Source organism: Barbus barbus (genome assembly GCF_936440315.1).
Source record: "Barbus barbus genome assembly, chromosome: 40".
In the NCBI taxonomy this organism is placed as follows: Eukaryota; Metazoa; Chordata; class Actinopteri; order Cypriniformes; family Cyprinidae; genus Barbus; species Barbus barbus.
This window is the reverse complement of record NC_136718.1, coordinates 23,361,236-23,505,414: the sequence shown is the minus strand read 5'-3', so window position 1 is coordinate 23,505,414 and position 144,179 is coordinate 23,361,236. Positions and strand designations below refer to the sequence as shown.

The 144,179-nt window shown below is 35.7% G+C and overlaps 4 protein-coding genes across 4 annotated transcripts; 2 read left to right on the top strand and 2 right to left on the bottom strand.

Annotated features, from left to right (window-relative positions):
- Window positions 1-19,762: 19,762 nt before the first annotated feature.
- Window positions 19,763-20,506, bottom strand: LOC306859393 (N-acetyltransferase family 8 member 3-like; the record flags this gene model as incomplete). Its single annotated transcript, XM_079400408.1, has 1 exon — window positions 19,763-20,506. One exon carries the CDS (start codon window positions 20,504-20,506, stop codon window positions 19,763-19,765), a length of 744 nt encoding a protein of 247 aa, XP_079256534.1.
- A 32,052-nt stretch (window positions 20,507-52,558) lies between these two features.
- Window positions 52,559-57,586, bottom strand: LOC306859946 (prefoldin subunit 4-like). The gene is made up of 4 exons (XM_079401370.1): window positions 57,354-57,586; window positions 54,551-54,658; window positions 54,336-54,476; window positions 52,559-52,908 (listed from the first exon to the last, which is right to left on the bottom strand). Exons 1-4 carry the CDS (start codon window positions 57,441-57,443, stop codon window positions 52,777-52,779), a joined length of 471 nt encoding a protein of 156 aa, XP_079257496.1. The 5' UTR covers window positions 57,444-57,586; the 3' UTR covers window positions 52,559-52,776.
- A 3,072-nt stretch (window positions 57,587-60,658) lies between these two features.
- LOC306859498 (uncharacterized protein) lies at window positions 60,659-75,620 on the top strand. The gene is made up of 12 exons (XM_079400540.1): window positions 60,659-60,737; window positions 61,031-61,088; window positions 61,677-61,752; window positions 62,401-62,717; window positions 67,037-67,195; window positions 67,896-67,955; window positions 68,827-68,862; window positions 69,109-69,300; window positions 70,964-71,002; window positions 72,340-72,462; window positions 73,472-73,681; window positions 74,448-75,620. Exons 2-12 carry the CDS (start codon window positions 61,050-61,052, stop codon window positions 74,511-74,513), a joined length of 1,317 nt encoding a protein of 438 aa, XP_079256666.1. The 5' UTR covers window positions 60,659-60,737; window positions 61,031-61,049; the 3' UTR covers window positions 74,514-75,620.
- A 13,994-nt stretch (window positions 75,621-89,614) lies between these two features.
- On the top strand, window positions 89,615-99,120 carry LOC306859613 (zinc finger protein 217-like). Its single transcript, XM_079400729.1, has 6 exons — window positions 89,615-89,821; window positions 93,175-94,859; window positions 95,259-95,381; window positions 95,531-96,859; window positions 97,189-97,309; window positions 97,393-99,120. The coding sequence occupies exons 2-5, from the start codon at window positions 93,551-93,553 to the stop codon at window positions 97,296-97,298; spliced, it is 2,871 nt and encodes a 956-aa protein (XP_079256855.1). The 5' UTR covers window positions 89,615-89,821; window positions 93,175-93,550; the 3' UTR covers window positions 97,299-97,309; window positions 97,393-99,120.
- The last annotated feature ends 45,059 nt before the right edge of the window (window positions 99,121-144,179 follow it).

The following is a 144,179-nucleotide window of genomic DNA, read 5'->3' as shown; positions in this document are numbered from 1 at the left end:
TCAACACATTCCCTGCTTTTAATATCTGAAGAATTAATGCAGCAGGACACAGCTGATCACTTAGAAAGACCTGTGAGGCAACTGCTCCAATACTTGATAGAGGGATGCACCTCTAAAAGTGCTGAACTTCTTCAACTTCTGTTGAAACGGCTAATAATAAAATGTGACATTCTGTAGTTTTGTTTCATACACATCTTTTAATCATATTTGTAAATGTCTTGACTCCACAGCCAACAGAGCAATTTTGTCTTTACTGTTCCAATACTTTAGAATTGTGAGAAATAGGATTCTGAGATATAAATATAGAACTGTGGAAAAAAAATGATAGGGAAAAAAGAATAGGAATTATTATTATTATTATTATTATGAGTCAAATGTAAAGCTAATGGCAAGAAACTGAGTATGGTTCTTTCCCTGAATGACACATTGCCCACCAAAAATGTTATAGAACATTCTAGAATGAAGATTTTCACTCTCTCTTTTTTCTCGGTGTGATGATGCAGTTAATTGACCTATGATGTAGAGCACTCCAGCGATTGGATTCTGATTTTATTGCCTTTTATTATTCAAATTATCAGTATCTCGCTCAAGTGATTCCTGCTGGGTGAATCTCGAGAAGAGGTTCATTTTTTCTTGCATGCTGTGATCTTAAAATGAAACGCGTTCATTAACTTGACTGTTTTGTTACTGTGAGAATCTCAAGAAAAAGAACTCTTAAGCTTTTCTTATGAGTGTGCGTGTGTGTGTGTGTGAGATCATAAAACTTGTAATAATTATAATATATAATTATTGTAATTGTAATAATTATAATATATTCTGTCTGAAATATCTGTTAAAAATATATATATTTTTTTCTTTATAAAGATAGGAATAGCAAATCCACAATCAATTATACATTTGAAAAAATGTTTAAATAAATAAAAAATAAAAAATTGTTAAATATATCTAGCATTTTCAGACATTACTAGGGAATATTGCTAGTTTTGGTTAGTCAGTGCAAAATCTAAGATGCCGTTTCGTGATCACTTCCCCTCCAGTCATGCAGAGCGCTCTTCACATACCGGCGAACAGAGCAATTATTTATTTCAGATTTTTATTTGATTATTGTAATCAGCTCGAGTTGTTCAAGTAGGTAGACTGTTCCTGAGAAGCCCTTCAGTGCACTCCAGTGACACTCGACTAATCAGGGCCTTGCTCTCTTGCGCTCTCATCTCCGAGACGCTCGCGACTCTCAGCAAGTGCTAGTGTTATACGCCGTGTGGTTTGTGCGCTAGGTGCTAATTTAGGCTCTGTTTGAAATGCATATAAATTATTGGAGTTGGTAGGTGCTGGAAGTCTGCAATTGTACAATAGAGTTTGAAATGTGAAGTTTTCAAATCAGAGTAAGCACATTCTCAAAAGAGTCGGTCAGAGGAAGTCCAAAAGCAAATATCACCACTTCCTCCATGTCGATGATTCTGAGAAAACCTAGTGAGCTGCCTACATAAGCAGCATTTTAAAGGAATAGTTCACCCAAAACTTCAAACAGCTAATAAAATCATCAAAGTAATCAACATCCAAAATGAGTTTATTGATTTGGAGAAGTTTAGCATTGTCAGTTGCTCACAAGTAGATCCTCTGCGGTGAATGGGTGCCGTCAGAATGAGAGTTCAGACAGCTGATAAAAACATCACAATAATCCACAAGTATCCACACCACTCCAGTCAATGAATTAACATTTTGTAAAGCAAAAAACGTCATGTTTATAATAAACAAATCCAACATTAAGGTGTTTTAACTTCAAACCTTTGTTTCTGGCAAAAATTTGAGTCAATGAGGCTTCCTTCAGTGAAAAAGTCCCTTTCCTGTTGTTCTCTCACACCAAAATCCACATATCAACATATTTTTGTTTAGAACTAAACGGTGCTTGATCTGTGCATATTTCTCTCCTGATTCAGACAAAGCATCTTTTGCACTATTAGTTTGCACTTATAGCAATATTATGGATGGAGGACTTTTTTAACCAGCTGTTTAGCTGATTAAAATGTCTTTAATGATGGATTTGTTTTTCACAAACACACTGCTTTTTGCTTCACAAGACATTAACTGATGGACTGGAGTGATGTGGATTAATTGTGGATTATTGTGATTGTTTTTATCAGCTGTTTGGACTCTCATTCTGACGGCACCCATTCACTGCAGAGCATCCATTGGTGAGCGAGTGATGCAATGCTATTTCTCCAAATCTAATGAAGAAACAAACTCTACATCTACATCTTGAATAGCCTGAGGGTGAGTACAATTTCAAGAAATTTACATTTTTGGCTGAACCATTCCTTTAAGTCCACATGCCCCATTAAACCCCATTATGAACCATTAGAGGCTTTTCACGTGCCATTTTGCTAGAAAGAACCCGCTCTTTTCCCTCAAATAACATAAGATCGTTTCACCTTTGGAAATCTTGAGAGCCCCTTGAGTGAACAATCTTACTTCCATGCTTTGTGTAAATCCAGATATTTTCATCTTTGCAAGTGAATCGAGGTTCAGTACGCTGTTATTAAATCAGAGAACCGCTGACTCACTGAACCCAAAATAACGGCTGCCAAGGTCATTGTCAGATCATCTTCAAATATGCCATAAGAGTGACAAGTGATGGAATATATTACAGCAGATATCTGAAGAGCATGCTGTCAGCATTTTCCATGCAGATTTGCAAGTATTATATATTATGTGAATTACAGTGCATGTTAAGTATGGCAATGAATATCATTGGAGGGGATCAGTAGATTTAAAAAATGTATTAACACAATCTTAAAACTTGTTGAATTTCCTTTCTGAATGTGTCTGTCTATCACTGAAATCAAGTTTCCAAGTTGCAAATCTACCTTCAAGTATCGCACGTTTCTTAACAGGAAGATTTTCCAAGTTATTCTAAACAGCCAAGTGTTAAACAAATGTAATCGGGTGAAACATTAATGTGTTAACTTTGGCAGCCCTAATATTCATTTGAGAAATAAATGAGAAATAGCTTACCCAACACGTGTTAAGTGTATTCCTCCCGGGAAAGTGTCAGGCGTCTGAGAATAGAGCATTGTGGATTTAATGATTCTGTAAATTGTCTGAATTTTCAGCCTTGGCAAGCAGATGTCCAAGACTGCTGTATGCGTTCCTGTTTTTGGGCCAAACAGAGACAAATTGCAGCTTGGCATGGCGTTGTGCATCTGTGATTTTGGAACAGGTGTTAACAGACCTGAAGATGCATTTTTATTCGACATCAATAGGAAAAACACAACCTGTGCAGGTTTTCTGCTGCAGACTAATGTAAATTAATGACCATGTGGTGTGAAAAACACTCTCGTTCCATTTTTCACAATGCATTTGCTAAAATACACTAGTTCTTGACTTATAGACATTGACTTTAAATGTTTCTGCAACTGTGTTATAAAATGTCAAGCTGTTTTCAAGATGAGGCCGTAAGTATTGTATGAATGACATGAAAACAGTTCATATTTCATCATAAAAAAATTCCAAAATAAATAAAAAGTTAATAATAAATAACAATTTAAATAAATTATATATAATTATAAATTACAAATTTTATAAATAAGTATATTACAAATTATATTAAACAAAAAAATTAAATAGAAACATTATAAATGAAAATAAATAACAAATTTTCTGTGCAGTGTTTTTTAGTATCCTTGAGATACTATTATAGTTTTTATTAATATTTTGAATGTTTTTATTTTTATATTGTGTTTTAATTTTAATTTTAAAGTTTTAAAATTAAAACAGACAAAAAAAAAAAAAAAAAAATGAAGTAGATAACAAATAAAATTCAAACATAAAAATCTAAAAATGACAAATTATGAATTATTTGCTGTGTAGTTTTTATTCATTTTCTGATTTTTGTTTTTATTTTTAGATTTTCTGTTTTCATTTTAATTGTATTCATTCATTCCATTTTAATTTAATTTAATTTAATTTGTTATTTTAGTATAACTGAGAAACAATTACAGTTCATATTAATACATTTAATCAGTTTTTATTTTAATTTTGTTTTTTTGTTTTATGTTTTTGACATTTCATTTTTTTTCTAAATATATGTTGGTATATGTTGCTTTTTTTTTTTTTTTTTTTTTTTTAGTTTTAGCTATTTTAGTATGTGAGGTTAAATAAATTTAAAGCTTGGAAACTAGGTGAATTTATTTCAGACCAAAAATATGTTTAAGTTAACTATAATAACCCTGTTACTGTGTAAATATATTGTATTATTTTAATTGTAAAATAAAAAAAAATAGGAGTATTTGTTGTAAAGCTTTTTTTTCTGGTTGTAAGTGAGAATATAATGAGAATCATTGTTAAGAATAATAGGAATTACAAAAAAAAAAAAAGATCTAGAAACATAACAGGTTATTTGGGAATGTGTTTTTTGTGAATTAAAATAATGTCATAGTGCAAGAAAATCTGAGGGCGAAATGTAACCTGGACATGTTTTGTTTTAAGATTCTCCCTCTCGTGAAAAGAGTTTTTATAAAAATAAAGACGCTGCATTGATATGCCTTGAGAATCCAAGCTCCATATCAGTCTGTATTTACTTCTCATTTCCATGTACTTACATTTTGAGAGCTGGGCGAGGTTAATCCAGCTGGGTGGTTGGGAATAACCCTTACACAAGCAACCAAGCAGTTCGAGACGGTTTTTCCAATGCTAGGCTAGTTTTTGCCCTTCAAAGCCCTCCATAGAATCAGCTCTGCTTCCAGCAGCAGGTCCCTGCAGAGGCCCGGAGCTGCGTAGGTGAAGAAGATTGAGAGCGAGAAAGAGGAACCACTAATAATATACAGAGGCTTAGATCACCTACGCCGAGGCACTTTTTGCTGCCTGGGCAAATGAGCTTTTCATTTCACTTTCAGAAATCAGAGCTTGTCACGCCGTGTGAACGCATTGCATGCTAAACTGTCTCTCTATCCCTCGCTCTGTCACACACTGTCGCATTGAAGAAAACAGGTCTATAGCACATGTGAAGATGAGACGAAAGAAGCTTTTAAATACAACATGTGTCCAAGTCAACATCAAATGTTGTTCTGCAAATATTTATATAACGGAATTAGGAATTTGCAAAGCCACTTACTTTCTTTTCAATCCAATCCCAACAGTATTTTCTTTTGTCAATAGAAATATTTCAGTAAACCTAAAATGCTAGACCAGTTTTTTTAAATACTACTACAGTTTTTATTAATATTTTGCATCAGTTTTATTTTATTTTTTTATTTTTGTATTTTCCATTACTTTCATTGTAATGTTATTTTAAGATTTAATCATTTTGTTGTTTGTCTTTAAAAAATACTAAATATTATAAATGATAATTAATGTAATGTGTGACTGGGGTAATGATGCTGAAAATTCAGCTTTGATCACAGGAATAAATTCCATTTTAAAAATATTCAAATAGAAAACAGCTCGTTTAAATTATAATAATATTTCACAATATTACAATCCACCCACCTCTAAACAGAATGGATGGAGGTGGTTGGCGAGAAGGGGCTGAAATGTAAAAAGATTAGTGATGCAAGCTGAGAAAAAGTTGGCAAGGTGTTTTGATGAAAGATTATAAAGATAACCATTTTTAATTTGAATTAGCATGCACCAATGAATCATTCACAATGAGAGCAGGAGCATGCATTAAGAAAGTACACAGAATCAGTTCTGATTTCATGTTGACTTTGAGCCTTCATTAAAGAGTCGAATAGGCTGATTCAGTAGCATTGCATGCCTTCTTTGAGATGCATGTAGAACAAGGCAATTGATGCAGACAGAAATGTTTTCTGCCTGCATACGAATGCACAAAGCCATGTAGCCAAGGTGACAGCTATCAGATATTATACTAATTTCATAATAAATACCACTGTATTTAGCATATTCAGTATTTATGTGCCATGCACAGACAGATTTGCTCATATGGGAATTTTTGCAACCCTTGAAGACACAATTTAGCCTGAGGTAAAGCTAAGTCTTTGCATAATATTATCAAATAGAGCATCTAACTTTGCACATAAGGAAAATAAAGTTACTTTGGACTTTTTATCTTGCAATTCAGAAGTGAAATTTATAAACATAATTCTGAGGTGAAAAAAATCTAAACCGAGGTATACATTTTCTCACAATTCTGAATTTATATTTCACAGTTCGGATTTTATTTCTTCCAATTCTGATTTTATTTCTTACAATTCTGATGGAGTGCATATTTCACAATTCTGATTTTATTTCTTGCAATTCTGATTTCATTTCTCGCAATTCTGATGGAGTGCATATTTCACAATTCTGATTTTATTTCTTGCAATTCTGATTTCATTTCTCGCAATTCTGATGGAGTGCATATTTTGCAATTCTGATTTCATTTCTCGCAATTCTGACGGAGTGCATATTTCGCAATTCTGATTTTATATTTCACTATACTCACAATTCTGACTTTTTTCACAATTCTGTGTTTCTCTCACAAATCTATTTCTTATTGCACAATTCTGATTTTACTTAGCAATTAGATTTTTTACTTTTTAGATTTAAACTCAAAGTCAGTTTTGTCTTTATGAGATAAAAAAGCTATTATCACTTTATAATTATCTCTTTTATTTTATTTATTTATTTTTTGTAATAGAAACAAGCTGAAAAAAGCTTCCATAAAATCCAGATAAACAGCAGATAAATAAAATAAAATGAATAAATATATAACTTGCGTACTTGCAGTCACTTTACATATTAAACAGACAATCTGTTCCTGCCTAAGTCTGCAGTTTTTGCCAGATTATACTCAAAGTATTTATCAAAATTAATGATTTTCTTCCTCGGTGTCTTGCTTTCCAGTACAAATATATAAACATTCTTAAATATACATTTACTTGAAGCAAAACAACACAAGATAACTGCCAGTGTGGTCAGAAAAATAAACGTTTCCCCTTCAAATTGAATTTTTTTTTTTTTGGAATTTACCCCACTGGCAGATATTTTTTTATTGTTATAAGCATAAAGTCACTTAATTTTGATAAATTTTTCAGAAAGCAAGATTTAATATTTTAGATAACCTTGCTTCAAGTAAATCCATCTTGATTAAGAATATTTTCGAAATTTGTACTGGGAAAACAAGACAAAAATACTGAGGAAGTGTTTAAATGAGTGGTTCTTAGAGGGCCATATACTCAAAAATCCTCCTCTTACACATCTCTAAGCACCTCTGTAGCATAATAATTTGTGCTTCAAAACCCATATCACTCCGGGTGGCATATCAGCTAGTCAATAAGATCCCAGACAAACATGAAGCCCTGAGCCTCGGCTCAGTAAATAAGCTGAAGTGATTCCATCATGCTAGCCTTTATTTGCGCGGGTCTCCACAACCTGCAAACGCACCAATCTGAGGTAAAGATTCATGAAAGTAGCCTGCTTGTGGAAGCACTTCAGCGGCCACGGCCTGGGTCGATACCATGACAACAGCTGTCGGCCGCGGCTCTGAAGGTGCCGCACATCAGTGCCGAAATGAGAGCCCTCCTGCCCTGTGAAGTGTTCGCCATCTCTCTGGGCAGATCATGCGCTACGTGACTCTGGTTTCAAGTGGATTTTCAAAGAGAATAAAAAGAGGTTGTTCGCTCTTTATGGGCGTAATGACTCACACTGTGTTCAGAAATGAAAGTGCAGTGTCTGAGTGTTGATCGCGTTGCTGCTTGAACTGTGGCTAACAGTGCTGGGTAAAAACTACTAGTCTGTTACTATTTACAAATTACATGGGGAAAAATATAGTTAGTAATGGAATTTATCAGTTGTAAGTAATGTATTCGGACTACTTTTAGATTTATTTTGACCCAACTCATTTATCACAGATAAAAAGGCTGATTTGTACCATATTCGTATAAGAAAATGTATTCTATATAAAAAACTAGAATCAATATATATAAAAAATCCAGCCCGATCTCACGGCAATTCGTGCATATTTTACGAGGTGGCTAATTCGTACGACCTCACTCGTACAAATTCATACGATTTTTGCTAAATCGTACGTATTTTACAAGTTGCCAATTCGTATGAATTTGTACACCTAACCCCGCCCCTAAACCTACCCATCACTGGGGTTTAGACAAATCATACTAAATCGTACGAGTGAGGTCGTAAAATATGTACGAATTGCCACAAGATAGCGTTGAAAAAATCTTATAACAAACTGGGAAGGAACAGCAGGAATTTTTTCTATATGAAATCTATAATAAAAATAGAAAATGTATAAAATATTACGTCATAAAAAAAGGAACTGCATGGGATTCATAAGTTGATGAAAAGCCAATAATGTAAATTTAAAAATGTTTAAAAAAATACAAATTAATTGAATTAAAAATTAATACATTTTAAAATAATCTATCAAAATGAAACGCTTAAACAGTGAAATATATAGATTTGTTTACCTGGATGTCATCAACCAACATCAGAGAATCAATAATTATGATTAAAAAATTATAACATCAATACCAATTATGAATAATTTACTTATGTATATATATTATTCGCACAATATATGTAATTAATCAAAAAGTAACTGTAGTCTGATTATAAGTATTTTAAAATGTAATATTAATTCTTACATTACAAATTGTAGTCTGTTACTAATTATAAATTACATTACAAAATTTGTTACTATCAATTTATTAATTATATTTTAAGTAATGTATTCTGACTACTTTTTGATTAGATTGCTTTTGACTTTTTCATCATTTATCATAGATTTGAATAGGATATTTGGCACATTCATATCAGAAAATACATTTTATAATTTCATCATTTATAATTTCATAATTTCTTAATTGGTGTATTTGATATTGTTTAATGCACAGGTAGTAGCTGCAAGTCAGTTTAATCACTGCTTTGTGTTGGGTGGTTCTTGGCCTTCATGTCGTGCATTAAAATTGTTTAATGTACAGCTACCCATGCAGTCTGTGTGTGTGTCTGTGGGTGTGTGTGTGTGTGTGTGTATGTTTATGTGGTTTATGAGGACACAAATTTGTATAATGACATGGGTATGACAGAGGTATTACAATATGAAGGTGGTTTATGAGGACACTGCCTATGTCCCCGTAATTCAAAAGGCTTAAAAAACATACTAAATGGTGTTTTTTTTGAAAATCTAAAAATGCACAAAGTCTCCTGTGAGGGCTAAGTTTAGGTGTAGGGTTGGTGTAGGGCAATAGCACACACAGTTTGTTCAGTATAAAAACCATTACGCCTATGGAGAGTCCCCATAAACCACAAAAAACAACGTGTGTGTGAAAAAGAGAAATATTTCATTTGTTTACATGCGTGTCATTAACAGACATCAGAGAATCCTGATAAAAATGATCAAATCAATACACATTATAAATAATTTAATTTTATTGTGTGAATATTATGTAATCCTTTTAAAGTTATGTAGTCTGATTTTGGATTTGTAATGTAATATGCAGTTATTTAAGTACTCAATATTTGGAATCTGATTAAACAATGCACATTACATATTATCAGTGTAAAATAAACAATCAAAAGATTTAAAATAAAAGATTTAGAAAAGATTCTGAACTAAAATATTTTATTTGAATGTCATGAATAGACATCAGAGAATAAATAAATTAGGAATAATTTACTGCCACTGTCTGAATAATATATAATAATCAATAAAAAAGTAACTGGTCTAATTATGAGTGTTTTAAAATGTAATATCTATTTACAAGATGGTTAAAGGCTTATTTTTAGCATGGCACAGAGTTGCATCCTACTTAAATGTGACTCTTGCATTTTAATACCTCTGGAGGCTCGAGCCAAGCTAAGAAAAGAGAGCATTTAGTGTCGTGTTGTTTAAGCCTCCATTCAACACACTCATCGTATTAATCTCAAGGGCATGTCAAAAATATTAACTGGGTTATTGTTAATTATGTGGCATTTGTTCAATAAAAGGAGGGTGTTTTTAGTCTTTTTAGCACTTGTGTGCAGAACTACTATCAAGGGAAGAAGTGACAAAGTAAAAAAAATAAAAAAAAAGCATTAACAATTGTCACACAATTAAAGGTGCAATTAGAATAAATCTCTCTTTCACTCCTTCCCAGAAGCATTGATTTGGTAAAATGAGCTCTCTTTCACACCATTCAATGATCACATGTTAGGTGCTTATTTCAACACTGACTTAAAAGGATGGTTCACTCTGCAATGAAAATCTTGTCATTATTTACTCATTCTCTTCTTGTTTTAAACCTGTGTGAGTTTCTTTCTATGGAAGCGTATTGCATTCACTTGAGGAAAAAAAAATCTACTCTGTTTTTCTGAATTAATGACTTAATTATCTCAGAATTACGAGATAATTAAGTCATTAATTCAGAAAAACAGAGCAAAAACTTTTTTTTAATGAAAAATTATCTCGTAATTCTGAGATAATTAAGTCATTAATTCAGAAAAACAGAGCAAAAACTTTTTTTTAATGAAAAATTATCTCGTAATTCTGAGATAATTAAGTCATTAATTCAGAAAAACAGAGCAAAAACTTTTTTTTAATGAAAAATTATCTCGTAATTCTGAGATAATTAAGTCATTAATTCAGAAAAACAGAGCAAAAACTTTTTTTTAATGAAAAATGATCTCGTAATTCTGAGATAATTAAGTCGTTAATTCAGAAAAACAGAGTAGATTTTTTTTCCTCAAGTGAATGCAATACGCTTCCGTATCTTTCTTCTGTTGAACACAAAAGAAAACGTTTTGAAGAATATTGGTAGCCAAACAGCTGGTAGCCATTGACTTCCATAGTATGGACAAAAAAAACAATGGGAAGTCAATGGCTACCGGCAACTTTTATTAATTCAAAATATTTTCTTTTGTGTTCAACAGAAGAAACAAACTCATACACACTGGTAAAACTGATGTGTTCGATTTACTTAAAATATGTATGCACCATTTTTGCATCATACTTTTTAAGTAAACCCAACTTGTTTATTTTAAGTAAAATAACAAAGATAACTTTTGTTATATGAACTTACATATTTGAGTTCACTCAACATTCTTTACTTAAAACATGCAATATGATATAATCTACTAAGTAATTTCAAGTTATGTTAACATTTCAACTCATTTATATTAAAATATAATTATTTGAGTTGAACCAAAATAACATTTTTACTTATTTTAGATCTTCAACTATTGGTCTGCTTATAAAATAACATGCTATTAAAACATGTGGTTCACTTGCAAACATGAATGTAAGCAAGTAGACAGCTTGTCAACCTTTTTAAATATGTCCACTCAATATAATTATTACTCAAATTAACACAGAGACCTCAATACTTGGTACACAATACACAAATAGTGTAAATACAACTGTAAAACTTTTAAAATGTTTACCTTTTTAATTATTCATGCCCCAGTGCATGATGGGAAAAACGGGACCATAACTTAAAGAATCCTTGTAAACATAACAAACAATTCTAAGTAAATTATAGTTATAAGTTCAAACTTTAATTATAGAATTTACTTTAATTTTTCAATTATTGCCTAAACTAAATTATTTAATGTAATGTTGTATTTATTTCACCACAAAATCATTTTTCTCAGTGCAGGTTTGGAACCATTTGAGAGAGGGTAAATGATGACAGGATTTTCATTTTTGGGTGAAGTGTACCTTAAAGTTGAACAATGACACTATTGTCTTGTTAGAGCTGCTTTACAGTAGAATTTGGATTTGCCTTGTGGGATGAAGTTTGCATCGGTGATACTGTTTCTTCCCTGTTTAATACTGTGAAGCTGCTTTGAAACAATCTGCATCGTATAAATGCTGACTGGAGGTACCGAGGTATTCACATAAATAATGTCCCTACAGTTAAATGTTGTTTTGTATCTTCATATTATATTCCTGCAAAGATGGCAATATTTCCTAACAATTTCTGTTCTGCGTCAAAACATGATAACAGTTTTAGATCATACATGGAACGTTGATTTTGTGGTAGGATATTTGCTAATAAAATGATCGTGTAAGAAAAAGATCTGTAGAAAAACGGCAAAAAAATTAAAAATACCAATACATTTTCTGTTAAAGTTACAGACTTTTCCTTCAAACCTAAAACACTACACAATGCAATGCATAATTCAAAAAAACACCTGTTAAAAATCAATGGAATATTCCTTTATATTAACACCGGACACTGGGATGTGTTTTTGATTCTTCGTGAGAATTTGATTATGTCTGGTCTCTCTGTATCATCTCAGTGAGCATTTAGGTTGCTACACCACCCTTGGTGTTTCTTTTACAGACAAAAACATAGAGACAGAACAACACACTCCTACAGACAGCAATGACAATAGACGCCCATGTTGACAGGTTCAGAGATCCCTGTTACTTTGAGCCAGTACAAAGGCAGTTTTATCAATTTTAATAAATATATGTGCGTCATCATCCTCATCACCAAACATTTGAGTGGCTGGCTAATAGCATGTTTCACAAGTGCATTTGTTGTGAATACCGATCAGCAAAAAGATCTTGGTGGCTCTTGAGGAAGATTGTTTTGGATTTAGGGTGATTTGTTTATGGGGTTTGTCAAAACTTCATCAAAGAAGCCTCACTTAGCATAAATTGAATGCATAATTGTATAAATGCAATCAAGCTGCCGCAAATCTGATAAACAGCAGAAAAAAATTCTCATGATGGCCTTTTTTTGTTTTTTTACTCATCATCTGATCAACATTAGAGACTAGTCTCTGGTCATTTTGCAGATGGTATAAGCCTTTCTTTCTTTCTTTCTTTCTTTCTTTCTTTCTTTCTTTCTTTCTTTCTTTCTTTCTTTCTTTCTTCATAATTTGTTGCATGGTTATTATAGCTACTATACCTACATCCATAAAACATTTTGTTGCTTGAAATTAAATATAAACATTTTAATTTAATTTGTTTAATTTAGTTTAACTTGATGTACTATAATAGCTAAAACCCAAACGGACATCAAATTAATAAAACACACACACACATATAACATTGATATTCTCAATGTTACTCAGAAAACAGGATACAGGAGGTTTAACTCATTCGAAATACTTCTGCTTAATGTTACACTGTTAGATATGCAAAAGAAACCTCTCCTGTCTCTTGCTCTGGCTACTGTGTATAGACCGCCAGGGCCATATACAGATTTCCTAAAATAATTTGCAGATTTCCTCTCAGATCTATTGGTTAATGTTGATAAACTGCTAATTGTCGGAGATTTTAACATTCATGTTGATAATACAAATGATGCGTTAGGACTTGCGTTTGCTGACCTAATAAACTCTTTTGGAGTCAAGCAAAACGTCACCGGGCCCACTCATCGTTTTAATCATACGCTAGATTTAATTATATCGCATGGAATTGATCTTACCGATATAGATATCGTACCTCAAAGTGATGATGTTACTGATCATTTCCTTGTATCGTGCATGCTGCGTATTACTGATATTAGTTATATGGCTCCGCGTTATCATCCGGGCAGAACTATTGTTCCAGCCACCAAAGACAGATTCACAAATAACCTGCCTGATTTATCTCAACTGCTCGGTGTACCCGTAAATACACATAAACTAGACGAAATGACTAGCAACATGGGTACTATCTTCTCAAATACATTAGAAGCTGTTGCCCTCCTCAAATTGAAAAAGGTTAGAGAAAACTGTACTGTGCCATGGTACAACAGTTATACCCATTCTCTCAAGAAAGAAACTCGTAATCTTGAGCGCAAATGGAGAAAAACTAACTTGGAAGTTTTTAGAATTGCTTGGAAAAACAGTATGTCCAGCTATAGACAGGCTCTAAAAGCTGCCAGGGTAGAGCATATCCGCAAACTCATAGATAATAACCAAAAACAATCCAAGGTTCTTATTTAGCACAGTGGCTAGATTAACAAATAAACAGACGCCACCCGATCTAAACATTCCCTCACAGTTTAATAGTAATGACTTTATGAATTTCTTTACTGATAAAATAGATAACATCAGAAATACAATATCAAATGTAGATTCTACTGCGTCTAGTTTTCAGCTTCATTCATCGCACCTAAAGAAAAACTGCCGTGCTTTACAACTATAGGACAGGAAGAGCTAAATAAACTTATCAGTGCATCTAAACCAACAACGTGTTTATTAGATCCTGTACCCACTAAACTACTGAAAGAGTTGTTACCTGTAGCAGAAGAACCACTTCTCAATATTATTAACTCATCGTTATCTTTAGGTCACGTCCCAAAACCATTCAAGCTGGCGGTTATTAAAGGATTAGTTCACTTTTAAAAAAACTTTTGCTGATAATTTACTCACCCCCATGTCATCCAAGATGTTCATGTCTTTCTTTCTTCAGTCGAAAAGAAATTAAGGTTTTTGATGAAAACATTTCTCAATATAATGGACTTCATTGGGACCCAAACGGTTCAAGGTCCAAATGACAGTTTCAGTGCAGCTTCAAAGGGCTTTAAACGATACCAGACGATGAATAAGGGTGTTATCTAGCGAAACGATCGGTCATTTCAAAAATAAATAAAAAAGTTTTAAGTTTTATAAGCACAAATGCTCGCCTTGCTCTGTTCTGTGATGCGCGTTCGTGACGTCACGTAATACGCAATGACGTTGAAAAGGTCAGGGTTGACTTAGGCGGAAGTACCGAGTTTTCATTAGTTTTCATTGTTATGTGGATGATACTCAACTACTGTATACTCAACTATACTACTGTATATCTCAACAAGACCAGATGAAACTTCTCAACTACCTAAGCTAATAGATTGTGTAAAAAATGTAAAAGATTGGATGACCAATAATTTCCTCCTATTAAATTCAGATAGGACAGAGATATTACTTATTGGACCAAAAAACAGTACACAGAATGTCTTGGATTACAATTTACAACTAGACGGATGTACTGTTACGTCCTCTAAAGTAAAAAATCTGGGTGTTATATTAGACAGCAACTTGTCCTTTGAAAATCATATTTCCCATGTTACAAAAACAGCATTCTTCCATCGTAGAAACATTGCCAAGCTTCGAAACATGCTACCTGTTTCTGATGCAGGAAAGCTAGTTCATGCATTCATGACCTCTAGACTGGACTATTGTAATGCACTGTTAGCTGGTTGTCCTGCATCTTCAATAAACAAGCTACAGATACAGCGTCTAGAGTTCTTACCAGGTCAAGAAAATATGATCATATTACCCCAATTTTACAGTCTCTGCACTGGCTACCTATTATGTTCCGTATCATTTACAAAATATTATTACTTGCCTATAAGGCCCTAAATGGTTTAGCTCCTGCGTACCTAACTTGTCTTCTACCGCGCTACAATCCAACCCGCTCCCTAAGGTCGCAAAACTCTGGACTTTTGGTAGTACCTAGGATAGCAAAGTCCACTAAAGGAGGTAGAGCTTTTTCACATTTGGCTCCCAAACTCTGGAATAGCCTTCCTGATAACGTTCGGGGTTCAGACACACTCTCTCTGTTTAAATCTAGATTAAAGACACATCTCTTTAGCCAAGCATTCACATAATGCATCTTATAATCTTGTACTGCAGTTATATCTGATCAAATGTACATTATTATTATTCTTTAGCTTGGGTTGAACAAATCATTTTTGCTTAGATGGAACAGCAGCTACGCTAATTATGTCTCTATTTGTTTCTCTGTTTCTGATTAACATCCCGTGGTAACTAGGAATAACAGAAGCTTCAGTCTGGATCCAACCCTTAAATGATCTGAGATGACCGAACACCTGAGAAAAGATAATGCCAACCCCTCAGAGGACCTCAGAGGATGCCAACGCTCAGACAACATACAGAATTACCAACTTTTCCATAAGTTAAATATATTAAGCTTCTGCAATATATAAATATATTGTGGAGGCTTAATTTCCTGTAGAGCTGCTTTGCAACGATATTTTTACGATTGTATCATCAAAAGCGCTATACAAATAAACTTCAACTTCAACTTGAACACACACACACACACACGTAAACAAAAACAAAAGATACTAAGAAAACACTGATTTGTTCCCACAATTTATTTATTTGACGTCACATTTTCTCAATTTGTTCTGTTTTAGTGGCCTCGTTGTACTTATTTGTTCCATCGTTTTATGATTTAACTCAAACAGAACAAGGGAACAAATTGGTAAATTGGAACAAATTCTTAATTCATGGCCACAATATTATTTGTTTTCACTCACATGTCATTTTTACTAGCAAACAAGAAGGAAAAATGTAATGCAATTATTTTTGGCAGAAAAATCCATTTCAGAGCTGCTTAACCAATGCACAACAAGACAAGCAACACAAAAGTCCCAAGTCACACAAGTTCAGAAATAAAACCAGAATATTTTTTGCAGTTTACCTCTCAACCATGACAGCTAAAATGTGTCTAATTCATTTTGAACACTGATCACAGTATCCAGCTTGGGTTTGTCTGGGTCCTATTCTGTCTGATACTATTATTTTCAGATCTGACAAGCTTTTGAGGAGAACACGTTCAAAGAAAGTCACAGACCTGAACTTTCCTTCAAAAAGTGACCTTAAGGTGACCCTGCAGTGTCTTTGAAGCTGTTTGCTGACTGAGGACATCTTGCTATTGTGAAATCACAAAATCTAGCGATCCATATCCTGCTGTCACACAGTATTATGGCGAATATTTGTAAAGAAAAAAAAAGAAAAAATCACGGTCACATACAAAAAAAAAAGGGAAATGAAGCAGAATAGCATATACGTGCAAAAGGAATTATTTTTACATGTAATGATAATAATTATGATTAATATTATAGTGAACTTAAATCCATATTTAATTAAAATAAAATTAAACAAAAATATATTTATTTATATTAATGATTAAACTAAAACTGAAACTAAAATGAAAGCCATAAAAACATGTTCATTGCTTGAAATAAAATAAATGCTCATTTAATTAATTGAATAGTTTTAATTTCATAACATCAACAACAACAACAACAACAATAATAATCATAATAAAAGTGTAGAAAATTATCAGTTGCTCAGTTGACAGCTCTGGTGTAATATATTAATTTTCTCCCCCTAAAATTCATATTAAACATGAAAAGGAATTCGAGAATTAATTGGCATTCAGCACTCGCTTCACACTCTGCAGTGTGTGTGTGTGTGTGTGTGTGTGAAATGATTTCTGTGTTCCTTCTTAAACCCAAGGGTGAGTTCATTAAAGTGAACTGTGCTTTTTGCATCTCTCATCCCTCCTTTATCTCACTGCTTTAATGTCTGCTAAAAGATGATGGTATATGAAATGGCCTTTCTATTCAGAGGTGATGTGTGTGTAATTCTTTCGATGTTTGAATACTTTCTCCAACCTAATATGCAGAAACAACTAGAAACAAGCCATTTGTAAGTGTATTCCCTGGAAAGTGTAAACTTGGTAACTCTATCTAAATATTGCTTGGCTTGTTTGAGCATCATAATCAGCCATATACAGCGATACAGATTCTTTTGACTTTGGCCAGCAAGTAACCATTATAAATGACCTTTTTGCCATGTTAGCTGTGAGTATAGAGGAACCTAATCAACTGATTGAATAATATCAAGCTGTAAATGCCTTCAAAATGCAGAGTCACACAGCTGGACGCTTGCCAATTATTCAGCATTAACACTACGCCATTATCCATCCTGACATTATGCATGTCCCTTACTTATAAATGCATATGCATGCATTAGAGTCATGATGTGCAATTTAGACAATTATTTAAAAACCCATCCGTATGCATGTATTGTAATTGTTAGAATGGCCACGGATTAGCGATCTCCACATAAAACTGATCATGCAGGCCAAACCTTAAGTCGTATAGTCTTGAAACTTGGAAGGATGGTAGTACTCACACCACCTACAAAGTGACCAAGGCTCGCCTCAATCGGCCTGACGGGGGCACTACAGTGATCAAAAGTACAAAATTGCTCATAACTCCTAAACCTACAGAAATTTGAAAGAAGTCGGCCACTGGGGGTGATATTGCATTTTTCAAGGGCGTAAGCAATTGTCCGTCACGCGGTTTGTCGCACATACGCACGGTATTTGTATCATAGGATAGAACTCCTCATTCTGGACAACTTTGCCTCTAGAACCACTGCTGTCAATCAAATTGTTTGTTAAATGATTGAGAAGATGTAAAAAACCTACTTTAGCAAACTAGTCCTAGATTTTTTGCTCAATCTAGAAAAGAAAAATAAAAAACTTGAAATTTACCCTTTGGGAAGCTATAACGGGGTCGTTAAGAAAAGGGGCCTGTCCAAATTTACCCAAAATCCTATAAAGCCTAAAGGAAAACTCGAAACTTCTTGAAACCTGGTGAGCACATGCAACAGGTGATTCTAAACAAGCATGCACAGTTTTAAGGAGACCGGACCACAGCTGGTGCTATAACAGTCATAAGTGTTTTAAAAACATATTTCTATATGTAAACTACCTGGATTTGTAAAAAACAAATTTTTTTTTTAATCATTGATCTATATGTTAATATATTACTTTTTTGTGTGAACTATCCCTTTAATTATTTTTTATTTTTTATTAATATGGATGTTTATTAATTTTTTAACTTAATTTTAATTTTTAAAAAAATATTTTTTTAGCGATATTGTTCTTAAAAAATATTTTTACTGAAATATTTTTTAATGAAATTACTGCACAGCACAAGCTGATTCTGCACACTGTAAAAAAAAATAAAAAATAAAAAATTGAGCCAATTTAAAATTAAGGCAACCAGCTTCATCAGATTTTTGAGTTTATACAACAAAAAGTTGAGAATCTCCTACAAAAATAAGTTGAGAGAACTCAAAAATCTGCAAAAAGCTGGTTGCCTTAATTTTAAATTGGCGCAGCTTGCTTTTTTGTTTTTTTTTTACAGTGCAGCCAATGAGATCGTTTGCTCAACATTTAAATAGTCTGGGGTGCGTTTCCCAAAAGCATTGTTAGCTAACTATGGAACTAGTTCCATTGAACTCTATTGTTAACGACGGAACTTGCGACCATAGTTGTTTTTGGGAAACGCACTCCTGGTTGATTGTTTGCAGTGAGCTGGTCCTCTGAAAGTCTGCATCTCAAGATAAGTGAATGGCCTTTTATTACTCTTCATCACAAACATGCTGCATAGTCTGCATTATCAGTTAATAAGTGAACCATACGCAAGGTTTAAACCATGTTTGATGTTGTTTAACAAGCTAGTGTAGCATGAGAGCTGTTATATATATCTGACTGAACATGGATTTTATCCCCAACATCATGAGTTGTAAACACTAGATATTTTATTCTAATCTACACAGAAAGCTCACAATGTCTTTGTGGCTTCAGGAATGTTAAACCTAAAGCTGCTTTCTCTGGTTTTGCATTTCATTTATTTTCAGATTTAAATATGGTCTTATGTGTCAGCTGGCACAAATTCCTCTGGAGCAGCGAGATTTAGCCTTTTCCTGAAGGCTAGAAGAAGTTTATATAACGTTTTTACACCTCATCTTGTATTTATAATACAATTTTAATGGATAAGAGAGCATACTAGAGACGTTGTGTTGTTTATTTCTTGTGGCGTTTGTTGAGATCCCATGTGACAATATGAAGAAACCAGGCAAAAAACAACATTTAATTTAAATTTGCATTGTTTTTGATTGTCTTTGGAGCATGATTATAGTCTTGATTGCTGAAGGATGGTCAAATATGTTACAATATATAACAGTATATATATGAGTTACAAATTTTAACATTTCTAATGCAAGGCTTTGACATGGCACCTTAAAGATGCTTTTCCATTCGTATCACATTGATCCGGGCCACTTTTGATACCAAATGGTTCAAGTGTGTGTTACTGTTCACAGACGTCTCAGTAAAGCCGAGTTTGCGGAAAAGCGAAACAGCTGCGGTTTGCGGTGAACTGATCTCCACAATTACTTCAGAAAGTCCCTGCTCCTTACAAAACTCCACGGCCGTTTCTACCAGCTGTGATCCCAGACCTTTACGCCGCTGGTTGAAGGACACCACCAACTGAAACACCTCCAGAGACGGTGCGTCGTCTGAATCTGTGCTCTTCACTACAGCCAGCAGCCCGGCCAGCTTCGACTTCCCGTTCACCTCCATCTCCACCACCCAGAAACCATTCGCCTGCTTATGCGAGAAGTTGGCCTCAATGTTAGCCATTTCCGCCTCTAGCTTCCTCCTGAGATGGCTGTCGTAAACCTCGTGGCAGCAGTAGTAAACCAGACAAGCCCAGGCTCCTCCGAAGAGCACGGCCTGGAAGTACGAGGATCCTCCGAGCACATACCCGGCCACGGAGACGCTGAGGGTTACGCCAATGTGGTCCGGATGACTCATGGCTTTGAAGAAAGCTGGGTAGACGTGCTCCAGAATCCCAAAGCGGAAGAGAGAGACAATAGCAGATTTGTCTGTGGGCTTGTAGGGCCTGATTATACTCTTCACTGCAAGAGAGGCACAAAAAACAGGTTTTAGCTTGATTCTGATTGAATGTCTGCAGAAAGTCATGTGGAGTTATAGGCAGGAAGTACAGAAAGAATCATTATAATTGAAACCAGGGTTGTTATTTTAAACTTAAACCATAAAAACATTTCCATTATTTTAAATAAACATTAACTGGAAAGAATTATCCAAACCATAAAAAAAAATTGACTAATTGCTGAGGCAACATTTCTCGTTTTCATGTCGTTAACTTTAAGTAGATGTACTAAAACATAAAACAATGCAAACTATACAGACATTTTCAAAAAAAAAATATATAAATACAAATGACTAAATATACACAAAAAAAAAAAAATTCAAATGAAAGTGCAAACAAAAATATAAAAATATTTATAAAAATATAAAAATATAAAAAAATCAGAATATTAACAAAAACTAGTATGTATCAATTAACAAAAACTATAGTGACATGTCAATGAATCAATAATAACTAAAAATTTAAATTTACAAGCTTCATACATTTAAAACAAACCATAAAAATGTCAAAATCCCACAACATTATAAATGTTATCAAAAATTAAAATGCAAAAAGAAAATATCAAAATGTTAACAAAAATATAATACTATATTCATGAAACTAAAACAACTAAACTAAAACTTAATGAAATATATTGACAAATAAAAACTACACAAAATAATTCACAAACTAAAATGAAAATGAAAACAGAAAATGAAATGCTAATTCAAAATATTATCAAAAACTGTACAATGATACTAAAATAACACTGATTAAAAAATGAATTATAGGTCAAAATCATGCGTTTGGTCATGTATTTCACATATTATCTGAAAAGAGTATACATGGTATATCATTACATATATAATTGAATTATTTAATTATTATATAATTTACACAGGTGAAGCATTTCAAAACTAGTTAAATAAGCGAATAACTCACTTGTGGTTTGTAAAATCACATGTGGTTTTGTGAAATATGTAATATATGCGATTTAATTGAAAACACACTTTATTTTAGAGAGGAAAAACTTAATTGGAATAAATTAGTTTAATGAAAATAATTATATTTTGAATGTCAGTAAGCTGTAAACAATCAAAAATCTTTAAACATTATAATAAAAGAATGTTTCACATTTGGGAAACATGACATTCAGTGTGAACTCAAGCAACAGCCTTGAACTCACATTTAAGTATGTAGTGTGCACACTGAAATTTGAACATTGCATGCTAATTACATTAGCACCTTTCAGACAGCTTTCTCAACACATTCAGACAGAGGAAAAATTCACTTACAGCTGGGTTTCCGTTCCATCGCTGCTGCTCAATGCCACCTTACTGTACCCCCTCACTCTCTCTGTGAACTTTAGCCACAGTATCAGACAAATACCCATTTACAGAGCAGCTTAGCAAAGAAATGGAGCATGTTCAACACACACACACATAATGAGGACCAATCTTACACTACCTATCCCAAACACTCATAGAAATCTGTTTACATTTATTAGATTTCAAACTCCAAAAGATTTAATTCCAAGTCATAAAAATTCACAAGTATTTGTAAAAGATAAAACCCCCAAAATATAATCAATAATTTTGTAATTGTGAGCTATAAAGCTACAAATATTACTAATAACTTTGCAATTGTGATATCAAAAATCACATTGTGGGATTACAACATCCTAAATATGATAATTGTGCAGTTATGAGATATAAAATGATTTTGTAAGATATAAAGCCAAAAATATAATAGTTGTAAAATATAACGCCAACTATAAATGCGAAAAAAATATTTTGTAATTGTGAGATATAAAGCCAAAAATATGACAAATAACTTTGCGGCCATGAGCTCAAAAGTCAAATTGTGGGATATAAAATCATAAATGCGAGAAATAACTTTGCAATTATAAGATATAAAGTCAGATTGTAAGATATAAAGTCAAAAACTCTTGCAGTTGTGAGATCTAAAGTCATATTGTGTGACGTAAAATAAATACAAGAAATAATTTCGTAATTGTGAAATAAAGCCACAAATCTAACAAATAACTTTGCAACTGAGCTCTTAAGTCATATAGTGAGATATGTATAACAAATAACTAATTCTGAGATATAAATAACTCTTCAGTTGTGAGATATGCCGTCATTGTCATGGTGCACACAGCAGGGAGGAACACCAAATCAAACTGAACAGACAGGACTATAAATACACAGGATAATCATAGATAATTAGACAAACACGGCTGGACGAGAATTAACTAATCATCACATTAAACAAGGACAGGAAACAAACCAAATATGGACACAAGAGGCAGGAACACATGACACACACGACAGAGGACTGACAGTCATATTCTGATCTTTAAAGCTAGAATGCAAAAAAAAAGAGTTAAATTGTGAGATAAGCAAACAGAAATAAGAAATGAGACTATTTTAAGATGCATGATCCTCACACTGTAGCTGATTGGTACGTGTGGAAATCACACATATGTACACAACATATTCAGCGTCTCGCTAGTATTTCATAAAATCAGCTCTAATCTTGGCCTGGCTGTGTAATGATGTCCTCATATGCCTCGCTGGATCAGACATGGAGCTGCATATCTCTCTGACTTTATAAGGCTGAACCTGTTTGCCCGCTAAATGTGACCTGGGTTTTAATCGCAAGAGCCCAGATTTGTGGAACTATGTCATTTAATATGAGCTGTTAAAGATACATCACTGCTGGCTACACTTGGCTCAAACATATAGGCTGTCATGCAAATATATGGTCCTTTTTGCAGCTTGATAGATGTGGCTTCTCAAACCAATTTCTAAATGTAACTTTCTGTGTCCTAGAGTAAGAATAACAGCACAAGAATATTCATTTTTTTTAGGTGAACTGTCCCTTTAAGCATAAATTATGAAAATCTGTTTCTGAAAACAGCACACTATGAAGATTTACCCAGTTCAGCAGAGACCCAAATAGATGATTTTCATGAATGATGTGCCTTCAAGGGCAATGACAATGACTCAGAAAGCACTCTGATGCTTCCAGGGCCTTCGGCGCCTTATGTAAGATATAAATGAGAAATCCTTTCCTTCGTTCTGAGGTGCCACGGACCCATAAATTACACCCGATTGCTTGTCGCTCAATCACGCTGCATGCTACAGAGGACAGACAGCTTTCCAACCCATGCACTTCATTGCTTTCTCTGGTAACCAATATAGAGCATGCTTTACATTACAGGGGAGACCGGGGCTAGTTGTCACATAGGGAAGTTGCCACAATAGCTGTATCTCAATAACTATAATAACTGTATGTAATAAAATATGCTTTCGTAGTTTGTGTTGTCCCTTATCAGTGCAAAATGATCACAAATTAAAAAGGATTCATGCCAATATTGTCCAAAACCCCACTTTTCTAGGGTGTTTCCAAACTTTTGGAGGGCAGTGTAACTGCATTTGTGAGATATAGCCATAAATATAAGTGCAATAGTGAAAAAGTCCTATTTTGAGCCTATGAATAGACAATAGACAAAATATGCATCACAAGTTTATTAGTTCACATTAATGTTTCTTGTGTAATGTAAAGGAATGGAAATTTAAAGTCTAATTCAAATGCATAAATCCTAAATGTAGGCCTATTTATTTATTTATTTATTTTTTAAGTGTTACATTATTGCATGAAAAGCCCAAAAACTAGATTAAACGGTATGTTCCATTGTGACAACAATACCTGTTCAATACCTGTTTATTGTTATATAGATATAACTTTGTTATATCTACACAGAAATGAACCTGCTCTGAGAAATATTCAATGTGACAACTAGCCCCAGTCTTCTCTATATTATACAAGATTACATTAACACAGTTTGCACTCGCAGATCTCACCTCAAACAATACTGAATCTTTAGCTGAAGCACAGTTACAGATCCTACTAGACAATTTTCACTTTTTTCTCACTATCTCTCTTTTGTAAATATCAGTCCAATTTCCATTGTTCTTCAGATCCTGTGCGGTGAGCATGGCTGCCTCAGTGCTGAAAGATTTAATGTTACCTTTCACCTCCATTTATAAGTGCATAAAATGCGCTCGGATCTCAAAATCTCACTGGAATAAATACAAGCAATTGCTGTTAAGCTCTGATGGCATTTCACAAACCCATGTGCTTTCTGAATGTCCCAATATATTTGTGTTCAGAAATCCAGTGACACATTTATGAGGACAACCAATTTCAACAAAAACATTGCAAATGTGCCTTTCTTTCTTTTTCTTTTTTTTTCTGTGGTTATTTACAGAATCTTAAAGCTCACTGCTGCTGTAACCATATTTCGACCTCTGATTATATGGTAATGATTTATATGAACCAACATTCATTCTGTTCTTGACACTTAAATGATTTTTAATAGGTCCAAAAAAAAAAAAGTCAGTCAAGTTTCTAAAGCTTTTTTCCCATGCATTTACAGTGGAAGCGGACTGACGATTTTAAAAATGAACCAAATGACACATGCTCTAAAGGTTTATGTTGACGTATTATAGCTTAACAGACCAAAGAAGTCTCATTCACTATAAATCTTGACATCCACATTTGCTCTTGATGCATTCATAAGTTTATGATGAGTTCAGAAATGTCCAATTTGTGAACGAATGGTTTTTTTGAGCCCGATCTTTTTCACAGTTTGAATGATTCACTCGGATGTAATGTTCCAGTCACAGAAAAGCAACTTTGATTTCAGTCTGTTCATCAAATAAGGTTTTCATTAAAAAAAGAAGACGACACTTATATGCAGTATATAGCACAGAAGTATGGAAGTAAGAGGTACTAAAAAAGTGATGTGATTTTATATCATGCAATTCTGACTTTTTCTTGCAACTCTCAGAAAAAAAAAGACTTAATTGAGAGATATAAACTTTTTTTCTCAGAATTATTATTTCAAATCTCATATCTTTTTTTTTCTCAGAATTGAATTGAATTGTCAGCGGGCAACGTCTGAATTGTGAAAAAAGTCACAATGACCTTTTTTAATTTTTATTCCACGGCAGAAACGTGCTTCCATAGTCATATATAGGCCACTTTTGATCATTTTATGGTCCGTTTGCATCCTTTTTGAAGCTTGAAAGCTCCAGACTTAATTGTAATTTCATGGAAAAGAGCAACATGTGCATTATTCCTGCGTTTCTGTGGGAGAAAGTCAGTCATACAGGTTTGAAACAACATAAGGAGGAGCAAATGATGACAAAATATCTGTTTCTAACTTTCATTGATCTCTGCTGTATTAATATAGACTCACAAATGTTCACTCAAAGCGTGAATCTTCCCTCTCCCTCTCTCATCTGTTTTTGACACTTGAATAAAGCCTAGTTCTTAAAAGAGTCTCACAATTGAAAAACAAACAAAACATTGAATGCTTAATTTTTCCTCTGGGACTTCTTTTCCTTTTTTGTTTTTTTCTTCCCCGCAACGCTAATTATTTTTTGAGTTGTTAATGAGTTTTGCACTAACTGAAATCTTGAATTAAAAGCAACCTGCTGTTTACCAAATAATGACTGTCCTGCAATGCAAAGACATGAAAGTCGGCTCCTATAATACGTGTACATTATTTCTGCACGGTATCTGTCCTGAAATAGAGAACTTAGACATTTTTGTTAAAAAAAAAGAGTCTTAGTTGACGTAAATAATGCTGAAAAAATAACTAAATTACCTCATTTTAAGCTAATTGTTAGGATAATTGATGTTGTAGAACAGTGTTAACAACAGACATTATTTTACACATAAATCGAAACAAACAGCTATTATAAAAGCCATAATAAATTCCTGAGGGATCCCATGACTTAAAAATGCCAATTCTCTTCCTGATTTTAAGATAACAAACTGAAAAGCCTTATAGCTAGACAAGCACTTTGTTCTCCATGCACATTTTTCATAGACAACATGAAATGAAGAACATAATTCAACAAGTCATGCAAACCTTTGTCTTTTTCACAGAAAAGTATATGCAGTGTTTTTGACGCTCTACCAAACAACTTTTCTCTTAAAGGGATAGTTCACCCAAAAATGAAAATGTAATGTTTATCTGCTTACCCCCAGGGCATCCAAGATGTAGGTAGAACACACAAACGAAGATTTTTAACTCAAACCGTTGCAGTCTGTCAGTCATATAATGGCAGTCAATGGGACTCACGGCTTTGAGAGTCAAAAAAAACAAAACCATACAAAGACAAAACCAAATTAAACCCTGCGGCTCATAACGATACATTGAGGTCTTAAGACACAAAACCTGCACGTTGATGCGTCACGTACCGGCTGTTGTGAACACACTCATGACAGTTGGACATTGCGGTGGAGGTAAAGAAAATTATATAAATACTGTTCAGTTTCTTACACAGACAGATCGTTTCGTGTCTTTAGATCTCAATGTATCTTCACGAGCCGCAGGGTTTAATTTGGTTTTGTCTGTGTATGTTTTTTTGACTTCCAAAGCCGTGGGTCCCATTGACTGCCATTATATGACTGACAGACTGCAACGGTTTGAGTTAAAAAAAATTAATTTGTGTTCTACTGAAGAAAAACAGCCACCTACATCTTGGATGCCCTGAGGGTAAGCAGATAAACATCAAATTTTCATTTTTGGGTGAACTATCCCTTTAAAGTATTTATCATGTCTCTTAAAAGCATTTGGACACTCAAACCATGCTTAACTGAACCACTTAAATCAGTCCAGAAAACAAGTTGAAAAAAAAAAAAACATTTAAGCATTTATAAACCGACTTCCTGGTTAAACGTTATTACACTAGTGGAAAACAGTGCAATATTTTTTATATTTTATTTAATATTGCCAAATCATTTTTTCACTCAAAAACTGAGATGCATGAATTCAAATCAGTGAGGCCTAAGACCAATCAGTTTCAAAAAGAAATACAAAATGTGTGCTAAATGAAAAAAACTAATTGACATAAAGATTAAACCCAATATTTGGTGATAAAATAGCATAACAAGACATTAATATAACGTATTTTTATAGACTGGTCACTGGGAACACCACAAGGTAGGGAAAAAATCTCCCCCAAAAAATGCTAAAAATTAGCATTTTCTAGGAAAAGAAAATCCTTTCTGAATCAAAATGACTGTGTACACAACATAACATGAGGGTTAAAATGTATGGATTTTACTGTATTAGTTACAAAATCTGCAAATAAACAATGCTAGACTTTTTACAACTTCACTTTTCATGGCCATTTGTGTGATTTATTTGAACTAACTAGCATACTCTAAAAAAAAAAGGTGCTATATAGCACTAAAAGTGGTTCTTGGCTCGTAATCATAGAGGAACCACTTTTGATGCTACGGTATATAGCACCATATCTTTAAAGGTGCTATACAGCACATTTGTCAAATTGTGCTATGTAGAACCATAAGAGGTGCCATATTGCATTGTATTTCTTCAACAAAAATTGTGCTAAACAGCACCAACAGTGGTTCTTTGGCTCGTAAAGAACCTTTAAAGGGGCTTAACAGGTTCTTTGTATGGCAGTGGTGCTATATAGCACCTTAATCACCCCAAATAACCACTGAAGAACCGCTGAAGAACCATACAGGAGCTTAACAGGTTCTGTATATGGTAGTGGTGGTGAAGAACCGCTGAAGAACCACTGAAGCACCAAGATTTGGTGCTTTACAGCACCAAAAGTGGTTCCCCTATGATTACGAGCCAAAGAACCACTTTTAGTGCTATATAGCACCATTTTTTTTAGAGTTCATATTAGCAGACAAAATCACAGCTGTAGTTCATTACATTTGATAACCCTAAAGTGTCACAATATAAAATATGAACAGTACATACATTGATTTGAAACATAAAATGTTAAATGCAATTTGATATTTCATTATGCAATGGCATTCAGACATGTTCAAGTGTTCAAATACTTTCTGGAGCTGTTATAGCAACCCAGCGTACAGTGACAGACTAATATTTGTTGGCAGATGGCACAATGAGGCTGTGAGATTTTGAATTATGTCATTTGTTTTGATATGTAAGCAGCCCAGGCTGTTGTGACAGCGTCTTGAGCAATAAACCCGAAGATGTCAGGTAAGATTGAATTTCCGCCGCGGTGAGACGGCTCCTTACACCTGCTTAAATCAATAACGGCCCTCATGAATCGCAGACAAAGCCGAGGGTCAAGGGACTCTTGATGTTTCCAGAATAATTTAAAGCGTGTCGATGATTTTGGGATTCCACTCCGGTGACCCCCTTTATCCGGTTAACCTTTAATCAGATCACGAGCAAATCACTTTAGTTTTGGTGAGCGTTGTGTTATTCTTCCCTTTGCGGGATGACTATAAAACCAGACAGTGATTAAAAGTAGTTCTAGACTAAACTGTACTGTCATGGGCGGTTCAAACATGAGAAGCATGAGCTAAAGTTTTAATTTGATCCCTATGCAATCTCACTGCCATTTAAAAGAAACATTTTGGGTATTAAAGAGTGTAATCTGATCTGTTGGTTGAAGCACTGGCATCTTCTCTTGTCTTTTTATTGTAAACATCAATGTGCTTCAAAAACTGGCCTGCATTCAAAACCTTTTTTTGTAAGCTTTGCGAATGGGCTTTGGTTCTCAAGCTAGAGAATAATCAATTCCTTGCTTCCTTGATCAAGAAAATGCATTATTATGAAACTTTAAAACCTCTTTGCCAATGCAACCTTGTCACTGAACAAAGAAGTTATTATAAATAATTCAGCAGCTGCCTTTAAGAGCTGCAATATACGTCGACCGTTATATTTGATCATGATCTCATTTCCTTTGGATTAAAAGCTCTCTTCTGCCTTTTTGAGGGTTAAAAGGGTACAGAATCCTGTTACAGAAAAAAGTTCCACTTGCCTTAAAAATGTCTTTTAGACATATTAGTATTACTAAAGCATCTAAATGTGATATATCTCATCTCCTGATTGATCACTGCTGTTTTATTATCTGTGTATTTGCTTAAAAAAATGAAAATTTGCTGTATATTTATTCGCCCTCAGGCCATCCAAGATGCAGATAAGTTTGTTTCTTCATCAGATTTGGAGAAATGTAGCATTCCATCACTTGCTTAGCAATGGATCCTCTGCAGTGAATGGGTGCCGTCAGAATAAGAGTCCAAACAGCTTATAAAAACATCAATACAATCTACAAGTAATCCACACCACTCCAGTCCATCAGTTCATGTCTTGTGAAGAGAAAAGCTGGCTGTTTGTAAGAAAAAAATCCATCATCAAGAGGTTTTTAACTACAAATTGTTGCTTCCAGCTAAAATACGAGACCTCTATCTATATTATTGCTTTCTCCAATAAAAACGTCTTTGTTTGAATCAGGAGAGCGATATGCACAGATCAAACACCATTTATAAGTAAAAACAGCTTTAAACAAATATATATATATATATATATATTTTTTTTTTTTTTTTTTTTTGATGTGAGAGGACAGAAGGAGTTGGACTTTCTCACTGGAGAACAGACTCATATTTTGGTTAGAAGTGAGAGTTTTAAAGTTAAAACATCTTAATAATGAATTTGTTTCTTATAAACATGCAGCTTTTCACTTCTCAAGATGTTAGTTGATGGACTGGAGTGGTGTGAATTACTCGTGGATTAGTGTGACGTTTTTATTAGACTCTCATTCTGATGGGACCCATTCACTGCAGAGGATCCACTGGTGATCAAGTGATGCAATGCTAGCTTTACTACAACAACAAAATGAAGGGCAATCAAAAAGATTCTTGCATTTAAACATCAAACATTTACTTAAAACATTTATTTGTAGTCACTGTTAACACAGAGCGGGGTCAACGGCTCTGAGTAAACCACTAATGACAGCGTGTCATTGAGGAACACACACACACACACACACACACACACACACACATTGAGGCAGACAGCTAACATCCTTTGCAGTCCAGCCTGACCTTCACAACAATGTGAAAATACAAAGTTTAACACTCTACAAAAGTGAGGGATCACTTTTTTCACGTGAAACTCTTTTTTAACATTTTATGTCCCAGTTTGAAGAAAAAAATCATGATATATTTTATGCACAGTTCAGAAATTATAATTCTGCCATTTACTCATCCAAAATGATGCTGTGGACTGACAGCCTTATTCACTTTCATTGTATGGGTTAGAAAAGATGCAATGAAAGCAAATGGTGAGTACAACATTTGTTACTTCAACATATTACAGGTTGCCATCATTTTCAGTGGATGACCTAGATTCAGAATGACATCTAACTCAGTGACATGAAAAACATTGCCCAAGATGAAAATATTCACCTACAGTTCGAGTATCAAGACAACAGTTCAAGTTCAAGTCCTATACTTTATTGATTTATTCCTTGTTCCTTCCTGACAATAACAAACACACAATCAATAAACATAATATACCTTTGGTCATAACCTGGCAGCTGCTAAATAAATAAATAAATGACTAAATTAAATAACAATGCACAAATTACTTTAATATGCTCTTGATTTTGAATTTGAATTGTAAAAAACAATTAAGGTGATTAAGTATGTGATAAACAATGTTATAATTCAATCCATAAAGAAATATTCAACAATTATAAGTAAGTTGCTCGAGGTAAAATACGTTTCTAATTGAATAGAATATAATACTCATTAAAGTTCATATATGATAAACAAGTAGCTATCATTTTCAATTATGCAATGACTATACATACATATGCTGTGTGTGTATACACACACTCACACACACACACACACACACACACACACACACACACACACACACACACACACAGTGCTGGGTAACAATTGATTACATGTAATCTGGATTATGTAATCAAATTTAAAAAATGTAGTACCCATAATTAGATTATTACATTTTAAAATGCTCATAATCAGATTACAGTTACTTTTACAGTTATTCAAACAATGGCAGTAAATTATTCATAATTTATTCATTTTTCAAGTTTTTGTCAGCCAAACCACTTTGACATAAAATATGTACTTGAAATATCCCTGATATTTAAATAATTTAACAAGGCATTCATATATACACAGTTCTCTGATCTCGGTTGATGGTCAAGTAAAACAAATTAAATATTTCAGTTTTTAGTGTTTAAGTATTTTCAAGTAATGGAATATATTTTCTTTCTCTCTGTGTTTTTATATCAATATGGTACATGTAATGGTAAATTCAAAACAAGTTAGTTAAAAAGAAATCTAAATCTGTAACAGACTACAATTTGTAAGTATTATACCCAGTACTGTATGTGTATGTATACGATGGATGGATGGATGGATATTTTTCCATTTATTGGGCAGCCAAAACCACTCAAGACACCAGCTCACTGGTGTGTACATTAGTGATGTTACATACATTTCAGCCTAATTCAGGCCTAAAAAACCTTGAGAGACTATCCATTTCTGCAGCGTCGGGAGTGGAGGAAGAGCTTTGCTGGGAATAATTTGGAGCAAAAAACGTGTCTAGTTTAGTTGAGTAATGCTGAGTAAAGCCAAAGGTGAACAATGAAGCACCGCTCTTCGTCTTCAACAAGCGCTCGACTCGTGTAGGAAGCCAATAAAAGCGTTAAACAATTGAGTTGTAGATTGAGGGGAAACAAAAGCTCACTGGAAGCGCGATATTGCTATTCGACGACGGTTTCTTCCCCTCCGGGAGAATAAGGACACAATGCAGATGGTCAAGCAGCTCTAAACGCCATCTATCATACTTAAGAAAAGCCACCTGCCTATGTCTGTTCAACAACATGCAGGGATACTCTGAGGTTTACGGAGACGAAACGACATGACACGAAGGACCAGAGCTGTCACCCTTACAACAATCTTTCTGACGGAGAGCTGCATGTGTGTGGCAACTTGGTTTTCATTAGAAGCACACTCTGTTGTTTAAGTGTAATTGTCGTCTGGGGATGCTGTCGCCTTTTCGTGAACAGAGACCTCAGGTGACGCCGCATTAATAAATGATGGTGGAAAGTGAAAGTGCACTCTGAGGATCAGAGTTCACAGGCACTCGCAGAAGTTTGTGAGTGGATCTTCTCCGCTATAACACAACAAACCTGATGTTTTCGCTATTTCTGGAGACAGTAAAAGTCACACACCTCTGCGGCGCACACTGAAGTAGACTCTCATCAGGACAGCACTTACGCCCACCCTAAAATGCATTCAAAATCAGTTTAGTCCATAAGGTAATTAACTCGCCTGAATAGATGCAAAGGCAGTGCTGTAACGAGTACTGAGAAATTATGCATAATTATAGGTTATGTGTCAAAATTTGACTTAATTAAAAGTCCTAGCCAAAACAATTCGGCCTACTTAAGTGAAAGTAAAAAAAGGCTCCATTTAAACAGACCTTTTTCCTAAAAATGACTAATGCAACCAAGAGACCTTTCAGTTTTGATACACAAACTTTGTAAAGCAACTATTCTCTTGATTATAAATACTGAAATCTGTCTCCTGAAATTGCAATCACATCATACTCAGATTAATGTGTAACCACTGTTGTTGTAATTTCAGCTGCATCTGAAATAGGTCATACCATTGATATTTAAATTATATAGAATTTAAAGTAAATACACTAGAAACCGTACGCTTTCAAGGACATACATTTATTACGTGGAGTAAATATAAATATGATTTTGTCTGGCCAGAGGAGATTTACACTATTTCGACAAACTATTTCCCCGTCTAAATACTGTAAAGCTGATATAAATATAGTGAATTAAGCTACAAATTTGATCATAATGCACAATGTTTTCATCTAACATGTATTCTAAAGTTTAATGTAGTGTTTTACTAATTAGTAGTAAACTTGGGGTTGTCTCACAAACTTGTCTGCGGCCCCTAGACCCAAAAAGAACAATCTTGCTTCATCAGTCCACAAAATGTTGCGTCATTTCTCTTTAGGCCAGTCAATGTGTTCTTTGGCAAATTGTAACCTCTTCATTTTCTCAACAATGGGACTTTGCCGGGGCTTCTTGCTGATAGCTTGGCTTCACATGGGCGTCTTCTAATTGTTACAGTATTCACAGGTAACTTCACACTTTCTTTGATCACCCTGGAGCTGATCATTGGCTGAGTCTTTGCCATTTTGGCTATTCTTCCATCCATTCGAATGGTAGTTTTGCATTTTCTTCCAAATCTTTCTGGTTTTGGTTGCCATTTTAAAGCATTTGATATCATTTTAGCTGAGCAGCCTATCATTTTCTGCACTTTATATGTTTCCCCCTCTCTAATCAACTTTTTAATCAAAGTACGCGATTCTTTTGAACAATGTCTGGAAAAAAACATAGTTAATATAGTTAACCATAAATTAACCACGGTTTTGTTACACTATACAGTTTAAGCATGATATTTTTAGTGAAACTGGTTATACAAAAAACAAAACAAAACAAAAAACTTAAGGAATTTGTATTTGTGTAGGCCTATTCTTTCTATCTTTCTTTCTTTCTTTCTTTTTTGTTTCTTTCTTTCACTGTACTGCTTTAATGGTTTGATGTTTTGTACTGTTTAATAAAAAAAAGAAATCAAAAAAAAGATTTGCGATACACAATTCAAAGTCTCATTCTGAATCAAATGAACCCGTCGCTGGGGTATGTTTGTAGCAATAGCCAAAAATACATTGTATGGGTCAAAATTATTGATTTTTCTTTTCTACCAAAAATCATTAGGATATCCATTAAAGTTCATGTTCCATGAAGATATTTTGTAAATTTCTTACCGTAAATATATCAAAACTTCATTTTTGATTAGTAATATGCATTGCTAAGAACTTCATTTGGACAACTTTAAAGGTGATTTTCTCAATATTTAGATTTTTTTGCACCCTCAGATTCTAGATTTTCAAATAGTTGTATCTCGGCCAAATATTGTCTGATCAATGGAAAGCTTATTTATTCAGCTTTCAGATGCTGTATAAATCTCAATTTCGAAAAATTGACACTTAAGACTGGTTTTGTGGTCCAGGGTCACAAATGAGATTAGATGAACATTAAACAAAATCTGACCAAAATTTCTCTGTGTTGGGTACATTGCCAAACAAGTGAATGACATCTTCCTTAGACGAGTGACAAAAACAGCAACTCACTTCAATGTATGACTGTTATTATTATGTTCATAAGCTTTTTGTGAATGTGTTGCTTGACCTCTTCATTTAAGGAGAGAACTATAGTTTTCAAATTTGGACATCGCTTATGTTTTTCAAGAGTGTAGGTTTAAGAAGGACACTATGACATGTCCCTACCAATATCCAGCCACTACTAAATTTTCCCTAGCAATAATTTTAATCAAACAATTAAATGTCTGTTGTCTGTCGTTATGTCCATACCGATGCCAAAATCAAACCTACACCATTTTTCATATATTAAATACTAAGCTTTTTTTTATTATAGTGCTGGATACATCAATGATTAGGAAACAATATTTTTTGATCCATAATCATAATTTATAGCCAAATCTGAGAAAATTGTGCTAAAAACGTAAAAAAAAAATGTGAAGACCTGCCAACAGAATGAAAGCCTATTAACAAATGCATGATTTTATGCTTAAAATGGCACTGGGATTAAATATGGTAGGTTTAATGGGCTTCAGTGGGGACATTTTTGTCTTTAAGGTCCTGAGTGTGCTTTTTATAGGTAGTGTGAAATACATTAATGAAAGGAAATGAGGGTCAAATATTACAATTCCAATAAAAAAAAAAAGAAAAAAGAAAAAACAATTGCTGTTTGCATATATACAGCCAAAATTTTCAAAAAGGGTTAAAGACCCCATTAAATTGCTTTTAGTCAGTTTTCCCAGAAGAAAAATACTATGATTTGCAGATGCATAAAGTGAATTTTAGAAGAGGTCAAGTGTTTAGCTGCACAATGTATTATAGAACTAAAACACATTGAACTACAAGCCAAGATTTAATGAGATTCTTTAAAGGGGTCATATGACGTTGCTAAAAAGAACATTATTTTTTGTATTTGTTGTAATGCGGTGAGTTTATCCACTTTAAGGTTCAAAAACACATTATTTTCCACATACTATATATTATTGTTGCTCCTCTATGCCCCACCTTTCTGAAACCCATCGATCTGAGCTGATCATTCTGAGAAGCGAGGCATGCTCTGATTGGCCAGCTATCCAGTGCATTGTGATTGGCCGAAAACCTCAAGCGTGTGACGGAAATGTTATGCCCCTTACCGTATTGTGATGCCGTGTCCCAGAGCGATGACACAAAAATAATAAAACCCATTACAAACGAGGCACTTGTTGGATCCAGTGGGGACATAATTACTGATTATAATGACATACTGTCTCTGTATGCGTCGCGCCGCATAAACATTACCATGTCTGTATTTGTGATCAGAGAAACGACAAACAACAAGCACTACTCTACACTGCTCAAAACTCACGTTTGAATTGTCAGTAGCAGAAACATACTTACAGGCTGTGAGTCAGAAGCGCCAGACTGTCCTTGCGACGTTGGAATTGCCCCACTTTATAGAAACAGCCTTTGTGCAAGCCAGCATTGTAGACTACTCTTCCAGGTTCAAGAAATAGTCCTCCGTAAAATGCGCTGCACACACTCTAATATTTGGAAATTGTAAATACAACTTAACCACCGATTTCTAGTTGTGTCCCAAACAAAGTACTTTTGCTTTCACAACAAAACACACAGCATCTCCAGGACATGGCGCCGGCGGCAGCAACAACACTACAGCGACAATAATAGTTCCACCTTCTTTATTTGCATATATGTTTGGGCGGTGTTATGCAAATCTTCCCACACCATGACGTAGACATGTGGAGGCGTGTTTAAATGAATCGTTTTAGGGGGGCGTGCTCTGACCCAGAGTCTCAACTTCGATAAAGAATATCTCTTTGATTTTGAGACTTTAGTCTTTGCAATTTCAGGGATCTTGTCTATGCACAATCAGCTTATAACACTCCAAAGAGAAAGGAAAACTTGAAATCGCATCATATGACCCCATAGTGAAGTACAGTTACTCAAAAGATGACTTTTCTGGTTGTTTAGTTGTCACTTGAAGTATACACGTGATTGTGAATATGCATATTTGATTTACATTAATTTACATCGTATTTGATTTAAATCATGTATGAATATACTGTATATTATGTTCTGCATAAACAATTTAGCAGTGACTGTAATGAATTCTTAGCATGTTGACACTGGCAGTGAATGCTAATTTAACGTCTGATCTATGCAGGCCCTGAAATTGTTTCCAAATAATTTCCTAGTTTCATAATTTTCCCTCAGTTCCCTAATGACCCAGAACAGGTATTATGCACTGAGAATGAATAATCACTACAAACTTTTAGCGGCTCTTTGAAGGAAAACAAAACAATCGCATCAAATGAATTATGAACATGTTTCACTGGAGGGAATTAGGATTGGAATATTTAGTTCAAGCTGCGTTTAGCGAAAAGCTTTCACTGTTAAATGAGAAATAAAGCTTGGCTCTAACTACCTTCTCACTTTTAAACACACTCAATGGGAGGCCCGCATGAGATTGATGCAGCCTTTTTATGACACGCTTTGCCAATGTTGACAACAGCTCTCAGAAACTCACATTACCACCCACAACTATTGTCAGCCAGGTCTGTAAGAGGTGCGACGCACGGAGACAAACAAACAGAGGCCGGGTCAAAACCGAGTGCCTATTCATACTCTCGCTGGATCCCTTTCTAAATGGCACAGCATGCTTTAAAAGCCCTGGAACATCTTAATACAAACAAAAGCAACCTGTACTTTGCATTCCTTGAACAGCAGCTACAAATCTAATACTGTTTAGACTTTTTCTGTAGAGGTTCTGTAGAGGAGCACTTTGGTATTTGTTATGGTCTTTGCATGCATATGTCATCATGACTTCCTCAGACTGGCTTAGTTTGCACAGAAGTTCGTTTCTGAAGACAAATTTAATTCTTAATAATAAGGTATTACACAAAGACAGAGCAGAGTTTTTGAAATGCACATTTCAGTTGCAAGTAGAAATGGCCTTTCTTTCATTCATTCCCTTATCAAGTAAATCAGTAGAAACGAAAGAACTTCCAAGCTTTTACCTCTAATCAAGTTGAAAATGTATTACCGGCAGAGACTTTAGGGAGATGCAGACTTTTCTCTCCGTGCAAGTCATTTGTTTTTCCATTAAAGTCTGTCGGCCATGCAGAAGAGAGCAGAAGTAGAGGAAGCCGAGTTTCAAATAGATTCACTAAATTATACGGCACCATTTCATGGAAATGATTCAATAAATTTGGCATTACAGGAATAGTTTGTCTAAAAATGAAACTTTTGACTTTATTTACCCGCTCTCGAGTCGTTCCAAACTTTCAGTGGACAACAAAAAGTGAATTCTTTAAAAATATCCTGAAAGTGAAGGTGGGTGAGGGCTTTAAAGGAAACAGGCTCTTTTTTTGGAAATAGGCTCATTTTACAACTCCCCTAGAGACAAAGTTGGGTCAGCCGATCTCCGGGTCTGGCGGTAGCACTTTTAGCTTAGCTTAGCATAGATCATTGAATCGGATTAGACCATTAGCATCTCGCTCAGAAATGACCAAAGAGTTTCAATAATTTTCCTATTTAAAGCTTGACTCTTCTGTAGTTACATCGTGCACTAAGACTGACGGAAAATGAAAAGTTGTGATTTTCTAGGCTGATATGGTTAGGAACTATACTCTCGTTCCAGCGTAATAATCAAGGAACTTTGGTGCCGTACCATGAGTGCAACAGGCGCAGTGATATTACGCAGCGCCTGAAAGTAGTCCTCAGCTAGGTAACTAGTTATGATATAGCTGGGGACTACTTTCAGGCGCTGCGTAATATCACTGCGCCTGCTGCACCCATGGTACGGCAGCAAAATTCCTTGATTATTACACCGGAAAATAAATAGGAAAATTCTTTAGTCATTTTTGAGCAAGATGCTAATCGTCTAATCTGATTCAATGATCAATGATCTCTTGTGTAATGATCACAAGACCAGCTAAGCTAAGCTAAAAGTGTTACTGCCAGACCCGGAGATCGGCTGAATGGATTCAAAAACGGTAAAACTCAACTGTTTAACTCTTGGGGAGCTGTAAAATGAGCCTATTTCCAAAAATGTGGAGTGTTCCTTTAAAAATGACAGAAGAAACAACAAAAATGAGTGCATTTTTAGAACTTCCATTTTCATCGTCACAAAGGGTTTTTTGGTGTAGTTCGCTTACATTTAGCTTTTTACTTCTAGCGATACAAAAATACATTGTTTCGATTCATTGCGATGCCCGATTTGTGAATGAATCAACCTTTTGAGTCGAATCTTTTCAGTGAATCAGTTGATCCAGTTTGAATGATTCATTCACAAATCAAACTGGGGTGCGTTTCCCAAAAGCTACTATCGTCACAAGTTCCAACGTTACCAATAAAGTTCAATGGAACAATAATCATAATTAGCTAACAATGCTTTTGGGAAACACCCCTGATCGGATTCTCAAAATCAATTCTTACTCATCTGATTATTAGTGAATTTTAGTAATGTTGGTCTGTTTTGCACACAAAGCTACTTCAAAATACATGGAATATAGCTCAAAAGACATGAACTATTTTAATGAATTTTGCGGGACTATTCAACATTTCTCTGATTTATGAATCATTCTTTTGAGTCAAATATTTTCAGTAAATTGATTGATCCGGTTCACAAATCCAGTCTGAATGATTCATTCACAAATCAAACTGATCGTATTCTCAAAATCAATTCTCATTGATTTGGTAATTAGTGCTTTTGGTCTGTTTCACATCCAAAGAATATAGTGCAAAAATATTTTTATGATTTTTGCATCCTTTTTGAAAATTAAAAACTCTGATTCACATTTGTTGTTATTAGAAGAAACACATAAAATTCTAAATTTGAATGATTTGTGAATGAATCATTCTTTTGAGTTGAATCTTTTTTGGTAAATCAATTGATCCAGTTCACAAAGCTAGTCTGAATGATTTATTCACAATTCAATCTGATTTGATTCTCGAAATCAACTCATATTCATAATTTTGGTTTGTTTATCACACAAAGCTACGAATATAGCTCAAAATTTACATAAACTATTTTTATGGAACTTTTTGCATCCTTTTTGAAGCTTAGAAACTCTGGTCCACATTTATTGTTAATGGAAGAAAAAAAAATTGAAAAATTAGAAGAAATATAATTTATTCTGTTCTACAAAAGAAAAAGTCATTCAGGTTTAAAGCATGATGAGATTGAGGAAATAATGACTGAATTTCCTTTTTGTGTGAACTATGTCTTTAAATTTCTCTGAATATGAAATTAAATAAAACTATGAATATTAATTAAACTCTTTGTCAGCAAGTGTCCCTGACCAGTGACCTCAGTGAGATGTGACCGTAAATATTTCTGAAAACAAACTCTTGAAAAAGTATGTTGCAACTTGAGTCAGTTAGAGCGCTCTCTCCCGATTCCTGCCGCGCTGGGATTTGAATTAGAATGGCAAATGAGACAGCAGATGTTACAGCCAACCATCAGATGCTCAGGGATATTGGGGTCACAAACAAGTTAACCTTCTCACAGTGGTCATCGTCTGGACAACAACTGACTGCGGGATTGTGTGTTTGTTGGAAGGAGTAATGCTGCTTTCCACTAGACAGAACAAAGAAAAACAGTGTAAAACAAAAGAAAACAGAGGCCACCTTTTATGCTTGACATAAACATGCGTTTGCAGTGATGCAGTTACAGATGGAAAGCACTTGGCTATGTTAAAAGCCAAGCATAAAAGCACTGTGATCGGATCACTGATTCATTTGGGGATTTGGGAATGGATTTAAGTAATCATTTAAACAAGCTGATCGCAAAAGTCTTACATAGTGCTTACAAATATAATCAAATTAACAGTAATCAAAAATAAAAATGAGACTTAAAATATTAAAATTTGAAAAATTAAAATAAAAAATGTAAATATATTTGGGGAAATATATATATATATATATATATATATATATATATGAAATAATAAAAATGAAATATAAGAACAAAATAAAATTTAAATAAAAAAATAATAATAATAATAAAATTGAATGTGATTTTTGCACAGGTAAATAAGATCCATCACACCTTGTAGATGTGTTGGGATGCAAGGTGTATATGCAATCCAGCGACAGAATTTCCAGATGTGAATTAAAAATGAATGTCAAGTGCAAAGGGGCCCTTAATGACATCCATGTATCATGAAATATCTGTCCATTTCTAAGTACTGCACCTGTTGAGTCCCCCCTGCCTTTCATATGAGGGACATAAATACCAGATGAACAGAAATGTCTGGGACAAATTTGTCAGTGTCCTGAGCATCAGATGCAGTTTTGATACAAATTTGGTTGCGTGTGCAAATGAGTTCAGTCAGCTGCATTTGTGGCATATTTTTGATCGATTTTAGTCTCAACTTTACAATAGAAGTGAATAGGGCAGAAATGTGAAGCTTATAATTTCATAAACGCACTTAAATTCATTCTTCTGTATTATTTGAGCTGTAAAAATGCATTTTTTCCAGGTGATTTAGGGGTTTACTGTTAATAGCATAACACTGTCATGCAAAGTTGTAAACTTGGATATAACTTTACACAGGAAAGATTAGTAAGTGATCTTGCTCTTAAAGGGACAGTTCACTCAAAAATGAAGATTCTGTCATCATTTACAGTCTCTGATTGGCCACTGCGTTCACAAGAAACGCAACAGAATCAACAGAAACGCATGTGATTGGGAATAATGCTCAACACTGCAAAAAACAACATGTAAAAAGCAATCTGATGCAACATGCACTGTAAATCCAAGAATTGCACTTTACATTCATTTTCAATTAATCGTGACAACTGTAATTGATTTGATTTAATTGTGCAGGGGCACATTTTGCTACTTTTTCTTCAATTTGGGGGCATTTTTGTTCATTTTGGTGGCACCTTTGCCACAAGGCCTGTTACTGAGTAAATAAACACACTCCACATACATCTGTAATACACTAATATATGAAGATTGTGCCCCACAGTATAAGACCGTAAGTGAGCCGAAAACATATTTGGAGGAAGCAGCAGCCTCTGGCCAGCTCACGGGAATAAAGCAGTTACCTCACTTACTAAAAGAAGATTAATGTTGTATCCCTCACACCCAGTAGTGCTTTGTCTCAGAGCGCTGCAGATGGGAGAGAACGGAGAGACAGATGATAAAAGTTATCTGTGCCTCCCCTCTAATCAGTTTAGCTAATTTCTAATAGCAATAGATGACTGATACAAAGAGGAACTTTGATTGATTACCTGCCAAGGATGTTCTCGAAACGCATTTGCTTCCTCGCTCACGTAAACCGGACCGCGGCATCAGGAGCCGCCTTTGAGTCATCACTGGAGGATGAGCCGGTAAAACGGCACAGGTGAGAGGAAAAAAGTTTGTCTAAGTTTGCCTTTACTGGTGGAGGGTTCTCATTCATAGCAGTGTTGATATTAACTAAAACTAAAATTAATTTTTGTAAAAATATTTACATTCACTGAAATAAAATGTAAACATTAGATGAAAAACTTTATGTCAGTTAGGCCTGTTTGAATAGGCTATACTAAAATTCTTAGAGCGTATAACTAGAAATATAGCAAAATAGAAAAACCGCTAATAAAAATGAAAAGGCACATAACAATGACTGAAACTTTAAATGAAAACTAAAATATTCAAAGTATTAATATTATAATAGTATATAATACTAAAAATAAAGCTATTTTTCACTGAAATAAAGCTAAAATATCAATATTACATGAAAAATGTAACAGAAATAAAATATGTTCAAGTACTAAAATTACAAAAACTAAAACTGACAATATAGCTAATAGAAAACAACCCCAAAAAACTAATAAAAAAGACAAAAACACAAAAAAATAGAAGAAAACTTTACATTAATAAACACTAAAATAATGCTAAAATAATTTTTACACAAATAATAAAAAAATGAAAGGTCATCACAGGCCAACTTTAGCCAGAGGGCACTGTTTGGGCATCTTCATTCTAAAATAACTCTTATTTATAGTAGACTCCTGCCACGGTGCACACAGCAAGGATGATACAGGAACACGAGACGAGGATGTAAACTCAAAATACAGTCTTTATTCAATTCCAAACAAGGCAAGGCAGGGCAAGGCAGGGCAGGGCTTACACAGACAGGAACACCGGGGTGTAACGAGTAGACAAGACGAAATCAAACTGAACTGATAGGACTTAAAAACAAGGGATAATCATAGATAATGAGACAAACACGGCTGGACAAGAATTAACTAATGATCACATTAAACAAGGACAGGAAACAAACCAAATATGGACACAAGAGGCGGGAACACATGACACACACGACAGAGGACTGACAACTCCTCAGTTACGTCTTATTTATCAACTTTCTCGAGAGATACAGAAATTCTTGACATACAGAAAGAGTATACAGCTATAAAATGAATGTGAACAGCAGCTCAGGTTGCTTGGTATTCTTCTGAAACTCTAGAAATGAATGATGTATAAAATATAGCTCCAAACAGTAATTATGGGCCCTTTCACATCAGTGATCTTGAACACTGCATTAAAATGAGGCAGATTAAAAGAGAGCAAACTATTGTTTTTGGCTTAATGGTGCTGATGTTGAAGTCATGTGATCGTATAGTTTCTATTAACTTCTAGCGATAGTATTTAGTCTTCAAAATTCATGAAAGCTGTGTTTAATTAGTGAATTAAACACCAAGTATATATTCCAAGTATTGTTGGTAACCAAGCTTATTTTCTGCAATAATCCAAAAGCCAGTGGAAAACTTGGTTGGTCTACAAAAATTTGTCATGACTATTACTCTTAATATTTTTCTCATAGTCATTTCACTTATTACACTGAAGCATTGCCAAGATATAACTTCACTTGTTGTTTAGCACCCTAAATGCCAACTTCCTTTCTGCATGGTCTGAAAATGATCTGAAAAAAATTTGGAGAAAATTTAATACATGCTAAAGCATGAAATCACGAAAGAAGACCCTTGAAATCACACTAACGGATTTAAAAGTAGCATTGAAGTATGTCTTCTTATTAAAGCTTATAGACATTATTTAGTCAAGAGCAGTGAGTGATTTTCTGATTTTATTTTATAATTTGGTCATATTAACAGCGTAGGTACTATATATTACACTGCTGTCACCTAATACACAGATCTAATATAAATATGCAATTTCTCTTCCAGCTGTTTAAGTTCGCAGACATAACCAACTGTGTTTTTGTAACTTATTAACATGAACGTGTTGGTAATTGTCAGTTTAAGCTCAGGAAACCAAATATCAGAAGTTTAAACTGATATGGCTTTAAAATGCATGTTTTCAGTGTGATAGACATGATAATTAAAACCAAACAGATGTTTTTGAGTATCTGAGGTAAAGGCACAGCCCTATTCTAGAAAAGGGGGCGGGGAGCAGCAGCTCATTTGCATTTAAAGAGACATGCTGGGTTGTGTTGAGCAATGAGGATGGGCGTCAGGTGAGCAAGCTAGTGAAACATTGCATGCGCAAAAGAGAAGATCTGCACACATCCAAAAAATTATTTTAAATGCAAAATTGATTTTAGTGCGCTTGAAATACTTTCTTCTTTGTGAGACGAACATTTTCTCCACAAAACTCACTTTTGCGCGCTAAAAATATGATCTTTCGCGTGCAGAATTGTGGCAGAGATCTAATCCCATATATTTTGAGCTGAGTTCTGGGGACACCTGAGACTTATATTATATCTTGTAAAAAGGGGTATAATTGGTTTCCTTTAAAAATTTAAATATAAGTTAAAAGTCAAGATTCTCACCAGTTTAGTGGACGTAGATTCAAATCAATACATTTTCAAATCAATTTACTCTAATCACAACTACTTAAACTTTAACACTTTGCGATAAGGTTCAATCATGAACAACACTTTTTTACACCATATATTATCTAAATCTAAAATATGCTGTAATGCTGTAAAGTATTGCTTGATTCATGCCTAATACAATAACTAATGTTAATGCATTGATCCTTATAACCACAACTTTTACAGTACTGTTCTTTGGGCTGCTTTAGACTCAAAATTTCAGTGCTTTAGAACAAAAAACGTTGTTCGATTATAAAGTTGCTAAACAATGCTCAGTGCCTCTGGATTCAGTGTTCCTCATCATTTGATGCAGGCACATAGAAAACTGTCTGTGTTTGTTGAGAAGTGGACACGAGTGACGTGACTGGACTGACTGGATGGGTTTACTGAGTGGAAGCCGGTGCCTGTAATGTTATGCTGAGAATGAATCAAATGCAGGGCAGCAGCAAAATTATCAGTGATTTTGTAATCAGAAATTGTTTGGATAAGTGCCCTTGAAAGAGAGAGAGACAGAGAGTGAGAGAGGGCTGGTGGAGCTTGCGAATGGATGCGGTCCAATCCCGAAACAATGATCAGTGTGTCGCCTCAGTGATGAGGAAAGACCGAGCCATCGGAATATGACAAAAATGTACAATACATAAAATGTTGTTTATACATATTTAACTCTTTCCCCACCGTTGATGGAATTTTCCAGCTTTCCGTGTTTTCACTATTATACAGTAGGAGGCACTATTACGCATCTTCTAAAAGAGTGTTGAATTTCTGGATAAAACACAGAAAGAAGAAGCAGGATCAAGAGATTGCGTCTGCAGATGCATATGCAAAATTATTATTATATTTTAGTTTTTTTTTATGAAAATTGCCCACATTCAAGTGTTTATAAGAAAATAACACATGAAGCTAGAAAAAATATTATCTATCTATCTATCTATCTATCTATCTATCTATCTATCTATCTATCTATCTATCTATCTATATATATATATATATATATATATATAATTTTTTTTTTTTTTTTTTAATGTTTCAGGAAAATGGTTTGGAATATCAAAAATCTTTCAGAATTTGTACCTGATTTTTATTGAACCCAATTTTTATTGAACCCAAAAATGAAAATGGTCATCTTTTACTCACTCTTATTTTGATCCAAACTTATTTTCGTGGTGTTTTTTCATTTTTATAGTGGAAAATATTTCTGGAAAATGGTTTGGAATATTAAAATTTTTGACTGCCAAGGTCTGAAGATTATCTGACCAAATCATTGAGAATATTGGATGTAAAATATCAGAGGAAATGGCGTATAGGAAATATGGCCAACCTTAAAAAAGATGGGTATCAAATGATTTTAAAGGTCCACTAGAGTATGAAAAAAACAATGCATAAAACGTCGTTTTTACATTTAAAGAAACCGTTTACCCAAAAAATAGAAATTCTGTCATCTTTTATTCACTCTTATGTTGGTGTTTTCACTTTATTTTTTAGAGCTTGACAGCCTTATTTCTCTTATGAATTTCAATATATGGAAAAAAATGACCGATATATTCATCCTCCATTCCTGACAGAAGAAAGTAAGTTACACAGGTTTAGAAAAACACGAGGGTGAGTAAATAATGACAGAAGTTTAATTTAATAGGATGCACTATTCCTTTAAAACAACACTCCCTCTCCCAAAGGCAATGACAGACTGGTAATAATGGCAGGCACGGCTCTGAAACTCTGTTTCAAAGAGTTTGTTCCCTGCAAGTTTGTTCATTCAGCAAGCCCTCAGCATCCTAGCACAGCGTCCCAAGCTGCAGTGATTGAAATGTAATTATTGGCAAATGAATTCATCTCCGAGTCCCTGCCAGTGATTGCTTCCTCATTGCAAGTCCATCTGGACCAATGAAACGTCTCTTTCACGCCGAATCCTCAATGAGTTCTCTTACAAGGCCCACGCCGTGCGTCGTATCACGCGTCCCTGAGCTCTTTTCCATGCCACATCCAGCAGTGGGCCTAGGTTTATAATCTGCCACAAATCCCCCTGCACTCCCATACATGTCAGGCTGTCATAATCTCTTCTACATGGGCTGTCAAGTGAAGGGTCTTGTTTTCCGTCATGTGCGTGGAGGATTTTGGATTTGCTGTTTTGCATCAGTTTCAATGCGCTAGATGCAGAGAAACGTTATCTTAACACATTTGAACCAAGCTACACACCTGTCTGAAAATATCAAGTGGCTATGTCATCTCACATACTGATACTACATACTTAAAAGTATATACTTCTCTGGTGATGGGAAAGTACTAAGGAGGTTTTTGTTAACAGGTAGCTGGCCTTTTGAACTTGAGTTGTGATGTCAAATTCAAAAGGAAAATAGCCCAAGAAAAGTAAATTTAACACTTTTAAGTTAAGTTAAGTTTCGATTTTTTTTGGTTTGAAATATTGATTTAAAGCGTCAGTTTTTGAATTATTATTACTACAGTCAAACCTGAACACAGAGAAAGCGTTTTGTTACACAAAATATTAAAATTCTATAAAAAGTAACAAAAATCAACAGGAATGTTTTATCAGAGCTGAATCCTTGGTCTGATTTGATTTCAGTCTCTTATTTCAGTTTTCTGAGTTGTTATGGCTATGTGGTTATGACCATACCAATTCATTTGAATGTGTATATTTGTGTGAGTGTGTGGATGTGCCTGTTTTGCACTCTTGATGTTTCAGAGTGTAACCCCTTCCTTGCTGTCCACTTTTTTACTGCATTGTAGTTGAATTATTGCTTTTATTTTATATATTTGCTGTGTAACAGTCACACCAATTTATAGGCAGGTGTGTGTGTGTGTGTGTGTGTGTTTTGCACTCTTGATGTTTTAGAGTTTCACCCCGTCATTGCTGTGTACATTTTCTTCTGCATTGTGGCAGATTTGTAAATTGGACACACAAAAATTTGCTGAATTTTTGTGTTTTTTAAGTTTTGGCAATACTTAATACTTAAATTTTAAGTATTGTGTTTTTTAAGTATTGGCAATTGTTCCAATACTTATGATCACATCAGATAGAGGGATGAAACTCTAAAAGTGCTGAACTTCAGCTGGTAAAACATCTGTGTTGAATCACCCAAAAATAAAATGTGACATTCTGTAGATTTGTCTCATATTCCTCTTTTAATCATATTTATAAATGTCTTGACTCCACAGCCAACAGAGCAAATTTGTCTTTACTGTTCCAATACTTTTGGAGTGCACACTTGTCTCTGCAAACATTTGCTGAACAGGTTTTATTATCATGTGTTTGTGGGAACTTTGACTCATTGATGCATTTTATTTGCTTAGAAGTCAATTAGCTGTGTACATGATACATCCGCATTTCAGAAAAATCAGAGAACTAGATTTCCGCATGCATTTCAAGTCGGAAATACTTCAAGTGACATTCATTTTTTAGTAGGAAATTCCAGCAAAAACTCTGCAGGTAGCTGGATCTCCAGGACTTAAAAGCCCTGCTGAGTGCATTAGATATTTAAAAGATTGTCATGAGTCCGGGTCCTGCAGTTCTTCTTTTCACCACCAGAGGTCACCATCTCCTGTCCTCCCGGACTCTATTCCCCTAACTCCACACACCTGTCGCATATCACACACACCTGTCACAAATTACACTCCCAGCTGTTCCCCATTTTCATGGACTATTTATACACCACACTCCCGCTGCTCTGTTTGGGTGAATTAATTGTAATTGTTGTAGTGCTCGTTCTTCTCTGGGGATACATGCACGGTGTTGCCGACTTGTATCCCATTCCTTATAATGCTTTGTTTTTATACCCTGTTGGCTTTTTGGTTTATTAAATATATCCTTACCTGCACTTGGACCCAGACTTTGTCTTTTCCACGGCGCTCTCGCAGTGTTCTGTGACAAAGATGAACTTCATTACGCAACCTATCAGATTTGGGCTTTGAGATGGATTGCTGCAGTATATCTGCCACAAAATATTTCCCACACCTGAGTGTCTGGATTGAAAAAGAATTGAAAAAGTCTGTTTCATATTTCAAAACGAGTAATATAATCTATCCAGATACTAGACAGTCCACTTGAATTGAAGGCAACACTAGGAAAGCACAACGATTTCAGACCAGGGATTGTCATACTCCTAAATAATCCACAAGTAGCAGCCTGCAGCATAAAAAATTAGTGATGTTTGTTCCTTGGCAATTGAGATTACGGCTGACACAAAAAGGAGCAAGTGTGATACGCCTCTGTGCAGTTTTATGTTTTATAGCGCTCAAGGGAGATATTGAGTGATGACTATGAACCCCTCAGAGGGAAGGAGAGAGTACTGGGAGACAGATTTGTGGTTGTTCTCCCATGGGTGGCACAGCGCACCATCTGTTTGTGGGCAATAATGCTGCACTGTGATCAAAATGAATAAACAAGACACGTTTCAGCGGCTTGTTAGAATGAGAGATTCAATCAGAAATCTTGATTTGCTGGTGGTGACCTTTCGATGTAACCCCCATAGACGATCTGGTGTGAACATTGGGTGGAAGTGTCTCAAATTAATCCGCCTAGAACGGAATTACTTGAGAAACAGAGATCCCTAGTGGAAGGATTCGGGAAGTGCATTGCAAACCATAGATCAACTAAGGATCATACCTTACAGCAGAATTTGTAAATGCTAATTTTGAAGTACTGATGTCACAGTTGGCATCAAATTGCACATTGGATTTCTAAAACGGTTGAATCACCTTAAAGGAATAGTTCATCCAAAAATGAATATTTACTCACCCTCAGGCTGTTGAAGATGTAGATGAGTTTGCTTCTTCATTGGATCAGATTTGGAGAAATGTAACATTGCATCTCTTGCTCATCAATGGAGTGAATGGGTGCCGTCAGAAAGAGAGTCCAGACAGCTGATAAAAACATAATAATCCACAAGTTGGGCCAAAATACAAATATCTATAATGATGCTTCCTCTAGTGAAAAGATCCATCTTCCCTTGTTGTCTCACATCAAAATTAACTGTTTTTGCTTGTAAACGGTCTTTGATGCAAAATGCAATGAAAAAAAAAATCAGTAATTATCAATTTGTTTCTTACAAACACACAGTTTTTTACTTCACAAGATGTTAATTGATGGTCTTGAGTCGTGTGGATTATTATGTTTTTTTATCAGCTGTTTGGACTCATTCTGACGGCACCCATTCACTGCAGAGGATCTATTGTGGGCAAGTGATGTAATGTTAAATTTCACCAAATCTTTTCTGATGAAGAAACAAATACATCTTCATCTAGGATGGCATGAGATTAAACTTTCATCAAATTTTTATATTTGAGTGAACTATTCTGCAATAAATGAAGGACCAATCATAGGTTCATGGTTTTAGATTTCCGACAGAGATGTTATATTTTGGAGCATAGCTTCACCTGGTACAGTAGATGCTAGGCAATACATTTCCAAAGTACAGTAGATTTAAATTGAAGAAGAGATTTGACCTACCAAAAAAATATAAATATCCAGTTCTTATCTAAATATAAATATCTAGTTCATATTGCTCATATCTAAATAGAAAAAAGTGCAGTTGCACAAACAAGTAACACTCCTGCGTTAAACACAGTTGATCTGAAAAAGGCTCATAAGGTGTAATTTACTGATGACTTTATCACTTAAGCACTGATACTCTTAACAACAGCTCAGTGCCAGCAGCTATACCGAGTGGTTACTGAAACCAACACATGCATAACAAGCACTTAAGAATAATGGTTAAAAACAGGATGCAAGAGGGAAAGTAACAAAAGTAGAAAGGAAGAAAATGAACAGGGGAAGGATTCAGAGTTGAAAAAGGAAAAGATGGAATGATATGAAGAAAGAAAGAAAGAAAGAAAGAAAGAAAGAAAGAAAGAAAGAAAGAAAGAAAGAAAGAAAGAAAGAAAGAAAGAAAGAAAGGAAAGCAGAATGAAGGCAGAAAGGAAAAATTAATAGAAAGAAGGAAGGAAGGATGATGGAAAAGAGAAAGGAAATAAAAGAAAGAAATTGAAGGAAAAGGGAAACTAGAAAAGCAAGGAAATCAAGGCAGATGGGTGGAAAAAAAGGAAATAAGGTTTTAGAAAAGAAAGTGAAGGAAGAAAGGAAACAAAAAAGAAAGAAATAGAATAGAATGAAGGAAGAGTGGAAATGAAGAAAAGGGAATGAAATAAAGCAAGGAGGAAGAAAGAAAGGAATGAAGGAAGAATGGACATGTGTGAAAAAAGGGAAGGAGGAAGCACAAGAAGGACAGGATAGAATGAAATGAAGGAAGAAGAGTTGTGTGGGAAATAAGATCCCTGATCTCCTCAGATTAAGGATGAGAGTGGTGGGCGGAGCTTCTCTTGGTGCCCCTCAGGGCAGAGGAACTTGTTAATTGAGATCTGGATTCTCCCGAGGTCGGCCGCCAGAGCCTCTAACTGCATTTATTTATCTTCTGTTTTATTAGCTGGAGCAGGCCACTCTCACACGCTCACTTTAATTAGGCCAGTACTATCTCCGCTGCTCCAGCAGGACCAGACCAGCGTTTCATTATGCAGATGAAGAAATCACAACAGCTGGAATTCAGCACTCACCTCTTCTAGGCCAATTAGCATGCTTCTGACACCACGTAGTGGCTGTGTTTACACTATAATGATGCAATTACAGACAGTAATAATTATACTTCTTGCTCAGTAGAATAAACTGTGTGATTAAATATGATATCTTGTGCAAATAATGCATGAAGCTAGGTCACAGCTTTTTAATGCACAATGCGGCCGTTTGTATTTACACTAAAATATTAAATACTGTATTCCCTTCCAGAGTCTAGCCAATGCATTCTTCAAAGCTTCCTTATGAAAATCAATACAACATATGAATAAATTGTTATTCATCTCTGATTTTGAGAGAACATTTTTTGGAAACCTTCTTACCATTTGCATCCAGAGTTATTTTATATTATATAAAGGTATTAATTTCTCATTCAAACACTTAAAAGAGTTGGTTAAAGGAATAGATTAACCAAAAATTATAAATTGCTGAAACCCTCAGACTGTACGAGTTTGTTTGTTCACCAGAACAGATTTGGAGAAATGTATAATTCCATCACTTTCTCCCCAATGGATCTTCTGGAGTGAATGGGTGCCATCAGAATCAGAGTCCAAACAGCTGATAAAAACATTATTATAATCCACACCACCCCTTAATCTAATGCTTCCTCCAGTGAAAACGTCCATCCCCTGTTGTCCTCTCACATCAAAATGCACCCACTTTTTTTGGACTGTTTTTGCTTGTAAATGGTGCTTGATCTTTGCCTGTTTCTCTCCTGATTCAGATTAGATGACCGAAGAAAGCAATATCCATAGATAATTCATATTTTAGTCGGAAGTAAAGGTCCGAATGTAAATAACACCTTAATTTTGGATTTGTTTCTTACAAACATGCATCTTTTAAGACATTAACTGATGGTGTGGTGTGGATTTTTGTCATGTTTGTATCAGCTGTTTGAACTCTCATTCTGACGGCACCCATTCACTGCAGAGCATCCTTTGGTGAGCAAGTGATGTAATGCTACACTTCTCCAAATCTGTTCTGATGATAAATAAACTAATCTACATCTTGGATGGCCTGCCCTGAGAGTGAGTAAATGTTCAGCAAATTTTCATTCTTGTGTAAACTATGCCTTTAAGCATCTTGCAAATGTCTGGTGAATTGCATAAACTGTCTATGAAGCGTTAGGGAAGCATTGTCATTGAAATTGAAAGCAAAGGAGCAGTGAGCATCAGCTGGCTCTATAGCTCAATGGTTAGAGCACTGCTCTTGTAAACCAGGGACCTGTGTGTAAATGCAAACATTTAGCTTAAAACATTCAAATAAAAACAACTGACATTTGCACATCTACTCTATCATAGCACTACTCTAGTACTCAAACTGAATGCTTCCTCCTTCGGATTATAATCTGTAAACTGCATTGAAAGTATCCAAATATTTCAGATATAAACTAATTTCAAATATATTACTTTTATCCAAAGCAAAGCACATTTAATACACTATTCCCTAACCTGAGGTTAAAAGTCTTGATCGAGGGCGCAGTGGTTAGATATGAGCTGAATGTTGAAGGATTAAAACCTGCAACTTTTCCATTATCAGCTCAAACCTTTACCCACATGCCAAGCCTACATAATTGCACCAATAATAATAATAAAAAAATGAATTAGAAAATTGAAAGAGATGGAAACAATGGAAATATTTAGCTTTTTTTATTTTTACATCAGTGCCTCTCATTCTCTCTTGCTAGATGCTTTATCCAGCCGGCCCCAAAACCACCTGTATGCAACAGCTCAAACAATTCACTAAACATAACGACATGTGAAATGCAACAAACATCACCAGAGTAAACAGGGCAAGAACTTGTTGTCAGAGTAGAAATGCCATTTCCTGTTGGAGACTGACAGTCTGTGAGGTCAAGTCCACATGTTTGAGGTCTCAGCTCTCATCTGCCTCTAGATTGATGTTGTTTCCAAACTTGGCATATAATTTAACCTTCAAATCTCCAAGGACCCCCTGTATGGACGACACACGGCCCTCCAGAGCTTTGATCTCATCATGCAGAGCTTCCTGTGGAGACCAGAATATAAGTATGGAAATGTTGAGCGCTACAACCAGGTTTCAAAACAAACACTCGGAAAGCAAGAAACGCAAGTACAAATCGGTTTTGCAAAGCAACGAACATTAGACGCCAGTTGGCCGGTAACTTGTTCAGGGATTGCAAAACTGTGATAAAAATAATATCCTATAAAAAAATATCCTTTAACGTCTAACAACTCTGTGAAAAATGTATCTAGTCAGTTTTTTTATTGCTTGATGGTTTTGCGTTAGGTACTTGTATGCAGTTGTAACTCAATTTGTGCTAATACTAGTCAAATCTGCATCTGAATAATGTGTGTTAAATAACTGGGCAGCCCAGACAGAAACTACAAGAGTTAATGTTTAATAAAATGCTAGATAAAGTTACCAAAATACCAATATTAACCAGCAAAAAAAAAAAAAAAAAAAACCTAATGAAGGACTTTAAATTATGAACAATCCTGAAATACACTGGGACTTTTATTTTGAAATGTCTATGCTTTACTATTGTTAGCTATGTGTTCGGAAAAAATGAGCTAGATAAAATATGCACTCTTACAACCATCTACAACATAAACACCATAAAGAAAACATTATCATATTTCATCAACAGTCGATAATAAAGCAATCTATTGACATGCGCAGTTTTGCAAATGTTTAAATATACAGTGCTTTTGAAGTTTAATAATCATATTAGGCTGTATGCCCAAATTTGAGACCTCTTCAAATTTCAAGCACATCTATTTTAAGTCACAAATATGAGCTAGATACTTTTTATGAGCGAAAAGAATTGAAGTAATGCAGTTTAATGGCCAGTAAATCTAGTAAACATATTTGACCCTGGACCACAAAACCAGTCATAAGTGTCAATTATGGAGAATGTATACATCATCTGAAAACTGTTATGATAGGACAATATTTGGCCAAGATACAACTATTTGAAAACCTGGGAAAAATCTAAATATTGAGAAAATCGCCTTTAAAGTTGTCTACATGAAGTTCTTAGCAATGCATATTACTAATCAAAAATTAAGTTTTAATATATTTATGGTAGGAAATTTACAAAATATCTTCATGGAACATGATCTCCACTTAATATCCTAATGATTTTTGGCATAAAAGAAAAATTTATAATTTTGACCCATACAATATATTTTTGGCTATTGCTACAAATATACCCCAGCGACTTAAGACTGGTTTTGTTCTCCAGGGTCACATTTTACACATCATCCTGCAGTAACCTGAGGTTAAGTCATGTGCAAAAACACAATGATTATAGTCGAATCAACTGTTGTGAGATTTGAATCTACAACCTTTCCAGGCTACAAGGTTTTCCAGACTGAGGCAAGGCTCAGTGGGGCTCACTAGCTCTGTGGGAGACACACACACACACACACACACAGGGTTTGGTTTGTCACCTTCGCTGCCTCCAGCATCTCCTGCGTCTCTTCTTGAGAGTGACTGATGAACACGTCTCCGATCTGATACGGGATCAGCAGTGCATCGTCCTCACACATCATGAGGTCATCACTGGCATCCTCCAGATTCTGTAAGGATTTCTGCATAAAAAGGGTTTGATCAGCATCCGCCTGAACAAAGTGCAGCCTAGAATGCATTTCAAACATCTATTTACCTTTTTGGCCTCGATTTCATCTTTAAGTTCAGACATCCGATTTGTATTCCTGGCAAACTTGTTGATCTTTTGCTGGTCCTCAAATGTTACATTGACATCTTCAGCTGCCTGTTATTATTCAAGGGAGTTTTTTTTAATTAAAACAATGCATTTATTACAATATAAACAAATCCTTTTGCTCTCTATATAAAAATGCACATTATAAGTTGAAAATAAAGGGAACTATAAACTCAAACAATGCCCTACAATAATTGTGTTCATATATTGTGTCTGTAGACATACACAGTGTTTTAAAATATTACTTAAGTATAAATCAACTTATTTATGTTCAAATCGAGGGGTGAGAACCAGAAAGGTGTAAGTGACATTTCACCAACTTTACAGGAGAGCCAAAACAAAATTTACAATAGTTTGATCTGACTTTGTGTACTGATTTCAATTGTTTATAATAAAAAAACATGTACACTCATGGATGGCAGTATTTTTGCCAGTAGAAAGAGCTCATTAAGAGTTTTCATTTTATATATACAGTGCCCTCCAAAAGTATTGGAACAGTAAAGAAAAAAAATTGCTCTGTTGGCTGTGGAGTCAAGACATTTGCAAATATGATTAAGAGATGAATATGAGACAAAACTACAGAATGTCACATTTTATTATTAGCTGTTTCAACACATAATGTTTTACCAAATAAAAAGAACAGCACTTTTAGAGTTCATCCCACTCATTGATGTGAGCATAAGTATTGGGACAGTTGAACATAAGGCAGATATAAAAGATTAAAAGCTATTATTTAGTTGCAGATCTCTTGCACACAATCACAGCAGTGAGTCTGTGACCCATAGACATCACCAGACTCTTGGTCTCATCCTTTGAAATACTTTTCCCAGCCTTTAATGCAGCCAATTCCAGTTGTTGCTCGTTTTGGGGAGTTTCTTCCTTTACTCTCCTCTCCAGCTGCTGAAATTCATGTTCAATCTGATTTAAATCTGGAGATAGACTTGGGCAATCTAAGACTTTCCATTTCTTTGCCCTTATAAATTCCTTGACTGAACTGGCAGGGTGTTTTGGGTCATTGTCCTGATGCAATATGAAGCACTTCCCAATGAATCTGGTGGCATTTTCTTGAATATTGGTAGGCAAGATGGTTTTGTACCCTTCCAAATTCATTCTGCTACTGTCATCATACATTAAGTCATCAGTAAAGTTGAGAGGGTCTGTTCCAGAGGCATCCATGCAGGCCCATGCCATGACACCACCTCCACCATGCTTTACAGATGAGGCTGTATGCTTGGGATCATTGCAGTTCCCTTTTTTTCTCCACATTTTTGCTTTCCCATCACTTAGATAAAGGTTCATCTTTGTCTCACCGGTCCATAAACACAGCTACAAAACTCTTCTGGCTCACCTTTGTGCTTTTTTGCAAACTCTAATCTTGCCTTTCTATTTTTGGTGCTGCTCAGAGGTTTGCATCTTGCTGTGTAGCATCTGTAATTCTGTGTCAAAGTCTCCTGAGGACAGTAGATTGTCAGAGCATCACCCCAGCTTTCTGGAAGTTGTTGGTGATTTTACAGACACGTCTTTTAGGATTCATTTTCAACAGCTTTTATGATTTGTCTGTCATCAATTACTGTTGTTTTCTCAGTCGATCTGCTAGTTGTTGGTTGCTGGTGGTTTCCAAACTCTTGATTTCTCCATGCCCTTTGTTTTTGCTAGAGCTCTAACTGACTTCCTCTTTTCTTTTAGCATCCAAATTGCTTGCTTTTCTCTCAAAGTCAGCTCCATCATCTTCATCCTGGTTTGTGTGTGTCATCATCGAATGCAAGATTCAGAATACAGAAGTAATGGATATAACTGATACGACACATTCTCTGCTTTTAATATCTGAAGAATTAATGCAACAGGACACAGCTGATCACTTAGAAAGACCTGTGAGGCAACTGCTCCAATACTTATGCTCACATCAGATAGAGGGATGAAACTCTAAAAGTGCTCAACTTCTTAGCTGGTAAAACATCTATGTGTTGAATCACCCAATAATAAAATCTGACATTCTGTAGTTTTGTCTCATATTCATCTTTTAATCATAATTGTAAATGCATTGACTCCACAGCCAACAGAGCAATTTTGTCTTTACTGTTCCAATACTTATGGAGGGCACTGTATATCTCCATTTCACCAAAAATGAAATTCTGGTTCTCACCCCTCGAAATGTTATGTCATAAAAAGCATGTTGTTCGACTGTTAAATTCTGCACAATTCATTAAATTTACAATTATTGTATATTACTCATTTTTGGTATAGAAAACTTGAAGCTGATATATATATATATATATATATATATATATATATATATATATATATATATATATATATATATATATACACACTCACACACATACATGTATAGCCTACATATATATATGTGTACGTTATATGTGTATGTATATATATATATATATATATAGGCTAATATAATACAGCATACAGCTGTAATCTTTATGCACAGTGACGTTAGCAGATATTTACTTGCACATAAGCGGAAGGAAAATGATCTACAGCTGAAAGATGAACGTAAATTAAAATAAATAAATAAAAATAAAAATGTCAATGCCAGAAAATCATGACGATCATCACAATAATGTGACGTTAGCCATTTAGCTGCTCTCACAACCAGAGAAAACAAATCCTCTCCAGAGTCACTCTGCTCACTGTTTTCGCTCTTTCAGAGCTACTAGCACGTTACTAAACTAGGGCAAAATTACGAAGTGAATGTAGACAGAAAGCCGTTTATTTGAACACATACCACTCCTTTCTTCATGGTGGCTGCCATCTTGAACGGGAAGTGGACTGCGTGCACGCGCGTGAACGGCGGCGGAATGCAGCACGTGGGCATTCATGAGTAATGCAAGCTTCTGTTGCCTTTTCAAAAATGTGCTACTTTTGTCAGAGGGAGAATTAATTATATGGGTTAACTTTAATAACTGACTACAGTACCTAAATTGTGCATTTCTTGAAATTATCCGTGGTTTGCTTTATGGGCAGGATTTTCAGAACACTTACTGACATCTTCTGGACAATACTAGATTTATTTCCACATAGATTGAAGTTGAACCAGTATATTTTTTATGTCCTATGTATTGATTTCCTTTTTCCACCTTTATACCGGTCAATGTAGCCTTTCAAAGAACCATACATAGCCTAAATGAATAAATAAACATCTTAAAAATGTCATATTTCACAACTAAATGTTATCGTAGGCCTATTTGTTTACTTTCTAAAAAACCCACAGGGCCATAAGTGGCCATATGAAGAAAAAACAATATACAGTAGGCTGCTTCCATTCAGCTTTGCCAACTGACTTGTCTGGATTATTTTAAACTCTGTCTTTAATGTAGCTATTTTGGTTGTTCCTATTGTATTTTTTAGTCATTTTGAAATGCATGACTGTGCATGTTTATGCAATTTGTGATTTATTATGTGCTTTTCTCTGATGCATTTTCTTTTGCAGTTCAATCGTTGTATTGCTAAGTAGAAAAACTGAGACTCAAGACATCTCAAAATGTCTTCTTTTATGTTTTTTAAGAAATGCATGACAGACAATGAAGACCGAATCCTCGTTTTTGGGTGAACCATCTCTTTGATCTTCAGAATAGCCATGTGATCGAGTGTCCAATGTGCTTCTGGTAAGTCGTGCCACAGGACACAAGCTGTTGAATATTTAGTTAACATAATGACAGCGGACACAACCTGACTGAACAAACTCATTGTGGTTGCTAGTGCTAGCTTCTTAATCATCCTCTTTGTAAACAGCGTTACACCCAAAGACAAATATTGGGATAATATGCACCCCCCCCCCCCCTTCTCAACATTACTATTCATATATGATTGTTTTTAATAGCTGTCATTAATTTGCATGTATATTTAACTATCAATGAAAACTTGTCTGATTTCTGTGCAGCGTTATATCTTAATGAAAATATGATTCTTTTGCATGATTTAGTGGAATGCCTTTGAGATTTTCCAAGGTTTTTTTGCTGTTAGCATGTTGCAAGAATTCCTTTGATGGTGGCAGACCAAGTTCACAGTGACCACGAAGGAATTTGCTTTTCGCCCCCAGTGTGTACATTTACAATGTGACTCTGTATCCATGAACGGCGCTTACATGACAAAATCTCACCCTCTGCTGATCTGCTCCTTTGTTCCTTGTCATGCTTTCTGTTGAATATGAAAACGCAGCGCACATATTAGAGTGTTCTGTTTGACATTCATTTAATAAGATATTAAAGACTTTACAGTACGTTTTAGCAAAGCGAGAGGATTCCTCAGCTCAGTTAACCATGTGTGAATTGAATAGTTGCATTTAATGACTGAAATGGCCTGACTGGGCCCGTGGGAGACAACTGGCATGTGTTTAGACTATATTTATGCATGTTGTGCCATGAAAAGAATTGCATTATGTTGAGAAAATATCATAAAGGTCAAGTAGATTGATAATTTATGCTAAAAACAAACAAAGTATAGGGTTCAGAATGACACGTATTTAACATTAATTATGCTGTAATTATCACGAGATGAACGCAGGAGAACAGTCAGCTTTATGTAAGCCTACCTAGACTGTTGTTGTCTGTTTTTCTCTTTCAATGATAATATTTTTTCATGTCAAGGTTTGCATTGAAGTATTTTCTTTTCTATATTAGTATTCCTATATTTTTTCAAACAGTCTAATAACGAGAGACGAATCATTGTCAAAGTCTGTTAATATTACAATCTATAGATCTTTTTTCTTTTTCTTTCTTTTTTTTTTATAATATACTGATTAATTAATCATATGAATTGCAGTGCATCTCATATGTCAATGTTTGCTTTAGACATCAAAATATAGCTTCCATAATATTGAACATCAAACACATCAACAAAACTATTTGATGATGAGCTTAAACTGATCAGTTTAACAGGCTGAAAAGATCAAGTCTGGTTAATGAAATCCAGAACAGGGTTTTATAGTTAATAAAAATAAAACAAAAGAAAGAAAGAAAGAAAGAAAGGAAGAAAGAAAAATAAATGTCGACTAAATATATAAAACAGCATTTTTTTTTACTATTACTTTTATTTCAAAATACTTTTAACTGAAATTAAAATGGAAAATAAGAAAAATAAAATATGATTCAAAATATAAATAAAAACTATAATATCTTAAATTGAAAATCAAGGATTTAAAATCTAATTTAAATATTTCTTACTTCAGTTGATGCTCTTTGAAACATTTCACATCATGTTGGAAAACTGTAACTGCAACTTACAGTACCTTTTAGAGTTTTTTTATGCTCATCAAAGCTGCATTTATTTGATTAAAAATACAGTAAAATAGTGAAATATTATTGTAGTATAAAATAACTATTCTTTATCCGAATATATTATGAAATGTAATTTATTCCTGTAATGCAAAGCTGAATTTTCAACATCATTACTCCAGTCTTCAGTGCCACATGATCCTCCAGAAATCATTCTAATGTGCAGATTTTCTGCTCGGCAAACATTTCTGATTATCATCAATGTTGAAATCAATTGTGCTGCTTCATATTTTTGTTGAAACTTTCACATCATAACTCCTACAATTAAGTGTTTTTCATGTTCCTTCTCATGTATTCTGCAGGTGAGCAATCATTAAATAAATAAAGGCTTAGGCTGGTAAGTATGCGAAGTATGACTCTGGGAGTCATACTTGGCAAATAAACTTTTGCTATATATCCTCTACACGCATCCTGTTTGGGCTCAACCACACCTACAAAAACAGGCTGTCCCGCGAGAGCTGTTCTCAGATCAGCCTATTGCTCTCTCTGGTTCAGTGCTGTGAGTGAAGCAGTAGATGAGACGTCTGATGCCTTATCTTTTATGTAGAGTATGTGATGATCATGTCATGTCTTTATTTAGGTGGAATAGCTCATCAGTGAGAAACAATAGGACACGGTCATGAGTTCATCAGTGTCAATAGGTTAACAGGCCAGGTCTCATTCACAGCTTTGTCTCACAAGTACCTTAGGGTAATAAGTTTTGAGCCCCACCCTCTCTTAGGACAGGTATATGTGTACACACACGGGCTGGCAGACAACAGACCGCTGGAGATTACTTTAATCAAGCTTTGGAAACTGTACACTGACTCTAGTTTGGGGCACAAGACAGTGGAAAGGTAAATGCAAATATATATATATTTTTCATTAATTTGAGTATTTTTATTAAATCAGTATATGCAATTGTGTTAGATTTATAGTAATCATAAATAGTATTTATAATTGTCAAGCCTGCATGGGATTGAACCTACAGCCTTTACAAAAACAGGTCATGAGGCACCCCACCCTGCAGCGATCTGTAGTGTTTCTTATTAGGACTTGTGATATGATTAAATTGAACTCTTGTAACAGACTAATGACAAATTATTATATATGTTTAATAACCATTTTCAATGTCAATGCTGATATTTAGTTGCTGACTTGAAGCGACCATGGGAAACGAGCATTCAACTCAGAAAAAACGTCAGAAGGTGATTTTTTTATTATTTTGTTTTATTTTATATTAACATAGCTTTATGCAACGAAATAGATTTTCAGTGAAATATACAAGAAAAATGTGTAATTTATTTCCCAGCATTTTAGCAACGTCACAAATACAGTTGTTAAACGTACAAATATATGATTTAGTAAACATTTATAATATTTTGTTGAATTAAGTTGTAGACAATAGGTTTCAATGTAAAGCAACTGATTTTATGTGAGCTATGTTTGTTTTGGTAGATATTTGTGTATATTCTCCATTCAGAAAAGGCAGAGCATAAATGCATACATTATGCATTATAAATGTATTTAAATTATTATTATTCACCTTTTCCAATTTAATTATGTGATTAAAAACTCTTTCTCTTTTGATACATTCTGCTGAAGACAATCACATGATAGTTTTATGTTTACTAAGACAGTTCTGCATATTTAAACCAGGGTTATTTTAATTATATAAAACTAAAACCATAAAAATCACAAAAAACTAAATGGAAACTTATTTTATGTTAGCTAGTTTTCATTTACTTAAATTGAAATGATTTGTATTCATGAAACTAACTAGTGTCATTCACCAGGCAAATACTGAGAAAAAAGTCCAAAATGGAGAGCTGAATGGACATGCAGTACCAGCTCCAGATGAAACTGAGCCGGGTATGTATATGAAATACAGCACATTTATTCTGTTCATGTGACTAAACGTATCTTCCCTCATAATTTCAAAGTAAGAATCTACAGGAGTTACTTAAAACTAAACTAGCAGACATTTACATTGTTTGGATTAACTCAGCAAGTCAACCCACAATCAAGAACATGACTCAAAGCTCTGTATAAACTTTGGCTGTTGTAGTCCGATGCATTGTGGATAAAGCAATGTTTAATTTGCATTTTGTGTGCATTGCTAGTTTGTTGTTGCTAACACTTTCACAATGCCCCATTTCCCATGCTCTTGTTATGCAAAATGCAAATGCAAAATGTTATGTATAGAATGCAGATGCATGCATTTGTTCATGCACATTTATGAGAGAATGAAAGCTTGACAATGCATGTAGAAATAAGGCCAAAAACACACTTTATGCAAGTATGCAAATGCGTTTGTCTTGTTGATTATAGTTGTGCTCTTGCATTATTTTGGCTGTAACCTCAAATGTCCTTTGAAATGTCAAGTGTGTATAAGAAGTGGGTGTGTATTATGATTTATGACTGGTCAAAATGATTATCATATTGATAGCTGAAAGCAATATATATTATTTGTCCCTGTATATTGCATACATAATGTCTTTCTTTTATTTTTTGGTCCAGAGACAAGTAAAAAAGAGGCAGTGGAGCAAAAGAGTGAAACCCCGCCAGCGCCTGTCACAAAACCACCAGAAAAAGAGGAGGTAGACAGCAGTAAAGCCAACGGACCCACGCATGTGGAAATGACCCCTGAGCAAAAACCGACAGTCGCAACAGATGCAGAACCACCCAAAAAAGCCCCTAAGCCCAGTGGAGATGAGGTGTCCAACTTCCTTGGTAAAATGTTCAAAAAGAAGAGCGAACCTGTGAAACGTGCAGCAGAAAACAATGATTCAGTTGATGCACTGGCCAAAGCGCTGGATCTGAAAATCGATATAGAAGTAAGTAGAAGTTGCAAAAATGAAAATTTACTCTCCCTCGGATGTAGATGAGTTTGTTTCGTCATCAGAACAGGAGAAATGTAGCATTACATCACTTGCTCACCAATGGATCCTCTGTAGTGAATGGGTGCCGTCAGAATGAGAGTCCAAACATCTGATAAACACATCACAATAATCCACACGACTCCAGTCCGTCAGTTAACATCTTGAGAAGTGAAAAGCTGCGTGTTTGTAAGAAACAAATCCATCAAGATCATCAATTAAAAGCTTTTAAATCATTGCTCCTCTATCCATAATAATGCTTTCTCCAGTGGAAACGTTTTATTTTCTGAATGAGGAGAGAAATATGCACAGATTGAGCACAGTTTACAAGCCAAACCAGTCCAAAAAGTCTAAAAATATGGGTGGATTTTGATGTGAATGGACAAGAGCGGATGAACTTCTTTACTGGAGAAAGTTTTATAATGGATTATGAACTCATATGTTGGCTAGAAGCAATGGTTTGAAGTTAAAAAGCCTTAATAATGGAGTTGTTCCTTAAAAATGCAGCTTTTGGCTTCACTTGATGTTAATTGATGGACTGGAGTGGTGTGGATTATTGTGATGTTTTTATCAGCTATCATTCTGACGGCACCCATTCACTGCAGAGGATCCATTGGTGAGCAAGTGATGTAATGCTACATTTCTCCAAATCTGTTCTGGTGAAGGAACAAACTCATCTAAATCTTGGATGGCCTGAGAGTGAATACATTTTCAACAAATGTCCTTTTTTTTTTTTTTTTTTATTGAACTCTTTCCCCAGTCACTAGATTTCTCTGGTAGCCTCATCCACAGTGAAACGTGGCTGTATTTTAATCATCAAATATTTGTAATTAGCTATGATTTGTCACATTGCACAGCATTTTTGCTATTAGTGTGGAGAGAAAAATTCTTTGACATTGGAAAAAGTATAATGTAAAAAATCTTGAAGCACATTCATCATAAACTGAGAATTCTTTAGTATGTTTAGCTGATGGCTATGAATACCTGACGTTTTCTGCCGAGCATCTACCAGGTAACAACAAATCCAAGTAAATCGCAAAAATGTATTGCACTCTGACTCTGACCAATTTCTCATTCCAAAAGGATAAAGTCTTCATTAATGCAGACCAAAAGGAGATTCTTGAGCAAGTCGCAGAGAAGATCAAATTGCAATTGGTTGACGCCATTCCCGCGCAACCCATAAATTCAAGTTATTTGACAAAGAAGTCCTCTAAAACAGATGAGATCCTCCCAGATTTGCAGGCTACACAAGAACCAGTAGCTGTTGCGGAAGAACCAATAACTGAAGAGCCAATTAAAAGAAAAGCCAGTGAGATGCATATTGGACATCTGAAGTCTGAAGATGAAGCGACTGAGGTGGCTGACAAGGCCTTGAAAGAAGACAAAGAACTTATGCAACTTGTTGAGAGCATAATATCTGATGAAAAGGAACAAGCATGTGAGAACGAGCTTAATGGGGCTAAAAATCTGAGTGAAGAGCTTGCACCTATTTCCAAAAACCTGACGAAAGTAGCTGATGAAGCAGTTGATGCCATTGAGGTCTTGTCTCATGTTGAGGAACCAGTCGTTGGAGCTGAAGAGCCATTCCTACTTGCTAAAGAAATTACTGATATTGTTGAGGAAATTTTGCAGCTCACTCAGGAACAAGAAAACCATGATACAGAAGAGTCCGAAGAACTTCAAAGGAACAAGTTCAAGGAGCCATTACTCTGTGCAGAGGAACCATTGGCAACATCTGTGGAACTAGCACTGATTGCCGAAGAAGTAATTGATCCTGCTGCTTTCGAGTTCATCCAAGCAGCTAATGAATCGGTGGCTATAAATGAGGGAAGCTGGGAAATCATTGAGAAACCAGTGAACATCTTCGGACATTTAGAGGAACCTGCGCTCATTAAAAGTAAAAGTAATTCAGCAGATTCTTCTCAATTACTTTCCCAGCTGAGGTCCGTGTGCACTAAGGTTTTAGAAGATGCTTCATATAAGGCGTTCAGTGTCGATGTGTGTGCTGATGAAAGCACTGTTCACATCACGATTGAGCTTTGTCCGGATGATCGCACATGTCTGAATAAGGTCAGTTACAATACCGATGATCATTCGACGAGAAAGCCACAGCATGGACGAACTCACCGCATGCGATTCAATCAAGATTCAAATGTACTAGCTTTCCTCAAGATGCTTATCAATTAACGAAAAATTTACATCAGCTATCAGATTTGTTCCTGAAGATGACATAAATGTTTTGTCTCTATTTACTGTGAACTACCAGTCAAAAGTTATAATATGCTAATTTGGTGCTTATTAATTGTCATTTATTATTGGTGCTCAATTATGAATAATGGATTATTCTCAATGTTGAAAATGATTTTTGCTGCCTAATATTTGTATGGAAACAATATTTTAAGATTCTTTTGATGATTATAAAGTTCAGTGATCAGCGTTTATTTGAAATAAAAAAAATCTTTGTAACATTATAAATGTCTTTACTGTCAATTTATGAATTATTATTCATATTATTTAAAATGTTACTTACTCCAAACTTTTGTAAAATATTCTCCACAAAAATATTAAAGCGCAAAAACTTTTCAGCATTGATAATAACAGGAAATTGCATCATATACTGTAAATATGGAGAATAAGGGAAAAAAATGATATTCTTATTAAAGGGGTCATATGACGTTAAGACGTAAATAAGAACATTATTTTGTGTATTTGGTGTACTGCAATGTGTTTATGCGGTTTAAGGTTAAAAAAACACATTATTTTCCACATACTGTACATTATTGTTGCTCCTCTATGCCCCGCCTTTCTGAAACGCGCCAATTTATACAAAGCGCATTGTTCTGAGAAGCAAGGTGTGCTCTGATTGGCCAGCTATCCAGTGTGTTGTGATTGGCCGAATATCTCGATGAAATGTTACGCCCCTTACCGTATTGTGATGCCATGTCCCGCTGCGACGACACAAAAACAATAAAACCAATTATCAACGAGGCATTTGTTGCATCCAGTGGGGACATAATTACTGATTATAATGACTTATACTGACAACATTACCATGTCTGCATTTGTGATCGGAGAAACGACAAACAACAAGCACTACTCTACACTGCTCAAAACTCACATTTGAATTGTTAGTAGCAGAAACATACTTACAGGCTGTGAGTCAGAAGCGCCGGACTGTCCTTGCGACGTTGGAATTGCCCCACTTTATAGAAACAGCCTTTGTGCAAGCCAGCATTGTAGGCTACGCTTCCAGGTTCAGGAAATAGTCCTCCGTAAAATGTGCTGCACACACTCTAATATTTGGGTTGAACTGTTCTGGAACAGTGTTGTAAATACAACTTAACCACTGATTTCTAGTTGTGTCCCAAACAAAGTACTTTCTCTTTCGTAATGAAACACAGCATCTCCAGGACATGGCGCCGGCGGCAGCAACAACACTACAGCGAGAATAATAGTTCTGCCTTCTTTCTTTGCGTATACATTTGAGCGGTGTTATGCAAATCTTCCCACACAGTGACATAGAGATGTGGAGGCGTGTTTAAATTAGCCGTTTTAGGGGGGCATGGCAGAGTCTTAACTTTTATAAAGAATAAATCTTTGGTTTTGAGACTTTAGTCTTTGCAACTTCAGGGATCTTATCTATGCACAAACAGCTTGTAACACTCCAAAGAGAAAGGAAAACTTGAAATCGCATCATATGACCTCTTTAAAATATCATAATATATAATATAAATATTAATTGAAATAAAATATAATATAATAATAATATTTAATAAATAAATCTTATATCTCTCTCTCTATATATATTAGTTATTCCACACATTTCACTGGTAGTTTAACAGCCACAAATGTGATTGTTTTGTCTTTTTCTTGTGTATTTTACATTTGCATGAAATGCAAATACTATCTAACAACTAATGAAGAGCTCCTGTAACTGTACAGTCATCACCAATCAGCTGTTGTGGAGTTACATCTGTCATACGTTCAACATAACTGATTTCCACTAAAATATAACAAGCAAAACACATACTGTATAATCTAAATATGACAGATTTTACTCTCAGATAAAGCACACGCAGACGTTAAGTCCAGCACATTGCTGAATATCAATGAGTGAGGGGGGCAAACAGGCGTTAATAATAGGATGATTGTTGCCACTGGCTCGAGTAGGCAGAGGCATGGATGGAATTGTGCCCCTATTTCAATGCATCTATTGCACATCAGCTGTAAGGGTTGTAACACATTCCCAAGGGCTAATTCTCTGGATTTGTCTATAGGATCCAGTGGACATAAAGAGCAGCGCAGAGCCTGAGCCAGAGCCGGAGCCGGAGGCTGAAGCTCTCGAACCCAGTCCTGTGGAAGCCGCAGAAGAAAACAACCCGTCAGAGGAGGTCAAAGCAGCAGAAAAGACAGTTATGAACTTTTTCAAAACATTTGTAAGTACATTTTGATTGTTTTGTTTCTTGTAATGCTTTTGAATGCAGTTCTAATTCTCTTTCAGATGACAGTGAATTTCACTGAAGTGCATGAACTCATTGGTGTTTTAAACTAAGCTACAATGATCAGTTTCAATATTATTGAGAAACTTAAGCATGCAGTGTTCACGGAATATGATTTATAACCATAACAAGTGTGCATTTGTCTATAACTGAACAATCTAGACTTGTTCTGCCAGACTACAATGATGCATTTTTACTCCATCATTGTGGTGTTTGTTACACCGCGTCTTTAATCTGTTAAACTCTCTGCTAAATCAATCCTTTGGACATGCCAGACTGTGGCAGGCTTTTGTTTGCTGCATAATGTGAGCTCACAAGGGAGGCCTGTGCGTTCAGAGTTGTGATAAAGCACGGGAAGGCCTACGCCATCTCCAGAGGACAATGGTTGACTCAATAGCAGAAGCATGTTCAGATCGACCCTCTGCCAGTGAACTCTTTGTGTGCCCATCCGGCCAAACTGTGTCTGGGTTTGACAGACGCCCATTATATTTTTGATATCTCAGTCTTCGATGAGTAGGCCCGGTTTGGAGACATGGAGTACCTGAAGGAGCAGTATATGCTGAAACATGCCACTCTGATGGTGTTTCACAGTCACTCTAATGTTTACGTGTCTCCGTTCTCTTTTCTGCATGCAAAGGTCACTCCGACCAAAACAAGCAAAGATGCCAAAGCCACTCCAGATGCTTCAAAAGAACAGGTAATAAAACCTTGACTGTCACAGCATTACTCATTTATATTCATGAGATATTATATTATAGTATAGTATATTATATTATAGAATATTATATTATAATTTTTAAGGATTAATCAATATTATATATTATAATATAAATTGTTATGTTTTTATTTTAGCAGAGGATTGTTTTTAATATTTATTATAGGGCTGAATATTTTTTAAATGACTCCCTAAATTCTAGTCATTTTTTAGATGACTCCATAAATTTATTCATTCATTCATTCATTCATTCATTCATTCATTCATTCATTCATTCATTCATTCATTCATTCATTCATTCATTCATCCAATAATGCTTTATTAATAAATGTATAAATAAATAAATGTAAAATAAATAATATATGTTTGTTTCTATGTAAGCTATATTTATAAATGTATGAATAAATATAAAATAAATAAAAATTGTATTAACTTATCAATGTATTTAAGCATGTTTTTTTATACAAATGTATGATATTTTATGATTTTCTTTTATCAAATGTATGAATAGATGCATATAAAATAAACAATTTATTTATTATTTCATTAAATTGTATAAGCAAATACATATACATTTATTTATTTATTTTTCTAAGGATGGTTAATTTATTTATGAATTATGCATTTAAGAATAAATAAATAGAAATTTAGAAATAAAATGTTTTTATTTATTCATTGATTGTTTTACTTATTTATCTAAGCATGCTTTATTTGTTTATGCATTTATGAATTTATAGATTTATGCATTTATAGATTAATGTCTAAATAAATAAATAATTCAAGCTTTTGAAAAAAAAACTCAATATATTATAGTAAGATATATTGATTAAATAATATTTATTCTCCTCGTTAGTCCCAGAAAGAGACCCCACCAGCACCATCAACAAATGTGAGCCATTTCATTTACATCACTTTATTGCTTTTATAATATTTCCACCTTTTTGCATCATCTTTATAATCATATTTTCACAAATACCATAAGCGATACAATAACGCCTCAGGAAAGCTGCTGTAAAACACAATTGTGTTTGAGAAGTACTTTGTTGACAATGAAGCATTATAAAAGAATAAATAAAAATGTATACCTACCTGCTGTTTTATGCTTGAAATAAAACAAACTGCACTCTTTTCTAAGGTACAGGAAGCACCCAAGGCACCTCCTCCTCCTCCGCCAGCACCACCTAAGATAGAAAGCAAAGCAGAGCTGGCGGTGAAGAAAGAGGAAACGTCTGTAACAAAAGCAACGGCAGCAGCTGCAACAAAAGCAGAGGGATCTGCCAAGAGCAAAACTAAAGACAGTGCATTAAGCAAACTCTTCCGTTCAAAGGTAAGCCCAAACCTGACAGCAGTAACAATAAACCATATTAATAAAGCCTTTCTGTCTGGTTCTGGGGTGAGCCTTGGACTCGTATTATACATGTCAAATCTATATGTAGCATATGTAGCACACTATAACAGAGTAATGTGAATTTGAGGTGTTGCTAGGCAAGGTGGTGTCAAAAGTTCAGGCGGCAACAAGCAGTGGAGCCAGAACTAAGACGTCAGGAGGGGTAAATGATAACAAGCACAGGCTCTTCTGATATTAACCGAACTGACCCATTACTCAAGACATGCAAATTAATACAAAGAGCTGTTGTTTTTCCTTTTGTGTGAGAGAGCTGGAGTCAGAGCCGAAATCTAACATTTCCCCACACCTGCCAATGCCAAAATTTACTTTTTTTTACCATCCATGAAACTGTATGTGCATTATTTCATTTAAAAAGCAGGCAGAACAAATGGGGGGAAAAGATCTTATTATAATATTTATTAATATTTATTATTATTATTGTTATATTTTATGTAATATTATTATTACTACTACTATTTCATCAAATTATAAAGTTAAATCAATTAAAATATTGCTATAATTTTTTTAAATTGTTAGATATTTCATGATAATAATTTGATTATATAATAATAATACTTATTATTATTATTATTACTTAATCAGATTATAAAGTTAATTCAATTAAAAATATTGCTTTAATATTATGAATTGTAAAATATTTCATGATAACAATTTGAATTCATTGATAATAATATTGTTGTTGTTATTTAATCAAATTATAAAAAGTAAACAAATCAATAAAGCAATGTCACTATAATATTGAGTATTTCGTTGTAATAATGTTTTATAATAATTAATTTCAGAATAATAAAAATTGTAAATAATAATTATTAGTAGTAGTAATAGTAGTTAATCAAATTATTAAAAAGTAAACAAATCAATAACAAATATTACAGTAATACTATTGAATTGTAAAGTATCTCACAATAATTTGAAAGTAAATATTTATAGTAATAATGATGATTGGCACGTTACATTAATTATGCATGTTGTAAGAGACTCAAACTCAGCATTAACTAAAAACCGTGAAAGAGCTGCTTATTTATCAGATTATATATTCTCAGTCTTTGCAAATTTAATAATCACGCTAAGCCATATCGCATTCTCTGGCATTGTTAGAATGAATTAAAACAATTACCAGCCAACTTGTGTGTAACACAGTTTCATAAACTCACCAATGCTGCTCTTTACTCGCATTTGACGTATGGTGAGTGTTCATTTTAGGCTCTGGTTATAATACATAATATCCAAAGGTAGAAAATGTGTTTGCAATGTTTTCCCACACAGGCATATTACATTATGCCATTCAATTAGCGGAAAACTCATTGGAAATAATGAATGAATCAGTGAAGGTCCATTATAGTGACATCATGTTGACAGCAGCCATTACCTCATGTCACAACAGCCGCCAACTAAACCATGTGACTCTCCATTCCACCACTTCATAACTGACATCAGATTTATCCAGCGACCAGAGGCTCTCGTAAGGCTTTTTGTAACCAGTGACTCAGTGTTTGTTCCTGCTAGGATAAACGGCCAGTGTAAAGTGCCATAGGAATTGTAGATTATTGCTAAATTAATGCCAATATGTGCTTGCCTACAGCCTGTTGAGGTGGAAGAGAAAAAGCCGGTTGAGGTGCAGGTAAATACATTTAGCTGATCAATTGTCTCTTTGCACGGTGGTGGGACTGTCTTCCTAAAGAAAATCATTCATCTACACCTTACACTTTTGTACTTGGCACTTTCTATGAACAGGGTATAAAACAGTGTTGCATTACTAACATGTGAAGTTTTATCTAATTTTTTTTTTTTTATATCTATCCAACTTTTAAAATTATATAAAAGTGTCCAAACTTTGACTGCAACCTTTGTGAGAAAATGAATATTCTAGTTTTGGTTGTATTCATCAAAATCGGCCATTCAAACCGGTTACCAAAACAGGTTTATGGGACTTCTAATTCCATTAGTAACTATAAACCAACATTTGGTCCCAAAATATATTTGAAAAAGATTTAGGTTTATCTTCAACCCTGCTACCTATTTTGGATTTTTGAAAAATAAATAAAAAACAAATAAATACATACATTTCATTTCATTTCCAATACAGCAAAAAAATATATATTTTCAAATACATCTCAAAATATACAAAGATGTCTACAAAATATATATATTTGCTATAATATATTTACTTAAATATATTTTCTACCAATACATTTTTTGGCCGTTTTTTTTGTATATTTTTGAAAATATATTTATACATTTAATATATTTTAAAAAAATACACAAAAAAAGGAAAACAAATATATTTGCTAAAATATGTTTCAAAATACATTTATGTAAATATGTTTTCTACCAATATGTTTTTGGCCATTTTTGTGTATTTTTAATATTTTAAATGTATAAATATTATTATAGAAAACATTTGTAAAAAGATTTTGGCCATCTATATTTCAGTCCAAAAAACTGCATTCACGTCACATTTGAATAAAAACTTGATTTGTTGTCTATAACGTGTGCAAACCTATACCACATTTAAATAAAAATAGAATTTAAAGTGCTACAAAAAATGCAAAATTGCAATCTATAAAAAATATTACATTTAAATTGATTATAAATCTTCTTTTGTTCACTAGTAGGCCATCCGTTTAGCCTAAATGTAGGCTACTGTAAGACTGGAAATGTATTTTCGTGCCCCTGAAATACATTTAGAAATATATTTTGGATTATGAAGGTTGAAACTATTATATTCCATTTTTTTCATGTTGTACTATTTTGTACCCTAATGTTGGAATGTGCCAAAAGAAAAAGAGTTTTGGACACATCAAAGTCAGATGTTAAGTTGATCTGTTTTAGTCTCTCTGCTAATGATTTAGTCGTAAGCTTTCACACAACCAGTTGACCATCTTCTTGAATCCTCTCACTGTTCTGTCATTTGCTGTGTATTAAACAGTCTTCTCTGATCTTCCTCTGACACATCAGGTCGACGCGTCTAAGAGCAGCACTCTCGAGGCCGCCGCCAAGCCTGAAGAACCTCCAGCGCCAAAAGCAGAGGAGAAGAAACTAGAGAAGAAATCCACTTTTGGAAACATGTTCAAACCCAAGGTAAAGGCGGGATGCGTGGAGTGCAGGTGTGTGAGTGTATCAGATGTGCTTGTGCATGCAGTAACAGCTGTGTGTGAATTCGAGGTTGTGCTCGGCAAGGTGAGCAGTAGGATCCAGGCCGCGGCGTCCAGCGCTGCCGCCAGCATCTCCCTCATGACTGCTGCAGCGGTAAACAGCGCTAGATCAGGCCCCTTCTGCATTAACCACACTGACTCGTTTCACTGTTCTCTGACAATACAAGCTCAACACAAGAGTCAAAACACAGCATCACAGTTATTAATCAACTTAATATTTCAGCAGTGTAATATGGCCTTTGTTTTCTGAATAATTCATTTCTATAAAAATCGTTTACCCTTATATTTCAAATTTTCCTTTAAACTCCCTTTCTTCTTTTCTTTTTTCTTGCTTTCAAAATGTCAAAACTTCCAACTTTCAAACTCCCTTTGTCTTTCTTTATTTCTTTCTTGCTTCAGTTCATTTGAGATGTGGGTTAATTTATTTGTTCACGTTTGCCTTTATTTGCTTACTTCTTGTAATTTGTGTGACTTCCTTAATATATTAAGTGTGTGTATGTGTGTGTGTACACTACCATTCAAAAGTTTGGGGACAAAATATTATAGTGGTTTTAAAAGGAGTCTCTTATGCTCATTTACTTGATCAACATTACTGTAATATTATGAAATATGATTACAACTTAAATCATTCTAATATCCTTATGTGGTGCTAAAATAACATCTTTAATTATTTTCAATGTTGAAAGCAGTTCTACAACTTTTTTAGCATTCTTTGACAAATTTAAAGTTTAAAAGAACATGATTATTTTAAGTAGAATTTTTGTAACATTATAAATGTTCTCACTTTCGAATCGTTTAATGCGTTCTTACTCTATAAAAGCTTTACCTTGACTCCAAACTTTTGAGCAAAAGTGTACCAAATCTAAAATATAATGTGCACAAGAATAAAAAAAAAAATCATCTCATTAATCACCGTTCGTTTCTCTCAACACAAGGCACCAGAGCCCAAGAAGGAGACTCCAGCTGCTCCTCCCGTGGCAGAAGCCGCTCCACCCGCAAAGGCCAAAGAGGAGCCGAAACCAGCCGCTCCTGCACCGCAAGCGGCCCCCGACAACAAATCAGCCGACAGCACAGAGAACGCCTCGCCCAACATGCCCCGCAAGCTGGAGAAGAGGAACTCCCTCCAGCTGTTCTTCAAAAACCTGGTTAAGTAGAAACCCCGAGATTCTCCGGGGCTAGGGATTCCTACCGTGTGCGCATTCGCAATCGGTGTAGTTTAACCCTTCAGTTGTACGTAGTTTGCCAGTTAAATGCTGTCGAGAAACTTTTGTAATTCTGTCCGACGTCTAACCATCCTGATTATTTCAATATTGCTGGCTATTAATCTTAAAACAGTGATCTTTGAGGTGAGGAATTAAAATGCAAAAATCAATATTTACAGTGTATGACCACTAGATGGCCTCAATTACCAACCTGTCTAGATTATTCGATCAATTCCACAGCAGCTTATTTGTATTGCATTTTAATAAATGGTTTAATTTAAGATTTTAAATTATTTAATTGAATTGGAATTAAATGTCATTTTTTTATTGCATGAAATCTCATCATCTAAACATGTCATTCTAATCTTTGTTGCGATATATAACTTCTTCATAAATAAAAAAAATGTTTTGCCATGTAATATAATTATAACTATCCACAATTATGGTTAGTTGAAGCGGGATCATCCCTGTCAATTATCTTGGACAAAAGTGTGATGACAACTAAATGATCACAGATAATAAAGTGCACAAATTTACCAAAGCTGCGCTTTAAAGACGTGTTGGAGCAAGATCCGCTTTGGCAAATAAAGGCCCGGTTGTCAGACGGGTTTTGCTTCAGGCACCCTTATGGACGAGCAGTAAAAAAACACACACTTTCTTGCTAAGTTAGGATCACTAATGTTGCGTTATGCGTTGGTGTGTCTCACAGGGCCAAAAACGCCATTCTGATGCCGGAGTGCAAACGGACCCTGTGGCACCCGAGAAGGCCAAATAAAACCCTGCCTTTGTTTTGATCACTCATCTGTGCCAAAACCATTGGCAGCCATGCGCATAGAAACATATTTAGCAAAGTTGGGAGGTATTATGCTGACTTGCAAGGCCCAAATTTGAAGTAACTATCAATTAATAATCTGAATCCCCATGCATTTCGTGAGAGCAGAAGTAAGTGTAACGATTTCCCTGTTAAGCAAGTGCTACATGTGTTTATGACCGGAGGAAGGAACTTTTGTTGTTTTTCGCAGAGAAACGTGTCAGAGTTGCGTGGTTTGGCATCAGATGGAAAAGTGAAAGTGAAAATGTAATCCTGCATTTAAGATAAACTCCCTATGTGCATGTTAAAATGTCAAATGTGTTAACTATACTAACACTACTCATATTGCATCGCAATTTACATGCATTGTGCATTAAAGCCATTGCATTAAGATGCCTTTTCACTGGGACATCATGCGCGTTTGCATGCAAAAATAATTTATCTATGTAATCACGCATCTGATTGTGAATACAGTGACCCGTCGTCTGCTTATTTCAATCACCGAAACCTACAAAGTCAATTTGAATTCCTCTTAAAGTGCAAAACTTCTGAATCACTTTAATAGGTCCATGGAAATCACAAGTATTTATTTAACAAATTCAGCACCATATATTATTCCAATTTATTTGGTTAAGTTCAAACCCCCCAAAAAACAACTTTTTGTTTTCATTTCCAAGATTGTTTATTAATCATAACTTATTAACTAAACCACATTGCAATTATTGTCTTTTTATTTGCTTTGCAGTCCAGTTCTGATCAGAGGAGACTAAAAAGATATTAAACTAGTTAAATGTTTTATTTTCTTTCTTATTTTCCAAACATATCAGTTGTTATTAGAACAGTATGGAATAAATATGTGGTATACAATTATGCTATATTCAATGTACATTCAACCCTGCTGCAGTCGCATGTTTTTTATGATTTTCTTCCTAATTGTCTCTACATTTGTAAAGAGTAGATGGGCCTAATTCAGATTATATCCATGAATCTTAGACTTTCTGTATCTCCTTTTTTGCATTTTTGTCTATTTAACCAATTTATAAAAATAAAAGAATCATTTTTCTCCTCTGTAAAATGACTCGTTCTGTATTTACAACATGAAGATAGATTTTCAAAATATAATTTTACATTTTCCTGTAAATAGGTTTCCACATGGCTATATATATATATACACATATACATACATATACATACATGACATTCTATGCACTTATTGTGAGTGCAGTGTGCTCTGCATGCTGGTGTTTTCCAGCGCAGGCGCACCGTCCCAGGTGTGTGTGTGTGTGTGAGAGAGAGATCATGGGTTTGGGGCTGGAGAGGGGTTTGCTGGAGGACCCTTGTCAGCACTAATGTGTGTCACAGCCGACAGACAGAGAGATCAGAATCTGGATCAGATTCCTAGAGCCTCAGGGGGTCGAGACCTTCCCAGAGTCTTAATTCTTCATTATTCTTCCATAATTATTTAAATATTTATAAACCCCAAAATTTGGGGATGGTAAGATTTTTTTGTTTGTTTCTGAAAGAAGCATTTTCTGCTCACCAAAGCTGCATTTATTTAATTAAAAATACAATAAAAACTGTAATATTGTTAAATATTATTACAATTTTAATTAACAGTTTTCTACTGTAGTATATTATAAAATGTAATTTATTTCTGTGATCAAAGCTGAATTTTCAGCATCATTACTCCAGTCTTCAGTGTCACATGATCCTTCAGAAATCATTCTAATATTCTGATTTTGCTGCTCCAGAAGCAACTAGACACTTTCTCTCACATTAATACTGTATGCATTCTTGGGAGGAAAATGTAGCTACGTTGGCTATAGAGTTCCAGCATTTGTGGAAGTGCTTGAGGAAGATTTGTTAGGTGTGCTACCTTCAAGTATTTGTATGTTAAAGAGAGCTGCTGACAGAGGGAGGCTGAACAGAGCTGCTATTGTCCTGCAGACTCATATCTGTCATGATGAAGGCTTCTCTGAGAGATGTGATATCTCTGAGACCCTCATGCTAACCTCACGTGAGGCCTGCTGACCGTTAAAGACATAGTTCAACATGAAATGAACAGTGTGCCATCCTTTACTCCACCTCAAAACTTTTAAAACTCATATGAAAGATAGTCATATGTGTTTGGAAGAACATGAGAGTGAGCGTAAAATTTAGTAGGGACGCCATGTCCCTACCAATATCCAACAACTACTAAATTGCCGCTAGCAATAATTTTGATCAAACAATTAAATAAATGTATATGTAACCACTGTTGTTGTAATTTCGGCTGCATCTGAAATACTATTATTGATACTCTTGATATAAAGTTATAAATATGCTAGAAAGTGCACGCTTTCAAGGACATACATTTAATTCATGTGTGGAGTAATAACATATAAGGTACCCAGTGTTTAAAACATACAGTATGTGCACAGTTCAGTGGAATGATAAAGTTTACCCTCTTTAACGTACAAAGCAAACTGTTAGCTGAAATATCCACAAAAAAAGGTTGTTTCCCAACAATGTCAAAATCAAATATTCACCCTATAGCTGTGTTCATCTGCTTCTTCCATTTGCTCTATTTACATTGACTATCACTCTATATAGACTAATACAACCAGAAAAAAATCTCATTTTTATTACAATATAAACTGATAAATTTAACATTCACTTCAATTGGGGATGCATGCTTTCAACTGATTTCCTATCAAACTGTCACCAACTGAATTGCAGTGGTCAAGCTATTTAGTGAATTAATCTACAAACTCGATCATAATGCAATGGTTCCATCTAACATGTATTTTTGAGGTGTAGCTCGTCATATTAATGGAGGGTTTTGGCCACTTCCTTAGCTGGTCAGGCTGGGAGACCAGCTAAAACCAGCTAAGACAGCTTAGGCTGGTTTTAGCTGTTTTTTGTTTGTTTTTTTCAGTTATCTTTGAAATGGAAATATGGATACTATATTTGTAAACATCATACTCTTTTAGCTTATTTCAGTTAATGTCATTAAATTAGCGAGCCAAGCCAGTAGTAGCCTAGTACTGAAAGCACAAAGATGGCTGAAGATGTAAAATGTGGAGGATCAGGCAAACCGATTCAATTGAGTGAGTCATTTACGCTGGAACCGATCCAACTTATTCAAACTCGTGACTTTATCATTCAGTTCAAGCGATTCATCAAAAAGCATCATTGGGGGAAACTCTGAATCAACCACTGTTCACGTATTGCGAATCATTTGATTCAGATCGGGACTTCAGAGCGCTTATCACAAATCATTTGATTGAGATCAGCCCTGCGTTCCATTCGGAAGGGCTCATCCCTATGCCCTAATCCCTTCAAAGGGTTTACCCTCCGGAGAGAGAGCTTCGAAGTGTTGAAGGGTGTAGGGGACCAAACAACTTTTTCTTGAAGTGCCCTTCTGCGTCATTATACGGAGGCGCCGTCATAATGCAAAGAATTAGCGCAAAGGATCATGGGAGCCTAAAGTGTCCATCAGTTGTACCCTTCGAAATTCTTCATTCCAAAGGGCCCTTTGAAGTGGCTAATTTTGTGCCCTTCGGAGGGCGATATATCCCGTTTGGAATGCACCACAGGACTTCGTAGTGCATATCGTGAATCATTTGATTCAGATCAGGATTTCGGAGCACGTATCGTGGAACTTCGGATTGAGCGGGTTCACGAGTCATTTAGTGAATTGAAAGATTCGTGATGCATTTGCAAAAACATTTGATTTAAGCCCGAAACACACTGCACGATTTTCAGCTGAAAGGGAAGTGGTGTGTGTGGCCAAGTACGGTGACCCATACTCGGAATTTGTGCTCATCCAAGTGTACACACGGTAGTGAACATACACCCGGAGCAGTGGGTCCTTCTGCGGCGTCCAGGGAGCAGTTGGGGGTTCAGTGCCTTGCTCGAGGGTCTCACCTCAGTCGTGGTATTGAGGGTGGAGAGAGTGGTGGTTATTCACTCCCCCACCTACAATCCCTGCCGGACCTGAGACTCGAACCCACGACCTTTGGGTTACAAGTCCAACTCTCTATCCATTAGGCCACGACTGCCACATTGTGGCAAGATTGGCATTGTGAAACAATGGCAATAGCATATTATAACAATCGTGGTGATTTCTGTGATCATGGCTCCTAATCGGTGGTCCTGTGTCGTACAGTGAGTTAAACCAGCCCGATCTCACTGCAATTCGTACATATTTTACGAGGTGGCTAATTCATACAAATTCGTACGACCTCACTCGTACGAATTCATACGATTTTTGCTAAATCGTATGTATTTCACGAGTTGCCAATTCCTATGAATTTGTACGAATGACCTACACCTAACCCCGCCCCTAAACCAACCCATCACTGGGGTTTAGACAAATCGTACAAAATCGTACGAATTAAGCCCGAAACACACTGCATGATTTTCGGCTGTCCCAGAGAAATGATTGGAAATGAGAAATGAGTGTGTTTAGGGCTTTAGCCACCTCGTAAAATACGTATGAATTGGTTGTGAGATAGCGTTGGTTAAACCCTAAACACACTGCACGATTTTCGGCTGTCCCAGACGAAAGATTGGCATCGTGAAACAATCGTGGCCAATCAGAAATCGCCGCAATTACTTCACGATGCCAGTCTTTCATCTGGGACAGCCGAAAGTCGTGCAGTGTGTTTCGAGGCCTCAGGCTCAAAGACGGCTGTTGTCACAATCTTGTGACCAAAGATCCTTTGAGAAAAGATCTGAGCCCACAATAATTTTCTGACAGTGTGAGATATTCAGACTGATCATTGAAATCAGGGACTTCAGAGCAAGGATTGGGAACCATTAAGGCAGTACAGTTATAAAAACAAAACAAAGAAACAAGAAAGAATGTACAATAAGCCATGCTTTTATTATAGGAAGAATTTAGTTTTTTTTTTTGTTTGTTTGTTTTTTACCATGGTTAATTTTAATAAGGGATGTGTTGCCAGGTTAACAATAAATAAATTAATCAAATGAATAAATTTCCTCCCTAAGAGGACGCATGAATATAGAGATGCAGTTTTGGCTACTTTATATGATTAACAGAGCTTTGGATAGTTTCCATTTAAACTTTGAATAAAGGAAACTTTAAGAGGTTTAGAGACAGATTTGTGTTTATGTATGTGAAATTTAGCTAGCAGGAAACATTTATGATACATTTGTGGTCATTTTATTTACTTTGACAAGGATCCATTAAATTGACTAAACTCTTTATTAACTCTACAATAGAAATATATATTAAGCAAAGAAATATTCCTCTTATTCATAACTTTTTATGTTATATTTGATTTGATTTTACGTAGAATGTAAAAAAACATGTCTGTGAAATTCCGCGTTGTACCATATAAATGTATAAAATAAAGAAATATTCCTTTTCGTCACTTTTTAATTTAATTTGGTTTGATTTATAAAAGTTGCTCGCTCCACCACAAGGTGTCTCTACACCGGTGGTTCTCAACTGGTTTTGCTCCAGGTCCCAGATTTAACATTAGACCATGTTTTCCAACCTTTTTTTTTTTTTTTAAATACTCTCACAGCTCCATGTGTAAGGCTCATCAACAGCAAACCAGAAATATGTTCATTTTTACTCATATTATGGTGGATATTGTTTATTTTTAAAACTTTACAATATATATTTACAGTGTTTACATGGCTTAAAACTCCCCAAACACACATATAATCTTCTAAAAGTTTCATCCACATTACACACGTCATATTTCTCTGTTTGCTTTCCTTAAAAAGGAACTGAAACAAAGCTAAATAAAACATTCCAACTACCCTCTTCAACCTTATTATTTTATTGAATGAAATCTGTATTATTTTGACACTATTATTATTTGCATTGTATTTTGCTCCTGTCTGAGATGCACCGCTGGGGGAGAAGCAGTGATCTGTGAGCAGCACATCCTGTTTAATTTCTTTCTTGTACAGGCATTTCACTTTACATGTTTTTCATTTCTCAGAGTCCATCATTGGGGAAATTGTATTCTCCCTTTTGAACAGACAGGAAGTAATTTTTCAAAGGTGTTTTCCCAAATTCTATCATCTGGTGTATGTAGGGCAGTTGATTTCAGTAGAATCCACCCTCACTAGAAACAAACTGTTGAAAAGTCACAGTCAGCAGTATGAGGCGTGAAGCTGAAAGCTGTGTCTCACATCACAACAAGACTCCTTTTTTTCATTTCAAAAGCTGGAAGATTTTCACCCTCACACTGGTGCATTTGCAGGACTAACCAGCCTGGAGTTCAGCACATGTCCCATTCGCTCCTGTTTATTGATAAAAACCACACCACCTTCAAAACCAGTTATGCAGAAGACACAAATAGTTAACCTTGGTGTTATAAAAATGAAAGTAAGAATTTTTGCTTTATAAACTGATTTTCTAGAGATTAAACTACTAGTAAATATGATCTAACAGTTTGCCAGTTTTTTTTTTTCTTCCTCAGCAAGCCTCACACCCAAAAACTGACCAACAAATAAATGACCATTTAAACATTTTAAATAAATTGCTATAAATATATAATCATTTATTTATTATAGACAAATATTCATTTAAACGTGTTTAAATGTTAAATTAAATTTTTCTTTAAATGTTTATAAATGGAAAATAAAGATATTGTTTATAAATCAAAACAAACACATGACATATAAACAATAAATAACAAAAGTAATTTATATTCCATATAATTTATTTATAATTTAAACAATGGTTTAAACTATTAAAATCAGTCATGATACCACCACTGCAAAAACAATGAATAAAATAGCAAAATAGCATTAAAAATAATATTGCCATAAAAATAAAATAATTAGAGTTAGATTCTATATTACTTTATTTTATTTTTTACTATTTATTTGTCATTTAAACAATGGTTTAAACAATTAAAATCAATAATAATATCACCACCCCATAAACAATAAAGATAACTCTATTAAAAATAATATAGCTATAAAATAATAGAATTAGCTGGGTTTTATTTTATTTATTTTATAACATAGTATATTATCATATAATATATTATTTATTTATTTTATTTTATTAATTACTATTTATTTATCATTGAAACAATTCAAATCTACGCTCAATTCTTTATGACATTCTCATCCTTTCTTCAATGTATTCACCGTTTTACAGGTGACAAGTCTTTTAGACATTATACATATCCTCTAAAAGTTTTTCCCTCATCCCTCATGTTTAGTATGAATCGTTGCAAACCCGGCAGACAATAATAGTCTTTAACATATATGACAATCTTTGCATTAATGGGAGAAACACATTTGTTTGGGGCTGAATCCTAACAGCGAGCGGTGGAGGCAGAACAATGAAGTCAGCTGCTCCTGACACATCGAGACAAAACCAGGCTTCAGTAAACTTCACAATCCACTCAGAGCATCACACATGTGTGCCGTCGGCTCAACACACACACACACACACACACACACAATACACACTCTTAGTGAACTCCAGTTTCATCAGCATATTCTGTTTGCTTAGCTGTGCTATGTTAGCAGCCGTAGTGCAGAACTTGCTTTTTCTTTATATATATATATAAAAATAAGAAAAAGCAAGTTATATAAATATATATATATATATATATTTCAAAATATACAGAAAATGGCCAATAAATATGTATTTGCTAAAATATGTTTCAAAATATATTTATATAAATATATTGTCCATTGCTTGATTATTATTATTATTATTCAAACTAAAATGAGAAATGTTGCTGAGAAAATACATTTATATTCTATATTTTTATTTATAATATATTTTCTGTATTTATTTCATTTCTGTGAATGTGAATTGTGTTTCAAATTTGACACCTAAAAAATGTGTCAGTGTCATTTTAGTATCATTGATATATTATTTTTCATCATTTAAATATTCACTTTAATTTTAAAGTTTTATTTATTAGTTTTATAGTATATAGATATTATTTTAGTATTTTGTAACATTATAGTTTGTCATATAGTTCAGTTAATGTTTATTTTATTTCAAGTAAAGACACTTTTTTTGGTTTTAGTTAACTATTTTTTATATATTTACACACACTAATATAATGTATAATTATGGTGCATTTTAAGTGACTGTTTGTTTACATCACTCTTTTTATTGGGGACATTTTTGTGGCATTATCTAAAGTTGTTTATGTGTCACCTTATGAGTGAGTAGCTTGTCTTTCTCCAAACGCTGTGATAATGCCTTCTGCCCTACTTTTCTCCATCATTATTGGCTGAGCGGACATTTGGCTTGATATTATCCTCAGGGGAACAACACAACCCCCTCCCAGCTAACGCTCGGGACACTGCCATTTATTCCCACTGCAAAACTAGTTTATTAGCAAGTGCAACTATCAGGGAAACATGACAAACGTATCTACTTGGACTGGATGGTCGAGATTAAGTTGTTTGTAAAGATCAGCAGGATAAGTGCTGTGTGTTTGAAGTGAAGTGTGTTTGAATGAACTCCTCAGAAAGGCGCAAACAAAGACACCTCACTGATGATGAGCGCATGCTGTCATTGATTCTGAACGGCATCACAAAACCCTGATCCAGATCTGCTCAACCACAACATGCATAACTCAGACGAGACAAGTATCAGATTGCAATAGTTAAATAAAACCATAAAAAAGCTTTTACTTGAAATAAACAATAACTGAAAGAAAACATATAAAAATAAATATTAAAGTTCTAAAGTAATATGTAAATAAACTATACAACTAAATAAAATAAAAAACTTTACAATTTAAGTGAAATATAGATATATATATAACACTGATAATAAGTTTGTGTGATACGTTTTTTAAAACTTATTTTATTTCAGCTTGCCAAAGCAACATTTAATTTTAAATTGATGTACTGAAATAATTCAAACTAAATAAACTATCAAACTAATAAATTAAAATTCATATAAATATAAACATAAAAATAACAAAAATAAACTAAAACAAAAAAAGCTAAAACTTATAATAGTATATCAATGATACTAAAATAACATTGATGAGAATAAAAAAAACATTAAAACAAAACTTTTGTTAAAAAATAAAATGTTACCTGAAATACTAAAAAAAATATTTAAAAAAACAAAATAAATAAATAAATAATAAAATAAAATAAAATAAAATAAAATAAAATAAAATAAAATAAAATAAAATAAAATAAAATAAAATAAAATAAAATCATTATTTCAGCTAGCTGCCAAGGCAGAATTTCTCATCTTTGTTGAAGTACTAAAATACTGTCTCTAACTAACCAGAATAAATTAAAATTAATTTAGAAAATGTAGTCTACTATATTACATGAAAAACAAAACAAAGCACAAACAACTTTAACTGAAAGGAAGGAACCTGCTGGAAGGATCATTAACGGGTCGTTATCCCTGTAAAGCTTATGAACAATCTACACTGTATAAAGAGCTATACAAATAAAGGTGAATTGACTAAAGAACAACATTAAAACAATAAGGTATGTCTTAAATAAAACTATATCAGTGATTCTAAAATATGACTGATAATGACGTGTGAAAACTTTTTAGCACCACAACTTCAGTCTCCCCTCAGTCTGGATCTCAAAAGTCCTTTACAGGGTTCGATCAGCACAACTCAGCGCAGACATCATAACTCCTGATTCCTGCTGCCCCCAAAGCCTGTGTGATGTCAGAACAATAGGAAGTGAGCGGGAGGCCTCTGAGTCACATTTGATTAACATTCGACACTGGTGTGTGTGTGTGTGTGTGACACACTCAGGATGCAGCAAGAATAATCCAGGTGCTATCTTTGCTTTACAAACGTAAACAGATAAATACAGTCATAAAATATGATTAATTTTCATAAATGATTAATTAGATTAAGGAAGCAGCAGTGGATTCAAATGTTATCTTTATGTCAATATATACGCCTGTGAACATGTTCACAGTGAATATTGAAGGTATGTTATAGAAATAGAGATGACATCTCTGATAATACCCCCCCCCCCCCCCCCCCCCATCACTGTCTGTGTGACCAATATGACACAATGCTGAGATAATATTAATCAGTGTATATGAGTCGGTCATTATCACCAAAATAAACCCTGACAAGGCTGACTAGCTCTTCGTAAGAGTACCTTTGCTCATAATAGCCATCTGACTGTACATTATCACACTTTTATTACATAGTAAAATAAATAAATTGTATATATATATATATATATGTATATATATTTATAATTATTATTTTATATTATTTAAACATTTATATGTATAAAATGTTATATTATAGAAACATTTATATAATGTCATATTATTTATTATTAAATAAATAAAAACAATATAGACAAAATAATTATATATATACATATACAGTTGAAGTAATAACTTTACATACACCTTTCAGAATCTGCAAAATGTTAATTATTTGACCAAAATAAGAGGGATCATACAAAATGCATGTTATTGTTTATTTAGTACTGACCAGAATAAGATATTTCACATAAAAGATGTTTACATAGAGGCCACAAGAGAAGATAGTTGTTCATGAGTCAAACAAGGGACTCGTGAACAACTATCACTAAACAAACAAACAAACAACAACAAAAAAACAAAAACAGCTGTGGATCATTCAGGTAACAACACAGTAAGGGCATGTAAACTTTTGAACAGGGTACTTTTTTATAAATTCAACAACTATCTTCTCTTGTGGCCTCTATGTAAACATATTTTATGTGAAATATCTTATTCTGGTCAGTACTAAATAAACAATAACATGCATTTTGTATGATCCCTCTTATTTTGGTCAAATAATTAACATTTTGCAGATTCTGAAAGGTGTATGTAAATATTTTACTTCAACTGTATATATATATATATATATATATATATATATATATATATATATATATATGATATATATAGAGCTGCTGTGCACTTGTTGCTTGTCAGATTATTGTCAGGATTATCATGCGTTAAATCACCAGATGAGACATTATCTGAAGCTGAGCTACTGAACAATCTTTTTAAAAGGCCTGTTTTATAAACGTTCCTCCTTCATTCTGTGCAATACTTTCCATTATGGAAACCAGCAACTAAGACTTAACGACTGGGTTCAAGACTTGGAATGACATCATTTAGTGTGTACTAAACATTTAATCTAAAAGCGCTCCTTGAGGTCTTTGGGCAGTTATTGAACAGAGACTGATGTGGATTTGTTGACTGTGTGGCCTGCTGACAGCTGTGAGCCGCAACTGAGAGCCTCTCTCTCAGAGAAATGATGGCGATAGAGCATCCGTCTGTAAGCCAGCATTTAGAGCACAGATGAATGGGAAGCACACAACACAGCACTGCCTGGACACTCTTCAATGCATTTACTGTAGCTACTAAAGAATGGGAGGTTTGACTTTGGAAACTGAAATTAATAGTTCCTGCCAAAGAAATCCTTTAAGACACTACAAAGGTTTGTATAATCAATGGCTCATTATAATGAGCAAAATTGCATATATATATATATATATATATATATATATATATATATATAGCCTATACATTTAAGTCATTTAAATTTTTTTAATCTTGTGTAGTTGAAAATTGTCAAATATAAAAATAATAACATTCAAATAGCATTTAATAAAAATTTAATACACTACTATTACTAATATTATATATGATATACTATTATTTATATTATAACAATTATAATCTATGGCTATATTCTTAAAATATTTCAACAAATCTCATTAGGTTATGACTTTATTCTTGTAATTTTTAATTTATTATTAAAATATTATTTTAATCTTGTAATCTCAGAATTATCTTTTTAATAAAAAAAAAAATATATATATATATATGTAAACTTAAGTTGTAATTTCGTCAATTATTTAGATCTATCTATCTATCTATCTATCTATCTATCTATCTATCTATCTATCTATCTATCTATCTATCTATCTATCTATCTATCTATCTATCTATCTATCTGTCGTTTTATCTATCTATCTATCTATCTATCTATCTATCTATCTATCTATCTATCTATCTATCTATCTATCTATCTATCTATCTGTCGTTTTATCTATCTATCTATCTATCTATCTATCTATCTATCTATCTATCTATCTATCTATCTATCTATCTATCTATCTATCTATCTATCTATCGTTTTATCTATCTATCTATCTATCTATCTATCTATCTATCTATCTATCTATCTATCTATCTATCTATCTATCTATCTATCTATCTATCTATCTATCTATCTATCTATCTATTATAATGATGATATTCTTTATGTAAAAAGAACAAGTCTATGTAACTGCTATTACAGCATTTCTTACTGTATCACATTACATATCACAATGTTTCCGTTATAGATTGAAACATCAAACCAATGAGGCTCTCTTTTAGTTCTCTGGGCAAAATAATAAAATAACATGGCATTTAAGTCCTCACACAAGAACAATGCAAAAGCAAAGGGGGCTTTGGGGAGATTCCCAAGAGCTACATCTTCATTTCCATGAGGGCTGGGTGTGGAAATGTGGGGGATGGGGACGCTGACGCTTCATTCACATGCATAATATCGAACTTAAAGACAAGAAGAGCTGAACTGGTGCAGAAGGACATCCAGCCTTCCATATTAAATGTACAGAATCTATATAGAAGCTGTTGCATTGGCTTAAGTTGAAAGCACTTTTCATGTCTTGAAGGTCAGAGTTTTTATGGCAACACAAATGCGTGAAGCTGACTTGTGTAGGTCTTTGTATTTGAGTAATTTCAATTACTAAGTTTCCCCAACTGAATGATTGCATAACTTAACAGTTGTTTGCTTTTGGCCTGAGGGTTTTTAAAGTACTTCTCACTTCTGATGAAGCATTACACCCAGACTATCCTCCAGTTCCAGTTACTATCAACATGGTTTCTGTGTCACAACAAATGCATGCTGCATTAGCATTAAGAGTCATAACAACTTTTATTCTGTATAGGACACAACTATAAATACCATTTCTTTGCACGATTGATTGTTCTACAAAACCTTTATATGTCAAAGTTCATGCAACCCACAAGTTTTACTTGCTTATTTGAATAAAGATGCATAATGGTGCTTTTCTTCCACATTTGTTTGAATAATGAGATCTTCAGTTAAGCATGCTTTATAATTCTGACTTTTAACTATTGAAGTAACAGTAACACATACTGATCTATAGTCTTTACATTCATGTGTTTTCTTGTGTGTCTCTTCCCCTCCCCCCACCCTACATAAAGTGTGTGTGTGTGTGTGTGTGTGTGTTTGTTTGAGTTGAGGGAAGCAATGTAGGGGATGTGATAGGTATCTGCTCTCTCAAATTTCCTGCAGTTTCATGCAGTTGCAGAATAGTGACGATTCAATGCTTATCTGTGTTTGTGGAAGAAATAATGCATGGAATGGTTAAGGGAGGAGAGAAAGCAAATGTGTCCCCTTCTATTCTGCACAGTAAATAAATGCAGAAACTAGGACTTTAAATGAGATGGGGCTACATTTATGAACGGGAATAAATAGGTTACATGTTTGTTTGCCCTCATTCGGTACAAAAGGCTGCAGGATAAAGCAATGTATTTTGTTGTGCATAATTTCCCGTCAAATTATGCCATTTTATGCATATTTAACAGTGAGTTTTAGAATGAATAAAATACTACTTTAGCAAAACAGAGTTCAGAATTGTTTTCAAAAATGATTTCCACCACAGAATATTTGATTAAACATAATACATCTTGATGTGGTGGAAATGTTAATGACTTTTGAACATTTAGGCTACTACATAAACTAGCATTTTAGTGTGTTTTAAGAGTTTATTTTCTCAAATGAATTACCCATTATCCTTGGGTAACACTTAGCATATTAATTAATGTAAATTATTATGGTAGTTCGTGGTTTGAATATAAAATAAGGATTTTGTAAACATATTTAGATTATTGTCCTTCACTTCGCCCAGGTACATACGGGTATTGATGGTTTATGAAGGGACATTTGTTTACAATGCTGGCTAAAAATGACTACTATATAGTTAGAGTTAACTTCCTTCTCAATACTACTAACGGAAGCCTTCCTCACACGTCAGAGTCTGTGCATACCTCTCATACTCCAGATCACAATAAGCAACAACCATAAACCACAACGCCACTGTAACAATCTAGTTGAGAGAGTCATGTGATCAGAGTTATTTTACGTGAGGACGTTATTACGTCACCACGTGGTCCTCCGATGTCCCAAGCAGCGTGGCATACTGCGTGTTCTTGACGGATTCAATAAAGCCATATTTTTGTTTAATATATATATATATATATATATATATATATATATTTTTTTTTTTTTTTTGTTTAATGTTTACCAGAACAGCCATAATTCAGCTCACAATTCATTCAGAGCCTATACTTAATACGTATGCGAGCACATTTCACAACTCCTCCAGGGTAACTTTCGTAGTTTTAATAAAATCAAATTCGATACAACTGTTATAAACATACTTCCATTGCTTTTTATATTAAATCATTTTTCTATTTTGATATTGGTGTTTTTATTAAGGTTTTTGTTCATTACGAGTCGAACAAAGTAACTAAAGTCATATCTGAGATGAGTTAAGTAACCGTTGGGATTGATTCATAAGTGTTTTGATTCACTAAAAAGAACGGGATCATACGAGTCAATTGTTCATGGGAATCGAACTTTATGTATCACTAAAATGAACCGACTCATTAGAGTGAATCATTTGATAATCACGATACAGTTCGAGCTATGTGTTTTTGATTCTTTTTGATTCAAACAAAAATTTGATGGCTCCCAATCTTTTTTTCTTTATTCAGAGTTGACTTAGTCAAGTATATGGAAACTATCTGTATTTAATATAAACTGTATTTCTCTATACATTTATTACTTTGTTGTTGTTTACCCTGGCTGGTTGCATGCACTTTTTTCTCGTCTCTGTATGTGACACACTGTTTAATAATAAACAAAAAAACCTGTTTTTGATTCTCCGGTTTCGAACCAGATTCGTTGCAAAGATCCGACTCAACCGTGCGTTAACGAATCGAACATCCACGGGAGCGCGCCCTCTCTCTCTCTGAACGCAACAGCTGCATAGTGAGTGATTTGCAAACATTGAAAGCAAGGCATTTCGTCCGGCTAACAATTGGCTAACTCAGCTAATCAGATTTCCAGAAAGAAAGAAGCTACCAAACTAACACCCCTTAGATATTAATAGTTACTATAGCGATTGTTGGCACACAATAAGAAAATACCTGACGAAGTCTGAACATAACGTTATGGAGGGTGAGTTCCTTATTTTCAATATCAGTCATCGCTAGCGTGTCGTTAGCCAAATTTCTATTATCAGCACGAGCACAGGTTAATCTAACCTCACCAAAGTTAACGAACTGAGACATATGCTTTAGTTTAACACCGATACTCTGTTATATGAAACGAAATAGAAGAGGATGATAAAGTTGGTGTCTTTTTTAAGATCTTTTGATGTTCTTCCTTAACTCGAAAAGGGAAAGAATAGAAAACAGCTTGACTAAAGTTCCAGCCATGCCCCGAAAACAAAGTCATAAAGTTGTTTTTATGATATCATCCCTGTTATTTCACACAATAATAACTTTTGATGGATGCAGCCATTTCAAAACAATTTATTCTAATAGCTACAAAGAAGAAGGGACTTTTGTGTAAGTCTGGTCTGGTTTGTCATAATTATGAGTCATTTATTTTTGGTTGAATATCTATTCCGGATTGTTTTTATTGCTTATTTCATCCAACTATATCGATGGTTTAAAGAGAAGTAATTTATTCAAGTTGTTTAACTTCTACTTGACCATCTCATTGTTCTGTAGTAAAAACAGCTTAACTGTATTTAGGGAGGAGTTTTGTATCACGCTCCAAAAAGAAAGCAAAGAAAAGCTAAAGAGGACATGCAGGTATATTGGCGAGGCATGTAGTAAAATAACTACTAAAGCTGCTGATCAAGTTACAATGATCACGTGTCAGGAAATTACAGCCACATTAAAGACACGCTTCCACACACAAGGCATTATTATCTATATGAACCATGATTTTGTTTATAAGGCGCGTCGTTTGCATAGTTTCTAGTATGTTTGTGAAAAACCGATGCATTATAACGTCAAGAACCGTCGTTTTAATTAACAACCATCTCCACATCTCTCCACTTTGTGCTCGACGACAGTTGTGCCCAGAAGTAGTATTGTTTGAATACCCTATATATATATATATATATATATATATATATATATATATATATATATATATATATATAGTGTGTGTGAGATACAGACACATCATATACAATATAGACTTTATGCATATGTTTTATTCAGGTTTTTCTGAGAGTTACTTGTTATTCTGAAGTAATAATAACCTGTTTTTCACTTATTTTCATGAGCCATCCGCTCCATTCATTGTTCTATAAGACAATTATTACAAAAGTGTAACTGTCTCTATTTAAGAACTTCTTTTGAGAAATTTGGATGGTTTGGGGGCCAACAAACATGCTATTCTTGTGAACAGGTTGCATGGCAAAGCCCAAACAAAAGAGTAAGACAAACACCAGCTGGTCTCTAGCTGTTTCTTCAGCATGTCAACTATCCACATTTTAGGCTATTGTAATGACTCGAGCATAGCTGGGGCCATTAACTTGATCATTTTGCACCATTTAGGTGATCTAAATAGAACTTTTCTGCATTTGAAAGGAAATGGCTTTGCTCAGGATTACTTTGTGATTACTATCTGAAGGACTTTGAGAAGCAAAATAGTTGAAATCAGCATGGCAAGGCCTCTCATCAGAGTATGTCTGTAAAAGAATTCACATTTGTTTTGTTTCTTTTTCACTTGCTTTTTTTAACAGTTGTTATTTGGTAGATAACTGATGTGCTAAAGCTTCCTTTTCAGCCTCCGTTTCTCTTTTTTTCATCTTCAGCCTCTGTTTCTCTTTTTTTTAGTGCCTTACATTAGCAAAGCCTATTTTTGTCTTGCGTTTCCCTAAACGGGAGTTTAACTAGTTGTGTGTGTGTGTGTGTGTGTGTGTAGGGAATATCAGGAGATTGTTGACATTTCATGATTGATTCTTTTGTATTTAATCATTACTTTGTAATGTAAAATAAGCACTTGTGTGTGTGTGCAGTTTAGAACTGATTGGCAAGATGCCTGAAACTTTGCATTTAGGCTTGAATAAGAGTGTCGTATGTTCATCTTGGGTGTTATATAATATCCTAAGACAAAGATAAATGTGGTTCCTTATATTTATTGGCTTGTTTCAGCATGGAAGAAGGGCTAAAAGGTTATAGAACAATGCTGTGACTCCACCTTAGACCTCATGAGTGAGGTTTCACAGATATTGTGAAGGACACCGCTGTAGATAGGCATACGACTCTGGCTTCCTGTTGCCTCACAGTAATGCATCTAAAGAATGGCATTTTGCCAGTTTTGTCCCTGAAAAACTTTCTAAAAGAACTGAAATGTGTAAATGTTGTGTAAATGTACCAATACAGAACAGTTGATGTCAGATCTATGTGTAATTTATCAGATCTCAGACAATGCTTTTCTTTGTTTGTGACACACATTCACTGAAATTATACTTTCAGTAGGCACTTGGGCACTATGTATGTGTGTGTATATATTTACTGTCCTGCATTGTTATTCTCTTTATTAGTTTATTCTAAAAATGGTTTCTATAGTTTTTATAATTTCCCTAAACAAAGACAAATTACATCAAAAGAATTGGTCAAATGCTAGTTGCAAGTGTTTAAAGCTATAAGATGGCTGCTTAGTTTTATATTATTATAATGTATTGTTTTTTTTTTTTATGTCCACTTATTAATTGAGATTACTACGTGGATATTTGTACAATTAAAAGTTGATCTGTCACTCTGCTGCACCATTAATATGAACAAGTGAAATAAAAAAAGTTGATTTAAAAAAATTGTGAAGAATAAAGAAATGGAGATTTTTTTTTTACAGCATCCCTTATAAACTTATCTCTTTTAACTTTAAATCTTATTAAAACATGTCTTGGTCATGGTGCAGCGACATTCCCAGTGGCATAACTTAGCAAAGATGACTTTTCTCAAGGGCACAATTATTATAGAATAACACAGTACTCTCAACAACCCTTTAGCTGCTGGTTTATTCGCAATTCAGATACTTTGGGGTCACAACCTTTGGATGTTAGCCCCAGATCTTTAACCACATGGTTACTATTGTGTTTTACCCAGTCTATGTTACTTTATATAATGATATATATATATATATATGGCTGCTAACAACAATGTCGAATGCTGGCTTCTATTTTAGAAATAAGCTTAGATTATTGCTTGCTCTGTATTTAATCCACTTTTGATAAGCTACGTTTGCTGCAACTGCTGCAGTGTACTTAAAACACTTCCTTTACAAACTTAAGCAAAACATCAAACTTAGAGCCCTGTGTGGTTGCTAATCTTTTTTTTAACGATCCATGTGACAGATCATGTTTTATCTTAAGCAACAGTACAGAAGAGATGAGTACTTGTTTTCTCTCCCCCATTAATTTAATCATCTGTATTTGTAAGTGTAGTCCTGAGTTGATTACATTCCACAGAACTGGCCACACCTGACTTTGTCTTTTTCTTTCATTTCAGGTTTTGCCTGTCAGGACAATTCCTCTGTGTGAATCACAAGAAATCAACTGATCAAGTTTATGCCCCATTACCTGGCAGTGACTGGCAAGCCTCGACTGCTTCTCTTTAACAGGATGGATCATACAGGTTTACTGAAACTCTTAGAATATGCACTGTGCTGAAATGTAAAAAAGTATCTTTGGAAAATTTGGCAAGTTCCATGGAAGTGTTAAGAGTTATTTGGTATTGTGTAATCTAATGCACTATATCTGCCATAAGTATTTCAAATGAATGACTCTTTTCACATGTCTCATAACATTCAACATATTGTTTCATACAAGCTTTCAACTGAAACTAAAAAAGAAAGAAAGAAATACCCAAGTAAATTCCTGCTGCCATGCCTACCCACCCATTGATCCCATATATGGAAAGTCCTGATGGACTAGGTCATGACATTCTCAATCACAGCAGTGCAAGTATGCCTGGTACTGGATCTAGCATGACGCCCCACGCCAGCGTGGTGGAAAAACTAGACACTCTGGCAGAAAGTAGCCTACCTCTAGACTGCATGTTTTGTGAGGAGACTTTCCTGCATCAGGAAGACCTGGGACCACACCTTCTTTCCCAGCATCCCACAACATTCCACGCTCCCGCAGTGTTGCGTGTGGAAGCGGAATTCTTAACTCCTAGCGAAAGAGCTCGTTCTAAGACCTGCCCAGCTGTGGAAAAGAATGAGGAGCTCTGTTGCGTTGTGTGCGGCCAGGCTGTTGTAGATGTGACCGAGCTGGAAACGCACATGCGGAAACACAAGGACTCTTTCACGTACTGCTGTGGCCTCTGTGGACGTCGTTTCAAAGAGCCGTGGTTCCTAAAGAACCACATGAGAACCCATGGTGGAAAAGCTAAAAACAAAAACCAGGACCTGGAGATCCCTGCCACCGTTAATGACGTCATCCAAGACCAACCCCCATCACCTGTGGTCACGTCGTACAAAATGTGCATGGTATGTGGCTTCTTCTTCCTGAACAAGGAAGTTCTGGCTGAGCACAGCAAGATCCACAATCCTGAACTGGAAGTGGATGAGAATGTCTTCTCCGACAGCCAACCTGCTGAGGAGGTTCCTGTTTCTCAGAAGGGATTTTTGCAGACCCTACAGTTGCATCCTTCGGGTGTGAGAGAAGAAGCTGAACGGAGTCTTCCATCTGGCCGCTGGATATCCCAACTTGATCCTTTCAACACCTACCAGGCTTGGCAGTTGGCCACCAGGGGCAAGATTGCAGCAGGTCCGAACTTGGCCAAGGAGCTCAATGCCGACTCCAACTCTGACAACGAGGACTCTGGTTCTGAAAAAGAGGAACTAGGGGCCATTTGGGCTTCTGGTGGTGGAGATAAACCCAGGCGAGGCCTACGAAGTGAACTCAAGCCTAGCGAGACTCCTTCCCCATCACCTGAGCAAAAAGGTCTGATTCGTAAAGACAAGCCAACAAATTGCGAAGAGTGCGGCAAGATCTTCAGGACTTATCATCAGTTGGTCCTCCATTCTAGAATACACAAGAAGGAACGAGGGGGAGCAGAGAGTCCCACCACACCTGTAGACGGGAGGGCCCAAAGCGTAGGCTCTTGTAGTAGTTCATCTCTTGACCGAGCTGAGGAGTATTCAGAGGATGGCTCCGAAGAGGGAGTGCCAGTTGACGCCTTTAATCCAGGTATTATTACCCAAATGCTTGGTATTGTTTTCACTTTTTTTATTAGTTCTTAATTGCTCTGTAAAACAACTTATCGTCATCTGTCAGAAGTTCATCCACAGAGTGCTCAAGTTTGTCATCATCTTTTCGAATTATGTATACCATAATTACCCAGAAATGCACACTCAGAAATGTACTCTCAGAAATGCACACTCTTTACTACAGAAAAAGCTACTTCTGTCTCAAGGGTTCAATTGCAGAACTTAGGTGCAGACCTTAGGGCTCCCTCTGCTGGTCAAAGAAAACTCATGCATATTTGACTTAAGGACATTCTGTAGTGCAGCTTGCAGTTTTAAATTTCTATTCTGGAATTCCAAGTGTAATTGAAGGCTAAAAATAAACATGTCAATTTTCCAACAGAAAAAATTGAGGAAGGATCGGGAAAAATGAAGCTGAAAATTCTTGCTCCAAGAAAATGCAGTTACTGTGGCAAGACTTTCCGCTCAAACTATTACCTCAATATTCATCTCAGGACACATACTGGTTAGTTCTTTGTTGTATTGTCTTTTTACATTGTATTGGGTCTAATTTTGCCTTTCTTTCTGTCCCTAATGGCTTGTATTCAAGGATGAATGTAAGTTTGGCTATTTTTTTCTCTTATGTAAACTGACGTCTCTCTTATCATTTGACAGGTGAAAAACCATATAAATGTGAACACTGTGACTATGCTGCAGCACAGAAAACATCTTTGAGGTACCATCTAGACCGACGTCACAAGGACAAACCTTTCACGGAAATCCCAAACATTCCTGCAACACCATCTGCTAGAAATATCATCAAGGCCATTGAACCTCCCAAGAATGTAGAGAACAAACAAGTCTTAAAACCAACCAAACAGTGGCTTGCTCCTAAACCTCTGCCTACCAGTGCTAAACATGAACCAGGCATGAGCCAAGCCGTTATTAACAGCACAAATCCTTCCATTCAAGTCAAGCAAGAGTATGTTAGTGCTCCCATTGCAGCTCCTTACACCCCTGTGGGTGAGGTCAACAAAAAATACCCATTACCGGTAAACCCGAAGATGAAGGAGGCTACCGAAGCACCTTTGAATTTGTCTCTCAAAGTGCCACTTCCTGTATCTGCTACCTCAGTACCCCGAAACCTGTTACCAACTAACACATGTACCTCTTGCTCCTATGAAACCCTTTACCCTGAGGTTCTCTTGATGCATAAAAAGCTCATCCACAAGGAGAAGTTGGATGTCAAGAAGAATGGATACAGGGGACCACAGAAACGGTACACTGGTTGCCCACCGGCTCTTGAGGGCAAAGACGTCACTCCTTTGCCCCACATCAACAGGAAGCATCCCCGTCGGACCAAATCCCCACCGCGGCAACCGGAAAAACTTGGGGAGAAGCTTCCGAAACAGCCTCAGACGTCTAAGATTTCTCCTGCGAAGGAGCGCTGGAGAGATCAGCACCAGGAGGGCCAACGGGGCAGGGAATCAGATGCAACCAGCTCGCTTTCTAGAATCTCAGAGCAAGAATCTAGCAGAAAATTAAAGATGCCATTGGTAATCGATCGAGAGTTGTCCAAGCAGAGGCCTGGCCTGGATCATGAGATGAATCAGAGGGCAAGCTTGGGCAAAAATGGAATGGTTTGGCCCACAGATCCAGCTCGACTTTGCCTTTCGGACCGTTTCCGAAACTTGCCGCAAACGGACATCGGTGAACCCTCTAGCAAGAGACACAAGTCCTTTGAGCCTCTACATACTGCATCTGGATGGCTCGGAGAGGATTTCAACCGGATCATGCCCTCCGGCAGAAATGCAAAAACCTTGTTGCATGCGAACTCGCCCTTGGCTTCGGTTAAGGTGACTCCTACACCGTCTCCTAACAGTATGCAGGCTGACTGGAATGTCATCAACCTGCTCCGCAACTACACGCCTAACAACCTGGCTTCGATCTATCACCCTGCCGCTGCAGGCTCCAGCCAGGCTGTCATGGCCTCACCTGTCACTGGTGAGTATTTACAACTTGTTTGTCAGCAATTGGTCATTGGGTAAAAGAAATAGCTTTTACATACTTGAAGATAAGCATGAAGAATTTCCATTTGTTTTCAAAATATAATACTATACTGGTAAACTGGCATATATCGGCAAATCTCACAAACTGTGTATCAAACCTATTATTAAAAATATTTTCTCTCTCTATAATATTTATAGCTCTATAAAGTTAAGTATGTACATGTTTTCAGGATTGGTTTTGTTGCATTGTGACATGCATCAGTTTTATCATTATCATACCCTCATTTTTTAACTGAACACTACCCCATATGTTCCTCTTTTTAGGGAGCAGGTCCTTGATCTTCCCTCACTACTCCACTAGTATGACTCAGAGGAGAATCCAAACCAGCCCTCTGAGTAACGAACGCTGTGGACCTTCAGATAAGAACTCTTAGGCCTGTCCAGGGTAAATGTCTTCAAATGTCTTCAAATGTCTTCGCTCTCATTTCACAGGTTTATGTAGCTAATCGCACTGTTTCTCCTCCGCAGCTTCAAAATGCACCGATAAAACGGTGGGGTTCTCGGTTGGGAGGAAAGTTTAACTGATTTGATGTTGCTCACTGTTCTTCAGACACTACCGCCGAAGGGTTTGACGTGTTGGAAGGATGTACCGTGTGGATATGGGCCTCGGGCTCTGCTCTAGCCTTGGCTGCAAGGCAGAACAAACTTGGACTGCAGCCTTGAACAGTGTTGTTTTGATTCAATTTGCATTCCATTATGGCAATAGATTCATCTGCGGTGCTCTTAACACGAAGCTGAACGTCAGATGCACTCCGTGCATGACAGTTGACTTGTGAATCTGTTGTGGGTCGGTGGTTTATTTTGACGGCGTAAATACTAATCAAACCACAAGCCCAGCAAGTGCCTCCATTACGTTTTATTAAAAGCCTAAATGCACGAGTGGACGGCACTGACCGAATAAAAAAAGAGGGCCGCTGTTTTTTTTGCTTCCCTCTAATCGTGTCTATATTGTTAATGTTTAACATCTCTTTTGCAGGTCAACTTTATGCTATGCACAGAACGGGATAATTTCTGAATTAGAAACCTTCTCATTTGTACAAAAACTAGCTGCTGTTACTGTCTCGGATGTGAGACTTCTGATGCAATGGGGACGTACTGTGTACTGTTGTGTAGGTACATTTAAAAGTAAAGTAAAATAAGTAAATGCAGGGACTGCGTGGAACCTCTTTCACTGTGACAAAGACATTCAATGGGATCCTCAGGATTGATGAGAAACATAACTGTGATTTTGCGCATCCACTGCTGAGCAGTTTCCGCCAAATGTGTGGTGAGCATTTTGATATGATTGTTACGTTTTCATACACCAGAATGGTTTTGTTGTCTTTTTTTTTTTTCTTAATCAAGTGTATATTTATTTTCAGGCAAGTGTGTTGCTTTATTAGTTTGTATGTGGAACGGTGGCTAAAGCTCGTCATGGTTTCTGTTACTGTCTGTATTCAGTATACGAACTCTGAAGCTGTTTGGAGAGTTAACTTATTTTGTAATATATGTGTGTATATATGTAGATATATAAGGGGCTTTCATGAGCTGAAGCAAATGCATCAAATTTTCATTGATGATAAACTTGAAGCGTTTTATTTTTTTTATTTGCTTTACACCACAATGATGAATTGCCCCTTATTTAGTTTTTTTGAGAGTCGTAGATCAGTTAGGCTGAGTGATAATGGATTTCTATTTGACTTTGGTCAGAAACCAATGCTGCTTCATGCTAAACGCAGGTTCGATCTGGTTTTTGTCCTCTCTCCCGCTCAGTATTTTGACTCTTAAACGCACCGAATTGGGTTTGTGTAACGTAGTTTGGTTTAGGATGTAGTGGCCACAATGTGTAAATTTGTTAGTAGTTGTGGTTTTTTTTTTTTTTTTTTTTTTTTTTTTTTTTTTCTTCTTCTCTCTCTCTCTCTCTCTATGGTCTATCTGTTTGCATTTTACATTTTTCTTTTGCACTTTCACTAATGACTTTTTCCCTGAGTTCCTTTCTTGTGGTCAGGCTGTGCAAAAATTATGAAGCCAAGATGCTTTTTCTCCCCGCTCTTCTCGTCCAGTGTTTCATGAATGATGCTGTTGTTTTTGCTCTTTAACAGAATGTGTCATTTGGATTTCCAATCTTGTAACTCTCCTTGTTATTAAGCCAGGTGTATTCCAGGGCTCAAGCCCTTTCTAGAGGCAGAATAAAGCAGTTGTGCAAACTGGAAGAAATGTCAGGTTGTCTGTTTTTCATTTTTATTCTGTAGAAGGTGAGTATTTTGTCTTTTGATCTTGATTGTGGATGTTTATTATATTATTAAACTTATGTCATATATGCTTAATTTGCGCTCCTAGTTAGGCACACTGTATAGTATCGATAAACTGCTAGTGAAATGAGTCTTTAATGAAGATTGAGACTAATGAAGCTTTTTATGAGCATCTGTTTGTATGTAGCTTTCATGATGTTTAGATGTTCACCCTCTTGACCTTTAGAAGGAGTATTTGCTTATTTTAATTTCTGACGTAAATATTTGATCATTTTTCACCCCCAAAAGAAAAAAAATGGTAACACTTTACAATAAGCTCTCATTTGTTAACATCGGTTAATGCGTTAATTAACATCAAGTAACAATGAGCTATACATTTTGAGGCAGTTATAAATCTTTGTTATTGTTAATGACATTTTTGTTTTGTCATTACCCCCCGCCCCCATCCCCCCTGAGTCAATTTTCAGCAAATCCATCTGGGATCAAAAGCATTTTTTCAGGTCGAGAACCAGACGGAACAGGGGCCCTGTGGCCGGTTGCATAAACTGCTTAGGCTAGTCTTAAAATTTAGTCATCTATTTTTTTTCCCTTTAAGACAGGTCATAAGTTATGACCAGCCTTGAAGGAAAAAAAATTAGATGACTAGTTTTTCAGACTAAACTAAGCTAATCATAACAAGAAGGTAGAATGCTCTAAATTGAATCCAAAAAGTAAGGCCGATTACCGCTTGTTTAACAATATCTGTTCAAACTAGTTCTTAAGTCACTGTCTTAACGTGGTGGTTTGTGCATCTGGCCCTTGGTTACACATTGATAAGAATCATATATTTATAATTTTGTTTAATACATTTTAATTTAGGAAAGCCATTGATAGAAGCTTTGAACAAATGCTTTTGTAACCAGTGTTGGGAAAAGTTACTTTTAAAAGTAATGCATTACAATATTGCTTTACTCAATTGAAAAAGGTACCAATGTCATTACTTGGTTTAATTTTATGGAAAGTAATACATTGTTACTTTTTCTCATCTGGCCTGGGCTGGCTTGCTTGTTTTCAATATAATAAAAGAGAAAATAAAAATACATTGTTTATCCAAAGTAATTTTTGATCATTAGTATTATTGAATTGGATCATTGAAGGAAGGTCAGCAGCAAAGACACTGTATGGGATTAAATACATAAAGGATTTTGTGTTAACATTTAATTATTGCAGGTTCGTGTAATATTCGTTTCACTGTTTTTATTCATTTGGAGGAACCATTCATCACCCGGACTCTTCTACTACGAAGCCATGCTGTTGTAATAGCTGCAGTATGTGGTTTTGCATTGTCCTGCTGAAATACACGTTGTCTGGAGGGGAGCATATGTTGCTCTAAAAGCTTTATATACCTTTCAGCATTCATAGTGCCTTCCAAAACATGCAAGCTGCCCATACCGTATGCACTTATGCACCCACATACGATCATAGATGCTGGCTTTTGACCTGAATGCTGATAACACGCTTGAAGGTCTCCCTCCTTTTTAGCCCGGAGGACACGGCGCCCGTGATTTCCAACAAGAATGTCAAATTAGGACTCGTCTGACCATAGAAACACTTTTCCACTTTGAAACAGCCCATTTTATATGAGCCCTGGCCCACAGGACACAACGGCGCTTCTGGACTATGTTCACATATGGCTTCCTTTTTGTATGATAGAGCTTTAGTTGGCATCTGCAGATGGCACGGCGGATTGTGTTTACGACAGTGGTTTCTGGAAGTATTCCTGAGCCTATTTAGTAATGTCAATGACAGAATCATGCTGATGAGTGATGCAGTGTTGTCTGAGGGCCCGAAAAGGTTGGATCCAGCAAAGGTCTTCGGCCTTGTCTCATACACACAGAGATTTCTCCAGTCTGAATCTTTTGATGATGTTATGCAGTGTAGATGAAAAAGCCTTTGCAATTTGACATTGCGGAATGTTGTTTTTAAACTATTCCACAATCTTTTTACACACTCTTTCACAGATTGGAGAGCCTCTGCCCATCTTTATTTCTGAGAGGCTCTGCCTCTCTAAGACATCCCTTTTATAGCTAATCATGTTACAGACCTGATGTCAATTAACTTAATTAGTTGCTAGATGTTCTCCCAGTTGAAACTTTTCAAAAGTTCTTACTTTTTCAGCCCTTTGTTGCCCCCGTGCCAACTTTTTTGAGACCTGTAGCAGGCATCAAATTTGAAATGAGCTCATTTAGTGGATAAAAGTGTAACATTTATGTTTATACATTTGTTCTCTATATTCTTTTGTTAATAAAATATTGGCTCATGTGATTTGTAAGTCTTCGTTTTCGTTTTATTCAAATTTAAAAAAAACATCCCAACATTTCTGGAATTCAGGTTGTAATTCACAATATTACTGGTTTTACTCTATTTTTAATCAAATAAATGCAACCTTAATATTGCCAGGGTTCCTATTATTTTTTTCTATAAATATGTAAGGTTTTGAGGTCAAATATGGCCTGGAATTGTTCTTTATGCTGATTTTGGAGTGATTGACTAATATGTGTAGCAAATAGAAAATGTGACTTCACTAGCAGCACTCTAGAGGGCAGTGTGTACCAACATGTGAACAGCAGCCAGTGAAACCATGTGCTTTTTCTTCATTTGAGACCGGGACACAATGAACCCTTCACACAAAGACATATTAGGCCTTATACAGATAAAATAATCTTTCACCGTTTGGACATAAGATGACCACACTGCATCTTTCATTTGAGGCCCACACACTGTTATCAGACAGCCGTGTGTTAGTAATCATTCGTTTGCTTTGTTCGTCTGCTAAACCTGGCCTGCTTGAAGTCTGACAACAGCAAATTACAAAGGACAGTATCCAGCACATTAAACAGAGCCGTTCACCCCCTCCTTTTCTTTCTGACTACAACACATCTGCTTGCTGTCTGCTCCCCAGGGCCAGCGCTGTGTAATCTATTGCATTAGCTCACATTAGTGCATATCGCCCATGGGTCTCGATAATCACAAACGCAAAATGAGCATTTCACTTAGTATCACCCTCACATGCCCCTCAAACAGAGGCCAGCGCGAGCATCTGGAAGGAAGTACAACCTCGGCTCGTGACATGCTTCCTGTTTTGCCTAAATCCCTCAAGTCCGATCCGAAGTGCAGTTTTCCGCCTCTCAAGGGTTTGATGTCAGGGCTGTAGCGCATAGAGCTGCTCGCTGTGTTTATTTGATGCTGCTGGTCTGCGGCGATCAGTAAACATCAGGATCGAGCCTCATTACTGCTTGAGAAAGTTGGAAAGCTCATGGGCTTCTTGTAAATCATTGGCTGTGATGAGGGACTTTAGTGTAGCTTTAGCGGTGCTGAGGTTGTTTGGAGTAAGGAAAATGTTTTTTGGCAAACACGACCACAGATTTGCAAGGAGCCACTTGTGCCAATCCTCAGTGTCGTATTTTACCCCCAAATCGAAAGAAATTATATTTTGAAAATTAAAACTGTTCTTGAAGAGGTTTTGTATTGTGACTTTATTTAAAATCACATTTCCTCCTCAATTTGTTCCAGATTGTCCTATTTAGGCCTACCATTTTTTTTTCTTAATTCTTCCCATTTATGTTAAAAATTCTAACATTCATAACTGTAATGCAAAAAAAGAGAGATATTTTAAGATACAATTTTAAATATTCATTATTTTAGTGTTAGTTAATAGGATTTTCAGTTATGCTAATATGCTTTTTTTATGAAACCAAAAAATCTGTGTCAGACAGGATTATTTTAATTATTACATTTAATTATTCTAAGCATTAAATTTAAAATAAAAACTGAGTTGACATTTACTTAATTTTTATTAAGTTAACAATGCAAAAACAATCATAATGGTCCAAAAACTATGATTTATTATGTACACACTAAAATTGGTGTAGAAACTATTTTCACTCAGAAATTGCTAGTAAATTTGGCAAACAATTACAAAGAATCGGCAAGTATTATATAGAACAACTGAAAAAGTATTTTCTTTGAAAACATGCTCCAATGTTTTATTTACAACTTCAAGAAATCATGTATTTTTTTTAAAAGTATTTTATTTTTAAATTCTCATTCTCTCAGATACAATTGCAATGATATAAGATTAAACTCAGCTCCTTTTATTGTTAAAAAAAGAAAGCTTTTGCATGCAAATATCAGTGAAACTGAATTTTATCCCGAGATCTATTGATGGATGCAGCGTTACACAGTTGCATTTTCAGTTGCAATGCTTTTCTATTCACTCTCCTGTTTGTCACTCATGATTCATTTATTTCACAATCAAAAGTGTCCAATAATTAGTGAGTTAAAGCAAGTAGTACTGTAAGTACCCTTTTAAAAGGTACTAATATGTTCATTTTAGGGATTTTAAAAGCACTAATATGTACCATTTAGGGGTAAATAATATACAAAGAGTGCATGGGTCATATTTTTTACTACCATAACAACAACCGCAGTTTATTTATGTCCAAAACTTTTGTGAAAAAGCTTGCTTCTCCTTTAAATGTTCTCTATAGCATTTTATAATGCACACATGCAATGCAGAGCAACTATTACAGCTTGTGCCGTTATCCCCTGCTGTTACAGCACAATAGTTAATTCCTGTTTTCGTCCTGCCTTGTTTTCTGTGAAGGTGTGGGCCCCTTTGTGCCCGGGGTCACACCCTGCAGAAGAGACGTTTATTTCCACTGGGTTCTGCTTTATTCACCACAGGAGGTGTTGCTTTTGCTGACATAGGGATCTGGCACACAGCGCGCCGGGCCCCACGCAATGCTGTGTGCAGCAGGTAATGTGCAGGAGGACAATACTCAGATGTTAATTAGAGTTATGTGCAACATGGGGCCGCATGCAGTTACACTATTGCTTGTAGTATTTGCGAGAGCTTTTGTGGCAAAAGCAAAGCTGGCGAGATTCCCTGTGGACGAATAGTATAAGGCGACTGTATACATATTTTATTAGTGCCGTTTCCCCCTGTCAGGCAAATTATTTGTTCGCCATGAAAATGTTTGACTGTCTGCTTCGGCTTGATATTTTAAGAACAATGTTTTGATTAATTAATCATAGCAACTTTAGTAGTGTGTATTTTAATCAGTATATAGCCTGTCATTTATGTTTTAACTGTTGTGTTTGTGTTGCAATGGCTGTTTGCTGTCACGCTTATATTCACGTTCATGGCTTAGTGCACAATTCAGATCCAAAATGTTCTTTCATGCAAACCTTGCATCCACTCGTCTGTGTATGGATTTTATTTTTTGTAGACTTTGATGCAGATCAGTGGGTGTTTTACATGAGTAACACTGAAGCATGAGCTCAGGGGATATATATATATATATATGTATGTGTGTGTGTGTGTATATATAATATAATTTAGGTTGTTTATATACTAGTTTGGAATAATTACAATTTTGGTGTTTTTAAAAAAATTGTTCATCAAGGCTGCAATTATTTGATCATAAAAACAGAAATATTGTCAAATATTATTTCAATTTGAAATAACTATTTTCAATGTGAATATATTGTAAAATGTAATTTATTCTTTTGATCAAAGCTGTATTTTCAGCATCATTACTCCAGTCTTCAGTGTCACATGATCCTTCAGAAATTATTGTAATATGTTAATTTGCTGCTCGAGAAACATTTCTGATTATTATCAGTGTTTTTGATGCTTGATTTTTTTTGTGGAAATGCCATACACTGCCATTCAAAAGTTAAAAAGTTAATTAAAAAATAAATAAATACTTTTTTGAAAATCAAGAGTGGCAGTACAGCCATTATTAATGTTACACAATATTTCTGTTTAAAAAAAAAAACATTGATAATTGATGTTGATGTTTTTTTTAACAATTTTTTATTTATCAAATGTATTTTTCCACAAAAATATTGCGCTGCAACACTGTTTTTTCAGTTATTACCAATAATAATTGCTAATAATTTAGAAGTGAATCAGCACATTAGAATGATTTCTAAAGGATCGTGACACTGAAGACTGGAGCAATGATGCTGAAAATACAGCTTTGTATCACTGAATACAAAGATATAAAATTGCACGATATATTCAAATGGAAAACAGTTATTTGAAATTGTAGTAATATTTCACAATATTGCAATTTCTTGTTTTTTTTCAGTCAAATATTAAAATAATAGCTATAAGTTATGCTGTATAGCTTTTCTGTGAGTTTTCATTCATAAACATTATTTAGTCAGCGCTAGATACAAAACCCCAAACCAAATAGTGATACTTCAATTAAGTGGTTAATTTGATATTCATATAATTAACAGTTCTGCCTAATATACTTCCTAACGCTGGATCTTCTTTCTCATGTTTCTTTGTTTCGGGCATCTGTCTCTTCTCACTCCAGACAAAAGCAGCACATGGAAACTTCATATCTGTCATGTGGCCTCTTCATGGGGGATGTTGTCATCATTGATAACTGCCTCCTCCAGATTGTCAACTTGCATGAATTAGCAACTGGGCCAGACGAGCACGGTGAGACTCAAGGAATCCGATTTGTGTTTTTTTTTGGAGAGATGTAAAGTCGGCGTTCGCTGTGATTGCTCATCATCGTCGGTGGATCCCTCTGAGAAAGAAGGGAGATATAATGGCTCTTGCGCAAAAAAACAGTCGCTGGCCTCGGGAAAGGGATTTGGGTGTCTGGAGACAAGCAGGACCATATGGAGCGAGCTAAGATAGCAAGGCACACGTTCAGAATAATGGATGATGTGTCATGTTTCATGTTGCTAAGAAGCCATCAAGAGACCTGGTTGGGGGAAATCAAAAGACGTACGTACAGGAAAAGCGACTGTTGCGCCGTTTAAAGATTTCACTGGTTCCATCAGCCCACGTTTGCTCTCCGTTGGCTGAACCCATTAATGGGATGAGGATTTTTAAGAAATGGCATTGTTGTCATTGTTCTTTGAAAATGGGGCAAAAAACTATTCGACACACTTTTTTGACAATCAAGCAGGCCCAGCTATTGAATAGTGTAGTATTCCTAAAGTCTTAAAGGAATAGCTCACCTCCAAATTAAAATTCAGCAAACAATTAAGCAGAAGAAAATGGTTTTCAAAATTGATAATAATCAGAAATGTTTCTTGAGCAGCAAATCAGCATATCAGAATGATTTCTGAAGGATCATGTGACACTGGAGTAATGATCCTGACAATTCAGCTTTGATCACAGAAATAAATTACATTTGAAAATATATTCAAATAGAAAAACAGTTATTTTAGATTATAATAATATTTCACAAAATTACTATTTTTTTTGTGTATTTTTTTTATTAAATAAATGCACCCTTGTTGAGCAGAAGAGACTATCAAAAACATAAAAAATAGTTTATTAGTAATTAATTTATTATCAATTATTCCAAACTTTTCAATTCCTCCTGCCATTTTCTTTGCTCCACAGAAAAACCACAGCATATTAGTTTGACACGACCCAAGAGTATGGAAGCCCGTTTGTGCCGTGAAATAAAAATGAAATAAAAATGCGAAATTGCAACTTTTTATTTCATAATTCAGACTTTAATTTTTCATAATTCTGACAGAGAAAAAAATCAGAATTGCAAAATACAAACTCAGAATTCGGACTTTTTGTACTCCAGGTTTACATCTCACAATTTTAATGAATTATTTGTGACATTCAATAAAAAAATTAAAAAGGTAATTGCAAATTTGTATCTCAAAATTCTGAATAAGAATCAGAAATGATGAATAAATTCAGAATTGTGAGAAATAAACTTAGAATTTTATTTATTTATTTATCTTTTTTTCTGTGGAGCAAAGAAAATGGCAGGAGGAAGAGAAATAAATAAATAATTAATTAATTATATTCCATGGCAGAAACAGGCTTCTTTTACTAGGGTGAGTAATTGATATAGTTAAAATTTTGGGATGCACTATACCTTTAAATAACATCTTTAAAAGTTCTCTTAACACCTCGACATTCTGATTGGCCGACAAAAAGAACACTGCTCAGGAAATCTTATAAACAAAAAGCATAATCGCTCTTCCTCAGATGTTCATTAGCGTATTCGAAACCAAACCGCTGAGGGAGATACGGGACCGAGGTCACGACCCCGTGAAAATATACATCTAACGCTGGCCTGTCTGAGCCCGTCTTCCCTTCTATCATCGAGCCATAAATATTACAGTGCCTAAACATCACAATCTCAAAATACAGTGCAGAATTGATAGATTGAGGGTGAATGATAGATGGAAGACAGCTTTGTTTTCCACCTTTCTACACTCTAGATCAGGAGCACGGGGTGGAGGGCTATTTTTCTTCTTGCCAGGGGAGTTTTTCGCTTTTTCTTTCTTTTTCTTTTTGCAAAAGCACGTCCACTAAGTGTGATCCCCCCCCCTGCCCGCCCGCCCGCCCCTCTCGCTCTCTTTTTCTGCCTCCTGCGCTCTACCTGCATGTGAAATGCGTCTGCATACCCATAACCTCGCTTTTTCCTCCTGTGTCAGAGCCACCCTTAAGTGCTGTTGCCGATACCCATGAGTAAGCCCCATAAAAGCCGCACCATCGCCACGGCCGTTATTGTTTCTTGCGGATGATTGATTGATGGATGAGGGCTGACACTTCAATGAAGCCATTTCCACTGGCATCTCTATCCGATGATGTGCAGCGTATATTTTCTATCCACGCCTCATTGCTCGCCTGTGTCATTCCTGGAAGTTCATTTACACCATGTTCCCTGAAGGACCTTTTTTTTGCCCATCTCCCTTTTTCTCTCTCCTTTTTTCTACTGTTTTTCTCCTCCTGGTGTCATAAAATAATGCTATTTCTCGTAGGCTCTGTGGGAGCCGGGATAATTTGCGCAGAGTGACAAAACAAAAGGCATGGAGAGGTTACTTACAGGAGGAACATGCCTGTATTAAATGTATGTTTGATTACATTTATATCTGCTTAAATATAGTATTGTCATTCCTGCTGTGCAGGGCCTTTTTAGTTTAATTTTTAGCATTTAAGAAATATTAAACACAATTTTTAAGAGAGAATGCATTTTTAAATATGAGGATTCATTGGAAATCATTCGACTACTATTGTTGTAGATGTTGCTATATCTGTCATGTTTATTTTTAAAATTTGAAAACTGAGAGTTTATTAAGAAATACTGTCGTAATTGGAAATCAAGTGTGTTTTATCCCATTATTTTGGTGTACTGTCCCTTTAAAAAACAAAAGTCTGTTCATTAATGACATCATCCTCCAGGAAGTGGAATCATTTTGGAGGGAAAACAACAGCAGAAACAATAGTAAGTTTAAGCAATGGATTTGATTCATTCTGTGATGCATTGTGGGGTTTTTATTATTATTATTATTTATGTAGTTTGAATAATGTCCCATCCTTTTTGATAAAATAGCAGAACTTGCTATGATAGTTAATACATTTCAAAATATATTTTAAAACTTGAAGTTGATATATCCATGTAAGCTAATCTCATTCCTTCAATGAAGAAATGCTTACTTTAGGTGTTTATTTCTATACTGTTAGATTCCATCCGATTTATTTTTGTGCAAATGTGTAAATAAAGTTCAATCAGAGTATATTTCTTAAGTCACTTTGATAGAACTACATACTTAAATTACAACATAAGCTTATTCATTATTTTTTTTAAGTGTACTGCATAACAGGAATGTCCCAGCAACTCTGTTAGCATTTAAGGTAATTACCCACTTTGTTAGTCAACCAGCTACTAATGGTGTGGCTTCCTGTTTTTGTTTCCAGAATATCGTAGCAATAACAACGATTTTTCAGTTGGTGAGTTGAAGAAGAGAGAAAGATAGCTTTTCGAAGACAATTCCTCATTTTTATCTCATATGGAGAGCAGATGGCAGGCCTGCATCAGTGCAGGAGGCTTCCTGGGATGACAGCCATGAGATTCCCCCTCAGGTGCCATTGGAGCCCTCATGTGCCGGGAGTGTGATGGTTGGGACATGGCACCTCCTCGTGAAAGAATGGTTCTCTGTTCGCCTCCCTTTCTCACTTCGTAATGGTGCTTGCTAACAACCTAATATTTCAAGTGTATGTGCACACACAGAGGCTCAAACAGTATGGACTCTTTTCTCTCCTTCACTGACAGTCTACTTCTTTGTGTGGGGGCATGAAAACACATCCTTGGATTTGAGTTGAAGATCTAATCTTCTTATTAGGAGAATTCTGGTTAATTTAATGCATATTAATTAGTTTAATGGACAGCTAATTGTATATGGATAGTATTTGTGACAGAAAAGTTCAACTATGATAATGGACTTCAAATTGGTCACATTGGAGGTTTAAAAAGGAGAAAAGCAAAGCTTGTGATTTTATTCAAAGTCTACTATTTTAGCTAGCCATGCTACAATTCAAAAGACAAAATTTTGTGTTTTTATGCATTAACATGCTAACATGTTTTAACAATGTTCAAGTATCATATGTTAAAAAGTGTGTGACGGTCGGATATTTTATTTAAATTAGACATGCTTTACAATTGCATGCTAGGGCTTCATTGAAGGTATACAAAGATTAACATGTTTTCTATCCTTTCTCAGAAACCGTGGTCTGTGGTAATTGAGAACAACAACAACAGCAAATCAGGATATAACCAGCTAAGTAATGTGTCCACATTGAAAGCAAGAATATTGTGCAGAGCGATACAATCATATTTTGTGTTTTACATTTACCTGTAGATCTATGTGGTGCAGGATCTTGGACCAATGATGTTTCACTATGGGTGGAGCTACCCAGTGAGACAACATGAAAACAGAAGCCAAACGCCTGGCAGGTTAGAACTCCATCACTTTCAGAAAACTGTGCAAATATTGTACTTTTCAACCTGGTCTCACAGAATTCCGTGTAATGCCCACGGACCCTTAACTCTGAATCTGTGGTGGCATCACGGAATTGCCGAAAATTCCGTGATGGGCTCACAGAAGTGATACCAATGTAAGTCAGTGACAGGCATCAGCCGTGGTCCACGCAAGGATCCACTGGTTCAACACCAGCGCTGCCTCAATTGACGTGTGGACCACGTAAAAAGAGTTACTCCAATGCATTTATATTTGTATGTCAATTTATACTTTTACTGGAGCACCTAACCCACCCCTACCCTAAACCTACCCACCTCTGAACAATATAAAACACGTAACAGGCAAAGATAAGTGCAGTCACAGGTATTTACTGCAAAAACTGACCATAAACAAGCAGTATAAATGCATTACAAACAAGTCCTGTTGCATTCCAAGTCTTCTGAAGCCATACGAAGTCTTTATGCGAAGAAGAGAAACACAAGGTTTTAATCGCTGAAAATGATCCAATGGCATTTCACAACCAAAGCTGACGTAAGGCTTCTTCTGGCAGCATTTTTTGAATTTACGCATAGAGACTGCAGCACATAGTAAGAGCTTTACGGTGGACGAAGACGGCGATCGTGTCTATTCCTCTCACAAATCAATCGCTTTGCCTCGGAAGACCATTAATACTTTTTGAATAAATTATGACGGTCATTGTGTCTGTCTGTTAAATCTTCTGTTTTATTGACAAATGGTAGGTTTAGGGGCAGGGGTTGGGTTACGTGCTCATAAATGTGTAATGTAATATGAATAAAACTGTTGTGGCGGTTTACATTGAAAAATCACACCCCAGTATCGCGTTGGTGACACTTATATTGGTATCACTTCTTTAAGCCCATCACAAAATTTTCTGTGATTCCGTGATGCCACCACAGATTCGAGTTAAGGGTCCGTGAGCATTACACGGAATTCTGTGAGGCCAGGTTGGTACTTTTAGGGGTACATCAGCTTGTCACTGGGGCAGGGAAATCTTTGCACCTTATTTACTCCTAAAAGCTTCATAGTAGTACCTTTAGGCGACATAGTATTAATACTCTAAAGTACATTTTAGGGATAGGTAAGATACAAAGTTGTCCTTATAAGGGTGCGGCACCAGTGACAAGCTGTTGTACCCCTAAGGGTATCATTTTTGAAACAATGACAGTGAATATGCTGTTTCTTGCATGCGTGTTGTGTGATAGCCATGCTTGTGCATGATAATATAATCAGAAACAAATGCGTTAAACTTATAGGGTTCCCACATGGACCGTTTTCTCTGTGTCTTTTATAGTGTTCATGTCACAGGCCATTTCTCATGGAGTATCTTACAGAGAAAATGCAGCATGTTTGAAAATATTCGAGACCTCATCACAATATCAGAGAGAGCATGTGGATACTCCACCAAAAGCCTCCTGCATTTTTGATGACTCGACCTTCTGTCCTCTTCCGGAGATGAAGTGTCTCATAAGGAGAGGTGAGTAGTCGTTCCCGCTGTATTTATACAGGCCTTCCCGATGAGAGAATGTATGGAGGCAGGAGAGGCGATTGGACTCTGGTGTATATTTCCCCTGCGTCTTCCTTCAGCATGTCATTCTTTATCAGTAATCACCTTAGAGGGCAGCGTGGCACTCGTTTGCGAGATGCTGACCTCCCTTGCACTGAGAGGCAGTGGACAGTGGGCCCATCCATAACTCTGCGATGCATTACCGGCGGTAATATGAAGTGTAGTCGCCCCTTTCAGGCACTAGCGTTCAAGTGCAAGGCCTGGGGAAAAACACCTCTTGGGACCCATCAAAACTCAGACTGGTTCTATGTGTCACTGGTATTCATTAACCTGCAGAAACTGTGAAAAATGAAAGATACTTAGCTATGTAGATATGAACTGTGCAACTCTGCTTCTCGAGGGCCACTATCCTGCAGTATTTAGTTCCAACTCTTATCCAACATGCCTGACTATTCAAGCAATCTTTAATTTGCTTGTTTGAATGTACTGGATTAGGGTTGTAGCTAAATGCTCCAGGACAATGGCCTTCCACGATCTGTGAAATAGTCATGGTTTAAACAAACATGACTTTTAATGCAGGTCCAAGCTTTTGCATGCTAAGTCCGGGTTCAGCTGGTTGACCAGTATCTCCAAGCTGTTCATCAGCAAAACGATGTCTTTACTACCTTTCTGGGCCTTGAAAATGATAGTTGCGTTGCTGTCTATGCAGGGTCAGAAAGCTCCCGGATTTCATCAAAAATATATCTTAATTTGTGAAGGTCTTACGGGTTTGGAGCGGCATGAGGGTGAGTAATTAATGATAGAATTTTCATTTTTGGGTGAACTATCCCTTTTAGAGACCTTTTGAGGACTGTTTTCAAAATGTGTTCTGGATCTGAAGGCCGGGACATACCAAGCCGACTTCAAAGAACTAGCGGCAATGAACACACTGAACACTTGACCACACTGCACAGACTACAACCAACTGTATTCTGCACCTGCATGTAAAAAGTTAACTCTCTATATCGACAGGTATCAATAACCTCATTCAATCAATAGTCAAGTCAATGACTATGGGTATCAATAGTCTAGTCAATTCATCATTCAAATGGAGAAACCAAAACAAGGATGTACGCTGATATACAAAATGTAAACAAAGCAGCGCCTGCTTACCATTTTGAGCCTTACGACAGCAAACGTCTAGAACACAACAACAACAACAAAAACTAGCCCGGCAGATGCTCGCCGACGGCTTGACGTTGGTTTGCTGTGTCCCAGCCTTTAGTCAGAAGACAGCAAATTTTATTTTATGCAAATTGAACAGTGCAGGATAGATGTACAGTTTGTTCAATAGGTTGTACTGTCCAAGGGTACATCTAATCTTCACAACCCATGTTTCCTAGATCAGTGGTTCCCAGCCATGTCCCTGGACCCCCCCAAGCTTGTCTCCTTTTTCTGACACACCCACTTAAGGTCTTGGAGTTTCTACTAATGAGCTGATGACCTAAATCAAGTGTGTTTAATTAAGGAGACTTGCTAAATGTGCAGTGCTGGTAAGGCCTCCAGGAAGGTGGTTGGGAACCACTGCTCTAGACATATTTTCAATGTTTGGTTGGCTGTTGACAATGAAACAATGAAACACCAAAGTATACACCAGGTACAACTTAATGACCAGACTGTACATCAGTGTGCCCCCCCCCCCCCCCCCAAAGTCCATGCTGGTCTATTCAGTAAGCTTTCATGCCTTGCAAATGTTTTATGGTCAGCAGTAAGCTGAACTTGAAATTTACTAAAACTCATGGTCCAAGCTGTGCTTCTGGACACATCTCATCTAACCAAGTGAATGTACATCTCAATCTTAAAGGCGATTCAGCCACACCCATCTGGCAAAGCAATACCCTTTATCCTCTAATGCGTGCTGACACTGAATACTACACCCACCGAAATGAGGAGCCGCAAATTGGGTTATTCATCTTCACCTGGCGGTAATCTAGTTGATAAGCACTATGCATGTAGATCTCGGGGGGAAGAGGCAATGTGATTACTGAGAACAGAGCCCATGATGCCTGAGTTGCAGTAAAAGGGCCTCTGGTGCTCCGAGGGATGGGCCTCTAACAAACACATTTGAAGAAGACAAAGAAAACACTCATTCTCGCTTCTCGGCCATGTAGTGCCTTTTAGCGCTAGTAACAGTTTGCATGAGAGGATGGAAAAGGAGAATAAATGAGCTTGTTTTACTGACTAAAGGGAGAAAGGTGATTTGAGAGGTGCTCTGTGGTGTTTGAGAAAGATATCATCTATTTCCGCCTCAGAGAGACTTGGTCTTTTTCTTGGTTTATATCCTCTTGCCTTACCTCAATTGTTTTTCCCAGAGAATAGTGTGCATTCACTTGTGAAATCGGGGCAGTGTGCAGAGCAGTCTGACTGTTGTAAATAAAGAACAAAGGCTAAAGAGATTCAGCTGTCCATCAGCCGGGGCAGGATACAACATTATCTCACGGCAGACTGGCTGGAAGTTAGAAGGATACTCTTTGCCTAGTGGTAGAAAATGCATGTATCTAGCAAGCGATTTGTAGAGATCCAGCTTTGTAATGTTCAATGCAAAAAGGTTCAAATGCAAAGCAAAAAAAGATTTATCGAAATGTGATCAGAGGCCTCAACTGGAGCGCTGAGCTTTAGAAATGTTTAGGTTGCATTAACTCATCAGTATCTTGAATTATACTAGCAACATAAACACAGGACTCTTTAGCTGAGTCCACCATCTGTAGGTTGTGAAAAGAGCTGGGGCCTTTGTTGCTTGCTCCAGTCTGTGAATTATTTTCATCCCTTCAGGAGTCCGTCTGACCAAGACGTAGCATCATCTCATGACTTATGCATGTCATAGATCCCCTTACTTTCCCCTCCTAATGGCCTGATAGCTTTGGCGGCTGCAAGTTGTTGTTGCATTTGCAGACGTGATGCATAGATCCCCGGTGGCCGTGTAAAAACCAGCCAGGCCAGGTGCAACACTAATATCCCAGCCGTATCCAAACATTTCCTTTCAAAGTAACCAGCACACAGGGGCCCATAAATTAGAGCCAAGATGTCGGGCTTCCAATAAGACCCTACCCTGAGCAATAAACTTTGACATTGGTGTGTGAAAAACGGTGGACCTTTTTCATTGTCAAGTGTTACAAATTGATGAAATGAGTTCATCGATGTTCTCTGGTCATTATCCCTCTAGTGGCACTTTGTTTTACAGACAGCGGGGAAAGGGACGGAGCAGATTAGGGGCCCCCGACACAGTTTATCAAACCAAATCTAATATCATCCATAAGAAGGGAATCTGGAAATCAATACTTCATTACTAAATTGTTACTGGGGATGAAGAGTGATTGCGAGGGTTCAGAGATGTGTCTCGGCGGCCGGGGCACGGGAAGTTCAATGTCACCGGTGAAGTGATAAGTAAAGGCTTTGATGGGAAGAAACATTTCTGTAATGGGGGCACTAGTGAAGGAGGGCTGGGGGTGTATTGGTGAGACCAGATAATAGAAACTGAGTTTGCCTTTGATTGGGCCTTTGCTTTATAGCTGCAAAGAGAGAGAGAGGTGGGGAAAAGGAAAGAGAATCTCTCTTTCTTGACTTAACCAGTATCTCTAAGTCTACTGGCACGACATTATGGCAGACTTATTGGGTCGTTGGCAAGCAAACTCTCATTATGAAGGCATCGATTTACACAATAATAAACTCTTTACTTAATATGGATCTTTGTTTATTTGCACGCATTGTTCTATTTGCGGAATCGGTGTGCTGAATGTAGGAGACTGAGCTGTGTTGTCGCTAGTCTTCCGTTGTCAGGCTTTTCACTATTGGTGAGGAAGTCTACATTACCAAGAACAATAAAGAACTGCCTTTTTATGTAACATTTAAGGCAGGCTGTAGGAATGTAGTTTCAGTTTGTTTACTCCACATTACTCCATGCCATGCGCACTATACAGCAAGTTAACACGATTTGCGCTGAGAATAATATAAATAAATGCTGCTTTTGTTCATTTTATTGTTGATTTGAAATATGTCAACAATACATTATTTTAGCATGATTTGTACTAAGAAGCTATTGTTGCCAGGTTTTATTGCTGATTTGAAATGTTAAAATTTTAGTATTTGTAACAGGCTTTTTTATTTTGTTTTAAGATGCTGAATGAATATTACATTTGTTGCCAAATGGTATTGCTGATTTGAAATGCTGAAATACAGAATTTTAGCATTATTTGAGCCAAGAAGCTAAATCAATGGTACTTTTGTTTTTGCAGATATGTTAAAGATACAGTATTTTAGCATTATGTGAGACAAGAAATCTAAATGAATGCTACTTTTGTTTACCAGATTTTTTTACAAATCTGAAATATGTGAAAAATACCATATTTTAGCATGATTTGGTCCAAGAAGCTAAATGAATGCTGCTTGCCAAATTTTATTGGTGATTAAAATGCAGTATTTTAGCATTTTAACAGGATTTTTTTATTTATTGTTAAGACGCTAAATGAAGGCTACATTTGTTGTCAAATTTTATTGCTTATTTGAAATATTGAAATACAGAATTTAGCATTATTTGAGCTAATGAGCTATAAGAATTCTACTTTTTTTGGCAGATTTTATTGCTGATTTGAGCTAAGAAGCTAAACGAATGGTACTTTTGTTTACCATGTTTTTGCAGACTGAAATGTTAAAGATATAGTATTTTAATATTATTTGAGCAAAGATAAATGAATGCTACTTTTAATATCAGATTTATTTTCTTTTTTTTTTTCTTTTTTTTACAAATCTTAAATATATTAAAAATAGAGTATTTTAGCATGATTGGAGCCAAGAAGCTAAATTAATGCTGCTTGCCAAATTTTATTGGTAATTAAAATGCGGTATTTTAGCATTTTAACAGGCTTTTTGCTGAGATGCTAAATGAATACTACATTTGTTGCCAACTTGTAGTGCTGATTTGAAATGTTAAAAATACAGTATTTTTAAACTATTTCAGCTAAGCGGCTAACTAAATGCTACATTTGTTGTCAGGTTTGATTGCAGATTTGAAATATGTTTAAAACGTTGTTGAAATATCATTCCTGTACTACTGTACAGAAATGATATTTCAACATATTTTTTCAGCTAGCAATGTCAGCATCTTGCTTTGATCCTTCGGGAATGCATAAACTGATAAAATATACATAAAAAATCACTTTGCATAATAGGGTTTGCAAAAAGCACAAATGTAAACGTGTTGTAGCATAAAACACTATTGTAGCATGACGTGAGCTAAGAAACTAAACTAATGCAAATATAGTGGCCAGGTTATATTGCTGATGATTTGAGTTGTTTTAAAATGCAGCTAGTAGTTTGTGCACTAAAGTTTTCATTGTAACTGCCTAAGAAACAAATTTGTTAAAAAATGCACAAACAGAATTTCATAGAAACAAACTAATCAGACTGGAGCTGGTGATTTCAGCTAGCTCTTGTCCTTGTTTTGTTTACTTCAGTCCGTTAAACGGTGCACCAGATGCTTTCTACACAGTAATACGACTTGTGATACGATCTCAAACTGCTCGAAGACACTAAGCCGTCCTCTGGTACCTAAATAAATAAATTAAAGAGAGAGACTAAAAGATTTTAGAGCAAATTATTTTGATGAGGCGCGTTACGCTGCATCGTTAACTCCACAGTACGTACTTCTCTAATTGGAAGACCATTGTCTGAGCTGTCACGACTGAAGCCTCGCACGTTCGCTCACGTTACGATCACGCACATTTCCAGAGCCCCTTTCCGCGCAGGTGACAAAGATAAACATTTTTTACGGCCGAGTTTGACATCGGCGGAGGGAGAAGACTTAGTCCAGTATCAGAGGCCCACGGCTAATGATTTTTGAGCAGCCCCCGACTGAGCCTTAAATGTCTTCAATATCCATAAACAACTCTATACTGTCCAATTAGGCAGACAGAGATGTACTGAGCTGTCAGACAGATTTGCATGGCTAAGCACCTGAGATCCCGCAGATGATGGGGGGGAGGGTTCGTCAGGCCGGGAGAGAAAGACGAGCACAACGGATGACTTTCATTACTGCATTTTGCCTTTTTCCCAACACCCAATTACTGCCAGGATTAATTGATTATGTTACCTTTCTTTCAAAGCCCAATGCAGAGGTTGCTGGCTCTTTCTTCCCCCGCTTTATGCACTTATTTCCTGAGTTCTTTTGTGCGTTTCTCCTGAGGGGATTTAATACGTTTTGCAATTTACAGGTTAAGAAAAAAACATCTAGATCTGTTGCCAATGAAAAAGTCGGCCATTTGCAGTGGGCGATACGGTGCGTAATTAGGATTTATACTCTCACGTACCATCGCCGTAGCCCCGGCTCTCCCCTCTCTCTTCGCAACAGGCCTGTCAGCGGTCAGGGAGCTTGGGAGAACGTGACACTTCCCTGAGTACGGCTGATGGGAGTGAATCATGCTTTTTAGATTCATTATGGCACTTTATTTTTCCACTGGGCCTTTTCTCTCCTGTCCATCCAGTCTTGGGAGTGAGACGTGTGAGGGTGTATTAACGGACAGACAGCGTACATATTTCACGATATGTGCGCGGTTCTGCTCCGCAGGCCGGCTGAGATGCTCGGCTCTCTGTCGGTGTCTGTTTTGTCGTACATGCTGGCCAGACAAAGAACTCAAAATGGCAAGTGTGTCTCGGTACGGGGGAACATCGTCAAAGTCACATCAGGCTGTCCGTAATTTCTGGGTTAAAGCTGGTTATGTGCAGAGCAAGAGAGAGAGAGAGAAAGAGAGAAATCTTGAAGCAGGGCTAGCTTTATGTCAGTTTTTCAAAGATGCTATAGAATTATATAGCAGTTTTATGCAGAGATATAAAGCGGCCAATAATGGATATTTCAGATAATGGTAACTAAGATGGAAAAGAGCTGATTTCTGATTAGTAATTAAAGTCAATATACTGAATGAAAACATTCTATTTGGAATATTTAAATAATTTTTAAAAATGTTAATACCATTTATGAAAATTGTTGTGAATTTGTAACTTTAAGCCTACAATTAGCAGATAATTGAGATATATTTATATAATAATAATAATAATAATAATATAGTGTTTTATTATTATTTACTAATAATCTTTAAATTTGCTATATAATATTGCATCTATTGTTAAGATTATATCTTTTAATTAATTTTAACTATATATAGTATTTAAAATGTAAAAATTTATTTTGTAAATTTTAAAAAGCTTATGTAAATTATACATAAAATATTTTTCTGTTTTTATATATTTTACTGTATAAATATTTTTAATATGTAATTAAAAAGCATATCTTTTCCCATCTTGGTTATCTTCTTCAAACAAACAACAACAACAAAAAAACATTATCTATATATTAAAATAGAACTACAGATATTTACTTTATTTATAGTATTTAAAATGTAAATATATTTTATGTAAAAAAAAAAAAAAAAAAAATATATATATATATATATATATATATATACATATATATATATATACATATATATATATATATATATATATATATATATATATATATATATATATACATATATATATATATATATATATATATATATATATATATATATATATATATATATACATATATATATATATATATATATATATATATACATATATATATATATATATATATATATATATATATGTGTGTGTGTAAGTATTGGAATATTTTACTGTATTAATGTTTTTATTGATTTTAATATCTAATTGGAAATCTTTTCCCATCTTTGTTATCATCTTAAAAAATATATATTAATATCATTTAGAATTAATATATAAATAAATTAAATTTATATTAAAATATTTATATTAAAATATGACTACAAATATGTGACCCTGGACCACAAAACCAGTCTTAAGTCGCTGGGGTATATTTGTAGCAATAGCCAAAAATACATTGAATGGGTCAAAATTATTGATTTTTCTTTTATGCTAAAAATTAGGATATTAAGTAAAGATCATGTTTCATGAAGATATTTTGTAATTATCCTATCATAAAAATGTCAAAACTTAATTTTTGATTAATAATATGTATTGCTAAGAACTTCATTTGGACAACTGTAAAGGCGAATGTTTGGTGATGAGTTTTTGGCTCAAGGTCTGCATATAAAGTCATCAGGACTTGGCTTTCTGCAGACCAGTCAAGTTCTTCCACACTGACTGAATCAATCATCTCTTTTTGAACCGTGTCTTATACACAGAGGCACTGTCATGTTAGAATAGAAAAGGGTTCTGTCCAAACTTGCTATAAAATTAGAAGCACACAATTCCCTACAATATCATTATATGCTTTAACATTAAGATTTGTACTCATAGAAATTACTAAAGTAGTCAAACCTGTTCATTAGGAGGGGGTGACCCAATACTTTTGGCAATATAGGGTATTTAAATTTGTGTGTGTGTGTATTTAATATCCAATTAGAAATTATCTGTTTTTCCATACATACTGTATATAAAGGCCAAAGGTCTTTATTTTCATTCTCTACAGTTGTACTCTAGAACCCACATGATAACATCTATACTTTTATATCTCAGAACTAATAACATGTTGTTATATTACTTTTCTCACTTAAAATGTTTTTTTCCGGCAAGCACGGTTTCTTTCGAAGTTTGAAGCATGTTATTTTGATCTCAGACATTGGCACTGTTGACACCTCAGTACTTGACTGTCCCTCAAGCCTTTCCATCTCCCTGGCATCGCACTTCCATTGGAACTAATTAATAAAAGTGTTTAAATCGCATTTCCCCCCTCCTGTAGTAATTAACAGCAACATCTGTTAAAGTTTCACTCAGCCTAGAAATAGCAGCCCCTATGCAAGCTCACAGGGAGAAATACAAAATGTGCAGAGGATCCGTTTAAACGTTCAGACCGGTGCACGTGACCACAGCGGACAGGCTTGTTAGAATATGAGGTTTGTATTGATACGTTAAACCCATTGATTTGATCATGTTTTAGTTTCTTGTCCATATGCTCATTGCCAAGACATCTTGGGTCCATTACAACATCTGATCGATTTTGAAAGCTTTTGATTATGTCTGTTTTCTGTATTAGACAGATGGAAGGATCAATGAAAAGGTCAAGTAAGGTCAAAACAAAGCGCCTCTAAGTACAGGCCCTCTCAACAAAGCTGGCAGGACGTATGCTGATTTAGTAGAGGTGCTTTATATGTTTTCATGTGGAATCAGCCTAGATGTGCTGCTGAAGACTGCAGTGCATGTTTCAAAATGTCACTGTTCATTATTAATTTCAGGCAAGGCAGTTTCAAATGGTGAACTGCTTGATAATTGGCTGAGATGCTTGTTTTTAAGGAATATCCTGGGTTATTCTCAGCATAATGTTTGCAATAGACAATAAAAGGCATGTCATATGGACTCATTTTACAGTTTTTTTTTATTGTCCTTTTTGGAGATTGGCAGATGTATGTGGAAGGCTGTTTCCATCTCAGAGTAAAAAAAGAGAAAAAGTTAAAAGAAAGCCTAATCACTGCCACTTTGTTCATTTAAATGGGGAGTCATCTCAATTATCACCAGTAAAGTATGGAGTACCACAAGGATCTGTCCTAGGTCCTCTGATATTGTCAATATACATGTTGTCCCTTGGTAATATTATTAGAAAATACGGGATTAGTTTTCATTGTTATGCTGATGATACTCAACTATATATCTCAACAAGACCAGATGAAACTTCTCAACTACCTAAGCTAATAGATTGTGTAAAAAATGTAAAAGATTGGATGACCAATAATTTCCTCCTATTAAATTCAGATAGGACAGAGATATTACTTATTGGACCAAAAAAACAGTACACAGAATGTCTTGGATTACAATTTACAACTAGACGGATGTACTGTTACGTCCTCTAAAGTAAAAAATCTGGGTGTTATATTAGACAGCAACTTGTCCTTTGAAAATCATATTTCCCATGTTACAAAAACCGCATTCTTCCATCGTAGAAACATTGCCAAGCTTTGAAACATGCTACCTGTTTCTGATGCAGAAAAGCTAGTTCATGCATTCATGACCTCTAGACTGGACTATTGTAATGCACTGCTAGGTGATTGTCCTGCATCTTCAATAAACAAGCTACAGATAGTCCAAAATGCAGCGGCTACAGTTCTTACCAGGTCAAGAAAATATGATCATATTACCCCAATTTTACAGTCTCTGCACTGGCTACCTATTAAGTTCCGTATCATTTACAAAATATTATTACTTGCCTATAAGGCCCTAAATGGTTTAGCTCCTGCGTACCTAACTTGTCTTCTACCACGCTACAATCCAACCTGCTCCCTAAGGTCGCAAAACTCTGGACTTTTGGTAGTACCTAGGATAGCAAAGTCCACTAAAGGAGGTAGAGCTTTTTCACATTTGGCTCCCAAACTCTGGAATAGCCTTCCTGATAACGTTCGGGGTTCAGACACACTCTCTGTTTAAATCTAGATTAAAGACACATCTCTTTAGCCAAGCATTCACATGATGCATCTTATAATCGTGTACTTCAGTTATATCTGATCAAATATATTATTATTCTTTAGCTTGGGTTCGAACAAATAATTTTTGCTTAGATGGAACAGCAGCTACGCTAATTATGTCTCTATTTGTTTCTCTGTTTCTGATTAACATCCCGTGGTAACTAGGAATTAAAGAAGCTTCAGTCTGGATCCAACCCTTAAATGATTTGAGATGACCGAACACCCGAGAAAAGATAATGCCAACCCCTCAGAGGACCTCAGAGGATGCCAACGCTCAGACAACATACAGAAGTTAAATATATTAAGGTTCTGCAATATATAAATATATTGTGGAAACTTAATTTCCTGTAGAGCTGCTTTGCAACGATTTGTATTGTAAAAAGCGCTATACAAATAAACTTGAATTTGAACTTGAACTAACTGTGGACTAAAATTGAAAATAAGAAAGAAAACAAATCTCACTATTAAATAGGAAGTTACAGTTGTGAGATATTGCATATATGTGTCTATTGTGGAAGCTTGTTTCCACCATGGGATAAAAAAAAAATAATAAACAAAATATTTAAAAAATAGTTTTACTCTATATCACATAATTTGGAAGATTATTCAGACTTTTTTTCCTGCATTTGCAAAGATGTACATTGCAATATACAAAGTCAGAATTGCAGGATATAAACTCTAAACTCACGATTCTGACTTTGTCTTGCAACTCTGACTTTACATATCAACAATTCCGACTTTTTATTTGCAATTATATTATATACTTTTCTCTTTACATCTCTATAGATGTTAACTCTAATTACTCTAATAAACAATAACTGTAATTCTGAGAAGAAAAGTTAGAATTCTAAGATAAAAATTCAAATGTAAAACACTGCAATTGTAAGATGTAAATTGGAATTCCAAGAAAGAAGTTGGAATTCTAGAATAAACAGTGGCAACTTGTTATATATATATATATATAGCTTTTCTTTTAAAATATCAATTATCTCAATATCTAATAACTTCAGATAGATAGATACATAGATAGATAATCACTTCGTAATCAATCTTTTTTATTAATTTCTTATAATTGAGATTTTATTTCTCAATTGCAAAATCAAATTATGACTTATAAGGTTGCGGTGAATTGTGAAATATTCTAGAAACACTTATGAGATATTAAGCCATAAATACCTTTTCATTTTTTCCCCCTCATGGGATGTAAGGGGCTTCCAGTATTTTTGACATTTTTTAAATTTAGTACCTAAAATTGGGAGACATTTTATTTATTCTAATTGGTTAATATCCACAATAAGGCCATATTAGTCATGTGACTTGTAATGAAACTTGTAGCTCACAAAACTCAGGTAAAAAAAGGAGCATTAAAAAACAATTTTGGGTGAAAAGTGAGACTTTGTAATGCAATACCACCAAAAAGTCTCACGGAGCTGGTGTGCCTCGGGTTGAGTACCGGTGCTCTACTAAATCAGTGCCTGCGATTAGACAGGAGGTATCCCATGAATCAGGTTGCACTGGCTGCTTATAATCACTTTTGTGTGACAAAAAACTAATTGAACTCAAGCTGTTTTGTGTACACGAGTATGACAAGAGCTAATGGGATAATTTGAAATACAAACGGGTCCTCACTTTTTCATCATTAATTACTACTAATTATATGAGCACACGCACACTCTCGCTGAGGCACCTATTACAGGATTTTGTTCTTGAATGGTGTGTATCACAATCAGAATGTCAGTGCTGCGTCTTAATTGTCTTAGTGTCTTCGCTGTCACATCTGAATCTTCTCCCTGATTACGCTATATAACACCTGCAGGTATGACTGAGAAAAACTGTATTTGTATGTCATGATGATAAACATAATCATAACTTAAATAGACTGAATCAGATCAGTCACCAGTTCAGATGTTGTCACCAAACCCTTATATTTTCTCCTTCATTTTTTTTTTATTTTTTTTATAATTATGTATTATGTTAGAATTACCTGATGGATAAAATCAGTCCGACTTTAACACTTTTTTTTGCCCTCTCTGAGCATCCTGCCCACCATTTTTCTTATGTAACACAATGCATTAATGAAGCAAAATGGGTTATGAACTATTTTTCATGCTCACAAAAACTTGTGAATTAATGCTAATTTATTTCTATTCTATTCTATTCCATTCCATTCTAAGTAAATGGGAAGTAAATGGGTGATGAACACTACTAGCATAAACATATGGCAGATTCGGCACATTAACTTTTTAATTTATTTTTTATGTTATAAACATTATATTATATTATACCAAATACTACCAATCAGAAATGTATTTATTACTTTTCCTGCTCTTGGTATTTTGACAGAAATGGCGACCAACAACAAGTTCGGCCCCATTAAGACAGCACGTCTAATATTCAGCCCGCCGTATATTCATCAGATTGGACAGACCGCATCAACTCAGCTCATTTCTGCATTTTTAATTGTTGTTTTTTACCCAGAGCTCATCCTTGGGGAGGCAGTCCAGTCTCTCCGAAAGGTTAGTGGTCCCTGATGCAAGCACAGCGCTGGATTTCACATAATGTCATGTCTTTGTTAGCATTTTCACTGTTAATAATGTAGTCACCTGACATCAGCCCGCCACACCAGAGGCATGGTAATGTGAGGTAAATGCGATCTCCTTTCCAAAAAACAATTACTGTTGAAGAGTATCGCTTTTTTTCCCGTCCAAATGGTTGTTTTAGCCTTCATTCAGAGATTCATCAGTAATCAAGGGTTAATTTCACACTTCACTGAATGGCCTGTTTTAATCCCTATTCAGAGTAATTAAATCTGTCTAATAAAGTGAGCACTTTTCTCCTCTTTTTTTTTTTTTGTTCGCACTTTATTTTTTTTTGTATTGTTTTACACCCTTCACGTCTCATCTCCTGAGCAACACGTCATCTTGCCTCCGTGACAGGCCAAATCTATCCCTAAAATTAAAACATTCCTGACCTATCTAAGATGACAGGAGACGCAGAGAGAAAAAGTGATAGAGTTAGAAAAGAGAGGGGGGATAAGCATGAGAGAAGTTGAAAGAGATCCTTCACAAAGCTCGTCAGGAGTGTGAAGAATAGCTGACAATCGTTTTTTCCCCCTCCTTTTCTCTTTCTTGTGCACTTCCATTTCAGACGAGTGGAATGTGAAGATTTGACCCTGTCAATCAGGACCGGTGACAAGTTTAATCACGGAGCGCCCTCCACAAAATCATGGCTAAATAGGAATGCAAATAATAGAGCACCAGGGCCTCTTATAAATGCTAATCAAGAGGGCTAATCAGCTGACAGGACCACAGATCCTGCTCGTTCAAGGAGTCACTCAAACGTACTTTCTCCTCTCTTTTGCGCTTTCTTTTCCCCCTTTTTACTTTCCCCATTACAGGCTATAAATCCACACGTCTGCTCAGAAGGAAATCCAAAACGATGTGTGCCGGCTTCTTGTGGGGCGGTATGAGTGTTGAGGAGCAACTGACATTACTAACTTAAAGGTAGATTGTGTAATTTCTATGCTGTTAAACGGAAATACAAAAATAATGAGTGTCAAACACAGTCTAGTCAGATAGTCCCACCCCCAAACTCACGTGATTGGTTGAGCCTGTGTTGAAGTGTTTGGCTGGTTGAGGTGCTCAAACAAAGAGAACAATGGGTTTCATTGACTAATAATTGCTTGGATTGTTAATATTTATATGCACAGGAGAAGTTATCTCAACCGCATCGTTCTAATGTTAAAGAATTTGGAGTATTCGAAATGAGCGACCGTGTGTCTAAGGTTAAGTTGCATTAAACCCACCCAAATCATATAAGGGTCTTCCGTGCAACTTTTCATTACAGTAAACCTGTCATGCTCTCGTCTCGTCTAAGTCCCTCTTTACACCTGGTATTAAAGGGATAGTTTACCCCAAAAAAGAAAATATCCCTATTTAAAACTTAAAATATATAAATATATGTAAAAATTATAAACCACAATTTCTAGCTTCCGCTAACTGTCATATGCATGCGAGTGATGTTCCAGCAGATGATGTTGGACGTATGTGAACGCGCTGATGTACATGGAAGCACAGAGGAGAGAACAAAACAAAACACCAGAAGTACAAAAACAAGGATTTGTAAAGATAATGTCAGAGGATTTCAATATAAGCCAATAAGAGACTGGTTTCCTGTGGTCCTGTAAAAAAAAAAGCCTCTCACGAGACGTAGCTTACGCTTCGCCTATGTACGTCATCTGCTGGAACGCCACTCTCTCATGTATGCACATACAACAGTTAACGGAAACTAGAGATTACAGTTTATACAGTTTAAAATATGGGAATTTTTCATACAAAAATGCATTGATTCACTTCAGGAGGCCTTTAACAATGCCCTGGATTATGTGGAGTATATATTTAAGATGGATGTATGCACTTTATTGGACTTCTTTTGGACTATTAAAAAATAACACCCATTCACTGCCATTATAATGCTTGAAAGAGCCTGGACATTTTTTTTTATAACAGATTGTATTCATCTGAAAGAAAGTCAAAAAACCTTTGATGGCTTGAAAGGGAGTAAATCATGAGGTAATATACATTTTTGGGTCAACTGTCCCTTTAAGATGTGTTTTGCTCAGTAAGATCATAAGTAGATAAGGAAGACACATTTCTATTTATACCTGCTGTTTTAATCCATCGCTTTTATCCACTTTCAACCACTTTCTTTGAGGGGAGGGTCTATGGGCAGGTGTATCTATGGTCTTTTTCTGATCTTTAGATCTAATATTGTGAAATAATCACACGCAGTTTAATTATATACACAAAAAGAGAGAACGGAAAATAATATGGAGAGCAGCAGCTTTCTTTTCTGCTCACATAGCCATAAAACTACACCAAAGATGTAAATACGGCCTTAAAAGCGCTGCAAGATCTTCAACAAATGCCAAGTGTCCCATCCTCAAAACTAGTTTAAATACCTTCTATACAGACTGCTGTACATATTTACATTTGTATGCAGCTTGAGCTATAATGCACCTTTTCTTACTCTGTTTATGATGAAATATCCATTTTAACACATTTTGAAGGCCACCCAAAGTATGTTTTTGTGTATATGTGGTTTCAGTTATGTTACATTGTATTGCACATGAAGCTTTATAGTCGAGCAAGTTATATTAAACTGAGGTAATTAAACACCATTGTAGTATCCACTGTCAGAAAATAATGTGCATAAATTGTACATTTATGGATGCAGCAGCTTTTCACTGGGACAGTACCCTTAAAGGAGAAATTTGTACCTTATCTACCCCTTAAAAGGTGAATATTTTAGTACCTTAAAGTAGAAATATGTACTAATATGAACCTCTATAAGGTAGAAAGCTGTTTCCTTAAGGGTACTGTCCTAGTGACAAGCTGTCTGTCTAGACAGTGAAATCAAAACATGACTATAAGAGCACATTCAGTGGTCCATCAAATTCAAATAAGATGAAGTACCTTTTAATTGTGAAGCATCCAATTCACTGGGTTATCCATAAATAGGCATCACCACATAATTTTTTTTATTTTTCTTGTTAAACTTCCAGAAAAAGATAACTATATCATGAAATGTATCGTTACTGTGATATAAAATGACTCATACGTGATTCCGCCCACCCCTACAGTCCCGTGTGACTATTGGTTATCATTCTGCAGTCTACCCACTTCTGCTCTATTTGCACAGATGTAACATGTCAATTATGCCCACCTTTGATCTCGAAGTGTAGTTATTTTTCAACGTTTCTTCCCTCTGCGGAAGCAATGGCTATATTTTTAGGCTTCATAAAGTGAACTTGATAGAATCCCCCCTCCTCTCGGTGAGATGAAGTAGCCGTCTGTTTCAGAACCATGTAAATGAGGCCTTGCCAATCCACAGCTCTGTGATCCGACTCAGAAGTGAAGAGCTCAGTGGAGACTTTGAAATGTTGATTTAGGCCTGGTTTGAGGATGGCGAGTCCCCCCGCCGCACCTTTAAAAATACAGTTGATCTAAGTTTCATGTGTGCTTCAAAGTTGTGAAGATTGCCTTTCTCTTCCCAATTGTCTAAGATGTCAAAGCTAAATGTGAAGATCCGCTCCGCCACGCCTGCATCAAGAGCGCGGTGTGATTGTTTGAAGTCCGCGAAATCACAGACAATAAGGCTGAAGCCAAGGCAGTCACTGTCTTCTGGAGACTGTACTTGCTTTTGTACTTTGTGTTCTTTCTTGCAGTACTTTTGGTACCTGCGCCATGTGTTTTCCATTCTCAAATTTTTAAATGAGGAGGCTTGCGTTCACATGCACCACTTTATTGCATTTGTTAAAGGGTTATTTTGCTCAAAAACGAAAAATTCTGTCATCATTTACTCAACTTTGTGTCATTCTAAAACAGCAGGCTATTATTCTTGTGGGTGGAACTCAAAAGGAACTCAAATTTTTGAAGAATAGTCACAGAGTCACATGCTCCTTTTGGCGCTATATTCCAAGTCTTCTGAAGTCATATAATGGGTTTGTTGGAGAAACAGACTGAAATTGAGGTCGTAATTTGCTCTCAAAACTTATTCTCTGTTCAGTATATTCAAACTGACCCAATGTCAAATGATGGCAATGACATTGTCAATTGAGAGAGCTTCAGATAACTTGGAATATAGCACACAGTTTGTTTAGGCCACTTTTTTGGCGTTTCTAAATTTCATTTTTTGGCTGTTGACTGATGGGGTCAAGCTTCATTAAAAGGAGATTCGTCTGCTTCACGAGGGTGAGTAAATATTGAACATTTTTGGTTGAACTGTTCCTTTAAGGTTGTAAGAACTTATGACAGTGCACTTCTAATTCTAGTTTCATGAAGGTAATAGGAAATACAATCCAGACACGTGGCAGTCGCATTGGATTTCTGAAACTAGGAAGTGTGGAACACAGAAGCATCAAAATTCCATTCCAAAACATTAAAACACAATATGCAATTAATTTTGTTGTACATATAAGTTTACATTTTGACTTTTGAAGAGGATGCTGCTCCTTCTAGTGTATCTGGTTTTCAAAATCAATAATTTATGGTAAAGGGAGTCTCTTTATTCAAAGGCAAAACATTATTGTAACATAATCATAAGTGATTCCATCTGGTTTCGTTTGTCAGCAAGAGTTACGCTTAAAACGACAATGTAAACAATCTCTCACATCTCAAAAACTACCACTGGCAAAGTCTATTTCTCCCCTCAAACTGATGGTTTACCATCTAATTCTCTCGGGCGCATCTGAGTGCCTGAAACATTCCCATCTCTAGAAACGCATATGAGTTTGTCTGGCAGTGCCAAGGGTAAAACAAAGACTTGCTCTGAGAACTTGTAAAAGATACTGTCATGCACTGCAAGAGGCCGCAATAAAATATCTAAACATTTGGATATTTCATTATTTTGAAAAATAGTGCTGCAGATTTACAATACGCCTCTGGACTGTGTTTGAGGTTTTATTGCTCCTACCATTTTAATTCTGCTGGATTGTCCAAAAGTGCTTGTGAATAGAAAACAGATTAGGCTTTAAGCAAAAACTCTCATATTTTGTGAGTTTCATTACTCTAAATTTTGAATTCTCTTTCCTGTTGCTGCATGCTAACATCCTTTGGGGGAGCCATTTTGAGCTTTAATGACACTTTAAATGTTACCAGACACAATTAATTTAAAGTAAGCCTTTAAAATTGTTTGGTTGTGCAAGGTGGCTTTAGTTGTATGTGTGCTTTCAGTCCTCCACCCTTTCATATGAGAGCTGACGGCCAGTTTGCTGGCTGCTAGTTAACAGCAGATCTTCCTCACACACACCCCGAGGTGAAGATTCAACCCGCCGACCACCCACCTCGCCAGACGTCTCCCCAGGCATCAACACCACATGGCCATCGTCCAGCCGACATCTCCCCAGTGACGGGCCGCCGCTGCTAATGATGCCCCGTGTTTGGCAGTTCAGAGGCCTGTTTGATCAGGTATCAAACCTGCACGTCAATGATCTCTTCAGATATCGCCGCAGAGAGCAGAATGGAGGCTGAGGTTCAGAAGGATCTGTCATCAGATCAATCAGCTCTCCTCACCCTGTCAACCAGTCAGTCTCTGGGACCGAGGGCCATCAAGGGCCAATGCCTTGCCTTCGGTTGCACTTCCTCCTCAAGCAATGGAAGGTTTTATCTTTAATGAGGAATGGGTTTGGTTTGTGAAATAAAATTGCAGAGGTGGTGTTGATGCATTCAACTAGGTTGAGATAGTGTCGCCCATCTGGTTGTACACAAAGAGATGCATTCAAGATGGCAAAAAAAGTATGTGGACACCTGAACACCACACCTGCATGTTCATCTTGAGTGTTTAATTTTGAAACCATGGGCATTGCTAGAAAATCTGTTCTCTTTTTTGCTGTTTTCATAGCTTTAACTCTTTTGGCAAGGTAGATCAGTAGATGTAGGAACATTGGATTTGCATGGGAGTTGCTGGGATTTGCTCCCATTCAGCATCAGAGAGGTCAGAGATATCACACAGTTCTTAATCCAATTCATACCAAAGGTGTTCACTGGGGTTTTGTGCAGGTCAGTCAAGTTCTTCCACACAATAAGGCTTAAGGAGTACACTTGGCTGTACACTTGATTTTCTGCACCTGTTAGTAATGGTTAAACCTGTTCCTTAGAAAGAGAGTGTCCACAAACCTTTGGCCATGTCATGTACCAAACTAGAGTTTAATAACTTTTAGGCCCCTGGCCCTCTTAAGTAAACCTGCACAGTCTGTACCTTCAATACATTCTGCAGCCCTTTGCATGTTTGCATGTAATTTGAGCATGCTTTACCTCTGCAGATTTTGTGTGAGCCTCCATTTGCAGATCACATTAAGGCTGGAATACCCTACATAACTTTTCAAAATCGTAACATATTTTAAATCACTAGGTATTATAAGCTTGCTGACTTTGTAAATGGTTACATGGCTAAAACTGGCTTAAAAGACTTAGATGTGGTTTAAAAAAAAAATGCTCAAAATATCAAACATGTTTGATATGCTCTGACTGGATGGATTCATAGTCTGAAGCTAAAAAAATTGGAGCCTGTGCCCATCACACACTATGCGATTTTCTGTGAAATCGCAACTCAGATATGTAGACTATCTCTTTGACTTTGACTCGTCCATATTGTAATCTGTGCAAAAGTCATGCAGTGTATTCCAGACTCTGATCTGATCTGTTCTAAGTCCTCTGCTATTTTCAATATACATGTTGCCTCTTGGTAATATTATTAGAAAATACGGGATTAGTTTTCATTGTTATGCTGATGATACTCAACTATATATCTCAACAAGACCAGATGAAACTTCTAAACTATCTAAGCTAATAGATTGTGTAAAAAATGTAAAAGATTGGATGACCAATAATTTCCTCCTATTAAATTCAGATAAGACCGAGATATTACTTATTGGATCAAAAAACATTACACAGAATCTCTTGGATTACAATTTACAACTAGACGGATGTACTGTTACGTCCTCTAAAGTCAAAAATCTGGGTGTTATATTAGACAGCAACTTGTCCTTTGAAAATCATATTTCCCATGTTACAAAAACAGCATTCTTCCATCTTAGAAACATTGCCTAGCTTCGAAACATGCTACATGTTTCTGATGCAGAAAAGCTAGTTCATGCATTCATGACCTCTAGACTGGACTATTGTAATGCCAAGCATTCACATAATGCATCTTATAATCTTGTACTGCAGTTATATCTGATCAAATGTACATTATTATTATTCTTTAGCTTGGGTTGAACAAATCATTTTTGCTTAGATGGAACAGCAGCTACGCTAATTATGTCTCTATTTGTTTCTCTGTTTCTGATTAACATCCCGTGGTAACTAGGAATTACAGAAGCTTCAGTCTGGATCCAACCCTTAAATGATCTGAGATGACCGAACACCCGAGAAAAGATAATGCCAACCCCTCAGAGGACCTCAGAGGATGCCAACGCTCAGGCAACATACAGAATTACCAAATTTTGCCATAAGTTAAATATATTAAGGTTCTGCAATATATAAATATATTGTGGAAACTTAATTTCCTGTAGAGCTGCTTTGCAACGATTTGTATCGTAAAAAGCGCTATACAAATAAACTTGAACTCTAGACTCTAGAGTGAGATGAACACATGACCTTCATGCGTTTCTTAAACGCCACCCATCTTGATCCCTTCGGACTGGCACTCGGGTTCCAGTGGATGAAGGGAAAGGGTGCGTAGAGGTTCTGGATGACAGGTCTGTCTGCTATTTTTACACCCGGTCCGATAATGTTGGGGAAATTGACAGACTACCAAATGATGTGTTGCAGAGTGGCATGGTTGCAGACAAGGAGACCTCTTCACGCAGGAGGGCACAGGCTGCTGACATCAGGGATAATAGCGGCGCACAGAGCCCATTGTGTGTATCCCCCACACATGGCATTTGGAACTGAGCGGCTTCTATCCCCATGGACAAACGATCCGTGCTTGGCCGGGGAATGTCAGGCTTCGTGCCTTTCAATCAGCTCACTTGAAGGATCTTGGCAGCAGGGGCTGCTCTCTTAACCCTCGAATTCATTAATAATTAGCTTAATTGTGTGAGGCAGGGGTTGGCCGGACCCAAGACGCCGTGTGAATTCTTGATTGCTGTTCTCACTTTTCCGAAGACCCTTTGCAAGCGTTTGTTTATGTTTTTACCTGTGGAATGATGCGTGCACCTTTGTATTTCCTTCTGTCGTAGCCCATTCACCTGCATACACTTTTGCATACACTTTTGTCACCATTTATCATCAAGCATTGATTACTACTGGTGCATAGTGAGTTTGGACTGCTTCACTCTCATTGGACTGCTCAGGAAAAAAGGCAAGCTGGCATCCTCCATCTATGCCACTTACTTGCTTTCATTTTGCCCGGGGGCTGCTGCCAGCGTCAGGGGCCTCTCTTTGCAATGTGACAGCTCCATCTCAAGGGGTCTGGCTCCCCATGCAAAAACACCGCATCAAAACAAATAAGGCCTTGCCGCTTATGAGAAAGCCTCGATCAGTACCGCCCTTCACCATCGAGTCGACGCCAGAGCGCACGAGGCAATCTTCCGCAGCTCTCTGCCAGTCTGTCCTGCAATTCAGCATCATCTCTACGGGAGGCCCCCGCTTCTGTCATTCTATGGAACCACTGAGGAGGTAATTACAGATTTTGCAGCGTACAGAATTTCCGGAGACGGACACCTGCCTTAAAAAATTATGCTCTTCCACGGTCGAAATTCCCACCCCTGCTCCTCCCTCCACTCTCTCTATTCCAATCCGTGGAAAGACTGAGAAATTCTGCTTCTGCTGATCCCCTACCCAAATGCTGCCGGCAACAGGAGCCTCTAGTACATTAAATAAAAACTGTCACCCTGGGCAACGTGTGGCACTGAAGCATTTATTCTGTCTCACATATCCTGGCACTTAGAATTATTTCCTTCATGCCTGATAACCAAATTACAATATGGCAGGTCTCCCCAGAGCCATGGGGATCGTTAGTGCCAGCTCACAACATACTTTCAACTGATGTGGCATTTCATGTACAGCTGCCAATCAAAGTCTACGGAAGGGAAAGATGCAAATGAGGGCGGGCCCGGCAGTGTTGCAATTACGGTTGTGTGTGTGTGTGTGTATGTGTGCGCACATACGAGCGAATGTATAATCCCTCGTCTCTCTGGAAGATAGACAGCTGCAGTCTGAACGTAGTTCCCCAGCATCTCACTGTGCTAACTCTACTCTAAATGTGGGGTAAGCAAAATGGCAGGTGAAGGGAATTACTGTAGCGCTGCTGGATTATGAGCTGTCGTATGTTTCTCTCAGGTCTCCGAGTGAGCTGAAAGCTCCATCCTGAGGTGGAATCGCTCCGTTCGTTGTGTGGATGGCAAACAGAAAGCAGTTTAGTGAACTCACGCTTCTTTAAAATAAAGGGGTGACACAGAAAGACCCGACCTGTTTTGAGATGGAAAAATGGTAATGTTGTGATGTCTTTGGCGTAGTGTTTTTCTCTCTTAAACAGCTTGGTGATGGGGAAGAGGGCCTTGAGTTCAACTGTTAAACCCATAAGATTTGGCCTTTAAATCGTGACAAAATATAGTGACCCCAATGAATATCTGGGCACTTAATCCACACCTAAAAATTGATGAATATCTGTTTGAATGTTGCATATTTTCAAATGATCAAACAAAGTGGGATTTCTTTTGAGGAAATTTAGCAAAACACATCTCAAACAAGGCATATCACAAAAAAAAAACATTAAATATATTGTTTAAATACTTTCTGGTTGTGAAACGATAGTGAAACATGTTCATAGTTATCTATCGTTACTGTACACAGGTACACCTCTGTATCATATTTATCCCCTAAAGAGTGCATATTGATATCTTAAAAGTGCATATTAGCAGAGAAGTATTTTTAAAAAGTATCTGTAGTTTATCTTTGGATGTGTTTTTCTTTGGAAAACTTTACTTCACTACATTCCAAAGCATAATGTCATACTTTTTACTGCACTTCATTTCATAAATAAAAGTTGTTGTTTGTTTTACCTTTAATACTTAAGGACATTAAAAATGTAGTGATTTCTTGTACGCAAGTAAATCTTTGAATTACTTTTACTTGATTAAAAGTAAGAAAGTAATAGATTTCTAATGTAAGTATTAAATGATATTTAATATGAAATGTAGTGCAGTAAAAAGCACAATATTATGCTTTGGAATGTTGTGAAGTAAAGTTTTCTAAAGAAAAACACTGATACAGTACAGACACTTGAAAAGTGCTTTTAAAGCAGAGTAAAAATACTTCACTACTGTCCGCCTCTGCATATTAGTAGCTAAAGTATACATATTAGCACCTTTTGAAACCAGCTTTTAGTATCAGTGTACTCTGACAACTGTGTGAACTTTATACATCCACCAAAAATCACCTTGGGACCAGTTGGTTAAAAGATGTTGCAAAAACGTCACAGATAAGTGAAGTTCTAAAACAGCTCCAGCATTTGAACACAGATGCCACTTGATTTGATATTTTGTATCTCATTCAATGACATTCAGACAATTTAAGTGTTACAAAAGTGTCCAAATGCTTTTTAAGGCCACTGGCATTGTGATGTTTAACCAGCATGGTTGGCTCCATAGAAGGCTTTTATTATCTAGCCAAATTGCAGGGTAAAGACATTGTTTTTGCAGCAGTGGTCATGGACAGATCCACACTGAATCTGCTTGAACAGAAAATTCTACAGAATTCAACCCTCAATTCAAGCTAATTTGATTGTTTTCGGCTATTAATAAGATTGTCACATTCACAATGTTTTTGCTGGTGATTAATTGGCATACAAATAATTGTGATGAATGATGAATTGTCTCGTTCATTTGTCTTAGAGTGTAAATTAAACAATTTAAGGTGATTTATGGGTTCGGAAATTGTAAAAATGTTTTATCTATTAATTATGTTTCCATTTTAACTTCTAAATGTTTTCACAGTGTATATTGGAAAACATATTTTCAAATAAAAATAATTAATTTGTAACTTTAGTTGTGGTAATGTCTGTTTATAATGCAATGCCTGAAAAATAATACATTTTCTGCTGTTTTCCTCACTTAAATACAGCATTTGGAGGTGGCCCAGTTAAAACATCAAGCCTACACTGTAAGAAAAATTCCGTAAAATGTACGGTAAAAAACTGGCAGCTGTGGTTGCCAGAATTCTACCGTAAAAAATACGGTAGCAACGTTTTAGGTTTTACGGTTTTAACTTAAATTTACAGTTAAATACCGTAATTTCTTTAACTGATATAATCTTAATATACCAACCTATTAAAGTACTGAAATCTGTTTTCTTCCTTTGAAATACACTGATAACCACCAAATGCAGGTGATGATGAGAAAATCCCATGACGAGCCAAAGCCCATCACAAGCAACTTTTAAACAAGAGAATATACAGAAGGTGCACAGTGTCATTCACACAAGCACTAAACACCATCATGGTGAGACTCATTAAACTGAAATATGCTATAAACATTAATTTAAAAACATTAGATGTAACATACAACCCTAATAAACATAACTGATAAGAAAAAACTAAGAAGAAACAGTTATTTCAAAGAAAAAACGTCAAATTCAAACAGAATTTGAAATGGAATGCAGGGAATTCTGGGAATGTCAGTTTACGGTTTTTCCCTGTAAATTTTACAGGAACTTTCCATTAACCATGTAACAGGTTTTTACCATAGCATTTTCACAGTTTTTTTACCGTTAAAATCACAATCATTTTTTACAGTGTACGTTTCGCAAGAACTTTCTCTTTGTAGGAAGGATTCATTTTTGCAATGACTGTACAACCAAGGTGTGAGCCGTTTTAGCCACCACAGAACTCTGAAATGAGTCTTTAGAGGTTTACAGAGTTTTCGCAGGTAAATTATAGGGAATATGCATTAATGCATTCAATACATTAATAGAATATGCATACAATATTTATATTTATTTATATATATATTTATAAATATGTTAATATATTTATATTTATTAACATATTTATGGCCAAAGGGGACTGTGGCTCCTCTCGTGCAAATGGCATACTAAAAGACCCTCAAGCATCTCCACTTTGCTTAGTAGTCTGCATAAAAAGGTAATACAATTTCACTGGTTTACTGACACTCAGCAAGTGAGATTAAATGGTTGGGAAAATTCGCCATTAAGGCTCTGGGTGACGATGAGCGAATCTGTGCACCAGGGGTTAATAGCACAGTAAATCATCAGAAACATTTTTCAGGTTGCTTGAGTTTATTCCTTTTTAATTTATTTTTTTTCCTCCTTTTGTTTCTTGACTTTGTCTTCATTCTCAGTTGCGTTTTTTCCAGATGAAGACCCCCCCTCACACACACACTTCTGTCTCAAAGTGATGCTTTTGTTGCATTCCAAGAGGTTGATAAATCAATCCATCAAAAAATTCTTTGCGGTGAAACTCAATCAAGAAAGGTCATGTCGCCGGGAAAAGAACAGATTAAATTAGCATTGAATTAGACATGGAAAGTGAGCTCTGTCAAAACCATCACCGAGCTCAGCACAATTAGAATATGTTAATTATGCATTTCATTAAGGGCCCAGGCGCTCTTTGAATGTGAGATGAAATGTCACTGGTGTAGGCAGCCGAAAAATGGAAGATTGCCAGGCACAACTTTCTTTGTGCAATGTGTGACACCTTCATTAACATCAGGGATTGCTGCTCTGATTAGACTTTTTGTATTAGTGGAAGCCTTAGGCCTTCAAATGCTTCGGGTTTTTTCCACCCTGACTGCAAAGAGGACATTGTCTATGGACACTTGACTGAATTTATAAACCATAACACCACGTACAACAATATGACTTGTGCAGTAATTCCTGCACATTAAACCTACAGTTCCATTATTTGGAATGGCTTAACGTTTTTTTGTGACACATGCTGTCATTTTTAATGACTTGATATAAATTACTGCACATGAAATTTAAGCTATTGTGATGGACCGACCAGCTATTATGTGTTTCTGCTTGACTGCTGTATCCAACTGAGCTTCACTATCTGCACTTCCATTGGTAGTGTGCTACATGCGTGTTTGCACAAGGTTGAACTCTAAGTTTGGATGCATCACCAATGTTCTCAGATGCGTTTATTACCTGCCAGCTCTTTTTGAGAATGAATGACTTTCAGTTGCTTTGACACTCCAGTAACACTTTACAATAAATACAATTAACATTTTGTTGATGCAGTAGGTATCATGTATTAATAATGAACAACATCTTACAACATTTATTGTAGTTATATATTATATATTATAACAGTAATATTAAAACATTAATAATTCATACAGCAATGTATACAGAAATTAACATTAAATGCTGTAAAACTATTGTTTATTGTTAGTTCATGATAATGTTAAAAAGGACCTTTTTTAAATGTTATTAGCTCAGTCTTTTTTATTTATCCTATTTGTTACATATATTTGGCATTGACATTCAGGTTGCAACAAATAATTTAATGTATCTAGTATACAAACTTTTAAGAAGCTGCATATTTGTAAAGATTAATTTTAGAATGTCTAGAACATTTATTCTTGTCTTTTCAGCATGGTCTTCAGAAACAGAATAGCTTTTCACACTTGAAATAATTAACCCTGAGGTAAATTGAATCCTGGGTTACATTGTTTCACACTGTACATTTATAAAAGCTTGGGTTAACTAATTTACATATTTGCAAACAGTGCAAACGCAGCACGTGACCCATTTACGAAATGTTGTGTGTTCCACGTTATTGTCAAGTGTTCATGAGATGGATTGCCTGAGGGAAGAAACTGTTCCTGTGCCTGGCCGTTCTGGTGCTCGGAGCTCTGTAGCGTTGACCAGACAGTAACAGTTCAAAGAGGGAGTGTGCTGGGAGTGAGGGGTCCAGAGTGATTTTACCAGCCCTTTTGCTCACTCTGGATGAGTACAGTTCTTGGAGAGTGGGGAGGGTTGTACCAATGATTCGCTCAGCAGTCCGGACTACCCTCCGTAGTCTTCTGAGGTCATATTTGGTAGCTGAGCTGAACCAGACAGTTATTGAAGTGCAGAGGATGGATTCAGTGATGACGGAGTAGAACTGTTTCAGCAGCTCCTGTGGCAGATTGAATTTATGCTTTAGTGCAATTAAGATAATTATACAGCAACTTTAAGGTGTTCTGAGTAGCTTAGGATATTGATATAGCCTACTGTTTTGGATGTTTGCTAGGCTATTTCTAGGGAATTATTAGCATATATTCTGTGTGGTTGGCTGCCAAATCAAAGGGTTCACCATCAAGTCTCTGCGATATACTGGTCTCTCGATACGGCTCAGGTGCCAGGCCAAAACAAGCACGCTAACTATTTTGAATGAATCCAGCCTCTTTTGTTTTTTCCAAAAAGTCTAATCTACATCTGTTGACCTTTTTAAAATGTGTACATATGGTTTTTCTGTAAAGAAAGCCGACAACATGATGGAGGCCCTGGCCGTGAAGAAAGGGGCGCTCTATCCTTCATAATAAAATGGCAGAGATGCAGAGAAAGAGAGTCATAACAGAGGGTGATAATGAAAAAAAAAAGTGGGAACCGAGCACAAATGGTCTGGCATTCTGGATGACTTACACTGACGATCAGTCAAACTTTTAAAAACTTCATTAAAGCAAAATGAAAGTGCTCCCTGGCACTCTAAAATTTAATAGAAGATGCTTGGGAATGGGAGCAGCCTGCCAATTACGGCTTTCACAGCCTTTTTCAGGGTTTAGATGACTGTCTGAGTTCACACTGAAGCAAATAAGAGAGCGTGTTTGTTCGTTCCTCACCCACCACATTTAAGCTGATGTTCATAACGTCGCACAATCACCGGCTGTTAATCTTATTCCTGTAAAGATCCAGAAAGCTGGTAATATCACTTCACGGCATCTCTAAAAAGGAACGCTTTATTTAAAAGTATATAATTCCTTGTTTTGCGTTGGTTTAAATGTGTTGGATTTCTTTTATCTGCTTTGTTCATACATCTTAATATCACATTTCTGTCTGTTTGTGCCAAGCGGCAATGCGTTGTCTTTTCTAAAGCATGTGATAAATGATCAATTATTCTAGAGATAACTTAGTTGGAAAAAGGTTATGTAATGAGTCTTAGGAATGCTAAAATCTAGTCCATAGCATTTGTTCCTAACCACAGTTAGTTGAACCTAGGTAGCATTGTGAAATATTATTACAATTTCTAACAACTGTGTTCTATTTAAATATATTTTCAAATGTAATTCATTCCTTCGAGGTCAAAGCTGAATTTTCTGCAGTCTTCAGTGTCGCACGATCCTTCAGAAATCATTCTAATATGCTGCTTAAGAAACATTTCTGATTATTATCAATGTTGCAAACAGTTTTGCAGCTTAATATTGTTGGGGAAACTTTATTATATATTTTTCTTCAGGGTTCTTTAATGAAAAGAGTTCAAAAGAAGAACAACAGTTTGAAGACAATCTAGTAGATGCGACGAAGCTCACTAGGATTTGGAAAAATGGTGGAAAAGCACAAGAGAGTATCAGGTGTTTACAATAAGGGTAGGTACATAGGAGATACATAGGAGATACAAGGAGATACATACTTAAAGTATACTTTCAAATGTCTGTGTTTGAAGCGAGGCATGCTCTGATTGAGCAGCTATCCAGTGCGTTGTGATTGGCCGAATACCTCAGGCGTGTGACGGAAATGTTACGCCCCTAACCGTATTGTAATGGCGTTTCCCGGCACGGCGACACAAAAACAATAACACCCATTATAAACAAAGCATTTGTTGCATCCAGTGGGGACATAATTACTGATTATAATGACTTATACTGACAACATTACCATGTCTGCATTTGTGATCGGAGAAACGACAAACAACAAGCACTACTCTACACTGCTCAAAACTCACATTTGAAACTCTTTAAATAAGCAAACAAACTTACAGGCTGTGAGTCAGAATAGTCAGACTGTCCTTGCAAAGTTGGAATTGCCCCCACTTTATAGAAACAGCCTTTGTGCAAGCCAGCATTGTAGGCTACTCTTCCAGGTTCAGGAAATAGTCCTCCATAAAAATGCGCTGCACACACTCTAATATTTGGGTTGAACTGTTCTGGAACAGTGTTGTAAATACAACTTAACCACCGATTTCTAGTTGTGTCCTCTTTTGGAAGCCCAAACAAAGTACTTTCACATTCACAACGAAACACACAGCATCTCCAGGACATGGCGCCGGCGGCAGCAACAACACTACAGCGAGAATAATAGTTACGCCTTCTTTTATTGGGTATACATTTGGGCGGTGTCTTGCAAATTTTCCCACACCGTGACATAGACATGTGGAGGCGTGTTTAAATGAGCCGTTTTAGGGGGGTGTGACAGAGTCTTAATATCTCTTTGCTTTTGAGACTTTAGTCTTTGCAACTTCAGGGATCTTATCTATGCACAAACAGCTTGTAACACTCCAAAGAGAAAGGAAAACTTGAAATCGCATCATATGACCTCTTTAATGCACTTCATGCTGTTAATAGGAACGAATGGAATATATTTTCTTTCTCTTTGTACTTTTAGATCAAGATTGTCCTATTTAAATCAATGTGATAAACAAGTTAGGTCAAAAGTAGTCTGATTATATTGCCTGAAATGTGTATGGATTACGTTACTAATTGCAGTTTTTGTGTAATGTAATTTGGGATCAGTATCAGAATTTGTAAGTAATCTACCCAGCACTGACCATAGTATTACCAAAAACAAGACAATATGTGTTACATATTCTAACTTTATGTACCATTCTCTTCAAATTGTTGCCTGACTGTAGTTGACCTGAAGAGAAAACTAACCCAAGCGCTGAAATGTGTTCTAAGTTTGCATTATGAACTGTCACATTTTAGAGTGCAACAATGCGTGAATTAGTAGCGTTTGTGTTAACCTAAAAGTGTGGTGGATAAGGCTATTTTTGTTCCCTTAGCATTAATGTAAGAACTGACCCTCGTGATGTCAGACCGACTGTTCATCATGAAGATTAATGCTTTGTTTTCCCTCCAAAAATGAAGCCATTATTTTGAGATCTACGTATAACAACACAAAGAATCACTGTATAAGATATGGCACATTTGACCACGATAAATATCAGGCAAATGCAGTGCTGTACAATAATCTACATACATCTACAGGAAACAGCCAATCGGAGGAGAAATATGGAGGTCTGTGTCTGTTGTAAATGTATTCCGTGGCCTGAGGATGAACTCGGAGGCCATGTGACGTATGATTTACACACAAAAGACCACTGACTCTTCACAATGATGTATCTCTGCCTCCGTCTGGTCAGACCCAGTCCTGACATATAATCTTTCTCTTTAAACGCTGATATAGAGATAGATAACAGAGTGTTCTATTGATTCCACAGTTTTTTTCACTGTCAGCTCGGGGTCAACTGCTGTTTTAAACACTAACTTATGCTTCCTGTGTTTTGTATATTCAAAGGACAGTCTCTGCTGTGTCTTATTGTACAATTACATACTCTCTGGCTAACAGCTAAAGTCAACATGAAATCAAATTTGAGCATATTTACTTTCCTAGTACACACATTTCTGGTTTTATTGTGAACAATTCATCAGTGCACATGATGGCAGTTTACATTAATGTATAAAAGATTATAGCAATATAAGCAAATAGCAATTTAAAAAATACATTATTGCAATTATCTGAACGTGACTTTATGCCATGGTACCAATGATATCCATGTAACATGGTTGTTATTTTATTTACTCCATGGTCCTTCCAAGACATGTCCAAAATACCATGATAGTACCATATTTAAAAATATATATATATATAATTGTGACCATAGTATTTACACGGTACTCCAATGTAATTCAAAATATACCATGGCATGTTCAAATATGATATTTTATGTCCAAGATACCATAATATAATCTCCAAACAACCATGCTAGTATCATGGTACTTTTTTGAAAGTGATCATGATATTTGCTTGGTACTTTCAGGCACTTCAAAATATACCATGGTATTAGCATGGTACCTATCCAAAAATATGATAATACCATGGTACATTGCTTTATCCATGGCTCTAAATGAACATATTCATGGTATTTGCAAGGTTCTTTCAGGTGCTTCAAGGCACGGTTTTATCATGGTGCTTGTATAAAACTTGGTAATGCTATGGTACTTTGCTATATATCACAATTCTAAATGATTACCATAAATGGTACTTTCAGGTACCTCAAAGCATACCATATTTTTGGTACCTGTCCAAAAATATGCTAATAGCATGGTACTTTGTTATATACTGTATATATAATGACAATGCTTCTCAAAAGCACATAAAAGCATGCCCTGGTAGTGCTGTGGTACTCATCCAAACAACATGGTAATGCTATTTTTCTTTGATTTTAAAATCTAAATTATTACCATATTTATGTATTTGCATAGTACATTAAAGCATAGCATGGTATTACCATAGTACTTGTTCAGAAACATGGTAATACCGTGGTATATTGTTATATAATGTATATCATTGTTCTAAATGATTACCATATTTATATACCATGGTATTTGCATTGTGCTCCAAGTGCATCAAAGCAGACCATGGTATTACCATGAAACATGGTAATACCATATCAAGTGTGCAGTTACGTTTATAATGATCATGATTATCATTATGGCTGCCTTCTAAAAACCATTTCCATCATCATCCTCACTCAATAGCGCGAGTCTTTCTTTGCTGTCATGCGAGTGTGAAGATTTGGCAAGCAATTTATCTCGAGCTTCATGTTTATTCAATTCAAGTGTTTCCATATTAATACAGTTAATCTAATATCTAACATGTCCACCTTAATTACAACCTTTCTTCTTGTGAACCCTGATCTGCTACAGTCTGAGCAAAAAGCAATGATTAAAGGAATCCTGAACCTCATTTGCACATTGACTCTGTAGGGTGCACACGAGGCGGGCGCTACCGCCAGCGTACTGAATCAAAATTACGTGACAGAAAGTGGGTGAAAAGGGAGAGAGTTTAAATTCGCAGAGTATCTTAAAGCGTCTGTAGATACATCAATCCTCATACACGGTATTCATGGGGATCTGAAGGCATTTGTGTCACAAACTAGCACCACGGTCAGGTTTATTTTTGCGTGATGATTTTTCAGCTGATCAAAGAGAACAGCTTGCCCGTACCATCACGTACATTCTGACTCTTTATGAAATTGTTTTGAAGCATTTACACCATTTTAAGCCTCCTAAATGTCATAATTCCTATTATTCATAGTCTGATGGATTCAAAACATCAGAACATCTTAGATTCACCACACCGACGGGGCGTGGAGGTTCTTTTTATAAAAATGTACTAATAAATCCACAGCAAAATCAAATTATCCACGTAAGTATGCTTGCATCACGCAGGCAGCGGCAGAAACCGAACTTGGCAAAATCGACGTCGGCTCACATTTGCAAATCCTCTGTCAATCTGTCATTAGACATGTTATAAAATAATGATAAGTGTACGCTTCTCGCTCGCTTTAGCGTGCTGCTCTCTGATGTTGATGCGCTGTAATGGGCCAAATGTGCATTGAAATTTGCCTGCTTGAATAAACACAAAACATTCTCTCTCTCTCTGCCTCGCTTTGTATTTT

Excerpts from the sequence above, each read along its gene's own strand:
- LOC306859946 (XM_079401370.1), bottom strand. The coding sequence starts at position 57,443 with ATGCCCACGTGCTGCATTCCGCCGCCGTTCACGCGCGTGCACGCAGTC. Across the intron at positions 54,477-54,550 it reads ATGAAATCGAGGCCAAAAAG|AAATCCTTACAGAATCTGGA; the intron begins GTAAATAGATGT and ends CTTTTTATGCAG. Across the intron at positions 52,909-54,335 it reads AGATGCTGGAGGCAGCGAAG|GAAGCTCTGCATGATGAGAT; the intron begins GTGACAAACCAA and ends TGGTCTCCACAG.
- LOC306859498 (XM_079400540.1), top strand. The coding sequence starts at position 61,050 with ATGGGAAACGAGCATTCAACTCAGAAAAAACGTCAGAAG. Across the intron at positions 62,718-67,036 it reads ATCTGAAAATCGATATAGAA|GATCCAGTGGACATAAAGAG; the intron begins GTAAGTAGAAGT and ends ATTTGTCTATAG. Across the intron at positions 68,863-69,108 it reads CACCAGCACCATCAACAAAT|GTACAGGAAGCACCCAAGGC; the intron begins GTGAGCCATTTC and ends CTCTTTTCTAAG.
- LOC306859613 (XM_079400729.1), top strand. The coding sequence starts at position 93,551 with ATGCCTACCCACCCATTGATCCCATATATGGAAAGTCCTGATGGACTA. Across the intron at positions 94,860-95,258 it reads AGTTGACGCCTTTAATCCAG|AAAAAATTGAGGAAGGATCG; the intron begins GTATTATTACCC and ends ATTTTCCAACAG. Across the intron at positions 95,382-95,530 it reads TCATCTCAGGACACATACTG|GTGAAAAACCATATAAATGT; the intron begins GTTAGTTCTTTG and ends ATCATTTGACAG.